The 144,179-nt window shown below is 35.8% G+C and overlaps 1 protein-coding gene and 1 long non-coding RNA gene across 4 annotated transcripts; one reads left to right on the forward strand and one right to left on the reverse strand.

Moving 5' to 3' along the window:
• Positions 1 to 42,147: 42,147 nt before the first annotated feature.
• On the reverse strand, positions 42,148 to 105,331 carry CLINT1 (clathrin interactor 1). 3 transcript variants are annotated; one of them, XM_056811527.1, is made up of 12 exons: positions 104,997 to 105,331; positions 69,386 to 69,490; positions 68,660 to 68,756; positions 66,826 to 66,934; positions 65,779 to 65,943; positions 62,291 to 62,468; positions 58,864 to 59,110; positions 56,634 to 56,706; positions 49,592 to 49,666; positions 46,626 to 46,912; positions 44,644 to 44,794; positions 42,148 to 43,887 (listed from the first exon to the last, which is right to left on the reverse strand). In XM_056811527.1, exons 1-12 carry the CDS (start codon positions 105,314 to 105,316, stop codon positions 43,541 to 43,543), a joined length of 2,154 nt encoding a protein of 717 aa, XP_056667505.1. In that variant the 5' UTR covers positions 105,317 to 105,331; the 3' UTR covers positions 42,148 to 43,540. The 3 variants fall into 3 exon arrangements, with proteins under 3 accessions (XP_056667505.1, XP_056667504.1, XP_056667506.1); XM_056811526.1 differs by having other exon boundaries at positions 44,644 to 44,848; XM_056811528.1 differs by lacking the exon at positions 104,997 to 105,331 and adding an exon at positions 104,790 to 104,905 and having other exon boundaries at positions 44,644 to 44,848.
• LOC130456384 (uncharacterized) lies at positions 105,240 to 119,535 on the forward strand. Its single transcript, XR_008915151.1, has 2 exons — positions 105,240 to 105,370; positions 115,976 to 119,535. It is a non-coding gene; the product is annotated as an uncharacterized LOC130456384 (long non-coding RNA).
• Positions 119,536 to 144,179: the final 24,644 nt, after the last annotated feature.

A 144,179-nucleotide genomic window follows, 5' to 3' on the forward strand; every position in this document is an offset into this window, starting at 1 on the left:
TGCACTGAAAACTTTATGGGTAAGGTTATTCCCCCTTTCCAAGAAACAACCTAGGGAAACAGTTCTCTGCTTTTCAGGAATACATGATTACAGGGTCAGAATCAAAATTTTGGAGTTGGCATTTGGGGTGTAGGTAGAATACTAGACCTAAGAAAAAGGACACATGAATTTAGTTCCTAGCTGTACCACAGGGAACTGATCCTGAGTCTTTTGGTGGAAAAAAACAAAACACTCAGCCTTTTTAGGTCTCAGATTCCTCATCCATAAGTGATGGGGATTGGACTAGATGAATTCTTAAGTCTCATCCAGCTCTAAATAAAAATTGACAAACCTTGGAGATCATCTGGACAGCTAGGTGGCACAGTGTTAGAAGTCTAGAAGACTCATCTTCTTGAGTTCAAATCTGCCTCAGACACTTTCTAATTATGTGAACCTGAGCAAGTCACTTAATTTTGTTTGCCTGAATTTCCTCATCTGTAAAACGAATTGTAGAAGAAAAAACAACCCATTTCAGTATCTTTGCCAAGAAAACTCCAGATGGGGTCATAAAGAGTCAGATATGACCTAAAATGTCTAAGCATCAGCAAAGAGATTATCTAGCCTAACTTATAGTATAGATGAGGAAACAGACCCAGGAAAGTTGACTACGGTCATACAACTATAGGAGGAGTAATGGGAACTGAACCCTCCACTTCATAGCATCCTATAGAAATTACATGTCTGGGCTGAAGTAGCAATGGTTCTCCCCCCACTCCCCAATAAGAAGAAAAGAGCTAGCTTGATATTTTATACGTGAGATGGAAACAAATTTTGAAAAACTGATACTGTGTTGGACAGGCTATAAATTGGTCTTAATAATTCTGGAAAAGTGGAAAAATGTTAGAAAAGTGACAGTTTTTGACTCAACTATTCCATTAGAGGTTATGTACACACTAAGTGGATGGAAAATATAAGGTCCCATATATACCAAACTGCAGAGTAAAATGAGAATGAAAATGAGTTCCTATTCACTGGAGAGTGATTGAACAAACTAGTACGATGGATGTGATAAAATATTCTGTAAGAAATAGTGGGTATAAAAATTCAGAGAAACATGAGAAGACTTGTATTAACTGATACAGATCAAAGAAAGCAGAATATACATAACTGTAATAACATTAATGAAAACAATTAATGGTTTCTCAATTCAGACTAAAAGTCAGTGACCAATATTTATCCCACAATACAGATGATTGAATATATCTTCCTCTAGGTAGCTAGATGGGGAATAGTGTTGCATATTCTATCTGAAATAGTTGTTTTGTTTAGTATTACTCAACTATTTTTCTTTGGGACAAAGGAAGGTTCTATTTACTTTGGGAAGAATATTTGGAAATGTCTCTGGTAGAAAAAAACAAGAGGCATCAATGTAACTTTAAAGAAAGATGAAAGAATGATGATGTAGTAGTAGTCTATCCGTAACCGAGGATGATGATTGTCTTTGTGCGCTTTCATCTGTGATGTAGATGAGTGTCCACAAAGACACTTGTGCGTGAAGGAGATTTAAGTGGAAAAGTTGATGCACAGAGACAGTCCCACTCTCTCGGCGTTGGAAGCCTGGGTCCAGTGGCATGAAAAGTCGTTACACCTGGAGACTTCCTCAGCTGCATTGGATGGCCGTGTTGTCTTTTGTGCTCCAACATGCCCTAAGCACTCCACAGTGCTTTGCTGCGTCGCTACCTCAGCTGTTGAACCTTCTTATTGGTTTCTTCCGTCTGTTCAGCCAAAGCAGTCTTCACATGCTGAGTGAGCAAAGCCCTGGTTCACCAGGGGTCTACGACCCGATGGCTACCCTCACAAGGTTTAGCCGGCCTGTCGAAGCTGTTGCCCAGGGTGTGGTCGCTGCCTCATGCTAGCAACTACTAGGAGCCACACGTGAGAGCTGGGTGTCAGGTGGGGGTGAGAGGCTGGAGAGCTGCCCTAGGAGGGTATGACAAGCCCTCCATACCAGAGATACTGGAATGTCATACATTGGTCCCATCCTTCTTACTAAGCCAGTATAGCATGGAAAAGATGGTATCTTTTTTTAATATATTATTATTAAGTTCATTTATTTAATTAATTTTGGCTATTTTTTCCATGGTTACATGATTCATGTTCTTTCCCTCCCCCTCCCAGAGCCAACGAGCAATTTCACTGGGTTTTACGTGTGCCATTGATCAAGACCTATTTCCATATTATTAATATTTGCACTAGGGTGCTTTTTTAATCTATATCTCCAATCATATCCCCATCGACCCATGTGATCAAGCAGTTGTTTTTCTTCTGTGTTTCTGTTCCCACAGTTCTTTCTCTGGATGTGGATAGTGTTCTTTCTCATAAGTCCCTCAGAATTGTCCTGGATGATTGCATTGCTGCTAGTATCGAAATCCATTATATTCGATTGTGCCACAGTGTTTCAGAAAAGACAGTATCTTTTGCTATGCCTTGTTTCAAATAAAGTATTTTAAAAATCTGCTCCATTACCACAAGGTGGCAGTCAGCTAAAGGGTAATGACTAAAGGGACGTCCCAGAGGTGATGGAGTCTGGGTTGACTAATCACTGCAGCTATTTACTGCTGAACATTTACCAGCCTGGACTGAGGCAATAAAGGAGAAACAAGATATAATCAGCACAAGTGGCAACATAAACATTTCTTATCAATATTGAACTTACTTAATTTGAAGCAGAGGGAAGCCAACTAAGTAAGCTTGGCCCTGCCTTTGGCAATCAGTTGATGCATAATCAGTGTGTATATACTTGCTGCTGGAGGAAGGGGTTAGAAAGAAGCTATTGATTTGTCAGACATCAGCTTTTCCAAAAATTGGTTTTATCCTTCTTTCACTGGCTCCCTCTTCTTAGGATACTAACTTTTCCTCTCCTTCTATAGAGTCGTAAGAATATATTTTCTTTTCTTTAAAACAACAACAACAAACCTAACGACAACTTTTACCTTCTGTCTTAGAATTGATACTTAATTTTAGTTCCAAGGCAGAAGAATAGTAAGGGCTAGACAATGGGGGTAAAATCACTTGCCCAGTGTCACCCAGCTAGGACATGTTTGAGGCCAAATTTGAACCCAAGTCTTCCTTCTGTAGGCTTGGCTCTCTATCCACTGAGCCAGCGTGCTGCCCCTTCCATAAGAATATATAATTAAAGCTATTAAAGAGACCTCTAAGGAGGAGATTGAGGCCTCTACACATTTTATTGATGAAGAAACCAAGGCTTCATGGGCTGGAGTGACTTGCCCCAAATGAACACCCAGATTTTTCCCACATAGTGAGTTAGTGGAAGAACCAGGGCAAGATCCCAGGTCTCATGACTCCCAGTTTGGTGCACTTTCCATTGAGGTTTTGCATGATATTCTGATTACAGTATTGAACAAGGAGTTAGGAAAACCTGAGCTCATGTAACTGACCGTAGTCATGTCAGAATCTCTTTGAGCCTTAGTTTTCACATGCAAAATAAAATGACTTCCTCACAGCTTTTTGAATCCCAAAGGTTCCCATGCTTCACTATGCAAAGCATTTTGCTGGCTTTAAGCTATACAGATATCAACTATTATGAAGATCATAGTGGTACGCAGCCTCAAGGACAGAATTTTTCACTCATTGCTTCATTAAAAAAAAAAGTCACTGCACTGAGCTCTGATTCTCTAGAACCAGGTAGCAAGACAGCCTTCAACTTTTTGATTCTTCTGGGAAAGAGCTGAAGTCTTTACTGTGTATTACTCAGTGCCCATCTCTCTCCCAGAGGAGGGAAATTTTATTTGTGTGACATTTGTTATAAAGCAAAATGGGCAGCTGTATGGCACAGTGGATAGAGTACTGGGCCTGGGATCAGGTAGATTCATCTTCTTGAGTTCGAATCTGGTCTTAGACTCTTCCTAGCTGTATGACCTTTGGTAAGCAATTTAACCTGTTTGCCTCAGTTTCCTCTTCTGTAAAATGAGCTGGAGAAGGAAATGGGATGCCTCTCTAGTATTTCTGGCAAGAAAACCCCAAATGGGGTCACAAAGAGTTGGATATGAAAGGACTTGTCCTTGGGAAGTCTAAAGTCTCTTGGGCACATGGAGAACTCAGCTTTCATTCATTTGCCCTTGAAGGATAGGCAGAGATATTTGAGTAGGCAAGTCTGTTTTTAGTCTTTATATCAGAGTCTGCTTTATCTTAGTTTTTAGTAAACTATCCTTCCCAGTGTTAGCATACTTTTCCAGTTCCCTCGACAAAGAGGAATAGGTCACGTATGAGGATAGCAGCCTTTTCTACTTCACAAATGAATAACAAAACCAGAGCATAAAGGTGACCCTTGTTCTATACTTTTCTGGACTGAGGCAGTTCTCATAATTCTCTAAGCTCCATGGCTCTAACGTAGTCTTTTTTTTTTTTTGGTGAGTTTTCTTTTTCACTGTGACATTGACAAACACCAACAGACAAACATTTTTACATACAAGAAACAGAAAAGAGGGTTATAAATAAAACAGTTCATCTCAACTATGTACACTTGTCTTTTTTTTTTTTAAAGTATATATGCTGGGGCAGCTAGGTAGTACAGTGGATAGAGAACCAGCCTGGAGTTGGGAGGACTTGAGTTCAAATCTGTTCTCAGATGCTTCTTAGTTGCTTGACCCTGGGCAAGTCACTTAAACCCAATTACCTAGCCCTTGCTGTCCTGTCTTAGAATTGATACTAAGACTTCTGAAGGTAAGAGTTTAAAAAATATATATACATATATGATATTCAACACTGGAGTACCAGTATATCCCTGCTTATGTATATCCCCCTCTGAACTTTCTTCTGTGTATTTTAAAAGTAAAACTTTAAAATTGATTCTTTCTTTTATTTTTTAATCACTATCACTAATCTCCAACCAAACCACTTCCAACGCAAATTTTATCACATAAAGAGGCATGGGGTGAAGGTGGTTTGGAAAACTATTACAATGGAGGGGAGGATGAGGGTGCTAACGGGTAATAATTAAACCTTACCACCATTGGAATTGGCTCAGAGGGGGAAAAGCTGTCAAACTACTAACTCCTCCATCATCCTCCTAAAAGCTCTTCTTTGTAACAAATACAGTCAAGCAAAAGAATTCACACTTCGTGTCTCAAAATATCTAAGTCTTTCTATAATCCTTCAAACTATAGAGAATCTGAAATATTCCTATCACGTTACATGGATAATGATAACTCATAATCATATAGTTTTAAGGTTTGCAAAGTACTTGTTCCATAATAATACCTTAATGTATCTTATATAAGTGATATTTTCCCCATAATACAGATGAAGAAACTAAGGCTCAGAGCCATTAAGCAATTTGTAATTATCAGAGACAGAGTTAACTCCAAATCTTGTGCTTTTTCCACTATATCACTTGCTTTTCTTATGGGTTGATGTGACAGATGGAAAGTTCGGGGACCTTAAGTGGTTCACTGTTAGCAAACTACACTTAAAAAGTACCAAACTTCTTCAAGCATTAACCAGAAAATCTTTGGGACAAAAGAGAATGGATGTTAAATAGATACCTCCAGTGGCAGCTCAGTAGCACAGTGGATGGAGTACCAGGCTAGGAGATGGGGGGGCCTAGATTCAAATCTGACCTAAGATAATAGCTGTGTAACCCTGTTCAAGTCACTTAACCCCAGTTGCCTACCCTTTGTCACTCTTCTGTCTTAGAATTCTGTGATACTCATAGAAAGTAAGCATTTTTAAAAAAATACCTCCTCTGGGGAAGCAAACAGCACTACCGTGTGGTTCACAGGCCCTAGAAAATTTGTATTCTCTTCTGTATAATCATTTTCTTATTCTGAGAGCTAGGGTCTAGTACTAGTACAAAGTAGTTTAAGTCAACAAGCATTTAATAAGTCCTTAAGATGTGCCCACTACTCTTGCTAAGTGCTGGGAATATAAATAAAAGTAGTAAGATAGCCTTTGCCTTCAAGGAGCTTACATTCAAATGAGGGAAAATATCATAAAATGAAGCTGAAAGGAAAAGGGGAGGTATCTCTTGTGGGTAGGAGAGAGAAAAAACAGGAAAGTCAAGAATGCAGCCTGGAGAAGAAGGAGGACATGTGCCTTCTTGGAAATGAAGGTTCTACAAGGAGTCAATCAGAGGAAGAGGCTGCACAAGTGGAGGGTACTTCCAGTATGAGAAACCAATCCTTTGGAGTCATGGAGTTCAAGTATCTGGATAGGATAATATAGAAACAGTAAAAATGCTAAGAGTCAGGTTTTCATCCAGTTCTGCCTCTTGCTCTGTGGACCACACTTGTTGGAGTTTCTTCATGCAAGATCTGCTCACAATCATACAATGTCAGATCTGGGACATGAATCCAGCGCTCTCCCAACTCCAAATCCACAATACTGTGTTATGAATATCTCCTCCGGATTGCCATGAGAACTTTCAAGAAGAATGTTAACCAGTTCCCTGAACTTCAGGGGAAAAGCACTCTTTATCACAATCTCTAAAGTTGATTTTCCTCAAGGATTTTTAAATCAGATTAAATTGTAAAGGGAAGGAGGGTAGAGAAACTCTGCCAATTGGGTGATCTTGGCCAGATTAACTTCCCTGGCACTTACTTTTTTCATCTGTAAAATGAGGAGATGAAAGTAGCTAGATCATCTCCAAGGTTACTTCCATCTATTGGTCTAGCAGTGAATATTTAACAATGAGCTCTTCAGAAAAAGAAATTATAACTATATAAATATAAATAACACTTTTAAATCTAATCTGTATTAACATTTTCTCCATCACTTTCTTAAACCTATATAATCGACAAAACTATATCAAGCCCTGATTGCTAATGATATTCCTCTCTACATACATATATTATTGAGAGACATCATGGTGACTAAAAGGTCAGGATAGGAGTTTGGAAGACCTAAGTTCAAGTCCCACCTGTAACACAGGCTACTTGAGAGATCCTAAATATCTCTCAGCCTCTTAGTACCCCATAAAACTCCATAAGACAACTAAGTTGAAGATCTGAATTGGTAGAGGGTTTTTTTTTTCCCCCCATCAGAAATCACAGATTGGGAACAATATCTATTACTATTATTGCACACATCTTCTTTAGCTACTAGATAATGTGATGCAGCTTCACTAATTCCTGGAAAAAAAAACCTAAGGGTCCAAGGCAGTGATGGGTAACCTTTTAAGCTTGGTGTGTCAGAATTTGCCAAAAAACTGAGCATAACTTGAGTGGTATGTCACTTTGAGGAAAAAACCCATAATTTTGTGATACTTATAGTTTAAATAACAAAAATATATAATTGTAATATATGACTGTATTTAATAAACCCAAAACTAATTATTTAACTTACCTACTTAGTGACTTCTTTGTTCATCTATCAGTTGGTTTCTTTTGTTGGTCTTATTTAACTTGTGTGGGGTGCCATGAACTAAGATAAGTGAGGGGGAGGAGGAATTCTTTAACTAACCTGCCTATTAGTGACTTTTTTGTTGCTGAATTTCATTGGCTAAATCTTCAATTGAAGGTTGGTATTTTGTATACTTCAAGCCCAAGCAAGTGCTACTAACTTCATCTGTCAATCTGTTTCTTTTGTTGGTTTTGATATTATTTAATGCTGAGAATAAGGTCTCACAAAAGTACGTAGATGGAAAAATTGTGAGTAAAGCCATTGCTACATTTTTCAGGGTGCTAAAAGTGTCTGGTAATTGGTTCCAGGCACTCCTCCATTGTATGTGGACCAGAGCCCTAACCAGTCTTCCCCTGGCCCGCCCCCGCCCCTCCCCTCCCCAGCTGGATGGTTCTGGGGCACTGTGAGAGAAGGCTGGCTGCCCATGCATGCTCCTTCCCCACCCATACTCTTCCTCTCCACTCCTGTGGGAGCCCAGTGTGCCCTAGCCACCTGGTGTACCGCCTGCCATTCTCCCTCAGCCCCCTTGGCCAGTACATGGAGCAAGTCTCCCTTCAGGCCAGGCCAGGGCATGGCTATGGCCACGGCTGGGGGCTTGGGACTCTCTAGGCAGCTCCTGGGCCCCAAGGTGTGCTGAGCCCACATGTGGCTATATGCCATTGAAAATGGCTACATGTGTCAGTGCTCACATGTGTGTCATAAGTTCATCATCATGAGTCTAGGGTGTAAGTTAGAACTCCAGCCTGTGCTACTGACTAGACTATGTGGTGCAACGTAGTATCTTTAACCCCATTTCTACCTCAGGAAATAGGGCTAATGCTCCTATTGAAGGTTCCTATAGTAATATGTTGATATTTGTAGACATACTCTTTTTATTTGATCCACACAACAACCCCAGGACAGAGATAGTACAAATGTTATCCCACTCAGAGAAGAAATGGAAGCTCAGGTTACTACAGAGACTTCCAAATGGCTCTCCCTGATGAGGTCTGTGGATCACATGTACCCATTTGTTCAGGAAAAGAGGGCTAGCATTTCTAGACCCAGAAGGGGGCAAATGAACTCTTCTGACTTCTGTTCTATTATAATTCACCAAACATTTATATTATGTGCCTGCCAGGTGTGCAAGGTGCTGGTCTTAGATTCTGGGAAAACAAAAGCAAAAATGAAATAGTCAGTGTCCTTAAGGAGCTTAAATTCTACTGGTGGACCTAACATGTACATGGATAAGCAAGTGCAAAATATGTACAAAAGAATGTGAAGTTTTATTTTTTAAGCTTTCTTTCTTAAAAAAAAAATGTAGGAACAAATTTTGACAATCGTTTTCTGACATTTTGTGATTCAGATCTTCTCCTTCCTCTCCCTCCCCTTCCCCAAGATGGTAAATAGTTCGATATAAGTTATACCAGTGCTTTCATATTGTCATATTCCTCATGCCATGACAGAAGACACATATCACACATACAATAAAAAAAACCTCATAAAGGAAATAAAGTAATATTCCAACAATAAGACTCCAGTAATTTATTCTTTCTCTGTGGATAGCATTTTTTATCATGAGTCTCTTTGGGACCATATTTTCCTGATAATAATTTAGATCCATGCTGGTGAAGATGTGGCTCATGTGCCCCAGCACACTGGAGGGAACTGCTCCATTCCCTCTCTCCACTGTGCCTGAGGACAATTTTCACATACCCTGCCCCACTTCCCAGCAGCCTAGTGTGAGCACTTCCTCCCTTTGCTCTCTGGGGTCATTTGGGGGCTTACAGGTAGCTTGAAAGTACAGTTTGGGCATGCAATCTCTAAAAGGTTTGCCAATGCTGGTTACACCATGAAGTTATTTTTTTTTAGAGGTTAAAAAGCATTGATAAGTGAATCAGGAAAGGCCTTGTGAAGGAATTGGAACTTAAACTGTGCTTTGGGGGAAGCTAAGGATGAGATGGATTTAATAGGAAGACGTTTTAGGGATGGTGCACAGCCTCTGCAAAGGCATGGTAGAGGAGAATGCATTATATAGAGGGAACAAAGAGCAGCTTACATTGACAGGAATAGAGAGCATGTGTTGGGGAGTATTTTGAAATGAGGTAAAGGTAAGTAGATAGGAGTTCTATTATGAAGGTACTTCAAGTTCCAGACTGAGAATTTTGCATTTTTTTTTCTGGATTAGTCAATAACTTTAAGTGCCTATGTATTAGGTACTACTAAATGTTGAGGCTAGAAAGCAAGGCAAGAGACAGGCTCTGATCTCAAGGAGTGCGTAATCTAATGGAGGGGACAACAAGGAAGCAGCTATGTACAAATAAGATATATAGGGGATGTATTGGAGATAATCAATAGAGGGAAGGCACTTAGCATCAAGGGGGATGGGGAAAGACTTTTTGTAGAAGATAGGAGTTTACTTGGAACTCGAATCAGTTGAGGAGATGAAGATGAGGAGGGACAGAATACCAGACATAGGAGATATCCAGTGAAAATGACCAGAGTCAGAAATGTGGAATGCAGCAAAAAGGCCAGTTTCATTGGATTTCAGAGTATGTGAGAGGGCATCAGGTATAAGACCAGAAACACAATAGAAAGCACTTGAAGATTTCTGAGGAGGGGAATGGAATGGGCAGATCTGCATTTCTGAGATATTAATTTGACAGCTGAAGGGAGAGGAGATTAGAAAATGAATTAGAAATCAAAATCATGGGAGACTAGTTAGGAAAGTATGTATGTAATCTTAGAGAGCCTGAACTAGCATGGTGACCTGTGAATGGAGAAAAGGGAGCACGTGCTGGGGTGTCACAGACACAGAAATGACAAGACTAACTAAATGGACTTGGAGAAAGAGAATGAGACTGTGGAGTGACCAAGTGACCAGAATGATGTTTTTCAAAGAGCTTATATACATTAGCTCATTTGCTATGCATCAGGATGTCAACAAGACACTATGCTGTGCTCCCTTTATATTCACATGCAAGTATCCCTAAAGGGGAGCTCTCTACTTTCATTCTTACTCTAGACCTTGCAAATTGCCCAATGCTAGGGAAAGTGAGTAGGATTGACGGTTGACTACTTCAATTCTGTTTCTAGAAGCTTAACCTTTTCTGATAGTTCCTTCCAAGACCCCCTTAGTCCTAATTGCCTCCATTGGCTTTCACTGTGTTAAAAATTCAATATATCATTGGGTCTTATACTGCCGGTGGGGTTACATACTCCCCGAGCGTCCATTAGTCACCACGGGAGATTCATTAACTAAGGTCACTAGGGTGGCATAGAGCACTAGAATGGTAATTTCCTACATGGTACCCTAGTGACCTAGAGCCAGCTAGCTCAGCTGGTCCAAGCATGTGGCTAATGAGGCTAGGGTCATGGCTTCCATCCTGTATGGCCAATTAGCTTCATGCAGAGAAAAATTCCCTTCTAGGATTACAGTCCCTATCCTCAGCCAGCCATCTTACAAATGTATGCCATTGATCACAAGGAGGATTGGGTGAGAGTATATGGATGAGTCAAAGTAGCTCATTGCTACTCCTGGAAAAAAAGCAAAGCCCAAACAGCTCAGCTCTCACATCCACCTGATGGTAGGGTGCTGGTAAGCATCCCACTATATAAAGAAGAGCACCTTCACACGGTGATCTGGAGAAGATCCTACCCAAATGGAAATAATTTAGAGTTCCATTTTCTTGGAGAGAAGCCAAGAGGTTCATACCTTGTAACCACCATCCATGAGAAGTTGGTGGAAAAGGGAAGAAAAAAGACTAACTTTGGTCATTCAAGCATAAATGTCAAGATGTGGTTTAGAAATTATGACCTGCAATAGGTTAGGTACACAATACATAGCAGTAAATAACAATAGTAATCTAGTGTTTGATAAATCCAAAGTTCCAAGCTTTTGGGTTAAGAACTTGTTATTTGACAAAGATTGCTGGGAAATCTGGAAACTAGTCTGGCAGAAACTAGTTATTGACCAACACCTCACACCATACATCAAGATAAGGTCAAAATGGGTACATAATTTAGACATAAAGGGTGATACCACAAGCAAATTAGGGGAGCATGGAATAGTTTACTTGTTAGACCTATGAATAAGGTAAGGAGAGAATTTGGAACTCAATATTTTAAAAAATGAATGTTACACTAATATATTGTTGGTGGAAATGTGAAGTAAACCAACCATTTTGGTGAGCAATTTGGAATTATGCCAGAGAGTTATAAAACAGTATATACTTTTATACCCAGCAAGGCTTTATTTCTCAAAGGAGATCAGGTAAAAAGGAAAAGAACCTCTATGTTCCAAGATATTTTTAGCAGTTCTTTTTGTGAAGGCAAAGAACTAGAAATTGAAGGGATGATTGTCCATGATTGAGGAATGGCTGAACAAATTGTGGTTTATGATTATGATGGAATACTATTGTGCAATAAGAAGCAATGATTAGGTTGATTTTTTAAAAACTTGGAAAGCCCTACATGAAATAATGAAGAACAAAAGAAGAAAAATAAAGAGAACCTTATATACAGCTACAGAATTAATATTTGAAGAATGATATGTAATATCCTCCAGAAAAAGGACTGATAAATAGAAACATGAAAGACATAATTTATATATACACACTTTTTGTAGGGTGATGCCATTTGTGGTGTGGGAAAGGGAGGAAATGGTTGAAATATCTGGAAATAAATTCTAAAAAAATGGCAAAAATGGTTTTTATATGTAATTGAAAAAAAGAAGAAGAAAAAACACTTTGTCCTGGTCAGTTCAGAAACATTAAAAAATCCATGATTTAATGATATGAAATTATCAAAGAAAATTTTGTCATTTTGACATGAAAAAATTAGACTGTAAGATTTTTTTTCTGTGGGTGAGCATACCCTAGGGCTTTTTCTTGGACCTTCTATAATCTCTATATTCTTCCTTTGTGATCTCAACAGTTCATAGTGATTTTTGTTATCAACTATATGCAGCTATGTTTCAAATCTATACATCCAGGCCCTAATCTAGAGGCAGTTAATAACATAGTGGATAGAACTCTAGGCCTGGAAACCTAAATTCAAATCCTGCCTCAGGCACTTACTAGCTTTGTGAACCTGGACAAGACACTTAACTCATCTGCCTCGGTTTTGTTAACTATAAAGTGGGGATAATAACAGTACTCATCTTACAAGGTGGTGAGGATCAAATGAGATAAAATTTGTAAAACCCTTAGCACAGTACCTGGTACATAATGGACACTTAATAAGTGTTTCCTTTCTTCCCTTCTAACCTATTCCTAGAACTCCACTCTCATATTGTCAACAACCTGCTGGACATCTTCATCTGGATGTCTCCTTAGCATCTCAAATCCAGCTTGCCCCAAAATGGAACTTTTCATGCTTTCCCTCTCACTCTCCTCAAACCCATTCCTTTCCCTAAATTCCTTATTTCTATCAAGGGCACTACCACCCTTGTAGTAACTGAAATTCCTTGACTATTTCCATCACTCTTAGTAAGGCTTGTGTCAGTAAATGTTTAACAATTGGCCCTCAGGAAAAAAAATACATGTACACATGACCCATTTAAAAATTTAATTTGTATTATTAACATTTCCTCATCCCTTTCTTAAGCCTAAACAATCAACAAAACAATAAAGGCAAGCTGTGATTTGTAGGTTTGCTAGTTTTGGAGATGTAAATGCTCACATTGAAAATTTAATAGTTGGCTCTCCAGAGTTGATAAGAGCTAACTCCAGTAGCACCCCTAATTACTCTCCCTAACTCCCTAACTTCATTTAACTAGCTTGGATAGTTCTATTATCTATTTTCACAACACCCATTGCATCTGTTCCCTTCTATCCAACCACAGTGCTGTTCTCTTAGCTTAGGCACTCATCACTTCTCACCTGGACTGCTGTTAAAGCTTACTTGTTATTTCTTCTAGTTTCTCCTCTCTCCAGTGGACCCCCTATACAATTGCCATATCAGCCTCTCTCAAGGACAGCTTTGATTCTGTGGTTCTGTGATGTTTCTCGATTAAAATATAACTTCTCTGCTTGGCATCTAAAGCCCTCAACAATCTGACTCCCACCTACCTTTCACATGATTTCCCTGCATACTCTATTTCAAACTCTCCTAGTAAGCATTCCCTTAGCTTGGCACACTAGCCTTCATTTGAACAGGTTGTTTTCCATACCTGGAATATCACTCCCTCTTCACCGTTGCCTCCTAAAATTGTTGGCTTCTTTCAAGGCTCAGCTCAGGAGCCACCTTTCCTGATTCTCTAGGTGAGCTTTATTCCTCCTTAGGTTATCTTGCATTTTCTTACTTGTATACATACTCTATTCCCACTAGTAAACTCTTTGACTGCGGAGGTTGTCTTACCTTTCTATCACCAACACCAGCCCAGGTCTCTTGTGTATAATAATTTGTGTTGAGTTGTGTTTGGGTAAAAGGTTATATAGTCAAAACTATATGGGGGATGGTGAGGGTGACAGAGGATCTTTAGACTGGTTAACTCTTAAGGGGTGGACTTGCTCTTCTAGCTTGTTGCTTTTTTCTTCCTACCTTTGTTCATTGAGGACAAAAGTAACAATGAGAGTCTCCTTCAAAGCCAGGTTCTTTTCAACTAGGCAGAGGTTCAAAATCTTAAAGTAGCTTATGTCACAGTCACTTATCTTTTAAAAGCGAAGCGCTGTCCACATCCATAGTGCTGAAGGAGAAACATGTCAATGAGGTTCTGGAGCTTCCCCAGAGCACTAAATAGATAGTCAGGAGGAATCTCCTTCTAGGGCAAGCCTGGTGGATGGTGCAGACCAGCAACTCATCTCCTAAAGGCCCGGGGCCTCTCACTTCTCATTTCCAAATATTCAACATCATTAACTACAATATGTTCTGTCAAATCTGTGACATTAAGAAATAGCTTTTGAGGTTTGGCTTAGGAAACCAAGATACAGTCTTTCCCCTTTCTGAGTGCAAACACTGAGGATTCTCTTGGAAACCCTGTTTCAAATCCACAAATGTCTAGGTTGGAACTAGAGTAGTGGCTAAAGTGACTTCAGCTAGTGGCTCCTGATCTAGAGACTCTTCTGCCAAAGCCAGATACCATGTATAAATCTAAAAGAGCTGAAAGAATTTGGTGGTAACCCATCATCATCAACATTTTGTTAAAGGACTAATTGCCAAGTAGTGCATGCACGTGGGACCATTAGTAATTCTGTAGCTATGCAAATTAAAACAGTGATGTATGATTTATAGCTTTAATAATGTTCTGAAGGCTCTTAAATTTTAATCACTTGCAACATCCTTTTTAATATTCAATTACTTTATTAACTAATTAGGTCACTTGCTGAAAAAGCACATAAGGCTGGTGCTATTTTAATATCAGCTGAGCATCACAAAATACCTTTGAAATTGTGTAAATGGTTTATTTATTTTAAACAGATCATTAAGATGCTATAATTAATAAACCAATTATGAAGAATGGCCTGAAAGTGATGGATGCAAAAGTACAATAGCTGTGTCCATTAGATTAGTCATTTTTACAAACATATATCAAGGGGAAAAACTTAAATGAAAATCACTGCAAAAGTGCCTTTCTAAATAATTCAGTCATGCAATGATTGATAACTAGAGCCTGGTGAACTGAACTTGAGGCTTGTTCATTACATAAACCTGTAATGTGTGTTTTAGTTCAGCCTAATGATACTCAGGTTGGAAAATCCTTTGCAAGCTAAACTTTGTGTTCTCTGATTGCTTACAAGAGTTTTAATTTGAGGACAGGGCCATGTGCTTTAGTGTGTGTTAGTGGTCTGGAGAGAAGAGAGCCACCCAGAGGAAGAACAGAGGGAAGTATCTAAAGGGCCACTGATACTTCATCTGCTTTATTTTTCACAATCAGAGACTTGAAAACAAAGGATATTAAAAGAAGAGTCCAGTTTGGTCCTATAGGATCTTTCAAACCCTATTGCTTCTGATGCCAAATTGAGAATCACAAAACCATAAAATATCAGAGTTGGAAGTGACATATAATGTCAAAGCTGGAAAGAACCTTGGAATGTAGACTGCCAGAACAGAACGGTCTTTTAGAGGACTGAACTTAGAATTTCAGAGCTGGAAGAGACCTTAGAACACAGAATGTTTGAGTTGGAGGGACATTACCATATAGAATGTCAAATCCAGATGTGACATTAGGACACAGAGAATGTCAAGGTGAGGAAGGACTTTAGAATGTCAGTGGGGGACCCAGAATATTAGAATGGTAGGGACCTTAGAACATGGAATGTTTGAGTTAGAAGGGACCTTATAAGTATGCTTAATTAAGTAAAAGTGGATTTTAGTATGTGGAATGTCAAAGTTAGAAAGAGCATTAGAATGTGGAATGTGAGAAAAGGAAAGGACCTTTAGAGTACAGAACATCGAATGTCAAACTGGGAAAGGACCTTAATATATAGAGAATATCGTAACTGGGAGGGACCTTAGAACATACAATAATTCATATGTAAAGTACCTTTATATATAAGATTAGAACATACAATGTTTCACATATAAAGTATCTTTATATATATATAAGAGATATACCTATATATAATAGCAAAACTGAAAGGGACCCTTGTATAGGAAATATCAAGTTAGAGCAGGAAGGGACTCTTAGAGCATAGTACATAAAGTATGAGAGCTGGAAGAGACATTTTTATTATTATTCATTTGTTTTAGTCATATCCGATTCTTCCTAATCCCATTTGGGGTTTTCTTGGCAGAGATACTGGAGTGGTTTTGCCATTTCCTCCTCTAGTTCATTTTATAGATGAGGAAACGGAGGCAAATAGAGTGAAGTGACTTGCCCAGGGTCACCCATTTAGCAGCCAACCTAGAGATAATCTAGTCAAACTCATTTAAAAAGTTTTTTGTTTTTATATCATATGTATCTTGGAATAGGAAGTAGTATGGCAAGGAGGAAAAAGCCATGAATTTGAAGCCAGAGAGACTTTGGTTTAAATCCTAGCCCTGCTACATGCCACTTGTGTGGACTTGAACAAGTTTTTTCACCTCCATTTCCTCATCTAGAAAGTAAGGAGATAATGGAATACTATTGTGCCATAAGAAATGATGAACAGGATGATTTTAGAAAAACCTGGAAAGACATACAAAATGATGCAAAGTGAAGTGAGCAGAACCAGGAGAACATAATACACAGTAACATCAATGTTGTGCAAGGATCATCTGTGAATGATTAGCTGTTCTCAGCAAGACAAGAATCCAAGATATTTCCAAGGGATTGATGATGGAAAATGCTGTCTTCTGCCAGAGAAGGAACAGATGGAGTTTAAATTCAGATTGAAGCATACCATTCTTCATTTTATTTCTTTCATGAATTTTTCTCTAGTATAAGTAATATATGTCCCTTTTCACAATATGGTGAATATGAAAACATACATTGCTTGATTGCATATGTATAACCTATATTAGATTACTTGCTGTCTCAGGGAAAGGGGAGAAGGATGGAGGATAGCAAATTACCTGAAAACAAATGTAAAAAAAATGTTTTTACATGTAATTTTGAACAATACAATAAAACATTACTGGGGGAGGGGAAAAAGAAAGTGAGGGGTGTGGACTATATAACTTCTGAGGTCACTTCCATTTTTAAATAGGTCACGGTTGGGTTATGATGCTCCCATCTTCAAATGAGATTTCCTTTTTAGCAATAACAAAAATAATTAAGCAAAACCAATCTGCTTGTCTGTGTCCTCTTTTGAACCTCCATCTGATCTCCTCTATTTAAAAAAAAACATTTCATTGACACTCCTTTCTTTTTCTTATTTTGCACCTACAAATAGGAATCTCTCTTGTAATAAGTCAGCATAGCAAGGGAAAACAAATCAATACCCTTTGTTTCTCTAGCTTGAAAGCTACATCATGAATGAAAGATATGATGATTTTATGACCTCTTGATGCCTGAATTTTGATGCAGGCTCTAGCTCCGGATTTCTTCAGATTACTCAGCTTCCTCTGTACAAGATGAGGTGATTGGGCCATAATTGAGAGTTGATGACTTTCTTTAGCTCTACTTGCTTCAAGAGAAGATCACACTGGTGGTTGTGTTTAATACCCAGGTAATATCCCATTACCTGGGATCTATACATTTATTTTGAACCTTCTAGAGAATTTCAATGACAGTCATTTTTCTCTGACAAAAGCTCAGAGGCTAACAATCCATAGCAGAACTACCTTGGACAATACCATCACTAAGTTTCTTTATGGTTTAATATGTTGGGATTCCATTTGTTATTTCAAAGGTATAACTATATTTATTTCTAATTTTCTGAATTGATGCCTTTTGTTTTATATCACCATCATTTCATTCATCCTTTTCAATCCCCTACCTGGTAGACCTTCCCTTGTAACAAAGAATTTAAAAAAATATTTAGCAAAACCAACCAACACATTGACCATTCCTGATAGTATATTCTATGCCCATGGTGACTCACTTCTGCAATGAAGGGAGGAAAGTGAACTTTATGAACTCTTCTCTAGGTGCCTGTGATTACACAGTATATATTTATATTTAATCATGTTTTCCATTAACATTGTTGAAGTTATTGTGTGTGTTGGTTCTCTTTACTTCATTCTATATCAGTTCACATAAATCTTTCCATGATTCTCTGATTTTTCATATTTGTCATTTCTTACAGCACAACAATATCCTGTTACATTCACGTACTGCAATTTATTGAGCCCCCATTGATGGCTTTTGCTTCTAGTTCTTGGTATTGTCTTTTGCAAAATAAAGATTTATTCTTCAAAGTATCTCTGAAATTTTTTATTTAATACATGTGGATATTAGCATCTAATAGAGAACTTGGAAACAAGAAAGTTTAGGAGGGGAGCTGTTTATTTCACCCCCATCTTTTGCCTTTTCATGTGAGTACATGTGGTTTGGGATAGCTTGGGCAGAATTTCTTTTTATCTTGTAAAAGATAAGAACTAAAAAGTGTCTTAGATATCATCTGGTTCGAGTCCCCATCCTCTCCTTCCCCACCCTATAGATTAGGAAATAAAAGTGTAAGAGGACTGAAGTGAGCTGCCCAATAATATACAGCAGGAATACCTCTATTAACTCTGCCTGGTGCTTTCTTGGCATCTTATACTGCCTTCTCATTCACAAACTGCTTTAAGAGAGAAGTATACATGCTACATATTCTCCATGCACATTACCATATGATAAGGTGGATAGATAACCTGTGGAGCTGCAGTATTTCAAGTCATGCTATTGTTGTTTTCCTCCTGAGTTTTGAAATGGTTTGAGGGGGTACATATTTAATGACTGCAGTATGGTGGAATATACTCTATTATCAATCATTTCTACTTCTGTATTTATTTGTTTATTGCTGCACCTCAACCACAATCATCTTCACCCTCTTCTACCCATTTCTTTGCTGGTAGGAGGTAATGGATGGTCACGCATTATGTAGTTATGCGTTTTGTGAGCACTAGATGGCATGGTGGATCAAATACCAGACTTAGAGTCAGGAAAACTCATCTTCCTGAGTTCAAATTTGACCTCAGATACTTCCTAACTGTGTGACTGTGGGAAAATCACTTTACCCTTTTTGTCACAGTTTCCTCATGTGTAAATAAGCTAGAGAAGGAAATGACAAAAGCACTCTAGTATCTTTGCCAAGAATGGGGTCATGGAAATTTGGATATGATCAAAGAACAACGTGCACTTTGTTTTAGAAACCTATCAATCTTAGAAACACAGAAGAAAAACAATTGCTTGATCACATGGGTTGATGGGGATGTGATTAGGGATGTAGACTCTAAACGATCACTCTAGTGCAAATATCAATAATATGGAAATAGGTCTTGATCAATGACACATGTAAAACCTAGTGGAATTGAGCATTGGCTACAGGAGGGGGTTGGGAGGGGGGGAAGGGAAAGAACATGAATCATGTAACCATGGAAAAAGTATTCTAAATTAATTAATTTTTTTCTATTAAAAAAAGAAACCTACCAATCTGTTCTGTACTTTTTGTGCTGTTCATATACTTATAATTTTCCCTTAGATAGTGAATAAATTGAGTCTTATTTAGAAAATCTAAAAATTTTATAAAATTTTTACAGTTATAAAATGTCATATGGCATAAGGTGACAGTAGGGTTTAGTGAAAAAGTACTATACCTTTGGAAACAAGGGACCTGCATTTGAATCTGTGACAGAGGCTGGCACATAAGAAAAGTGCCAGCTGAAGAGTGTGTGAAACTGATCACCTCGATGGGGGAGGGGCCCCAGGAGTTTGGAATCTTGAGGAGGAGAAGACTGGATGGGAGAGGAGTTGGTCTCTCAGTCTTGAGAATCTGAAGACAGAAGGTGGGTAAAGACTTCTCCTGAGGGTTACCCACTTTTCCTGCTGGTGACTGGAAATCTTCCCCCCCCCCACTTCCCAATAGGAGGGACTTTCTGAAGAGAAACCTGAGTAGACTTTACCTCAGTTCCTGTTGCCCTGAGTTTGAACTGTGTCCAAGGGGCCAAACCTAGGGGTGAGTCAACCTGACTTTCTCTCAGGGGCCTCAGGCTGCCAAGGCTTGAGTTTCCCCCAAACTCAAGGAGGGAGGGGAAAGGGTTTAGATAGAGACAGGGACCCCTTTTCCCCACTTACCTTTCCCATTCTTTCCATGTTAGTTATTCCTTTGTATTACCTTGATTGAGTTGACATTAAAATAATTAACTTTTCCCCAAGTTGAGTGTGAGTGAACAGATCAAGGGGAGACCCTTTGGTCTCAAGTAGTGGAGGGGGAACAAGAGGGACAAGAGCAAATTGGGGAGAGAAGCTTTAGCTAAGGAGGGAAGACAGAAGGGGGGAAAATCTTCAAACCCCCTCTCCTCTCTCTGAGCCAACCCTAAACATCAGCTGTCTCCCCTGAATCCTGCTTTTGATAGAGGGGGGTCTCCACTCTTTCCCCCTCTATATATTGAAAGACTGAACACCTTGAATACAAATTAACCTCCTCTTATAATACAAATCCCAATTCTGTCCTTCCTACCCATGTGATACTGGGTATTTCCTCTATGAATGCAGGTTATATCTTAGCAGATCGTCTTTGAGAGTTGCTGTGGCCAAGAAAATTAATCATCCCATGGCCAACTGACTGGTAAGCCTCTTTGAAGTTAGGTAGAGTGATCTTTAGACAACAGAAGAGGCAATTTTTGCTAGGCTCATACTGAAGGCATTTGGTTTTGGTAGGGGATGGTGATGTCAAAGTGCTGTGAGATATAGAGAAGGGAAGGAAAGAGAGCCTGGGAAGATTGGTCTCAATTTTAGTTTAAATGACACTAGCATGGCTTAGGGGTAGGTAGGTGAGAATCGAACACCAGTTGGCACTGCTTTTCTTAGTACCCCAAGATTAGCCATGTGGTGTTTTCCTACTGAGTTGGGTTTCCATTCAGACCCTAAAACCTGAGGGTTATTTGGATAAGGAGGGCATATGCTTACTATGGGAGAACACCAGAAGCCTTGTGGCTCCCTGGTGTCCTGGAAGACACTTGCCTCTTGTCTCACATGACTCCTGGCATCAGGATGACATGCCTCTGACCCAGACTGAAGTCAAGCCTATCCAATCAGGGGGACCCAGAAAAAGTGATATCATGAGGATATAAGTTATGGATCAAGAAAGCTCTGGGGTCTTTTGCTGATGAAGGAGCATTCTTGTCCAGCCCACCAGTGGTCAGTGCTGGCCAAGCAGCAGGAGTAAATGGGAGCATGAAGTGAGCAGCAAGCTTGGGTTAGCTGGATGACTGGCCATTTGATGGACCTGATTTTCACTATTTATTATAAATTAATATACACAATTTATTAAAATTAATATATAGTCTCGAGAGAATTTTAATCTTAATAAGTAGTTGGCAATTAACTGCTATTGAGATGACTTTCATGTCTATGCATTATGCCTTTGTCTCTCTACTGAATTCCAGTCCCACGTTACTAATTGCCAATTGTTCATTTTCAACTATAGGTCCTAAAGGCACTTTTGTGTCTAAAATAGGGTTAATTATCATTTCCCCAAAGCCCATCTCTTTTTTGAATTTCCCTATTACAATTGAGTGGATCACCATTATCCTAGTCATCAAGATTCACAATCTCTAGTGTTGGAGTCAGATGGATGCCAATCAAAGCATACTATTCACATCAGGGCATACACTTTTATTTGGGGGTTTTGGTTTTGTATGAGTGTGCTCTTACAACAAGGACCAATATGGAAGTGTGCTTTGCATGATAAAAAACAAGATTCACAATCCTGAAGGCATCTTTGACTCCTCACTCACCTCACATATCTAAGCATTTACCCAATCTTGTCAATTTTACTTTCACATCTTTCACATGATGTCTCTTTTTCTCTCCTCATACAGCCTCTACCTTGGTTCTGGTCTTCATGACCTCCCATCTAGACTATCACAATAGACTTAACTGGCCTCCCTGCCTCTCTGATTCATCCTCTACGTTGTTCCCAAAGTGATTTTCCTAAGCCATAGGTCTTGTCATGTCACTTTCTTACTCATAAAATCCCATGATTTTTTGGTCACCTCAGATCAAATATAAACTTTCCTGCATGGCATTTAGAACTCTTCACAATCTGGCCTCAAACTTTTCCAGCTTATTGCACATTCCTTTCCTTCATGTATTAACCCAACTGTTCCTCATACACAATAATCTTTCTCTTGACTCTGATTCACATGACCTATACCACCATGCCTAAAATGTGTTCCATCCTCACCTCTCTATCTTAGAATTTCTAATTTCCTTTGAAATTCAACTCATGTTCTACCTTCAATATGAGACCTTTCCTAATAGCTTCAGCTGCTAGTGCATCCTCTCTCCAAAAAAAATCAGCTTGTATCACCTCACACTTATCAGATTGGCCAATATGACAGTAAAGGAAAAATGATAAATGTTGGAGGGAATGTGGCAAAATTGGGACACTAATGCATCGTTGGTAGAGTTGTGAACTGATCCATCCATTCTGGAGGGCAATTTGGAATTATGCACATACCCTTTGATACCACTACTAGATCTGTATCCCAAAGAGATTTTTAAAAAGGGAAAGGACCTGTTTGTACAAAAATATTTATAGCTGCTCTCTTTGTGTAGCAAAGAATTGGAAACTAGGAGGCATCTGGGTTGCTCAGTGGATTGAGAGCCAGGCCCAGAGATATGAGGTCCAGGGTTTAAATCTGACCTCAGACACTTCCTAGTTGTGACCCTGGGCAAGTCACTTAACACCATTGTCTAGCCCTTACCTCTCTTCTGCCTTAGAAACAAAAAGAAAAAGAATAATAAATTAAAGGATGTCCCTCAATTGGGGAATGGCTGAACAAATTGAGGCATATGTTGGTGATGAAATACTATTGTGCTATAAGGAATGATGAACTGGATGAGTTCAGAAAGAGCTGGGAAGATCTACATGAACTGATCCAAAGTGAAATAATCAGAAACAGGAGAACATTGTGTAACAGCAATATTGTGGAATGACCAAATATGATAGACTTTGCTACTAACAGCAATACAACAATCTAGGACAATTCTGAAGGACTTATGAAAAAGAACACTATCTACCTCTAGAGGAAGAACTGTTGGAGTATAAATACAGATGAAAACATGATTTCATCACTTGTTTATTTGGGTATATGTTTTAGGGGGTTGGTTTTATAAGATTAATACCTTACAAAAATGAATAATATGGAAACATGTTTTGTGTGATAATACATATTTAACCTAGATTGAATTGCTTGCCAGCTCTGGGATGGGGGAGGGAAGAAGGTAGGGAGACAACATGAGTCATATAACTTTGGAAAACTTATGTGGAAATTTGGTGTTAAAATAACCCATTTTAAAAATAATTTGTAATGGTTGTAATGGAATACTATTGCATCATAAGAAATGACAATAGGATGAGTTCAGAAAAACCTGGAAAGACTTATATGAATTGATGCAAAGTGAAGTGAGCAGAACCAGGAGAACAATGTATAAAGTAACAGAAATATTACATGATGCTAAACTGTGAAGGACTAAATTATTATCAGAAATCAAGTTTCCAAGATATCCTCAAAGGACTCATGATAAAAAAAAATGCTATCAACAGCCAAAGAAGGAACTGATGAGTCTGATTGCAGATCAAAGCATACCATCTTCTATTTTAGTTCTTTCATGAGTTTTTTTTATTATATATGTCATATATGTCTTCTGTCACAGCATGAGCAATATGGAAATATGTATTACATGAAAGCAATAGTATAAACTATATTAGAATATATACTGCCTCAGTGATAGAGGGGGAAGGAGGGGAGAAAATCTGAAACCTAAAATGTTAGAAAAACAGTTTTCAAAAATTATTTCTACCTATAATCAGAAAAAAAATTTAAAAAGTTTACATATCTTTGCATGTACATTTTGTCTCTGATAAAATGTAATCTCCTTGAAGGCAGGGCATATTTATCTTTTGTCTTTGTTCCCTAAGAGTATGGAACTTGGTACATTTTATTGCTTAGTTATTTCAGTTTTTTCTGACTCTTCTTGATCCCATTTGGGGTTTTCTTGTCAAAAACCCTGAAGTGATTTTGCCATTTCTTTCTCCAGCTCATTTTTCAGATGAGGTAACTCAGGCAAACAGGGCTAAGTGACTTGCCCAGGGTCACACAGCTATTAAGTTTCTGAGACTGGATTTGAAATCCCTGGTGCTCTATCCACTGTGCCACCTCGCTACCCTTTTGGCACATAATAGGTGCTTAATAAATCTTTGCTCTTTAATTGCTCTACAAGTCCCCTTCGGGCTTTTCTCTAAAGATTTCACATTCCAATCAGCCTCCTCTAATTGAAACAACTTCTCCCTTAAGCATCAGAATACACACATGGTAAAGTAGAGAGAAAAATAGATTTGGAACAAGAGACTTGGGCACTAGGTTTAGGGTCAGAAAGACCTGGCTTCAAGTCTTCTATCAATTACTTTACCTGTATGACCTTGGGCAAATCATTTAATCTGGGATTATCTCAAACTATGAAATAATGAAGTTGGACTAGATCATTTCCATAGGGTTATAGATCTAGAGTTGGAAGGGACTGTTAGAGGTTGTTGAATCTACCACCTTCATTTTACAGATGAGGAAGAAAACTGAGGCCCAGGGAGGTTGTAATTTGCCCCAGCCATACAACCAGCCATCTCCACCAACTGCCAACTGACTACCACACATGGGGCAAGCAAGCCAGCCTAGCTGAAGCATCAAGGCATCTGGAGGGAGAAACAAGAAGCAGCATGTGTCAGGCAAGTCAAACCATCGTACCACCTTGACCACTATCTCTCTCAGATCCTGATGCAGACAGCTCAAGAACCTGAGTCCAAGAGCTTTAGAAATAGCACTACTTAGCTATCATCGTAGCAAGCAATTCCTTATGGAAATTAAGCCAGGTAGTCATTTTGGGGGTACTACCGTTGTTCCTACTGAAGACCTAGAAAATAAAGTTATTGTCACCAAAGTCCTCCACACTGTTAAATAGTTCATCATCAAAAACTGATAGGATGAGGCAGTGAGGTGGGTCAATAGAGAGAGAACCAGGTCTGAAGACAGTTTTCCTGGGTTCAAATCTGACCTCAGACACTTCCTAGCTACATGATCCTTGGCAAGTCATTTAACCCCAATTGCCTAGCCCTTACTATGCTTCTGCCTTGGAATAGATACTTAGCATGTATTCTAAGACAGAAGGTAGGGAAGGGTTTAAAAAGAACTATTAGGATTTTATCAATGGACATGATATTAAAGAAGAAACATCAACTTTTGCTTTGCAACTATCCCTTAAGCAACATGAGATTTTCCCATCTGACTAGCACTAAAACCTGTATTTAATGTCTTTTCTATTAGAATGTGAACTTCTTTTCAAGGAGAAAATAGATAATAAGACCATATTAGTGGGGAATTTCAAACTTCCCCATTCAGAACTAGATAAATCAAATCAAAAAATAAATAAGAAAGAAGTAATGGAAGTGAATGAAATGCTAGAAAAATTAGAGTTAATAGCTATCTGGAGAAAACTGAACTGGAAGAAAAAGGAATTTACCTTCTTCTTAGCAGTACATGGTACATATACAAAGATTGACCATGTACTAGGGCATAGAAATATTGCAAACAAATGCAGAAAAGCAGAAATAATAATGCAACTTTTTTCAGATCATAATGTGATAAAAATTATAATTAACAAGGTTCTGTGGAAAGGCAAATTTACAATGAATTGGAAACTAAATAATCTAATTCTTCAAAACTTGTGGGTCAAAGAGATTGTGGGCTTCATTAAAGAGAATGACAATGAGGAGACAACATATCAAAACCTAGGGGATATAGCTAACGCAGTACTCAGGAAAATTTATATCTCTCAGTGCTTATAGCAACAAAATAGAGAGGGAGGAGATCAATGAATTGGGCTTGCAACTTAAAGAATTAGAAAAAGAACAAATTAAATTCCCCAGAAAAAATTAAGTTGGAAATTCTAAAAATTAAAGAATGTGAGCTCCTTGAGAGTAGGGACTAGATTGCATTTCTATTTCTATCCAGTGTGCTTAGTGCAGTTCTTTGCACATAATAAATACTTAATAAATGCCTTATTCATTCAACTAGCAGGTGCCAGAGGTGAGACTTGAACCCAGAGCTTTCTGACTCCAAGTCTAGTAGCCTAGCCACTACATAAAACTTTGTCTTCCAGTTCTGAATCTATGATCCTAAGGCAATGTATTTTTCTACTTTATTATGTTTACATTATGTTTAATCATGAGATAAAAGTGCTTAAGAAATGCTTCATTCATTCATTCATTCATCCATGAGGAGCTAGAGTTTTCAGCCTTCTTTCTCCTTCTCTCTATTCTATCCCTATTCCTGCTCACCTCTACAAAATCAATAACAAATATTTTCATGAGAACAAAGCCCTGGGTGACAACTTACTTGGTTTCCTAAGAATAAGCCTTCCCAGATGGCAAATCTGGGTATGGCTGCTGGAGAGGAAATGCGAAACAGAACCTTTTTTCTATGGGGGAATAGCCTTTGATTACATCTCTTAAGACATTCTAATCAATAAGCCTGAGACTTGTGGTCCAGATTACACAACTGTTAGGTGAGTGTACAATTAAATGAATGGCCTTATTTGGAGTGATTATCAGTGAATGCATCTCTGTAAGCAGATTGAGTGTATGACAAGTGATTACCCACAGACACACAATAGAGGTGTTCCATACCAAAAAGTCTTCAATTCCTTGATCATTACCCTTTTAACTTGTTATTTCTATCAAGTATTTCTAGCTGGCATTTCCATCAACAAAGTGCTATAATGGAAAGAATACTAACTTTGGAGTCATGGAATCTAGATTCTAGTCCTGCTGCTCACTGATCTATGACATAGATAAGTCACTTGTACTTTTGGGGCTTCCTTTTTCTCTTTTTTAAAATGAGAGGAATGGACTAGATTCAGTTAGTTTCAATTAAATTTGAATGGAGTAAATGAGTATATCTCTATATGTATATAGGGCAGACATTGTCCAGTGGATAGAGTATTGGGCTTGGAGTCCGTATACCTTATTTTCCTGAGCTCAAATGTGACTTTAAACACTGTGTTATACTGGGTAAGTCATTTAACACTCTTTGCCACAGTTTCCTCATCTGTAAAATGAATTGGAAAAGGAAATGGCAGACCACTCCAATATCTTTGCCAACAAAACTTTAAATGGGGCCACAAAGAATAAAATGCCACTGAAATGACTAACACATACATATATACATGCATATAAATGTTTTTGTTTTTCTACCACTTTTATTTCCACATATTTACCTGTTCTCCTTGATCCAGAGAGTTATTTCTTATAACAAAGAACAAAAAAAAGGAAGTCATAAAAACTAACCTTCTTTCAATTGAGTATGATGCTTGAGTATATTCACTGCCTTACATCCAGAGTCCCCCACCTCTGCAAAGAGAGAAGAAAGGGGCTTCTGCTCATCTTTTCTTCAGGGCTAAGTTGGCCATTATTATTACATTTATAATTACAATTAAAGAGCATTCAGATTTTTTTTTGGTTTCTTTTCATTCCATTTCCTCTTCTGCTTACTGCATTTTGCCTCACCTCATATGAACCTCCCATGCCTCTGTGAATTCTCCATTTTTATTTTTTCCCCTACAGTACAAGTAATATTTCATTACATACACATATCACAATTCAGTTAGTTTCGTCCCAGTTGATGGGTAATTTTGCTCCCAATTCTTTATTGATGTAAAAAGTGCTGATATGAATATTTTAATGTATATGGGACTTTTCTTTTTATCATTCACTTCTCTGTAGGGTCTAAGCTAAGAGTGGAACTTCTGGATTAAAGGATCTAGATATTTTAATTCTTTCATTGCATAACTCATAGTTTAATTGAGGCAGCTAGTGGCAGATAGAGCACTGGTCTGGGCCTAAAGTTATGAAGACTTGAGTTCAAATCAAGCCTTGGATACTTACTAGCTATGAGACCCCTGGGCAAGTTACTTAACCTCTGTTTGCTTTTTCCTCGTCTGTAAAAATGGGGATTATAATAACAACTACCTTGTGAAGATTATTGTGAAGATCAAATGAGAAAATATTCATAAAAGCACTTAGCACAGTGCTTGGCACATAGTAGGTACTATGTAAATGCTTATTCCCTTCCTTCTCTCTTAATTTCAAATTGTTTTTAAGAATGATTGGGATACAGCTAGGTGGTTTAGTGGAGAGAGAACCAAGTCTAGAGATGAGAGGTACTGGGTTCAAATCTGTCCTCAGACACTTCCTAGCTGTGTGATTCTGGGCAAATCATTTGACCCCAATTGCCTAGTCCTTACTGCTGTTCTGCCTTGGAACCGATACTCTGTCAATTCCAAGATGGAAGGTAAGGGTTAAATTAAAAAGAAAAAATAATGTTTAGATTAAATCATAGCCCCCCTAAGAGTGTGTCAATATGCTTTTTTTTTAAACCCTTACCTTTTAGCTTAGAATGAATACTAAGTATTTGTTCTAAGGCAGAAGAGTGTTGTAAGGGAGAGGCAATGGGGGTTAAATGACTCACCCAGGGTCATACAGTTAGGAAGTGTCTGAGGCCACATTTGAACCCAGGACCTCTATCTCTGGGCCTGGCTCTCAATCCACTGAGCCACCCAGTTGCCACTATCAATATGCTTTCACCACAGAAATGTTAAATGCTTATTATATACTTGGAACTGGACATGGTGTCATATGAAAGCAAAATAAAAAACATTTGTCTTCAAGAAACTTCCATTTTAGACAAATACTATTGCTTTCTTTCAACTTTACAATGTTGTACGAGGAATGATTTACACAATGTTTTGAATTTTGTCATTATAATCCTTGTCACAAGGTAAGAAAAGTTTCCATTTTATTGGAGGGATTTGGGTAATCTCTCAGATAACTTCTAGCTCAAAATCTGAGGATCAAATTGCTTCCATTTTAACGAGTAATAGGAATAGTATTGGGCAGCTGTGTGACTGGGTGGATAGAGAACTAGACCTGGAGTCAGGAAGACTCATCTTCCTGAGGACAAATGAGGCCTTGGACACCTATCCGCTGAGTGACCCTGGCCAAGTCACTAAACCTTTTTTATCTCAGTTTCCACATGTGTAAAATGTTGGCAAACCGCTCCTTTATCTTTGCCAAGAAAATCCCCAAAGGAGTCAAGAGGAGTCAGACACGACTGAAAGACACTAACTATACCCAAACAGGAATGGCGTTGCTACATATAGAAATACAGGATGCCCCGGGCACACCATGGAGTCAGTGTCATGGTCGAAAGAGGTCTTCGTGGTCTATAGTCCAAACTCCACATCCATCCTCCAGTCTTACTGACGCGGAAAGGAAGCGGGGAGGAGGGCTGGGAGGGAGCTGTCCGAGGTCACAAAGGAAGCTCTTTTGTCCTCTAATGCGGTGGTCTTAACACCGTTCCAGACGGCTCTGATGGAACAAACCCGAAACCATTTTCTGGACGGTCTAATCCAGCCGTCGGAAAAAATAAATAAGACGTAAGTCAAAAACACAGTTTCTCGGCGTGAAGCAAACGTTCGAAGAAGTCTAGCAATACAAAGAGCCGGGAGCCGGCGGTCCGTTGTTAACCTCCCCCAGTCTATTCAATGTGACAGTGACACTTCACAGCACATTGCATCCAATCTCATTTGAAGCTGACAAAGATTGTTTCTGCTCTCCATCTATTGGTTTATTAATGGTCTACAGCCTCTTAAGCAGATGCATATTCATTAGGTAGCCAGCTGTTAGGAGGTTCCCAGATGTCGAATGGAACTCTGTCTTGGAATGTATTTTTTTTTCTTATCATGAAACAAAGTAATTGAGGCTCTATTAAAGAACCAGTTAATTACTAAAGCGGTACCTTATGGCATACTTTGTTTTTATCATTCAAATCTGAGAACTCTTGGGACCCCTAAAAATTTTGGGGAAGAGACAGTATTGAAGAGTTAACGTATACCTGTGCACATTTACATAGACGTACACACAGATGTTGGGTCGGTGCTCATACATGCAGACACGCTCACAGCTGAGGTACCAGAGCAAGTTTTTATAGTATGCACTATTTAAAAAACAACAACAAACCAACTGCATTTGCCCTCCGTCTTAGAATCAATAATATGTATTGGTTTTAAAGCAGAAGAGCAGAAAGGGCTAGACAATGGGGGTTACCTAAGGATCACACAAGTAGGAAGTGTCTGATTTGAACCCAGGACCTCCCATCTCCAGACCTAGCTGCCCCTCAGAGGGGGACACTTTTAAGACAGTCTAGCCTTTTTCTGGTTCATCAAAGGAATCAAGTTTAGGAGGCAACATTTGTAAGCCTTATAAATTCATTGGAAGTTAATTTTTCTTGTTTCTTTTTTTTTTATTATTATTATCACAGGGCAGCTGGGTGGCACAGTGGATAGAGTGCCAAACCTGGAGTTAGGGAGACCTGGATTAAAATTTGGTGTTAGATAATTACTGACTGACCCTGGGTGTGTCATTTAATCCTGTTTGCCTCAGTCTCCTCATTTGGAAAATAAGATGAAGAAGGAAATGGCAAATCACTCCAGCATCTTTGCTAAGAGATCTCATATGCTTCAAATAGGGTTACAAAGAGTTGGACACGACTGAAAACTACTAAACAAGATTTTCCCCCTTTTTAAAAAAATCATAAGCTACCTCATTGTTATGGAATAGTTTTTGAAGTTATTCTCTGTATAAGAGATAAAAAAAAAAAGCTTTGCCAATTTGTTTTCTAAAACTCATCCTGAGAGAGGGGGCATTTAAATAAAATTATTGACAGAAATAAAGAGCTTTAATTATTAGTAATGAAATGGGACTTTCAGACTATCATTTAGAAACTTATATGACAATGCGGTACAGTGGATAGAATGCAACCAAACTGGATTCCTTGCTGTTCTACAAACTTGATATTTCATTATCTTTATCCACTTTCATGCCTTTGTGTGGGTGCTTTGGCGTGCTTGCAATGTACTCCTTCCCCATATTCATAGCTAAAAAAAAAAAACAACTTATTACCTTTTATCTTAGGATCAATACTAAGTATCATTTCTAAGGTAGAAGAGTGGTAAGGCTAGGCAATGGGGGTCAAGTGACTTGCCCAGGGTCACACAGCTAGGAAGTGTCTGAGGTCAGATTTGAACCTAGGATCTCCCAACTCCAGGCCAGACACTCTATCCATTATACTACCTAGCTGCCTCTTATTAAAATTTTCAGCCAGTTTTCCCAATTAATTCTAAGAATAATTATGATTAAAGTTGAATACTGAGATAAATCACCCCATCAAATATTCACAATTAAGAATTTCTGATTACTCAAGTTGTTCCAGGATGGTAGCTCTCTATCACTTGGGGACCTTGCATTGCCTGAATTTTAGCTACTGATGCATGGAAAGTCATACATCTACTTTTCACAAAAACAAGCCAAACTGGAATCCTTAATAAACTATGAACCTAATGTTTCTTTGCTTCATAGAACACTCTGAGCTGGTGACCTTTGTAGAATCCAAAGCGTGTATGCAAACACTTCAGAGCTTACTAAAAACAATATTAGTTTTCAAGCTCTCATTGAATGTCAATTGAGTGTTACAGTGACTTGTACTAGACATCTGGGGATGAAGTAAAGCAAGGAGTCTGGGAAACAAGGAAATGGCTCTGTTTTCAAAGAATTTTTAGCTTTTGACTTGAGATTTCAGATCTCAGGAACGATCATTAATCAAAATTTCACATCGGGATTCATTATAAGAGAGTGATTTTTAAGGGTTTCAGAGGAAAAATGGAATTTCTGAGAATATTTATTTACCATATTTAATATAGAACCTTTTACTGGGTTTCTATGGTTGAATAAGTCATCACCAACTGGTCAGCTAGCTGAAACAAAGCATAATCTATTTATCTCTCTAAATTTTATTTTCATTAATATATTAATTTTCCACCATTCACAAAAATCTCCATTCTCTCTTCCTTAATCATGGAGTTCTTGTAACAGAGGAAAAAAAGTTAATAAGCTATAAACAGCATTTTACACCCATAGTTCCCCACTTCTACAAAGAGAGGACAAAGTTACATTTTCTCCAATTCTGTAGAAGTTCATCTTTTTTAATGACAACATTCTTCCCTAGCTGGTGCCTGGTGATGAATTATAGAACAGTATAGTCTGAGGATCACTCAAAGAAAAATAAAGAGGGACATGATAGATGTGAATAGTCTGCCATTTTTTCAATTATGAAAAAAAAAGGTTTAAAGGGGGGCAGCTGGGTGGCTCAGTGGATTGAGAGCCATGCCCAGAGATGGGAGGTCCTGGGTTCAAATCTGACCTCAGACACTTCCTAGCTATGTGACCCTGGGCAAGTCACTTCACCCCCATTGCCTAGCCCTTACCTTACCACTCTGCTACCTTAGAGCTGATCCATAGCATTGATTCTAAGGTGGAAAGTAAGGGTTTAAAAAAAGTTTAAAGGATGTGATCCAAGAAACATATGGGTAAAGAAGATAAATTAACCACAAGAGCAAAGGATAATCAATGGACAGCCCATGTGCTCCATTGGTATCCTTGAGAAGTCAAGGGAAAGCAATGGCTCCTGTAAGTTGGGTACACCTTCTGCACCAAGGGAGAATGTAGACAAGCTCTGCACAAGATAGGTGGTTATGGCTAGACATCTGCATCTTTTGAATATCCACATTGATGAGATGACAGAATTTGAATAGCCTTTTACTGTTTTTGAAGTATAAGCTAGGCACATAGTTGTGTGAATGAAAATTTTACACAAAAGCAAACTCTTCTGTGAAATGAGGTGTAACCAAATGGTCTATGCAGCTGTGGAAGTGTGAGGAGTGGCTTTTCACAATATCAAAGGGTCTTCAATAGGACCATAAGAATTAGGACTAAAAGGAATCTTTTTTTTTATGATTTGTCACTTGTTTATTTGGGTATGTTTGGGGTTTTGGTTTTATAAGATTCCCTTACAAAAATGAATAATATGGAAATGGTTTTAATAATCCAATACATGTATAACTCAGATTGCCTAGCTTGTCAGCTCCTGGAGTGGAAAGGGAGGAAGGGAGACAATTTGGATCATATAACTTTGGAAACTTATGTGGGCATGTTATTAAAATAAAAAAATAAAAGATGTTTGAAACTGTTTTTATACGTAATTTTTTTTGTTTTTGTTTTTTTAATTTTATAATATTTTATTTGATAATTTCCAAGCATTATTCGTTAAAGACAAAGATCATTTTCTTTTCCTCTCCCCCACCCCCATAGCCGATGTGTAATTCCACTGGGTATCACATGTGTTCTTGATTCGAACCCATTGCCATGTTGTTAATATTTGCATTAGAGTTTCGTTTAGAGTCTCTCCTCTGTCATATCCCCTCAACCGCTGTAGTCAGGCAGTTGCTTTTCCTCGGTGTTTCTACTCCCACAGTTTATCCTCTGCTTATGAATAGTGTTTTTTCTCCTAGATCCCTGCAGATTGTTCAGGGACATTACACCGCCACTAATGGAGAAGTCCATTACGTTCGATTATACCACAGTGTATTAGTTTCTGTGTACAATGTTCTCCTGGTTCTGCTCCTCTTGCTCTGCATCACTTCCTGGAGGTCGTTCCAGTCTCCATGGAATTCCTCCACTTTATTATTCCTTTTTGCACAATAGTATTCCATCACCAACATATACCACAATTTGCTCAGCCATTCTCCAATTGAAGGGCATCCCCTCGTTTTCCAGTTTTTGGCCACCACAAAGAGCGCAGCTATGAATATTCTTGTACAAGTCTTTTTGTTCATTATCTCTTTGGGGTACAGACCCAGCTTTATACGTAATTTAAAAAAAATTTTTATTTAGTCAATTTAGAACATTATTTCTTGGTTACAAGAATCATATTCTTTCCCTCCCTCCCCTCCACACCCTTCCCAAAGCTGATGTGCAATTCCACTGTGTTTTACATGTGTCATTGATTAAGCCCTATTTCCATGTTGTTGATTTTTGCACTAGGATGATCATTTAGGGTCTACATCCCCAATCATATCCCCATCAACCCATGTAATCAAGCAGTTGTTTTTCTTCAGTGTTTTTACTCCCACAGCTTTTCCTCTGAATGTGGATAGTGCTCTTTCTCGTAGATCCCTCTGGGTTGTTCAGGATCACTACATTGCCACTAATGGAGAAGTCCATTACATTCGATTGTATCTCAGTATATCAGTCCCTGTCTACAAAGTTCTCCTGGTTCTGCTCCTTTTGCTTTGCATCACTTCCTGGAGGTCGTTCCAGTCTCCATGGAATTCCTCCACTTTATTATTCCTTTGAGCACAATAGTATTCCATCACCAACATATACCACAATTTGTTCAGCCATTCCCCAATTGAAAGGCATCCCCTCATTTTCCAATTTTTGGCCACCACAAAGAGCGCAGCTATGAATATTCTTGTACATGTCTTTTTCCTTATTATCTCTTTGGGGTACAAACCCAGCAGTGCTATGGCTTGGTCAAAGGGCAGGCAGTCTAAAAGGAATCTTCTTAAGACAATCAGTCCAGGGATTCTCAACCTTTTTTTGTGTATGTCATGGATCCTTTTGGTGGCCCCTTCTCAAAATAATTTGTATAAATAGGATGGTAAGGACAACAATCATACTGCAATAGTTATAAAAACATGTTTTTAAAAATCTCACAGATTCAAGGTTAAGAACTCCTGTTTAAATCTCATTTTGTGGGATTTTTTTTTTAACCCTTACCTTCTGCTTGGAATTGATACACATCTGGTTCTGAGGCCGAAGAATGGTAAGGTCTGGTTCTCTATCCCCTGAGCCACCTAACTGACTCCACCTCATTTTGTGTTGAAAAGTGCCTGATGAATTGCAAAATGAAGGTCTTGAGAGGTTCAATCTTTTGCCCAATGTGACAAAATAAAGTATGCTTTCAACTAAAATCTGATGACCCTAAATCTCATGCTCTGTTTCAACACACTACCATAATGCACACATCTTTATGGAACTGAACAATAACTGATATGCATTTTAAGAACGCCATAGTCTGTCTGTGCTTCACTTTCCCTCCTGTAAAATAAAATAATCTAGATAACCTCTGATTTCCTCAGGTTGGAATCTTGGGATCATAATAAATGTATGAAATTTGGGTAGTCACACTTGATGAATTTTCTTCCATGTTGATGTTATTTTCCCAACACTAGTCAATGTCATCTTAAAATGTTCTCAGTAGTCTTGATTATTCTCGTTCTCTTCTGTGATTCTCGTTCAATAACTTGGCTTTATATACTGTTCTAAGGTTTATAAAGTGCTTCCTGTACAACACTTGGAAAGTAAGTAGTTCAAGTATTGTGTCCATTTTATAGTTGGAGGCCAAGGTTCTCCTCTGAATTGCCGGTGATTGCAATCATACAGCTAGTAGGTACAAGAGACAGGATTGGAATCTGTATAGTTTGTTTCTAAATCTATTCCACTATTGGTATGGCCAGTTTTGAATCTGTGAATCAGCAGATTGTAGAATGAGAGTTGGAAGAAGGGACTTTTAAGGTCATTCTCACCCAGTCCAATTTCTGCCTTTTGCAGATGAGGAAGCCAGCGCTTAGGAGAAGTGTCTTTCTCAAGGTCACCCAGGTAGTAAGAGCTGGGAACTGAAATGTGGCTCTCTGACTCCAAATCGAGCCTTCATTTCTTTGCAATCTTTTCCTCCCAGTCTATTACCTGTTGAACGACATTTCTTTCTCTTAATCCTATTTCGTTCATTTCAGTCATGCCCAACTCTTTGTGATCCCATTTGGCATTTTCTTAGCAAAAATACTAGGAGTGGTTTGCCATTTCCTTCTTTAGCTCATTCTACAGATGAGAAAACTGAGACAGAGTTAGATGAATTTTCTGGGGTCATATAGCTATTAAGTATCTGAGTCTGTATTTGATCTTGAGAAGATGTCTTCCTTGAGACTCAATCAACTACACCACCTAGTAGTCAATCTGGTGTCAAATCCTAGCGGTTTACCTAAAACACGAATCCCTTCTTTGATGATAGCCTAGGAGTAACTTAAAAGCTTTCCAAGGGCAGGGATCCTATATCATGTCTCCCTATCTATCAGCAATGAGAATACCTATAACTGAATTTTATTAAATATTCAATGGTGGCCCATAGTGCCATGACATAGTCATAGGGAGCTGTGCACAATGAAGTTAACCCATTTACTGAAATGAACAAAACTTCACATATTTCCCCAAGTAAGGTCTGGCTTTGACTCCTTTCCCCCCTTTCAAGTGTAAGGAGGGAAAAAAGTATGCCAAGTGCTAGTGCACAGTTGTCAACCCCAATAAAGACACCTCTACAAAAATAAAATGGAAGCCCTTCGGATTAATTACATCTGTATCTTCCAGGAGTTTCTCTAGTGAACATATTCCTCAGGATCATCCACAGATGACTGTATGGAATGCTGATGTCCTGGTTTTTTAGATTCCCATCATTAACAAGTGTTGCTCACTGAAGATATTCATGTTGTAATACAAAGCACAATACTTTCCTTTACGCAGTCAGGCTTATAAAACAGTGAGCACTTTTCAGAATTAACCTGGTTTCCTCTCTGGTCCCAGTACAAATTATCAAACCGGAATGAGAAAAGGTATTGAGAATTTCACTAATATGTGAACATTTAAAAACCAAAGCATTTGGGCACTTTCTTTTTCAGTTTTTCAAAACCGGTGAGTTAATTATTCCATTATCAGGAGTCCTTGTGAACGCCCTATGATTGCCTCATTGCTGTGGAGAGTGGGTGGCCTTGAATTTCCAAGACTGAGGTCCTAAGAGTGAATTTTGCACAGGCTTCACTGAGCTGTGTACAAGTCCGGAGATGGATTGCCAGTGGACTAGTCTTGCTAAGTCTGAGGAACTTGTCTGCCTAGAGATGGATTTTTTTTGTAGCTACTTAAATTCCCAAGACCATAGAGAGCGAGTTACAGAGTGGAGACCCGCGTCAGGAAAAGGATCGCTTACACTGATCACATCAAAGTACCTTGAACTATTTGAGTCTCTATCAGTTGTCTATCTAGCCTTCATCAAGAAGTCATTAGTTTTCAAAATGTAATCATTGGGAATCACTTAGATTTTGATACTCAATAAGTAGGCAGAAATTCTATATAAAAATTAGCATGTCTGAGCCTGAGGATCTGAACAAAACAATTCATCTAATGAACTGCAATGCAAAAAATTCTGAATTATGCCAACGTTTACTCTGATTCCCTAAAACCAACTTAACTGAGTTAAAACAAAACAAAACAAAACTCAAGAAATGATTTGCTTTCTTATTAGTTATCTTTTCTTATATGCAAGTATATGCAATGTCTTCCTATCACAATACTGAAAAAGACAATGTGAACTGAAGCCACATTAAGTATTGATAGGATATTAAGCCAACAGCAAATGTTGGTTAGTTAGGATGGAGTATTTGAAACATACTCTGGAAACAGAAACAGGTGATCTTGGTCAACAAGCATTTCCATCAGAAAGGGAACTTTACATTTTTACATTCAAGTACTTAAGGCTTATTTAGTAAATTACCAGATCCTCATATTATTCTTTACACATTACAAAACATATTCCTATACTCAAATAATCACTTTGATATGTTGGCAGTTGCAAGGATTATCATCTGCCCTGTAAATACAATCCAAGTGCTTTCTAATCACTTGCTGAATTAGATGAAATGGACATACATAGATGGGAGTGTTGATTATTAACTTCAAATGAAGATTTTTAAAATCACTTTTAACAGAAACTCATCATGGTAAATATTTTTAACATGGGAAATTTGTGAAGCAGCTGGCACAGTGGAGTTGGGGCTTGAGTCAGGAAGACCTGAGTTCAAATCTTGCCTCAAAGATGGATTGGCTGTGTGACCCTGGTCAAGTTATTTTAATCTCTTTCAAGCCTCAATTTGGGAAGTGGGGATAATAGCACTTTTTATAGTAGGTTACAGTGAGAATCTGAATTAACATTTGTAGTTTATAAAACTACTAATATTTAATGAGAATCTGAATTAAATATCAACTAAAAATCTGAATTATCTAAATAAAATTTAAATAATATAGTGAGAATATGAATTAACATTTGTAGTTTACAAATCTTAAAGCACTATATAAATGCTATTATTCAAATTTTAAGAAATCTACCTTTTCTTCCTTTCCCAAACATCATATTTTAAGGTTGTTACCTATATCCATTTAGTCATATTCAAATCTTCATGACCCCATTTGGCATTTTCTTGGCAAAAATTCTAGAGTGGTTTTGCCATTTCTTTCTTCAGCTCATTTTACAAATGAGGAAATTGAGATCAATAGGGTTGCAACTTGTCTAGGGTCACACACCTAGCATCTGTGAACCAGATTGAAACCCAGGAAGATGAGTCTTTCTGACTCCAGGCCCAGGATTTTATCCACTGAAGACACCTAGCTGCCCTTAGTCCATAGTTGGGGAAAGCCTATATTTTTATCAACCTTTTTGCTGAGATTCAAAAGCAGATCATCTGACTCTTAATATAATCTATTTGCATTTCACTACAATATACTGCTTTCAACAAATATGATTTCTCTCAGCTAGGAAACCATCAAGTCTTTAAAAAATGCTTTATTGATGTCTTTTGCTTTTCTTCATCATTTGTCTTCCCAATATCCATCCTCCCCTTCCCACAGAAACATCTGAGAAGAGTACTTTTCTTAAGACAAAAAAGGAAATCAGTATCAACTGATCAATACATTGAAAAAGTCTGAAAATATGTGCACTATACACTTCTGGCTCTCCCATTACTGCAAAGGTGTGCATCTTCTCTTCTTCAAGCCGTGTTTGTTCTTTATGAATTTGTAACATTCACTTCTGATCTTTAGGGATGTGGGATACTTTCCATTTATGTTGTAGCAATTGCATATATATCCCTTTCTTGGCTCTGCTTACTCAGTTCGTGTAATCTTTCCAAGCATCTCTTTATTCCTCACATCTTTTTTTAAACCACACAGCAATATTCCATTACAATGTATTACAACTGGTTAGCCATTGCCCAATGGGCATGTTTCCAATTTTTTGCTATCCCATTTTGTGATACTTCCTTCTCATCAACATATGCCAAGTTAACAGCATCTCTGGATCAAAGTGCATGGTTATTTTGGTTATTTTATTTTGGAATTACCTGTTTAATTCCAAATCGCTTTCCAAATGATTTCACTGATTCACAGCTCTAGCAATGAGTATCTTTTGCTTACAATGAATGTACTTCTCTTCCCACAACCTCACCAACATTGACTATTCTCATCTGTCATTTTTGTCATTACAGGTTATGAGGTGAAACCCCAAGGTTGATTTTCATCTTTCTTAGTAGTGCCTGCAATTCTTGGATAATTTTGTTCATATTTTGATTACTTATCTTCTAGAGCATTGCTATTGGTCTTACATCCATATCTTGGACACTGAACCATTAAATCTGAGAAGTCTGATTCCTTGCTCCGAAAGTCTTATGTATTTGACAGATTTCATTGAAGTTTTTTATCTCAATACTTCCTGGGGCATTAAGTAGGAAAACACTGTTCAAGAAGACCAAAACCCATTGGAAGTAATCAATGATGGCTAGAGTTACAATTCATAAAAGATGGGGGATGAGAGGAGCTCATGGCCAATTCTAAAAATCTAAAAGAGGAAGATCCCTTAAGGTAGCTTGTCCCTTTGCTTCACACTCGAACTATTGCTACAAGAAGTGTTAGTACACTAATAATCCATTTACAATTTCTTGGCTCATTTTTTTTTTAAAGCAGCTTTAAAAATCAATGAGTCCTATAGTTAAATTTCATTTAGGCTTCCACCTATTGGAGCCTTCACTGATGAGAATTCTTTAGCTATACTCCATTAAAGATAAATAAAAACAAACTTAAATCAGTGGTTTATTGTAAACAATTGGCCAAACAACTACCTGGTTAGGTCGAGGCTTTGTTGAAAATTAACCTTTTTTATCTCCAGATGCTGTGCAAATGCTACCCTGGATTATTTGAGCCAACCGAATACAGTATACTGGATTTACCAAAGATGACTGTATGAAGACTTTTTTAAAAAAAGATGGCCAGAAAACTTATTTTAAGGTACTACTTCCTCCTCTCTGAGTTTGTTTCATTTGTAAAATAGGGACAATAATATCATTACATACATTAAAGAAGTACAATGTGGGAAGCATTATATAAAGTTTTATATAAATATCACTGAAAAATAAAGGTTGACTTTTAAGCAGAAAATACAATGAATCATTTTGTTTAATACATTGTTTAGGTGAGCAAAACAATAAAATCCAACAATATGTAGGTTTTGATCAAGAAGCATTAGAAATGAAACAGGTGAAAACACTGAATGTGGAGCCAGAAAGTCTATATTCAAAATATTCTTGCTATTTAATAACTGTGTGACCTTGTGCAAGCCATTTAACTAACCTATGTCCTTTCCCATATCTGTCAAATAAAGGGACTGGACAAGATAGATGATCCTAGTTCCTTAAAGAATGATAACTAACATTTACATAGTACCTAGTTTCACATACATTGTCCTAAGCAATTACAATGATCTCATTTGGTCCTCACAGTCCCAGGAGGTTGTGTTATTATTAACACTCTTTTACAGATGAAGAAAGTGAGGCAGAGGTTAAGTGACTTGCCCAGGGTCATGCTGCTAGTAGGGTAAAGCTAACTTTGAATCTTGTCTCCAGTCCTCATGCTCAATCCACTGTACCTTTACCCTCACAAGAAAACATGGAAGTTCCATAACACAATACTATGAACAGTAATAGTTACTGAAACCAAATAAAAAGATGTAGGAAGTGGAGAGTACCTTTAGGCAAACTAAAATGATGACAAGTTAAAACTCTTGTATGAAGACAGGTAAAAAAGATGATTTTTTTTTAGTTTGGAAAATATTTTGACCAAAGTAAAGCCACAAACGAGATCAAAGTGAACATAAGACTTGTTCAGTTGAAGGGGCATTATTGAAAATGGTAAAAAAATAAAGTACTTCTTATGGCAGGTAGTAAACTTATTTTAATAACTGTTTCAAGAAGCTGTAGAGAATATGAAAGGAAGAACTTTCAGGAGATAAATGCAGTCAATGAAATTCTGGAATGAGAGGGATAAACTTCAATTTGTTGAGTTTGCTCCCTTATAGGAGAGGAGCCAAAACTAGAACTAGTCCAGCCCTTCCTTTCCCATGACACCATGAGAAGTCCTAAAGAAGATTTATAATTGATCATTAATGGAACCTAGGGATGGACATTTGAGGGGAAGGGTGAGAATGTGCTCACAGATTAGTAACAGAGAAGACAGGCAGGCCACAAAATATTTCTTGTTGCCAATTTCAGAAAAAGAATGCTAGATGGTATAGATCCTGAAGTTTGACTCCATATGGCAATTCTTGTTTTGTAGGGCCAATAACATTTAAGGGGGAAAAAAATAAGGTGTAGAAAGCCAGCAAACTGCATTTTCACATTCATTAAAACTAAAATGTGAGATGTCTACTTTTGGACTCAGGAGAGATCTTTTGGAAAGACATGGCACTTCAATTAAACTTGACTTACTGAAATTGCTGTTTCTTTTGAGTAAGAAGTATATGGGAATAAAAACCTAACTTTCCTCCTCTGACAATTGCATACTTTTCAGGATTGGACATGTAACAACTATCAATCTCAAGCTTAAGGGGAAAAAAAGCATGGCTTCCCCCCAATCCCCCAATTCAAGGATTAAAAAAAAAAAATCAGCCTTGAGTTCTCTTGCCCTACCACTAGAGTCTGGCTTGATTACTTTGAAGTAACAACACTTGAAAGCTCCTATTCTTTGAAACTAATTTAAACACACTGAATTGTTGAAAGATTAAAAACCGCAGTCAGCTAATTACACTCTCTCTCATCTCTTATTCAGCAAATGAATCACTTTTCATTACCACTTAGCTGAAGTACATGAATTTCTGCCTAATTAGAAATGTTGTAGATGGAGCATTAGCAAGACTGGAGCAGGTCAGGATATCTTTGCTGCTTCATTTTTAATTCCTAACAGTAGAGTCAGATAGAAAAGGATAGAGAGAAGTCATTAAACAATTTTAAATTATTTATAAAAATTACTTTGCCCAAATTATAATTATTTTTTCCCCAAACAGTTTCAAATGTCAAACAGAATGAAGGAAAAAGCGGTTCAACAATGATTTTAATGAATATTTTAATGTTATGTATAACAGAACATTATGAATACAATGGGAACAAAGTTTTATCAATTTAATAAAAAAGAAATTCAACATAAAGAGGGGAGGTAATAATTTGATACCTATATTATAGTGTTTATTTTCAATATTATTATTCCCAACTTGTGGGTAAAACAATTCATTTTGCATTCCAAACTCTAGAATCATGATTTTCATGTGATCTTAATGCAGAATTATAGCAGGAAAACAAAAATGCTTTTTAATTAATTTCCTTTATTTTCCATTAAATCAATAAAATCTTTGACTGCTACAGGTCTCCTTTAATAATATATATTTAACTCCCGCTACTGGAACCATAGCTTGCAAATGCCATATTTACATCAAAAACAAAACAAAACAAAACCAAAACCAAGTACTGTATAAAATCTAAAAACCAACACTGTTGGGTTTAAACATTTATATTTAACTTAAAAATGTATTAAGGCGTTAAACCTTAAGTTTTGAAAAGATGCCAAAAAAAAATAAATATTTTTGCTCTTTGACTTTTGTTGTTAACCAATGGCTAAGGGGATAAACACAGAAAGAAATTTTGCCCATCAATCACTAGAAATTGTAAAGAATGCCTGCTGAAAATAAAAGATGCTGGAGATCTTTTCAGAAAGGAAACCATACAACAGCCCCAGATAAAGATTTCTCCCAGTTCTCTACTGAATTGTAATTATAGTAGTAGAAGTAGGAAAAGCATCTTCCATACTTATCACCAATTGCTTCAAAAGATTTTGTTATAATAAAAATTTGGATAGTATAGCAGTGTGCCTGGAACATTAGCAAAAAGTATATACATTCCAGTTACCTCTGATTTAGCCATAATCACATATGTAAGCCTTTTTTGGACAAAAATAGATATTTTTATAAAAAACAGATTATCAGACTTGAATGACTTCAACTATGGACTCAAGGGTGGTAGTAAAAGCAACGGGTCCAATTATGACAAGGCGATTTCAGGGACAGAAAAATCAAGTTCATCAGGTAAAAAGAAAAGTACAAAATTAGAGACTCAAACAGATTTGTTCAGCCCTATTTCAGTCTTTCCACAAATTACAATGAAATTGCTTATTTAATTTATAAAGGCTTTTGATGGTCTTACTACAAAACATGGTCTAGGCTCATTGGAAAAAAATAAGTGTACTGCCTCGCCTGAAGTGCTCTGGCCTGTCCATCTGGAACACTAGATATTTATTTCACTTTTAAAAAAAAGCCTTTTTTGGTTTTTTATGCAGGTTCATTTTTAGTAATTGGTAAAAGAAAAGGGTACTGATCAGCATTTTCCACCCCAACATCACCTCTCTCTGCAGCTAAAAATCCTTCATTCAATCTGGTTCTTTATAAACTCTTATTTGCTAAAGTTGGCAAAGTTTGCAAAGGCATCTTGCTTGGGTTGTACAGTTCCAGAAGCCATGGCTAGACTGGGCACTCCCATGCCCATTGTGCCTGTTAATCCCAGCCCTGAGGAAGGCATTCCCATGTTCACATTCATTCCCATCATTCCCTGGTTCATCAAGGGAGTATTTCCAAGAGAGGCAATGCCCATTGTGCCAGTCATCACATTAGGCATGCCCACAGGCATGGGTCCCCCCATCAAGGTATTGGTCTGAGGCCGGACAGGGATCATATTCGGTGGTGAGCTTAGGTTCACAGCTCCAAAACTTTGGGTCATCACATTCATAGGCTGTTGCATATCTGTGGGAATAAAGAGACAATTTTACCACTTTCGAATCTCAGATGGAAGCAGAACGGAAATGAAGGAAAGAAGTCCAAATCCCCTTGCAAATACTTGTAAGTCTTCTGTAAAATAATAAATCATAGTTTACTCACAATAAATGACATTATAATGATAAGAGAATTTTAAAGTTTATAATGTATTTCCAAATGAAATCTAATTGGGTGATGACCACAACAACACTGTGAAGAAGAAAGGGTAAAGAGTAATAACTCCATTCTAGTGACAAGGAAAAACAGGTTTAAAGAGATTAAGTGACCTGGTCAATATCAGATAGCTAAGGCAGAACTGGAACTCAAATCTTCTCTTTCTAGCTAATGGGGTGACTTTTCTCGAGTGGTATTTTGTGGCTACAGGCCCTGCTATCCCAAAAGTGTTGTAGATGGAATGAGAAGAAAGGGAGCAAATAAGCCCCTCTATAACCATTGCTACCTAACCTCTTACTGGGTTTATAGTAACCAAAGCTGTCAAGGTGAGAGCAGGAAAAGAAGTCATTTAATGTGATGGGAAGAGACAAGATATGGCAGCAAGAATAAAGCCAAACTTTAGGATAGATTGGAGATAGGATGTCTCTACAATTAAAGTAAAAGCTTTCATAGCTTGAAGTGTTTTTTGACATGGCAACCAACCACAGTGCTGGAATCAGGACTGTCAAGAGTAACCCACACAAGAATGGAACAATTCAAGGTGAAGGCAAAAGAGTCATTGTCACTTACTTTGTTGCTGAATCATTGTATTAAGAGATGGCTGCTGGGGTTTAGAAGGCTGCATACCAGGTAGTAGGTTGTCCAGGCTAATGTTTACACTGGGGTCCGACCAAGTAGATGGCAGGGTTTTGCTGACTGATTTCTGGACCATATCTGTATTCTGATTATAGAGAGGATTAGGCTTCTGCAGCACTGTGCTAACATTTTGTAAAGGCTGGAAGAAAGAAAAAGACTCTAAAAATTAAGCCTCTTCTCAATTGACACGATAAGGTAAAATGAGAAAGTTTTATTACATAAGTTTCATCAAAAATAGCATATGTGTGTGCCTGTACACATGTCTCAAACTTTCAAATAAAGCCCCTGAAACCAAAGACCAACCACAATTGCTTTATGTTACTTCAAAAAATTTAAAAATATTAAATTTACCTTCATAGAGAGTTTGATAGTTTATAAAGCAACTTCTTTGCATCAACTGTATGAGTTATGAATATGAGATGGGGAAACTGACATTTAGAGAGGTTAATAACTTTGCCCAAGGACTCAAGTAAGTAAGAGTCAAGTTGGTTCTGAAATTAAGGTTCTGACTCATCTTTCTCTCTTTAAATCACATTTTAAAATCTCATCTATATCACAAAGATAACAATAAGTTCCAATTTTGTGTGTTAATAAGGCCTGGTGGGAAATACCACCTTTATGATCCAAATTATCTGTTGGTTAAAATACTAAAAAATCCTCACAGAATATTAGTATTGGAATGGGCTTGGGCCAAAACACACATTTTATAAGAAACTAAGGTCCAAGGCAGTTTCTAAGCCTCATGGTGACTTAGTAAGAGCCCAAGACCCTTTCTAATACACATGGATACCTCTCGATGTCACTATCAGATACAAGTATGTCATAAATAGCACTTTGAATGAACCTATATTTTTCTGTGATTAATTCAAGAGAAAGGAGGGCCCAAGGACACACATGAGAAAGATAAAGTAAAATAAGAGAGAAAATATACTTAAAAAGATAGCAAGACATAGGTAGGTATTAATGCAGAATTTAATGTTCAGCTATAATTTAAACAGCCAAAAGTTTATGACTTAAGCTTAAGCTAAGATTTATGTGATTCCGTAAAAGAAACCTGTTGCTCATAGAAAGAGAATGCTTCTCTAATTCTGTTGGCGAGGCCTTTGTCCAATACCTTCTCACCTTTCTTGTACTATTTCCCACCACCCAGCATTACGATTTATTTGTAGGCTCAATTTCTCTATACAGCAGCCATCTCTTTATATTCTTTATTCTCTTCCCGTATCCTAGCACCTGGAAGAGTAGAACCTGGACACTGAAATTGGTAGTTAGCATTGGAAGTAAATTTGCTCAAGAGTGAAAGTTATAAAATTATCAGGTTCCCAACTTAAAACATTACCAAACTCTTAACCTGCACTTATTCTAAACCTAATCTTTTTTAATATAGTAACTTAAAAAAAACCCAACCCTAATAACTACAAACAATACCCCATAACCTTTTGTTTTCATTTCATTCACATAAATGATACCTAAGGAGTTTTGAAAGAGAAATAACATCTGAACAAACACAGTTAACCAATGTAAGGTGGACTAATCCATGAAATGAATGTTCCCTTGAATGGTATCATTTGGAGAAAATACTGTGGAAAATTTTAATATGTTATATGTGCATATGTAGAAATACAAAGAGAATAATTTTTTTACATCCAACATATGTTTCCTCATTCAAATGACTTTATTACTTCCTAAACCACCATTACATTTATAGTTGTAGTTTGGAAAACTGAACACAACAGTATTTTAATTAGGTTGAAATTACAGAGAAGATGATTCAATATCTCCTGAGCCCATGACTTTACTATTTTTTTTGGGGGGGTGGGGATGGGTTGGGGGATGGGGTAGTAGTGGAGTGGGGGGTGGGGGGGTGGGGTGGAGGGACAAGGGAAGAGATGAAGCGTAGACTGGATTGGACTTACCTGTGACCGTGACATGGGTAAACCAAGGCCCACCGTATTAGTGCTCATCATAGAGAAATTCATACTTTGGGAAGATGTTATGGTTCCCTGGGAGGAGCCCATTAAATCAAATAGGTCTGAAGTATTTGAGGCTGTTGGAGGCTGACTCAGACTTGGCTGTGAGCTACTGAAAAGTTCCACAGCTGGCTGGGAGGGGCTACTGAAAAGCTCTCCACTAGAAGATATGGGACCCGAAGAAGCTTGGTTGAAGGCACTCCAATCACCAAAGTCTCCATTCCCACTTGTTGCTGAACCGAAGAGGAAAGGGAGGGAAAAAGATAAGAGACATTTTGAAAGGCACAGAAAAAATGCAACACTCTATGAACTGAAACAAATGAGAGCTGATTTGTGTCCATCCAGATTAACATCTGCAGGTACAATCTCCATCTGGACTTTGTTCACTCTCATGAATATTCTATGAGTTTTAACAAGGTAGCAATGAAAAAAACTCCTACATATAAAGTAAAATCTATGTTTGACAGGTCTTCAGGTGACATACTTCTGAAATGATAGTGAAAGTATAAACTTTAGCCAAGTTTACAAATTCAAAGTGCTTCTAGCTAGATGATAATGGTATGTACAAGCTGAGATTGTCAAAAAGCAAAAAAGATTTTTAGCTCTAAACTGACTGAATTTTTTCCTGGAAATGGCAGTATTCTTAAAAAGAAGCCTGGTGGAGACAACAAGTGCTCTGAAAAAACTGTCATTTCACAGGACTCTCTAGGAAAGCAAGGTGCACAGAGTATCAAAAAACAATTATTAAGCTAATGAAATTTAATGAATAGGACACAAAGAAAAATAAGAAACCAGTAAAGTTAAAGAGTATTCAGAATGTTTATCTAGAACATCTTCTAACTTACTTGGCCATTTCTTCGATGTGAACACATTTTGTAAATTCATGACACCGTAGCAATGCTAACTCATCCCATTTCTTATTTTATTTGGTTGCAGTCCCAATTTTTTAAAAAAGTCAAGGCAATGTTTAAAAAAGCAAATAGATTAAAAGTGTGTTCTTTAAAATATAATTTTATTTTCTAAGTTGAAAATAAAGCTTTGTATGGAATATTCAATTTATAGTTGGGGTCTGCTGTGACTAAGGAATATTTTTTCCCCTTTCAATATATAAACAAATACTAAATATTTCTCAACTATCATTTAAAATAATGTATGTAAGTGTCCCGAGTGCCTTCTACTATATTTTCTACACGTGAGTTGTACATGAAACTATTAAAAAGTAAATAAACCTTTGAGAAACGAATTCATTTGCAGCCTCCAAGTACTTTTAACAATTTAATTCAAGAAGAGGGCTAGTATTCATTACCTCAGGGTCTTTACTAAAGCTAGTCTTTGATCTCTTTTACAAAAGAGAGACTGTATTGGGATATTTCAATTAGTACTACACATTAAAATCTAAACCCACTTTAGGCAATCTGGATGGATAAAGTAAACACTGAAGGTACTAATTCTCCACTTATCTGACTAAAAAAGGTTTTGGAAAATGGGGAGCGGGAAAGGGCAAAAGTCTTTGACTGTTTATAAAATTTTACCAAAGGTGATTAATCAAAAGAGGGAAAGATTTCTAGTGGGGTTCTTATTGCTCAGAAATGATTAATCATCTCACAAGTCTTTGCCCTTTGCATAATTATGATCAGGTTAGATTAATCACATTCACACAGATAAACAAATGCATTATTTAAACTACGTATATGTATTCAAATAATGTACATAGTAGACAGAGTCACATATACAAAAATTTTATTTTAACTAAAGAGAAGACTTAAGACATGGTTTCTGTTCATTTTGATTTTCATGTAATGTAATCTATTAACTCTTGGTTGTAGGCAATCGATCATAATTCCCAATAAAACATTTAAGTAACGAATCAAAACCTCTGGTTTCCTATTAACCTATGTTTCTAGAAAATAGTTACTACCATCTACTTGAAGCAGCTACTTCAGAGAATAAAGAATCACATAATTTCATTTATGTTACATATAATTATATATCTATTCCATTTCAAACTTAAGGAATTTTATATCTAACTCAGGAGCATCTTCTTATGCTGCATTTCCAATTATGGATTGAACTGGAAAAGGAAAGCATATTGCAACTTTAAAAGGATTTTTTTGGTAAAGAGTATGGGTAGTTAGACAATTACCAAAAAACAAAACAATCTTGTCGAAACATTTCTTTATAGTTCCACAGATTTTATTAGGACAAAATCTTTAAACAAATATTTAAATAATCTCCCTGCTTGCCCTATCTTTTTTATACTGCTTATTCCTTGTCCTCTGCTTGGATAAGCTGATCTTTCTCTATGTGGGTTTAGAAGGGGACCTGCTACAGTAGCCTTGTTGATCATTTCTAACTTTTGAGATGTAAAAGAAATCTCAAATTATTTTAAGGCTATTGAATCATGAGGTTTCAACTTAAACAGCTACATTTTGTGGTAATTTATTTAAACATCTAAATTATTAAATAGTTTTAGCTCAACAGTTCGTATCAATCTTGCTTTATCCATGAGCTCCTCTGGAAAATGTACCAATAGCTAAACTAAATCACAAACCACAAGACTTATAGTAGGGACTTTTTAAATAAATGCTTGTTGACTTCTCTTCCCGCTCCCAAAGATGAATATTTATAACTTGAAACTCAGTAACTCCAAGTAAGGAAACCAACCAAATTACAAATTTTCTCCAAAACAAAACACATTTAAAAAAAAATAAAAGACTTATTCAATATAGTTCAGTATGGCTTATATTTGGAAATGTTTCATTTGGGTAATTTTAATTTTCATCTTAAATGCCCTTATGAGTGAACAGGAAGTCATACATATCAGGGAAAGAAAAAAAGATATTGAGGTAGAACTTAAGAAGAAAAAAGTATTTAATTTTAACCCTTTAGTTCCAGTCAGTGAAATCTTATACCTTGTGAAGGAAAGTTTCCTGATGCAGCAGCTGATCCAAAGTCAGCAAATCCTCCAAATAGATCAGCTGATCCACCTGGAAATTAGGGACAGAGAAAAAGAAAAAGTAAATATTACTTTCCAAGAAGAGCTAGTAATTCTAAAATAATTTTTAACATCTTAGTTTTTAGAATAGAAAAACAAAACAGAATCCCATCCCCATAATGCTTGAAAGCAAAAATTGGTCAACATTAGTTTGCAAGACACTGCATTGGTTCTTTTAAATAAATACCACTCTACCATTTATACCTACCTAAAACTACCATTTATTTCTGAAATAAAACACCATTTTTGGTGTTAAAATCACTACATTAAAAAAAAAAAGCTGAGATGCTGTTTATAATGGTGAAATTTTTCTGCTATTAAAATATGAAACTGATTTGAGTTTTAAAAAACAAATAACAAATGGGTTAATATCAGAGTGCCGATACTTCAGGAAGCTTAATTATTTTAGCATGAAAATTTTGGTCCATACATTTTCAAAATGCTGACATTAAATACTAGAAGATTTATTTTTCTAATGTTTCAAGGAAAAAATGTGCATCATGCTTATCTTAAAACTAATTTACTAATGAAAGGATTAAGTTCAAATAATGCACTTACAAATAAAAAAATAAAACATCTAATTTTAAAAATTCCTAGTTGTAAATTTATGCCAAGTTTAATTTCTAATAACGGTTTCAACTGAAATATTTGAAGTTAATGAGTACTGAATGTATCTTTCTCCATTTCAGTTATAAACTTTCTAATAGGGTGATCTGAATTCTGAAATAGTTGCCCTTATTTTTGTTTGTCCTTAAAGAATTCACCCCATAACAGTCACAACCTTAGAAGTAGCAGCAGCTCAATTATTGTGCTTTTAGTGTTATACGTACATTATATAGGTTACATCACAGCTGCTTAGCCTGCAGTGCTTAGAAACTAGCCAGGTGGGACTGGAACATCTGTGCTGCACTCAAACACCACCAGGGACAACTTCCAACATCTGGTGCCATTTCTGAATTGTCTTATCGCTGCAAGACATTCTGCCCCATCTGCTACACTCAACTGGGTTAATTAAACTAGAACCATCTCCCCTTTTTAATAAATGGCCAGCAGTAATGAAAGGAACAATTCAGTTTCTGATACATGTGTACTTGTATTCCTTTTTATGTCATTTTATTGTATACAGCTATCAGCAGGCATAACAAATAACCTCCTTCTCCTCTAAATGGGATCTAGCACCCACTATACCTAAACCCCATAAACATATTAAAGATGGAATCACAGTTTTATACTATATATAGTCTCCAAAGCATAATGCCATTATGATCTTTGCTTTTTCCTCTTTTAAAAGTATCTGTATGGTCATTATGTTTTGAGATAATTAGTAAATTAATTGGATTAACAAATTAATATAATTTGTTTACATTAATTTAATAGGAATACAAAAAATCCTGAACACAAGTCAAGGAAAAGAGTCTATTTCAAACTAGAAGATTGATTATTGGAATACAGAACTGTTTGTTTTTGTTTTTTATTCCATAGGATCACTGACTTAGAGATGGGACATTAGAGATTGTCTAGTTTAACCCCTTCATTTTAAAGATGGAGAACTGAAGCTCAGAGAAAGTAAATGACTTGCCCAAGGTCATGAGGAAAAAGTAAAAGAAAGGCTTCAAATCTAGGTCCTGCAACCCCAAAGTCAACATTTCTCATATTGTATTACATTGCTTTGTATTAATAAGTGTGAACAGGAGAACCATTTACAATTTACACATATAATGGGCATACTTAAGCAATGATAATTGTAAAGCACCAGCTCCTCTCAAAACTATAAATAGACACACATTTAAATCCTCTCAAGTCCTAAACTAAACCCTGGAGTAACTGACTTGGTTCATTACACTTTTCCACCTTTTACCATAAAGACCATCCAATTCAGAAGTATTTGTTATAGACACTAAATGTCTTCTCTCCTTATACTATAAGAAATCTGCCCAAACCAAATGTGGTCAAGAAGGACCAAGTGGGGTCCTCATAAGAAAGTGCTATCACCTCAAAAGGACAATTATTATTTTCTTTTTATAATTACTATGTGTATTTGGTCCAATTATGAAATCTACTTAGGCTCAACAAAACAAATACTACCTTTTGTTTGATGCCTGAAAATTCTCTCAGTTCAAAGCTTCCTTATGTTTTAGTCAAGTTTCCTCACTCATCTGGAAAACCTATCTTTTCCCAAGTGTGCGGTACAATTCACATAAAAACGATTAAAATCACCAACACTTTAAATTTCTTGGGTTGTTCCAGCTAATTTCTTTGAAGAGAATTTTAAGAGTTGTCTTCTGACCTCTCACATTCTTTGCTGATAAGAAAAAATGATCCCATACTCTCTTCTGAAAGTATATATTGGTCTATCACAAATCAAATGCATGTGAAAGACTGTGTTAAACTTCACAACATGAGCTATCCTTCAAGATTCCCACATGAGAGCTGTCATTATAAATGAACCATTTCCATCTGCCTTCTCAGGGCAGCAAGGAGGTTATTTACAATCACCAGCTGGTAACATGTCTTTTTTCACAACCCTGTTATACAAAGGAAAAATATAGCCAAACTACATGGTATTTAAAATACAGAGTAAATAATATCTATGTTGAGAAGTATTTTCATCAGCTAGGTATTAAAACTGATGGCTAAAATAAAACTGCATAATGTAGGAACATCTGAATTTTGAGTTGGTATCTTGAGAATGCACAAGGCGTTTAATATTAATATTTATGTGAACAACTTCAGTCTAAATTCTGGTAAGGCTTTCACTGCAGATGTGTACTTAAGTATGTATTTAAACCTCTAAATTATTCATGAATATAAAACCCCTGGCATAAATATAATGAAAACTAACTTTCAGATACTTTGTAATTTTATGAAGTTGATTAAGATTTTACATAATTTTTATCTTCTTATAAGATAAAAATTTGCAAATGACCTATTTGTAATTCCCTCTTGAATTCTATATGCCATCAAACTTTTAAATGGGCATCTCCCAGCCAGATTCATACTGAGTATGATATTTTAATATTACCAAGCATATAAATTATCTTATATGAAGCTATCCTATGGATCAAATCTTAAGTTATTTAGTGTAAGAAGGGTCTTTGGAACTGTTTTTGAAGAAAATTCGACATATTCAGTACTAGAAGTAAAACAGGTTCCCTAGTCCATATCTAATGATTATTAAAACAAAACAAAACTTTTGGCTGGTTTACCTTTTTAAACTATGTATTATTCATAAAAGTCACCAAAATATTCCTAGGACAGAGCTCCACATTAAAACATCCCAATTTCAGAAAATTTTCACGGCATCTAGTAATGAATCTTAATAAATAACCTGGTTGGGTCTAAGTGATGTTTTGCTTTAAACTCAATGGAACATTTTATAACTTTAGCAAGAGTGTTCTCAAAGATGATAACAAGAAATATGACCCCCCCCCCCCAAAAGCATAAAATTTTTTCTTTTTTTTCCTCAAAGGAGACAGTCATCTATAAGCAGGACAGAGGCCATATCTGCTTAGCTTTTATAGTTCATGCTCTTATTATTACTTGCAGGATGGCACTATTGTAAGTATAGACACATCTGCTAAACGGCACCCAAATGGCATACCACACAGCAATGTTAATATGGTATCTTCCTCTACTTTCAGATGTGTAGATGAACCTTCTTTCTTTCAATGAATGGTCAATTTGAAACTGTTTGTATATTATTAAAACATTTAAACAGAGATCCAGGGTAATTGATAATTTTCTTGCATACAAACTGGATTGAAGATTGAAAGAAGAAAAAGGATCTTAAAAATAGTTTTGAAATCAATTATTTCATTTTGCTTAAGCACTCAAGAGAAAATTAAGTTTAATGTGAAAATTTATACATTTTGTTCGAACTTTCACTAAGTATTGGGGGGAAAAAAGTTGATACAACTTTAAGTATGGTTTCTCTGCTACCATATCTCACTACTTTAATACTGATTTCTATTTAATTTGCCAAATTTTTGCTTGCACTCAAGGAAGAAAGCTTCCAAAGGTTTCTTGCCAAGGGAAAGAAGCATGGTTGGTGCTTAAAAATGCTTTCTAATCAAAGTAATTATTGATACACTGCTCCCCCACCCCAAAAAGTTATAGTCATCCAACTGACCTTCCTAAGATTGCTCCATTAGAAACACACCATAGACATGTGAAAGGAGCTGTTTAATACTTCAATCCAGGAAGTCCAAAATAGTTGATACTTTGTGACACTACTTCTGTATTAAAGATAAATTTTAATTTAACCATTTTACATATCTACATAAGATACAACTCAAACGTAAAAAATACACCCAAAAGAAAATGAGTAGTTAAATAGTTAAAATATTTAATATCGGGGGGCTGCCAAACTGTTTTTTATTTACCTACCTATGATATGAACATGAAGCAGAAGGGAAAAGATTAGGAAAAGCAGAGAACAAAGGGGAACCTAGACTCACTACATGCAAAAAGGCCAGGCTTACAAATGAAAATACCTTCAAGTTAAACCTTCAGTTGTTTTCTACTCAACCTCAAGTACAAATTCTTTAGCTCAAATGTGCTTTAAACCTTAATTGCATTCAAAAGTTAACATTCTATTTACTTTAAAAAAATTATTTATATCCCCTTTGTCTTTCTTTTTGCTGTCTGAATTTTTCTTTAATATGTATTTAAAGTATATGATATGAATAAGCAAAATATCAATTCTGCCTAAGTTTTACTTGTTGATCTGTCTTCACCAAAACAATACTTTATTATACTATGATCATTCATACAACCTTAAAAAGAACACTTTTGCTGAAATCAATTTTTCAAGATTAAAAAAAATCTGATGGACATTTAAATATGGTAGACTTAGAATGAAAGTTAAGAAAATTTTATCCCTATGTACCAAAAAAAGTCTACTCAGCAGGCTAAGAAAATTATATGGCTGGGTTTCCTTTCCACAAGAGAACAAAAACTTGCTGTCTTCTAGACATACCTCAAATTAGATAGTCAAAAGAAGTTAACATTCAATGTAGGAGCAATAAAACAGGCAGAACCTAGTGCTTTATCCCCCTTGAGCAGCTCCATGGTTAGGCAGTTTTATGAAGAAAAGCATTATCTCTCTCTCCAAATCAATTCAGAAAAAACTAGAAAGTGACAAATGTGGTCTCAGTGAGAAATTCCACTGAGCACACATAACATGAACATCACATTAATGAGCAATATCATTTTAGAGTAAAGTCACAGGAAGGCAATCTCTTAAAAGGTGATTTTAAATTTATTTTACAATGAACTCTGGTAGGTCTTGGGGATACAAAGTACTAGGGGGCTAGACCAGGTGATTCTTAAGGCCCCTTCTGGTCCTAAATTTGAGTCTATGAGGGGGTATGGCTACCTTTAAAAGATTTGAATCTTTTGGTGGATAGGAAACATGCATATAAGAAAGTAACAACTCAAGCTTTTGAGTAAGTTGAGCAAAACAAACTTAAAGGCTTTTCTTCAACATGATGTCTTCAATTCATAGTAGGATCGTACACAAGGAATCCCTAGAACAGTGATAACTAATTCAATAATTAACAATCCTTTGATAACTAATGCCAAGCAAAAAAAGTAGATACCAAATGTGTTTTGTCATTATCATGAAGTTCAAAGTTCAAATTCCAAGTTAAAATTGAAGGTGTAATATATATGAATAATGAAACTTTCTAAATATCCTTTTCTTACAGATATTTAAAACATCAAGCTCTGGTGCCCTAGAAGGCTTCCTCAATGACATTCTATCCCACTCAAAAGAGGCTGGTCTAGTAATTCAAACAAAACGTAAAACAATAAAAAATACACATTATGCAGGTATGACACTCAATGCATGTTTATGTTTTAGTGTTATTTTAGACAGGTTGTAAAGATGGAGAACTGAGCCCACAGTTGAGCTAAGTGGGCCAGACTACATTTGGAAAATTGTACTGCATTTCCAAAGATTCCTAAGCTGATTTCTGCTATGAAATCATCTTTTTTAAATATTAATGTCATCTCTATGATACCATATGGCTATAAGTCAAATAATACCAACCCCATCTACCATGCCCATCAAAAAATAAAATTGCAAGAGAACCAAAGGAGAATGGAAAGACATTTGGGTGGAGAAGGGCATTATGTAAGTATGCCATACTGTGCTATTATTCCATAATGTTGATTTTTCACACATAAATGACATAAATGTTTCATCAAAAGACATGTGACCTGAAGAAAGTGGGATGGTCATAGAGAAATATCAAGGGTTAACAAGACCTAGATGAATACTCCCTCTCACAGATAAAAAATGGAGGACATATGAAAAAATACAGATGAAAATCAGAGAATGAGAAAACAGACAGGATTGAAATCTACAACACCAATAAGTTCATGGATCTGCCAGACTAATAATATAAGACAACAGGTATATGCTATAGTGGCATATTGCAGGTACTACAAGCACTAAGAGGGATGTGATCACTAGGGAGTTGGTCAAATTCCTATGCCTTTCCACTACCTTATTACAAATAATCAAGCAATTAATATCATAACAGAACTTGAGATGTCTCTCAAATCCCTCTTGCAATTCCTCTGACCTAAACACTGTCGTCTTTTCCACCTTTCTTTTTATAGGGTCATTATATATGAATTACAAAAGACTGAAAGTGTGTAGTCCATTTTATAGATGGAAGGACCTGATTCTCAGAAAGTTTAAGTGGTTTGTTCAAAGTACAAAGAGCAGAGCGGGGAAAATATAAGACAGATCTTCCTTATTCTTAATTTAAATACTCTTTCCATTTTTTATTACACTACCTCCTTTTGAAAAATAATATTTTACAACTTTCTTTCCAGTTGTATAAAAGTAATGCAACATGTTTGTTTTTTAAAAATATTGCTATTAGAGAGGTTCTGTGATGAAAGTTATTTAGTGGGGGGAGGGAGGAGGGAGTAAACATGAATCTTACCTGTTGGTTGGCTAGTGCCATCAAACAGTAGATCAACAAGGTCACCAGATGATTTGCTGCTAGGCACTGAAGTCTAAAAGCAAACCCACAATGCATAGTTTTAAAATTTCTTAGATTTTTCTAGATTAAAACTGAAAAAGGAATAGACAGATACTCCAGACAATCATTAAGTTTCACATTTTATCCATCTCTACTTCTAAACATAATGATGGTAAGCAAATCTTAACAAAGTAAAGAAACATTATACTTTAAAAGACTAGTTAACTTCAACCACAGAGGCAACTGCTGTGTGAAGTTGCAGAGCAGGTGCCCATCTGCCCTAGGTAGATGAAGTTTCTCAGAAGCAGATTCTAAACACTAATGAAAGCATACTTCTAAATAAAAAAAAACAACAAACAAAAAACTTTCACCAAAATTGACAAAAATTTATTAAGTGGCTACAACATATCCAAAACTGTAGGCATTATGAAAAACACCATGAAGACAACATGATCATCATCCTGAATCAAACCCTAATATAGACAGCTATAGAAGCTGTATGTATACAATCAACAGCCTGGATGAATGCTCTAGATTTCGAAGGGAAATATAACTTTAGATTGGATTAATTCCTCAAAAGGAAGTGGGAGTTTGAAGAACTGTGTAAAGAGGTAAAGAGGTGTGGAGAAAGTTCCATACAAATGCATAAGAATCCAGTCAAGCAGTTCTAGCTAGGAGAGGCTGAACCAACAGATGAAGGATATTGAATGTGACGTTATACTGGCCCCTCCTCCAAATACAAACTCATTCTTGCCTGAATCTTTGTTTATGGTGTTCATCCTCTTGTCCTTTCTTATATAAACAAATGATCTGAATCTTTCAAAGATCAACTCAAATGAGGCAATACTTATAAAGCACTTAGCACAGTACTGGCACAGAGCAGACACCATATAAATGCTTAGTCTATTCCTCTCCCCCTTCAAAGTCCCAATCAATTCCTCCCCTGCCCATGAAATTTTTCCTAATTACACACTACCCCCATGTTAATCTCTCTCTTCTCTAAACTCATGTTTATAGTCTAGACCAGAGGTGTCAAAATCAATAGAAATGGAGGCCACTAAATCATACATAAAGATTCTTCTGGGCCACATATTGACAATATCTATATCCCATTGTATCTTTTATTTAGTTTGTTAAATATTTCCCAATTACATTCCCCCCCTTCCCCCCAATTACACTTTAATCTGGTTTGGGTCATAATTAAGTGTCACAGACAGACACAGCATGTTTGACACCTTTGGTCTAGACCATGTAATCTAGTCTTGATAAGATATATTTCTTGTGATTCTTCTTCCTAACAATCTCAAGTACATACTGTTTCCCTAACTAGACTGGAACTCTGGTGTTGAGATCTTAAAAGATCTAGTGACATATATCATATGTCCCAATAACTGAGTTTGAAGTTGTTTTTTCCCCAACCTAAGATTAGGCAGAATTTCAGACGAACATGGAAGGTATGTTGTTCATGTTACCTTTATACTATTTATAATCAAACTTTATGTTATGGTATTCATATATAGCATGAGCCATACCAAACTTTCAAGATACATTTTGTTCAGTTTTCCAAGTTTTAGCAGCAAATGGTAAGAGTAAGAACGAGAATTTTTAGAAAACAAAATATTAAGCGTCAATATCACACATGAGATAAGAATTTATCCAAAGAGTTAGGTTTCTATATTAACGCTGGAAAATTCAGTATGCTGGGTTCACTTCTGGAATGACTGATAAACAATTCAGAGCAAAATAGTTTTGATACTCTTCAAAGCTAACTGGCAAATTGGAATCCTTCCCTCCCCTTTCCCAATGTATGTTAAATATGTACTACCTCTATATACTTTATTTCTTATTTTTTCTAAAATCTTTTAATTGTGGAGTCCAGATTCAGAAATTCTTCTATGGCTTCAATAATGAAGTTAGTCATTCTCAGAAGTCAGAGGTAGCCCCAAGAAAGAAATCTATATGCAACATTATGTCTTACCCTTCTTCTACCTAAAATAGTATGTTGTTTCTGCATTCAGAATTTGTGTTCAGTAGATACCAACTGAATAGTTTCTCTGTCTAAAGAGCTCTTTCCTGCCATAAATGGTTATGCTAGAGAATTGCTAATTAACACGGCTGTTTACAATAAGTACAATGATCTGTCTCCATGCTGAAGAATTCTGAGAATATGTACACTAAAGGTTATTCCTACCTTTATTGAAGATTGAGGTGTATGAGTTGTAGCATTTTGATCTGGACTTGCTTTGTCCCCCGTATAATGTGCTGCTGCTCCAAGATCAATGGTTTTGGAAGGATTTGCTGTGCGTTTGTGTCTAGTGGTAGTTGTCTCTGTGGCTTGTGTAATGTGTATGTGTTTTGTCGTTACAGTTTCCTCTTCATCTTTAAATTCATTCTTGGGAGATTTGCCTCTTCTTGCTTTCTTTTCTTCATCACTGTCACTAAAAATATTTTTAAAAATCAAGAAAATGGTAAGATAATCCACAATTCTGAAATAGTTATTTTTAGTGACTTGTATTCAGGTATTTCAGACACAGTAAAATCCATACTTTTTTATACTGGATGGAATCATTAAAAAACTACTTGAATAATATTTTAGTGAATGAATAGCAGAATATTTTAAACAAATGATATGAAGTGAATTTCCTACATAAAAGTGTAAAAATTTAAATTTCCTACGTAAAAGTGTAAAAATTTAAATAAGTAAAACATTAACTGATGAAAAACCCTATTTTGTGAAATGAGTAAATAAAGCAAATACCATTTTTGCAACGTTATCAATGAGGAAAATGACTGAGACTCTGAGAAATTAACTGATTTAGTTATTTTCTGCTATATAAACAAGATTTTTATTTTTGCTATATATTATAATACTGCTTTCAAAAGCACCTATCAGTGCTAACTCAATCTGCAGCATTATCACCTGATCAGGCTTTTCAAACACTACAATTATTTATTATCCCTTATTTCAATAGATAATTAAGTTGATTTCTATAATAAGTGGAGAAAAAGTCTTGGTATTTAATTTTAGTTTTCTTATACTAGAATAAAATGAAGCAAATTACAAAAAAACCCTAGCATTTGATATGACTTTCATGGAAAGCTTAAATGTACTTAAAGTATTCTGGAGCAGCTAGGGTAGCACAGTAGATAAGAGTCCAGGCCTTGAGTTGAGAGGACTTAGGTTCAAATCTGGCCTCTGATACTTCCTAGGTGTATAACCCTAGGCAAGTCATTCAATCTTGGTTAACTAACCACTGACAGAAAGTAAGAGTTTAAAAGAAAATTGGGAGAAATTACCTGTTGGGTAAAGTCTAAACATGAATTTGTTTTTAATAATAGTATAAAGGAAAAAGCACTTATGGATAAGAAATTAGCTGGTGTCCTTACCTTTGAAAACTCCAAGAAACATTTGGGGATCTAGGACAAAATAGGGCAAAAGATATGCTGCTTGTCCTATTTTATCTAACCCTAAAGTAGGCAGTTTAATTTAAAGATACCATTTAATATACATTGTGTAGAAAGATTTCTTCTTTCCTATAACAATTACTAATTGTCATGTTCTGAATTCTAAGCTAAAAGCAATTTTCTACTCATATTTATGAGTCATTTTGGAAATGATAGGATGAAAGTCTAGGATGAAGAAGATTGACTTTCCATACAAAGAGGCTAACACATTTATATAGATATCTAGTTTAAAGGTAGCAATCTTGAAAAACATTCAGTGGTCATTCCTACTAATATCACAATGACAGGCTTGAATAGTTGTAACACTAGAGATGTGGATCATTCTAGTTAAGTCCATGGAAATCTTATTTCTTTGCAGTTCACATGTTTTACATCCAGACTGACTTTGTAGCTTGTGATTTTTAAGCCCAAGTTGCCAATAATGAAGTCATGAGCTTTGTAGTTTGAGTGCTGAAATAATAAGGTGAATAAATGAAGTATTAAGGTGATATATTGTGTATTACTTTGCTTGATGACTCAATATCGATTTTCTATTTCATTCCTATAGTGTTGAGCCATTATGAAAAGATCAGATTTAGCGATACTAAAGGACTTGTCCTCAGGTTCTAGGCATCTAAAAATCTACATTCCAGGAGCAAGTAGGTGGCTCAGTGGATTGAAAGCCAGCTCCAGAAAGGAGGCCCTGGGTTTAAATCTGGCCTCAAGACATTCCCTAGCTATGTGACCCTAGGCAAGTCACTTAACTCCCATTGCCTAGCCATTACCACTTTTCTGCCTTGGAAGCAATATACATTAAAGATTCTACAGCGGAAGGAAAGGGTCTTAAAAAAATCTACATACTTTCATCCCTCCCAAAAGATGACAAAATAGGTCTATATCCAGAAGCTTTTGAATGTAAAGGAATAAAGTCTCTGTTGCACCAATTATTTGGTTAATTTATGAGGTTATATTCTTTTTCCAGTTTATCCTTGCTATTTTTTTCCAGCTCCTCTCCCTATTGCAATCTGAATACTTCAAATGAAAGAAATAAAAATTATAAGTTCTTGCACATATGTACAGCTTCTATTTTAGATAGAAGGAATAAATGGGAAAAGTTAAGGAAGAGAAGAAAGACGTGAAGAAACAAAGTAAGGAAAAAAAGATCAGAACACAGGAGATAATATTAAGATGCAGAAAGTCTGATCCCTAGTAAATGGGACATCCATGTCATCATCTTATTTATCTACTGAATACAATAATGCCCCCCAAAAAGGGAAAATACTAAAAATGCATAAATTCTTGGGCCAACAAAGACAACATTTCAGAAATAGTTTTTAAAGTGGTGGTCAGTCTATGGTATTCCCAGGGCTCTGAGATATAAACAAAATAAATGTACTGAGAAGAGTACTAGTAAATATTCCAGTACCTATATATGCTTGAAACATAAAAAATATCTCAGGAGATTATTAGTTTTACTATTTCTATAATGATCACAGAAATAGTATAGCTTAATGTTCCTTTTAGAGGTAGATGACCACTATATGGGGAAGAAACAAATATTTAAGGTAGGCTTATGAAAAAGCAACATAACATGAGTGCTGAAATAGGTTAGATTTTGCTCTATACTATTATTAGAAGAAAATGGAATGTATGACTGACTATAGATGGCTAACCCCCAGAACCACTCTGTGACAATTAATTCTTCTGGTTTTTATTACTAATCTATTGGGCACTGTGATGTTTCCCCTTTTATATGTATATGATATAAACACACAACGAAGTGGCAAGAGAAAAAAGAATAAGATTCCAAGTCTTAGATTTGCTTTATATTTTGAAAAATAATTTCAATAAACTTGTAGTTCCCATCTCCATCTGAGGGGTAATTTGTTCCTTATGTGACTCACCTGACACTTTAAGGTGATCCACATAAGGTGACCCACATCCTGCTGCGGAATCAGAATAAACGTGGGTAGTTCTTGCTCTAGGGGAACTATTTTATAGGAGATTAAGTGACTTAAGTAAGTGCACACACAAAAAATTTGTTCAACTTTAGGGAGAATGGAGTGAATGATATGGAAAACAAATTAATATTATTAACAAAACACATGAGACAGCATTAAAAAAAGAAGTCATAGCCCTTTCAGAGATACCTAGGTGACAAAAAGTATTAATACCTGCATCTTTCTGGGGAGTCTTCTCTATCTTTCCTGCGGAACTTGCTGATGGTGTCATCAATTGTGCTTCCAATTTTATCACTCAGCTCACCTAATTTATCACTGAATGGAAAAGCACTTTTGTTTTTATCCCACTCCTCGTCCCATTTTGATTTCGGCTCAGGATCATACCTTTCACCTATAAGATGCATAAAAAACACGAGCAAAACTAAGGACATTAAATCCAAAAGGATGCCTGCAGTTCTTTTCCTTCTACAAAAGTTTTCAAAGCAAAACTGAAAGCTCCCACCGTGCTGAATCAACACAATTACAGCAAGGCCCAGCATGCAATGCCAGTCATTAAGTGGTAGGAATATAGATTCAAAAGCTTTTGTTTATGAAAACTTCCACAACCTCAATACCCAGTCCAGCACATCAGGAAGTTCTTAAATGCTGCTGAAAGGTGCACCACAAGATAGAAAAATCAAACACAATGAAAACAAGCATACCAGGAATAGAAAAAACTTTAATGATCATTTAAGGAAAAATATTTTACGTTTTAGGGGAGATTTTAAAATATTATAATGCTATGAATATTTGAGATCATGGTACTCTAAAACCTAGAAAAAATATATAATTTTATCTTATTAATGAAATCTTTTATTAGAGTGCATCATGAAAAAAACCCAGAAGTATCATTAAACAAAATCAAATTTCAAAAAGTAATGGAAAGGAAATGAGTAAAACATTTAGATAAATAATACTGGATCCAAAATATTTCTTTCCAACTGATTACTATATATGTTTCCAATACTTAAAAAACTAACAGCAATTTTTTAGAATCAAATGAAACAGAACAAACTCATTATCAAAAGTTATAGATTTTCTAATATATCAAAGGAACTTAATAAGAGTTCTTTGTTTTAAAAGGCCATATCATTTAGTAGGGAGAATAAGTTTTGTCTTAAGCTTTTCTATAATGTAGTTGATGTCAGCAACAACTAGTCAACAAAAATAAATTGTTGCCACTAACAATTACACAGAGTAAATGACTAACACAAAGGACCTTTCTTGACATGAAAGTAAAATAAATAGTCAATAACAGTAAATCACTTGATCAACTACACACATAGTGCAAACATACACCTGGACTTGCACTACTTAGGGACCATCTGCTTGAACTGTGGGGGAGCAGTAAGTGAACAAGCCTGAGACCATAATTTCAAGAGCTTCTACTTTTAATCTAGTTCATCTCATGGCCTCAGAGAGAAACAGAAAAACTGTGAGGCTTCATTTAGTGAGTTGAGGTCATATTCTTATGTACATGCTCAGAATGAACTGCAAGTGGGAATAGGCTATGAAGTGAAACTTGTGGGACATGGGGAAATAAAAAGGTGATCTCTGAGTGGCCTAAGGGAAACAGTAGTAAAAGGGATAGAAGTTATTTGCTAACTAAAAATAACGAACCCTGGAATAAGTTAGCATTGACTATATCAGACTTCTTTAAATAATGGTTTCTCTGAAGAGTATAAACACAGTGTTTGACAGGGATTTCTGGATCAGGTCAATATTATATAAATATAGTCCAATAGTTTTTTAAAATAAAAATTTTGAAAAAAGTGATATATTATTACCCACTAATAACATTCAGAGATTAAAATGTTTTGTTTTGCTTTTTAAGTCTAGAGATTCTCCAGCTTAAAAGGAATAACTATATCCATATAAAACCAAATCTGATTAGGCTTACCTCTTCAGTATAAGAAATGTTTTCCAACAATAAAGTATAGTCATAGGTAAAATTTAGATTAGATTATGAGAAGAAAACAGTTATAACAAAAAAAAAGATTATAGGTGGATGTACAAAGTCATTATATTATACAAAAATTATTGAATGGTGGTGATAACATACCATAGAAAAAGCAATTCTTAATATGGGAGAAATGGATAGTAGATGATCATCTGAGTCTGGACTACATAAACAACAATTTCGAACAATTTTAAAAGCACAAAAACATGACAGGAATGATTAAAACCTATAACTAACAACTACACTAAGTTACTGCAGTAGCAAGAAGCTCATAATGACAGTTATAAATGCTCCATATTTCAAAAGTCCCTTAAATCGCTAAATTCAAAGACATAAGTTTTCCCTCATTATCAGATATACCTATCTAATTATACCAATAGAGAGAGGAGAGATATATGTGCAGATATCCTATTAAGCAAATGTGTTGAAAAACATGGCTTAAAATTTTTTTAAAGGAAAATAATTAGTATTCTGAAACTGCTCCTTTAAAAATAAGCACATAACTGTTTTCTTGAACAAAATTTTACATTTTATTTTTAAATTTAATTAATTCTAAATTTCTTAAGATTCCCAATAATGTGCTTTAATTTTGAGTAAAATAATCAGGACTGTTCAAGAATTGCCTTTTATGTTGTTTCTGTTAATATGAAAAATTTCTGTTACTGCATTTTAGAAATATTTACGCTTAACTAATTTTCCTTTTCTCTGTGGGCATGGAATATAAGAAATTAGGAATTCCTATATGCCCTCATACATAAGGTGTTAAGACACTTTTGTGTTTTCTATACACCAGTAAATCCAAACTAGTATATGAAACTGTCTGTATATGCATGTACATGTGTGTGTTTTCCAAAAGATCAAAATCATTGGAGTTCCGCGTACAGGATAGTAACATGCTCAAAGGAACATACTTGCAAAGGGGAGTTATCCTTAATTTAAATTTATGAAAAACCTAAGTTGACCCATTATAAGGGCCCTGTTTAATTAGATTATGCTCTAGTTTGTTCAGGAGTAACAATGAAAAACAGAAAGAAGTGTGAAGAAGTCCACTATAGTTCTACTTTATGTAAACTTGAAGCTGTTAGGTATGAATAGTGAGTAAAATAGTACACGACAACATGCATAATGGCTACTAAGGATCTGAATCTAGTTATTTCACTACATTTGGGAGAAAAATGACCTGTGTTGCTCAAGGAAAGGACTAGTTATAAAGTTAGATTAACTTAAAAGGCAACTCTTATTATCAGTCACCTTCTCTTGGTCAAAAGTAGTTTAAGAGTTGAGACATGAAACCTCTCCAAATATAAATTTTCAATAAGAAAAATATAATGATAATACACTAGGTTTTCCCCTTCCCATTGTTGTTTGTTTTAAAATTAACCTTTATAGACATTAAAGGAGCAGAAATTCTGTTGCATGCTCAATACAACTATTTTTTTGTAGGAACATTTCCTAATGAGATTATAGAATACACATTCGATTGATTACTAAAACTTTAAATTGTAAAAAATCTTGAGAAGTAAGCTGAAAGATTCCCAGGATTTATCAGATAGAAATGTAAAAAGGCATTCATATGTCAAAATATAATATTCTACAGAGTCCAAAATAATTGGGCTTTAGTCTCCAGTACTTCACTGGTTTTGCATTACATCACAAGAGTCAATTTAAACATATATCTGAATGCTCTTTGCCCACAACTCACCGTATCTGAACCCTCCAACACTGTCTGAAGAAACCCCAACATATTTGTCTTTGTTCTTCTTTGCCTTCTTTCTCTCTTCTCGAAGTCTATCATCATCTTGGGCAAATTCTACCATTTCTTTCACCTTTTGGCGTATATTTATACCTTGGTCCTTGCCATTTTCATCTGTATTTATTAAAGAAAATAATGTAGCCCACAAAAACCAAATTACAAGAAAAAAAAATCATGAACTAAAATCCTACCAAATACAATAGTATACTATGGCATTCTTTTAAAAATAAATAAAAGGTTAACAGCACCATTTTATTTTGAACAGTCCCCTCTTCTGTAGATTTTAAGACAGTTTAAAGTATCTTTATAAGGAGTGTCCGATTTGCTAAAAATAGCTATATGGTAGTAACAATATGAAACAATAGCTCATAACCAAATGTCTATTTGCTTTTCCATTATATTTAAACAAAAAATGCTTTCAGTTTAAACAGTTTTAGAAAAAGTGCTTATGTTTCCTTGGTTTCATCAGTAGTTTTTGGAAAATATTAATTACTAGAGATCTTATTTCAAGACTGAATTTTTAAAGTGCTTTCAACTAGGGTACACTACAAACTGAAATTTGCTTCACTCTCTAGCTTCTTTCACATTCAAAACACACACTGGCCTTGCTGCCTTTGCACAGTAAATATTATTTGGTGGGAGGAAAAAACCCCAGCTTCAAACAGATGTGTGTGTTTTGGAGCTCTAACCTTTTCTTCCCATATGATTAAAGCTATTCCTTTATGGACACCACAGGGGACCAGTCTCTAGTGCATATTTTAATATAAACCCGAACACTCATGTTGTGTTGGTTCTGTTGTTATTAGCCAGTCTTTTCTGCAAGTTCTTGTCTTCACTAATTAATACTCTAGGGTACCACGTCTTGGATTCTGCACTCTTCACACAACCAGCAACAGTCACATTCTAATTAGAGCGGAGAAGCTTCTAAGCTGGTTCAGGTGACTGACAACTCCAACTACTGTTTTAATTTGCTTATAAGATTTTTCTATTGCTCACCTACAAAGTGGTAATTTTCCAGGGATCGCAAATCATAAATGTGTTCTCTGGCACTTGTAACAACACGCTCTGATCCGTTCCTTATGAGGTAAGCTAGGAGCAGCAACGACTATAAAAATACAAAGCACCTTATGATGGCATGAACAAAAGCTCCATCAGCATTTTAAAAGTGTTTTTCTTTTAAAAACCAGTTAGATTCCGAAATTAATTAAAAATACAGAATTATATCATGCTATAAAGATTCTTAATTTAAACTGTAACTTAAATGTAGATTTATATGAAAACATAATAAAATTTTTGTGTTAAACACAAATCAAATAAATTATAACTTGTTTGAAGGAGCTCAAATATCCAGGATAAAAGTAAAAATTCTACTCACTTAGATGCGCCTAAATATCTAAATTTGGTATCATGTAAACAAAGCATTTATATAACTGACTGAATTTTTTACTTTTAATCCAAGTGACAAAACATCATTATGGAACCAAGATTCTATTTCTATTCTGTGGATTATAGTAACCAAATCAATCTAATAAAACAAGTCAGTTCCTTAAATAAAGAAAATTATATTTAAAATAATTCTAAGTATGTGGATATTCTTTTTGTATTTAAAATGTTTAGGCTAATTCATGTAAGGATATTGTTTAAAATATTTTTACTTATAAGACACGAAAGTTCTCTAAAATTTCAAAAAATAAGGTTGGGATTTAAAAAAACAAACTTCATTTAACTTCCAACAGCTATATCTAACTTATGAAAGCCTAGATATAGGGAAGTAGATTGGATAATAACTGGAGTGTAATTTACTTTATAATTTGTCAGATTTTAAAGTTAAAATGATAACTTCAATCACATTCTATTTTCAGCCTTGAAGTTTTTATATAAAGATTGTTTGTTAATGCCAATCTATCAAAAAAAAAGAAATGGATGTTAATGACAAAAATTTAAGTACAGCTAGTAAAAATGTTTTTATAGACTAAAATAAAATAAATGGCATTATATGCCAAATTACAGACTACGATGATATACAAAAAAATACTTGAAACACTCTTGAAAAAAATTATCCTATACCTAAGTATTTGACTGTAGAATTCTATATTATAACTGCAAGGCAGGAACAAAAAACCGTTTTTAGACAGACTCTCATAATAATTATTTTTACAACTTTTTTGGGACATATCTGTGATTATTTCATTGGAGTAGGTATCCTACCTCTATCACTATATATGGCAACCTTTCCACACTTTATCATTCTATGTGATCCTCATGCAGATTTTTAAAAAGCAATATATATCCTTGCTTTAAGTATACACACACACACATTCAATAATAATAGGATGTTATGGTTTTTTAAAAGTGCTTTACATGATATCAGAATTCTAATTTTATTAGCTTTACAATTTCCATTTTCAGGCTATAATATCATACTGTGATGTTTTGTTTTTTGAAAATTTTCTTTAAAAAGCTCAGATATACAAAGTCAAATGGGAATCACTGTCTATGTTAATTTCCAATTCTAAAATATACATTTTGAAAAAGAATACAATGAAATGAGATTCTCTATATTAAAAACTTTATTCTTTATATTATCTAAAAAAGCAAGAAAAATGTTACTGAGGAAAATGAAAAATACAAAATACACTTAAAAGCACTATTATAATAGTTTTTAAATATTTTCACATGAGTAAATTATTAAAAATGAAAATACATAAGCAACAAGACTGCCTCTATGTATTCTATAAAAACATAAAATAACATAAGCATACAGATGCTTTATATGTAAACATATAAAGTATAATAAATTAACAAAACTTTTAATTTTCTCAAATCCAACCTTATAGACTCTTCTCCAGTTCTTTTTGTTATCTTTCAACATTCGGGTCCAAAGCATGTTCATAAGTTCAGAAAATTGTTCATACATAAATGTGGCCCTAAAAAAAAAAGAAAGAAAAAGAAAATAAAAGTGGGGGGAGAGACTACCTTGATTTTCCTGAAGAGTTACAATGTGTTCATTTCAACAGTAGATGGCAGGCTTGGTCTAACATACAGTGTTTTCCTATTAAAGCACCCCTCCCACCCCAAAGTCATAAATATTTTACTAATTTAATTCCTAAAACGCAAAGAGAGCAAATGTCTTTGTAATAGGTTTAAAAAAAATTCTTCATACAATATCTAGTTCATTGCAAAGCCCTAGTATCATTAATTTATAGATTATTCACATTTTTGTTTGCCACACTAATTTTTAAAACTAAAGAAAAGTTTAATTTTAAGCTTTTATTTCAGGTTCTTTTATGTATTCTACAGTCAATAATTCTTTATTAAACATACAATTCTTTGTGCCTTTGTTATACTACAAATACAAGATAAGCAATTTATAAATACAACCTGTGGCACATTTAAGCAGGATAGACTCTGCCTTCAATTTTCTCTATTACTGTCTGCTACAAAATTAAGCTACAGTTGATGGAGAATAAAACCTGAGTTCAGAAAAAAAGGGTTTACATTTCTCTGTAAAGATGCACTATTTCTTTCTGCACTGCTGAGTCAAATTATCACTTACCTGGCAATCTCTCCCATGAGTTGCCCAGAAGGTCCCCAAGGATCATCGTTGGTTGCCTCTCGAACCTTAGACTCAATCTCTGAATAATTCATAACCACATTGGTGCTGCAAAGGAAAAAAAATTGCACACACATACACACGAAGATTAGCATCAAAACTGAGAAACACATGAAAACTTAATAATGACACTACTGGGTGTCCTAATGAGATACCTCTAAAGGGTGGGAAAGAAAACATCTTTAGTGCACAAGCTACCCTGAGGACACTATACTATGCATTTAAGTTATCTTTAAGAAGGTTTTACTATTCCATTAAGCTTCAAGAATACAGATGAGAGACTAGGGATTACATTAGAGTTGGCATAAGTCCAATAAAAAATGGCTTTTGGTCAAATTAAAATTGAAATGGAACCAATAGAGTCTATTATAAGACGAAGTTGTCAGTTTCCTGATCAGATCTAGTTTGTATGCGACTTATGTTGCACATTTACGAGAAATTCCATAACTCAATCAGCAAAATTGGACAGGATCTCATGAATGCCATAGTTTCAATTTTTTTAAAAAGGACTGCAGAGGATTTTCAAAAATCATTTGATAAATTCGAAAGGTTTGAAGCCATTTTAAAACAAGGAATGAAGAAAGCATTTTAAGCAAGAACATCAAGTTGAAAAATGAGATCGAAAGAATAGCGCTGATAAAACTCAATAATTCTACCTTTTTATATTAACAGTTTAAAGGCCCTTTTGGGAAGACAAAGAAATGAATATGATGACAATATTAAGTGCTATAACAGTATAAACATTTAAAGTACTTGTCATTAATGAATAATTTTAAAGCAAATTAATGAGGCCAACTTGAATCCCTAAGTGATCTTACAAAAATCTTAGAAACATAGTCAAAATGGTTATTTATTGATTATATTGTCATAATACCACCACCCCTTCCTCTCTAACCATAGATATCTTTGTTCTTGTTTTAGAGATTTTCAGAAATCATGGAAGTTTATTTTTTATAGTATACAATATTTAATCACAAATGAAGAGAGATGCAAAATTCACTTCAATGCCTCATCTTTGTAAGATAGTAAAAAATATTTTTGGCAAAATTAAAATAAAAAATCAAACAAGCTTTTATTTTAAAATAAAATTAACATTTTTTTTTCCCAACAACTGCTCATCTAGTTTATGTCTTAGATCTTAAGGAAAAGTTGCCACTTTAAATACAAACTACTTTAATGTAAGTGATAGAAATACTTTCTCTGTGACAAAAAAACATTCTATCCTCCAAAATGTAAAACCTTAAATAAGTGGCTTCTAATGCAGATGGAAGGGGCATTATTTTCAAATTTTCAGATACAACATGGCAAAGTAAAACCAGTGAAGCCACTGGCAAATCTTTAATGAAGTATATCCTTGTAATCATTTGAAGATACTTATGTATCTCGATGAATGAAGAACATAAGTTTAAGTTGGGTATGTTCAAAGCTAATTAGCAAAATGAGTCTATTGTCTACTGTAAATCAAAAAGCAATGCAAAACACAGCTGTGGGCATGGACAATAGTAATCAGGGTTATATTTAATTTTACAAGAATTATTGAGAATTTACTTGAAATTTGCTTATGTAATTTAATTCAGTTTATAAGATAATATAAATTAATTCCGCACATATACATACCCCCACAACCCCACACCCATATACATGTATATATGAAATGTTTTTACTGGAGTTGCTTTCGTGAGCCCTACAGTTTTCAGCACACTAGTTTCCTTGTTTAAACTACAAAGAGACCCATGGGTCAAATGAAATAGGTCTTGTTTATATAACCCCCCTCACAAAGTTCTTGAAGGTCTGTATGTGTATAGAACAACAGAAAGGGATAAAAAATGTTTCCTGTATTTCTTCAGATGAAAAACATTAAGTTACAAAAAGTGCCAAGCATTTTCATTTACAAATTTATAATTAAAAAACATTTTTAGCAGGCATTCAGTGTATAGTAGTGCAATGGTGCTCAAGAATAGAACAACCAAAAAAATTAACTGTAATTAAAATAATCACTAAATAGGAAACCGGGCTTCATTTCTAAAGTCAATAATGTAATAAACTCATTATGATTTTCAGCAAAATGGCAAGTGCTCTCAAAGATTCTGAGGAAATATCTTAGCACAAATAGTTCTAAAACAAAACATCTTTAAGCTTCATTTAATTCAGAAAAAAAAGCATTGTATAGTTTGGCTTTTTTCCAGGTCATTTATAAATAACTATTTCTAAAAAGGTGGAAATAACATTTTATTCTTCCTTTCCCATGTTTTCTATGGCCTCTATTCCAGTGCCCTACCCATGATTCCTGTGACCTTTTCTGCAAAAATAATAATAATAATAATAATTTATGTCCAGATGTGAAGGGAGAGAAATGACGTTTGATTTCGAAGACTTCCTGTGATTGAGGAAAAGTAAAATGAGAAAACATTTTAGACACTAGAGGGAGCTCTCGGATAAGTTTTTGCTAGACAATTCAAACAACTGTGTTGACTACAAAAGTTGGGAGAAAATCACTTCGACTAAAACTTTGTTATGTATATTACCTTTAGATTTATTAGTCTATACAATTCAGATTATTCAGAGAGCTTCTCTTGTTACTATATAGCCAATTCTCTGACAAACATGGACTAACAGCGTATTAGTGGGGCATCAGGAACCAAAGCTGTATGACAGGTCTCAGAGAGGGAAAACTATGTGGGGGGGAAGGGGGGGGGAAGAGAGAAAAAGGAAGTAGTATTATTTCTTAAAAGTTTCCCTAAACTTTTTCATCAGACTCTAGGTAGGTAGTAATCTTGTCATTTCTTTACTAGAAAGAATAATAAATTGTCTAAGAATTGTATAACAAGCTACACAACTGTTGTAGATTTAGCCAAAGCAACAATTGATAATAAAAGAGTAATCTAAAACACTTTTCTTTAATCAAGGATTATGATCAATACTATGATTAGAACTCACTATTCAACTGTTAATGAGAAACACTTGGGTAATTCCTGAGTAAAATTATAATAAAGTATCAAAAAATAAAAACCCTCATTCATGCTGCGTGGTGAAAAAAGAGTAAGTTGTCTTTGTTTTTCTTTAACTTTTTGATAAGTGAGGAGCTACTTAAGCTTCTAACCTAACTAAGCAATGAGGCAGTGAGTAGCAGTGGGGAAATGAGCATTAGATTGGGAGTAAAGGGACTTGTGTTCAAGTCTACTACTCTTACTTGTGTGCCTTGGGCAAACCTATACCTCAATGAGGTATTCTAGGTCTAGATAGTCCCCTACGGTTTCTACTTTTAGCTTTAAACTATATGATTTAGGAACTGTCAAGTTTCCCAAAGTATTTTAGTTATTTAGGAACTAAACACTCTTATAACTAGACACACATATGCTCCAGATGTACATCCAGATTTCTATATAATGCAAACTGTTTCATTAGATTCCTCATTTAGAAATGATTTTTAAATTGGTGAGTTATCCATGCTCCTCCTTGCCCCCCCACTTTAGTTTTGTTATTTTCTTTTTAAAAAATTCAATTCACTGTTTCAAAACACCCTCAAAAAAGTCTATAGGATTGCCATAAGATGTGAGGCAATGAAAACATTACACTTCACAATTTATTAGTAGTTCTGGCAAATATACTGGAGGTTAAAAAGATTTAAATCAGTATCCAAAACGGGGATTTTAACTTACTTCTAGATTTTAATTGTCTATGCTATTCTTGAAATGCATATTATAATTATATTATTGGTTATAGTGATAAAATTCACACACTATTTCTGTATTACTTCCAGTTCACCAAAACTTGATATACTTCTGTAAAAACAAAACTACTCTGAATTTAAAATGTAAATACACTGTTGGCCCATCAAAGTAACCAGTAAAAAGAGTTACAGCAAAAGCTGAATATAACTATAATTTTTACTTATATTTTTAAATTCAATCTAATACAATAGTTGTCAATTACACATACAGCAAAACTTGCAAGAACTACATACAGTATTTGCTTTAGAACAGCTTACAATACAGAGCAAAAAAAAAATTATACACTCAAAATATGAAAAAAAGGAGAATTTAAGGTGATTTTACAGAATAAATTAACTTCTAGGAGTAGTAAGAGAAAGGTAAATTTTTATATATGGGCCACAATTTTTTAAATGTGATTACTAGGAATATGTATTCCTTAATAGAGAAGTGATCAGGGGACAGCTGGGTGGCTCAGTGAATTGAGAGCCAAGCCTAGAGAGAACTGGAGGACCTAGGTTCAAATCTGGACTCAGACACTTCCCAGCTGTGTGACCCTGGGCAAGTCACTTAAACCCCACTGCTTAGCCCTTATCACTCTTCTGTCTTGGGGGAAAAAAAAGTATTGATTCTAAAATGGAAGGAGGGATGGAGGGAGGGAGTGAGAGAGAGAGAGAGAGAGAGAGAGAAGTGATCCATGCATACTAACAGTTCTCAAGAGAATAACTGGAAACTATTAACAACCATATGAAAGGCTCTATGTAACTTAAGATAAATACAAATCAAAGCAACCCTCAGTTTTACCTCATACTCAGCGAACTGATTAAGATGAGAAAAGAGAGAAATACTCAATATTGTAAAGAAAGTGGAAAGACAGGCACATAAATCCATTTTTGGTGGAGATGTGAACTGGTATAACCATTTCGGAAAACAATTTCTAATTGTTCAAACACAGTGATTAAAATGTCCATAGCTTTTGAACCAGAGTTTTGATTGCTGGGCATAAACTAGAAGAAGAGCAATGACAAAAAAAATAAAGGCCCATATACCCCAAATTATTGATATTTGTTAGCACAGATCAAGAAGGTAGCTATACAATGTCATGAAATATTACTGTGCTATCAAAAATTACTATAAAACATGCAAAGATTTAAATGAGTTGATACAATGTAAAGCAAAACGAGCCAGGAAAATAATATATAATACAATAGTTTCCATGAAAAGAAAAGCCAGAAAACTAACAAAATCAAATAAAAAAGAAATAAGCATGGTGCTTAAGAAGAACTATGAGAAGAATCCTCTTGCTCCTTTGGAGAGCCGGGTATGCAAGGGTGCAAGTACAATCCACTGCATATATCAATTTTTAAAATATGTTGATAGGTTTGTGCTCTCGCTCTCTCTCTCTCCCTCTCTCTCTCTCTCTCTCTCTCTCTCTCTCTCTCTCTCTCTCTCTCTCTCTCTCTCTCTCTCTCTCAAAAAAGTCTACATTATAAAAATGGCCCTCTCTTGGAAGACAAAGAAAGGAAAATAACAGGGGGAAAATATAGACAATACAAAAGATATCAATAAAATAAATTTAAAAGTATTAATAGACATGACATATATATTTAAGTAACTGTAAATAGATGTGTAAGTAATAAATGCATTAAATGTACACAAAACTTGAAGGTAATAATTTTTATTTAAGTATCTTTCACTGTAGTCTTAACCTGGTATTAAAGGAAGAAAATCGAGAATGATTCCAAAACATATGAAAAAATGTCACCATGAGGACATCAGAAAGGGGTGACAAAATTAATGTGAATTGTGACTTTGTGATAAACTTACTTTCAAAATGTTTTAACATAAAAATCAAAACAAGTGAAAATGTTCCCTGGAACTAATCACTTAAAGTGTCTGGAAAATGTGTTCTTTTTTGCGTGTGTTTCTAAAGCCAAAACATAAGGACTTAAAAAAAAAATTGCATTTAAAAGTCTGATGATGATAGCCACAATTTCTAAGGTTCATCAAAGGGATATCCTTAAGAAAGTTTAATTTGCTGACAAGCTAAAAATTCTATGAATGAATATGAAAATATTTTAAAACTGATGTAAATGTTCTACTTTAGGGAACCTCCCACAAGTTACTTATTATCACTCTTGTTAATATAAAACCTATTGTGAACTATCAACACCCCCCTCCCCCCAGTTGTAATAAATCCATATTCCTTATTGTCAGCTTAAATCCTAAGGATAAGAATAGCTCATAGGCATTTTGAGGTTTGCAAAAAAAGGACACTGCATTACAATGCTGTGAGGTAGGTTCAGTAGAAAAAACTGTCAACTATCATTGCCAATTCTATTGCTATATTTGGTTACATAGAATCACAATTTACAAAGGAGCTCTGTTACAAAACTGCAATGCCAAATAAAAGTAAGGTATAACTTTACATCCCCCACAACATTCAATAAACATTGTGTTTTTATAGGTAACAAAATAATCTACAGAATATAGGAAAAAGAAATGGAAATAATACCTAGCTATGTAAAAAAATTATTAATAATAATACCAACCCAAAAAGAATATTGCTATTTGCTTGATAAGTAATAGCAAGATATGAATGCAAAGTATGCTGGCAACCGTACAAGGAAACATGGGAAAGACATTTTAAACTCTGGTTATAAGTCCTTCATCTTGCAAAATATGAATTATTTTAGTAAGAAAATAATTTGACAAACTGCATTCATTTATTTCAAAAGGAAAAGAGAGTATCACCTTGAATTGGAAAACAGTAAGAAATATTTCTAAAACTCAGAGCCTTATTCTTTTAGGAGTAAGACTTGAAAAAAAGTGAAACCTTGTTCCTTTTTAAATGTATATTTCAAGCCAATTATATTGTGTGTACATGGAGTACCTATGTGTATAATATTATACAGTAAACTATTACACAGAGGACCTTGCTGGATTAAGCACCTTCTGTTTTCCATCTTTACTTTCCAAGAGGGAACACTAAAATGCTAAATGCTGAAATGTGAAACTTTCTAACTTCCCCCTCCCTTTTCTTTTACTATCACCATGAGTTTGCATTGAAACAGTATACATCATCTTTCCAATATCTCCTTCCATAAGGAATAAAATAGATTAAACAAATAAAAAAGCTTATTGCCAGGTTCACTGAAAAATTATTTCCTTCCAAAATTCAATATTTAGGATCATTCTAAATTCATGATAAAAAGAAAGTCTTTTTCTATGACAAAGAAAGGGTAGCCAAAACTTTTAAAACTACAAATTAAAAAAAAAAATTGCCTGTCACAATTATTCTGCCTGGCATAAAATAAAAAAGTTAAAATAACCATCTCCTTTTGACATTCATGGACATAACAGAGATACACCTCTCACTGGTGCTACTGTTTTTGAAGTTCCAATAATTGAATCTACTTTACTTTTCACACAGTAGATGCTTAGCAAATACTTGATTTAATTTTTAAAACCTCTCAATAATCTAATAACAAGAAAACAAAGGATTACAGTTATCCTGACTAATCTGATTTTGGCCTTTTCAAAAGCTACCCTCTATATAAATTCTACTAATTAACACTCCTCCCACCTTGAAATTGGCCTATAATTTCTGTAGTAAATCAATCCACCAACATGTTAGTATTTTAGGAAGCAATTCTGAATTACACAATTTGAATCAACCCTGTTATTTTCCTGTTAGAATAATATTTGTTTGGTGTTTTCTCACCAACGTACCTCCCTGATGACTTAAGCATTTTAAAAAAGTTGTTCCCATTTGGATTATTTTTTATGTAAAATAAAAAGATAATTTAAATGGAAGGTTTTGACTTTTTTTGCAAGGAAAAACTATATTTTAGGAAAGAAGTGGTCAGGTGGGGTTAGAATAAAATTTAATTTGACCACTATCATAGTCCCACAGTACTTTTCATAATGGTCTCCAAACAATTAGTTACATATTTTAAGTATTCTTCAAAGAATAACCTTAATTATTAAAAGCTTTTCAAAAAGCCAAATCTTAAAAGCTAAAGTGAATTAAACCCTCAAATTTAACCTATTATGCACATACATGCAAGAAGCATCTGGTGAGTCAAACATCTTGGGTTAGTACAAAAAAGCATTGGAATTGCAGTTAAGAAATGAGTTCCAATTCCAGCTCTGCTATTTTATTAGCTATATGACCTTATATAAGCTACTTCACTCATTTCTCTAAGTCTTTTCTTCATGTGTAAAATGGGGATACTGCTACTTACATTAACTATAGAGTTATTCTGAGGATCACTGCAGGATCACTGCAGGATCTATGCCAAAGTTTGTAAAGTATAAAGTAATATATTGTTTTTCTTTATGGAGAAGCTTTTGAAAATTCTTCAAATTTTGTGATAGTGAAAGTCACATTCAAAAACTCATTCTGTGTAAATCTGTATGCATAAATCAAAGGAAACTCCGACTTTTAAGTTCAACCAAAGCTTCACAATAGGCAAGCACTCCTGATTGCGGTTTCATCTGGCCTGAATGGATCATTTTAAACATGCACTGTAGTAATTTACTTAGAAATACACAACATAGGCAACACACACTCTCAAATACCTGGAGCAATGTCATAGGTCATTAAGAGATAGTAAGCCAAGTACAACTTGATCATGGAAAAAATCCTTGGTTTTCTTCCAAAATAAGAAAAATAATTTGTTCCGAATATACTACTAGTTTGTATTGAAAACTTGGATACTACTGTGCTCTTTCATTTTTTCCCCTAAAAGGTTATATCTTCTTGATATGCATTCAGAATTTGATTTGAATTTGCAACTTTTCAAGGGAATACTTTAATAATTTATGAAGCAGATGTGCAAGGCAAACTGCATAGAAACAGATAAGCCAAAAAAAACATCCTGATGTCCACAAATGAATTATGACTAGTGGGAGGAAAAACTATAAAGCTATTTCCTGTGCCTTACAACTTTAGTGGTTAGACAGCGTAGCAAGTAAAATAACCCATTATGTAGTTCCCTCCTTTTTAAACCTTATAAAGCCCAAAACTCCAGGAATTACTCTCCCAAAGTTTTTATACAATTTCCCTTAAATCGACTTAATTCTTTATGCCAATTTGCTTAAAATAAATGCTTGGAAATTTTAGCAATTAAAAAAAATAAATACTAGTTGAGCACTGAAATTTATTAGCTATTAAATATACAAATGGTGACACCCATCTTTAATCAGTATATTAGGAATGACATCCATTTTGCAGCTTTTAAAGGTAATCTGACTCAAAGTTGAAGTAACAAAGGAAGACTATTATTTTACAGTACATCTACAATGACTTTAGTTTTTAGAATATATACTTGATGTTCTGTCTCAAAAGAAGTCCAAGAGTTCCACTATTCATCACAGGTGAACAAGTGAGCCTTGATACATTTTCTATTTTAAAACTCACTTCCATAATTTTGTGGATAACTCCTTTAGAACTAAGCTTTTATTCACATATCATAAAAAAGAAAAATTTGGAACAAAAATCCATCCCACAACTCAATTTAATTCATATGGACTGGCTTTCAAAACTACAAAATGTATGAAATTAGAAACATATCAGCCCCCTCCCCATTAAGTAATTGTATTATACAAATTAAGCTGACAATAAGACTAGTATAGAACTTGCATTTATTATTAAATTTGTTTACAGGCATTCTCTTTTACAAAAACTACAAGAACTGTGCCAGTAATGCGGGAAGCAATATCCGAATGGGAGACTGCTACTGAATTCTTAAAATAAACTTAAAAAACAAACAAAACAATTCTTTTATTATGAACTTGACAAACATCAATACAAATGTTTTCATATCAAAAACAAAAATATGATTGTATAATAAAGTAAAAAATTTCTTTTACAGCAGATGTTATTAACTTTTTTTTTTGCCTCAGACCCTTGTGGCAGTTTGGCTAAGTTTATGGATTCTTTCTCAGAATATTTTTAAAAGCATAAAATAGGATTACAAAGGCAACAAAATGAAATTATCAAAGAATTTCCCCCAAATTCCTGACATAACAGCTCCCATTTTAAAAAATACATGAAATTTAAAACAGTAAAACTAGCACTACCCTGACTTTTGTCATTCCTAAAATTACAACATAGATTGTTTCCATTGTTTTCTTGACCTTGGAAGAAGCCTCATACTAATGTATCTCTGTCTTCTGCTCCTTCTGTTATAGATACCACCATCACCTTTGTTGTTACTTTCCTCTTTAATTCAACAAATTTCACATTATTTTGAGTTCAGCAGCAGCTTTCTATCCTAATGCTATATTCCTCTTCAGATTGATCCCAATTCCTTGACTAATAACTTCTGAACAAATAGTTGGACAACATATTATTGAAGAAAAAAGTACCTGGCTGGCTTTCAGAGGCCAAAGTTTGAATCCTGTAGCTGCCCAAACCTCTTAACCTTCATGAGCCTACTATAAAATGATTTTATCAATCTTACCCACCTACTGCAATACACCAATATATTTTAGTACCATCCTATCAAAATTACAAGAAATAGCTATCAAACAGATCATGATGATTATGATTATTTAGGTATTGATGTAAATCTCTCCACTTTTTTTTTAAAAACCCTTACCTTCCATCTTGGAGTCAATACTGTGTATTGGCTCCAAGGCAGAAGAGTGGCAAGGGCTAGGCAATGGGGGTTAAGTGACTTGCCCAGGGTCACACAGCTGGGAAGTATCTGAGGCCAGATATGAACCTAGGACCTCCCGTCTCTAGGCCTGACTCTCAATACCTGAGCCACCCAGCTGCTCCCCACCTCCACTTTTTAAGAATGGCAAAATCTTAGTTTTTAATACTTTATACCTGAGAAAATTCACAGATCATCAGACTATCTGGTCCAATTACCAAATAAGTACTTTGGCAGCAATGTGGCATGTTCAAGGGGAAACTGTTCTATATCAGCTAAGGCTAATCCAACTGGCCAAACAAGCAAGAAAGAAGCAGTGGGGAGCAGTAACATGAATCAAGGGTTTTTGTCTAATGCCATAGGAAAACTTATTTGGAGATGGTGAGAACAAATTGTTAGTAGTCATTTTCAGAAGACTGGATTTCTAATGTTTAAGGCAATAGATATCCATCCTAATTATACAAGTTTTCACTTTGAAATCAATTTACTTGGAATATTTCTTCATATCTGAAACAGTTAAAATTTAGGGGAGATGGGGAGACTGAGGCATCTGAGGCAGGTAGAAATTAGTTTCTCTCTGCAAGGAGTATTATATTTTTTTAGAGGTTTATTGAAGATTAAGGATTAAAGAAAATACAGGATAAGAAACATGTGTCCACGCAATCGAGTGGCCCAGACACAACCTCACCTACATTATGAAAAAAAGCCACGCCTGCCCCAAAACGGAAGTCCCCCCCTCTCAAAAGCCTTTGAATCAGTTTAAATACCTTCTCGATCTCGGCCCAGGTGAGGTTACAAGGCATTCTGGGGAAGTGGAGCAAAGGCTTGTGGGGATTGTAGTCCTGTATTCGAGTCTATTTTTTACATATATAACTTATATATCATTTTATGCTCATCCATGCTTAAATACTGGCTATATATTTATCTTATCTCTCCCTGCTATATTGTGAACTCTTTGTAGACAAAAACCATATCCTTTTAAAAATTTCTGTATAATGCTTAGCACTGTGCATTGCAGATGATTAATGCTTGTTAAATTAAGACAATTTTTCTGTATTTTAAATTATATTTCAATAATGGGAAAATCAGATTAGATTCCAGATGTACTTGTGCAGATAATCATCACTAATGAAGGTTTTATTTTATAAAGATTATATACCCTTATGGAAGCATTCTCTTTTGGAATGTAAATGGAATGAGAATAAAAATATACTTAACACAAAAAAAATAAGTATTTCTTTTCTTAGCATTCTGGGAAGATTATGGGACAGTGAGCAAAGAGATTTAGTTTTTCTGGAACAATAAGAGAAGCATTTTTTTTGCCTAGGTTTTTCAACAAAATCCCAGTACACACCAGGTTTATAGTTAAGGTTACAGTTAAAACTTCTGGTAAAAATCATTCCTCAACTTAGACATGCAACTCAAGTCTAGCAGAAAAAACAAAAGTAAACTTAAAATGCCAGTCCTTTAAGAAAGTGATGGTGTTTGTGAGAACTAGACTGATCCTGCATTCTAAATAGTTCTTATCTCTTATGGTATATAACTTAAAAAAAAAAAGTTAATTTATCTATTTACTCTTATAGCCAACACTAAAAAAACACTTTGTTAAAGACTGGTAGAATGGAAGAACTCTACAGTATTTTAATTTATATTTATGTAAGTCTGCAAAGTATTAGAATAATATTTGATGGACTCCTGATAGGGGAATTATCTCCTCTGGATTATGGATTGATCTTGATTGGCAGAATTACATCCTATAAAAAAATCTAATTGTTTGAAAATAAAGGATAAGAGGCAAGAGACATTTGGGTCCTAGCACTGATATGGGTAACAGTAAGCGTGCCAGTATTATGGCACATAGTAGATACTTATTAAATGTTTGTTGATTCAGTTTTTATTCAAGGGAGTCAATATACACATAAAAATGTTAATAAAAACATAAAAAATGAGATTAAAATGATAATGAAAGATAAGGAGTTCTGCTTTGGCTATGTTGAGCTTGTGATGTTGATGAAGTATCCAGTTTGAAATGTACAAAGTTGGTTGTGAAGCAGCTAAGTGGTGCAGTGGATAAGAGGGGCTTAAGTCTGAAGTCTGGAAGATGCCTCTTCCAGAGTTCAAATCTGGCATCAGACATTGCCTAGCTGTGTAACAACCTCTGGAGAAGCCACTTTAACCCTGTGTTTGCTTCAGGTCCTCATCTGTAAAATGAGGCAGAGAAGGAAATAGCAAACTACTCCAGAATTTTTGCCAAGAGAACCCCAAATAAGGTCAAAGTCAGCTTCAACTGAACAATTAATCACTTGTACCCTCTGAAGACAAAAGGATGGCATCTACTTTATTTGGATATGCAAGCTCTTTCAATTAAGAAGTATATCGTGTTAATTTGTCACTAGACAGGAAATCAGTATATAGTGTACGGATCATTAGAAGACCAAGCTTTTATCTAGATGGTATATCACAATTAATGAGGGCTTAATACCATACTGAATTTAGAAATTATAGACATATACACATATATAATGCCAATGTAATAGCCATTTATTTTAATTTGGAGAGGTATATAGCTATTATGCCTTACTTCCCTTTCTCCTAAGTCCATTGTTAAAAAAAAAAGCAGAAAAATAAAATATGTGCTTTGGGGCTAAGGAATGGTTAGATAATAAGCACAGTATATTAATATTACTAAGCAGTAAAGAATGAAGATTAGGAAGTTAGAGAAACATGAGAAGACTTCTATGAAATAATGCACAGGGTAAGAAAGCACAGACACAAGGACATATTTTAAATAAATAAAATCAACAAAACTTTGGTAGAATACCCCCAAACATTTGAGTGCCAGTCTATTAAATTAAAGGAGGCACCTTTCCTTCCTATTAAATAATTAATTACTAAACTAACTTTTTAGGGAACATAGGGATGTGGATAGGAAAATTATTCTTAAAATAAGTCAATTACATTTTTTCTAAAAAAATTTTAAAATCAATATGAAACAACTATAACTGGCATTCCAAAATAAAGCAAATTCTGCAAATGAATAGGAAAGGATAGGGCAAAAGTACTGACAGAATACAACCAAAGCTAATAAACTAAAGCTAAAATTCCACTGGTCAGTAAGGAGAAATTCTGAAGCCAAGCCTCACTGGTTCTCTATTACTTTAGTATAAAATAAAACTCTTCAGGCCGGCATTCATAATCCTTCAAAATCTATCTCAAACTATGTTCCTGGACTGAGTTCAGTTTTCACACTTCCATTCACTCCAAAATCTTAAACAAATTTGTCTTCTTGCTAGTCTCTCTATCCTACATGTGATCTCCGGTCTCTGGGCCGCTGCACAGATAATGTGCAAATTCCTTTACAAAGAATTTTCTACTACCCTACACCTCTTGGAAATCCCAAATCCCTTCAAGATAAGCTTCAGGTCCTGCCACCTACAGGTGAGCCTTTCTAGATCTCCCCACACCCCCAGTTGTTATAAAATTTCTTACACAGCCCTAGAATAAAAGCTGCTTCAATGTTTTCCTTTTGTTTTTATATTCCCAATGCCTAACACAGATTCTTTAGATACAGTGGGCACCTTAGTAACTGGGTGATTGAATACAGTCCACTAAATAAAGTTAAGAGAAGTAGTGATTGGTATGTGGCATTTTTTTACCTCCCAACAGTGCCTTATACACTAGTGCAAATATTTATTGAATGAAACCATCCAGAAAGATACACTTGATAAATTTTTAAAAACTCATTCTCTCTAAAATGTCAGTTAATGAAAGTTACATTAAACCTCAAAATTTTGACATTTCCCCAAAGAGCCAATCGGAAAATATGGAAATTTATGCCATCTTGTCCAAGACCCTCAGTTTCACAGATGAGGAAAATAAAGCCCTGAGAAATTATACGTCTTGTCCAAAATCATCCAGGTAGTTATGTGTTGGAGCCAGTATTCAAATCCCAGTCTTTTGAATCTAAAATCAATGCTCTTTTTACCGTACTTCATTGTCCTTTGCTATTATTAATAGGTTAACAGAATGAGCTTTATCAGTCTTGAAAAAGTTATCTAGTTCAAACTCTTTAATTTATAGTAAATGAAACAGAGGTCAAGTGACCTGTCCAAGGACACCTAGGTATTAAATAGGAGTGTCAGGACTTACTGCTAAATCTAGCATTTTGAACTATCCACAGTATAACTCCTTTAAAAAGACAGGCCCTGGTGACTCAATGGATAGAGAGCCCAGAGACTGAAGGTCCTGGGTTCAAATATGACCTCAGACACTTCCTAATTGTGTGATCCTGAGCAAGTCACTCAGCTCCCATTGTCTAGCTCTCACTGCTCTTCTGCTTTGGAAAAGATACTGAGGTTTAAGAGAGAAGGTAAAGATTTTAAGAATAAAAAAAGGTAGTTCTTCCAAGGCCATTTGATTTAGATTAGATTTTTTTTTTAATTTTTAATGGATCATTAATTAAGTAACCGACAGAAATGATGAAGGCACCTCTGACCCAAAGCTTTTCTTGATCCTCTTAGTGTTGTATCCCTCTGAAATCACTTCATATATTGTTGTCTATATACTTCTTATATATCCTCTACCCCCCATACCTATCTGAGAACCGTGAGGGAAAAGCCTTGTTCTATTTTTATTTGCCAGTACCTTGAACACAGTTGACAGAACTAGAAATGTGATTTCCTTAATATAGGGGTCTCCCAATGCAGGTCCACAACTACTCTTCATTTTATAGTCTTGGAGAATTGCTTAGAATACTGAGAAATTAAATGACTTGATAGAATCATGCAACCAGTATGTGTCTAAAGCCAAACTTGAACCCAGGGCTTTCCTAACAAATGTTTATTGACTTGAGAATCTTAAAGCTTAAGCACTGGGAGCCTCTATCCACTGAAAAACAATTAGAAATGAATAAGTCACTTCACTTTCTGGATCTCTTTCTTCATGTGTAAAATGAGAGGACTGTCCTATAAGATGAATTTCACCTTTAATGAGCAATGAACTTGAACCCTGTTGTAACCATACCCTTACAAGTATCAATCTACAAAAGCAGCAAATCCAAATGGACGTACTGTTGTAGGACAGGGGTCAAAGAGGCCTGGTCCTATCCCCTTTACCCATACCATGATCACCCACAACTCCATAGGCCAAATTCTTTTATGACTGGTCTATATCCTCCTTACTATTCTGGGTTCTGGCTGTCTTTTGGTACTCAAACCTCCTTTCCTGGGAGACAGGATACAGTTATGAAAGGTTTAGCCCTTTCTTGGAGGAAAAAAGTTACATAATAAAACTTTGTAAAATTACTTTTTTTTTTTTAGAAATTAAATTTTTTGAAAGAATGTGATTTTTAGAATTTCTTCATCTTGCTTATTAGTCTAGCACCCAGGAAATATTCAGTCTCAACCCTAAATTTAACCTTTATAAGAAGAAGCTTCAAACAAAAATTATATAGATTAAGAACAGATTCTTCCTCCTCCCCAACTGATCTTAAGAGCAGAGGTCAGGGAAGGGAAGGAGGAACCTTCCAGTATGTCTACATAAGTGAAAAACAAACAAGCCAAAAAACAAAGTGTTCCACTCAGCCATCTGATTAAGAGATGGGATGTGGGGGGCAGCTGGGTGGCTCAGTGGATTGAGAGCCAGGCCTAGAGATGGGAGGTCCTAGGTTCAAACCTGGCCTCAGACACTTCCCAGCTGTGTGACCCTGGGCAAGTCACTTAACCCCCATTGCCTAGCCCTTACCACTCTTCTGCCTTGGAGCTAATACACAGTATTGATTCCAAGATGGAAGGTAAGGGTTTAAAAAAAAAAAAGAGATGGGATGTGACACCTCATTCATTAAGTACTACTACTACTCTACCACAACTACTTAATAAAGTATAAATATATAATTATTTATTAAGAAACTATTTATTTAATATTATTCCCTATAGAGAAAGGAGGAAGGAGAAACAAACAAGTCTAAAGTACAAACAAAGAAGTACGAGGGCAGACAGACAGACATCCCTCTCCATCTCCAAAGATGTTTATGGAGCAACACTACCATTTAGTAAACTTAGGTTGCTACCACTAATGAACATTTTTATATAAATCAAGCTATCACTTTTGGTACTTTCATTATGTGCTGGATGAAATTAAGATTGCTTGTTCCTAATGCAGATTTCTGAAAAGTTATAATTACATTTAATATGGAACTAGGAAGACCAAGGAACATTGAAATTGAGAGATTTCAGAGGTACTTTCAAGTATAGAGTCGTTTCTTCTTATTTCTTGCCAAGAATTGTGAATGAGTTCAGAAACTTCACATAGATCGATATTTCTTATATGATTACACATCTTTTCTCAGTAACATTTAAAACTATTACAATGTACATTTGATTTAGTCTCAAAATCTCTTTGAACATCTAAATATTGTAGTAACACTATAAATATTATTGTAGTAACACTATAAATATTATGATAGTTTATAATGCTCAAAAGATTTTTGTCATTAATACAGGAATAGGACCTTTCCTACTAAAACCTTATTACTTTTAAGATGGTTTAGCATAAAATCAATATTTGATCAACTGTAAAAAAAAAAGCATTTTAAACAGAAAATAACTATACTTGTCATTTCTAAATTCTCCAAATTAAACTAAAACTATCAAAAGATTATTACATCTATTTAGCTCCAAACTCCAGGAGAATATACAAGGGCAGGTTTCTTAAATCCCTCTAACTCAGCAAAAAACACCCAGATTAGTTAACAGATTAGTTTCCATTTTAGTTTCACCATTTCAAAAACTAACTCTGTTTTAAATATTCAGACATTTTGTGCTGAAAATGTATGGAAATCAAGGTAAGAAAATATCATTCTCAACATTTCTCTGAGAAAACCTAGTCCCTCAAAAGTGGGTTTTTATGTATCGTTTCAGGAGGGAAAAGACCCTTACTTATAACTATATAAAGTTAAACTCACTGTCTCTTTGTATATTCAATAATACTATTGCTTTTGGTTGCTGAACAGCCAAGTGTCACTACTATAAGAAGAATGGCATTTGAGGGTATCTTAAAGTTATTCCGTAATCACAGTCAAAAGAGAAACAACGACTTTTGGAGTACTCTTAAGGTAGAAATTATATCAATGGCTTACAAAATATTTATTTATATAAGGGCACCATCCACTATCCTTAGTTTAGGCCTAAATCACTGCTGATCTATTTCCTAATTGATATCTGTGCTTCCATTCCAGTCTCTCTCCACTCCAGTCTATGGGTCAACAAAACTGTCTATACTATCTCCTAAAGTACAGTCTTGCTTCTATCCTGAGGCAACTAGACAGCAAATACAGCACTAGGCCTGGAATCAGGAAGACCTGGGTTTAAATAGTAGACTTCTTAGCTGTGACCCTAAGCAACTCACTTAACTACTGTCTCAGTTTTCTCAACTGTAAAATGGGGATAATTTTAATATATTATCATAATATATGCACGATGATAATAATATATAATAGCACTTACCTCATAAGGGTGTGAGGACCAAAATAATATTTGTAAAGTGACCTGACACATTAATAAATGCTTGTTCCTGTTTTCCTTTCTACTCAGAAATCCCAGTGACTGTTTATTGCCTCTAGCATACAGTAAAAAAATTGCTTGGCCTGGCAATTATCATTCTGCAAAATACTGTGCCCACTTACCTTTCCAGATATAGTATCTCTATTTTTGTACAGGTTGTCCCTTATTTAGGGGATGTCCTCTCTTTCCTCCTCACCTCTTCTTAGAATTCTTAATTTCCTTCAAGGCACAATTTAGGTACTATTTCCTACATAAGCCTTTTTGAATTACCCGTTCAACTATTCCTCTCTTCAAATGATCCTGTATTTACTTACATATGTGTGTACATGTACATATATGTTCTGCTGACTTTCAAGTTGATTAGACCACACTGACTTTCTAAAGATTATTCAATAAACAATATTGCTCATAAAACTGAAAGACTGAAAAAACAACAAAAACTATCAAGGCTACAAATTACTGGATGTGCCTGCTGCAAATCTCCTCCCACTAGGATCAACCCTGTTATTCGGGCATCAAAGTGATTTCCCTTTATGTTTATATCCTGCCAGTCCTACCCCAATTAATAAACTCTAGTGGACTCCCAGTTGCCTTCAAGATCAAATACAAAAGGCTCTCTATTTGACATTCAAAGCCCTCATAATCTAGTCCCCAACTATTTTCCAATCTTATAGCCTATTCCACCCCTCACCTTGTAGAGGTGTTTAACACCCTGTGTTCCCTCTCACTGCCCCATACCTAGAACACTCACACTCACTCACTCTCTCCTCCCTCCATTCTAACTACTTACCTCCTTGATTCCCTTTCAAGACCCAACTCAAATCTCATATTTTACTGGATGCCTTCTTTAATTCCAGTACCCTTTCTCTTCAGAAGAGTTCCCAAATAACCACAGGTGAGCAAATTAAGACTAATGGACTCACTTCAAACAAACTTTTATAAACATGTGAAAAAGGAGGCATCAACTGAGCTATCAGTTACTCAACCAATCCATCTGAATTTGTGTTTAAGAGAAATGGCAAATATTTAAAGAATCCTAAAATTTCCTGTGGGGCTTTAAGTCACTATATTTCTAAAATCTGTATCTCAATTAATTTGCCTCAAACATTGTTAGGATGAAATAAAACTACCATATAATGACTTGGAACAAGTCACACTTCCAAAAAAAAAAAGGGAGATTAATTTTAATGTTTTTTTTCCTCTTTATCTATCATTTCTTGATCTGGCAACATAGGGAACATTTTAGTATTAGCCTGACTCTCTCAAGTAAGGCTATTCTTCCACCGAAGTGTGAAGGATCTGTATATAGGCTATAGTAATGCCTATGGGACTTAACTACAAATTCTTTAATGCAAGTTTATAGTATTTAAAACATTTATTTTAAGTGATTTAGGCCTAAATAACTTTTATATCTAGTGGCATTTTGAGTTTATATTTAAATTGGGCATGTAAAAGTTAAAAATGCAAACTTGTCCCCTATTCAATATATCCAGTATGAAAGTCAGTATGAAAACTATCGGGGTAATTTGTATTGTTATTTTACTAAGAATATTTTGAATATGACTGAACATATCAAATAGCCTGCCTTCTTGAGGAGGAAGGAAAAAGAAATTAAAACTCAAATTTTAAAAAAAAGTTAAAAAAATTTTTATGTAATTGGAAAAAGTATTTTTTTATAAAAGGAAAAATATATTTTTATTCTGGAAAAATGTCAATTTACAAAAGTCCTAATGAAACAAATCAATTATTGATGTTCATTTATATCTACTATATATAGAATACCAGGGAAGCTAAGTGACTCAGTGAATAGAGTGCCAGCCCTGCAGTCAGTAAGATTCATCTTCCCAGTTCAAATCTGGTCTCAGGCACTTCCTAGCTACATGAAACCAGGGTAAGTCATTTAATCCTATTTGCCTCAGTTTCCTCATCTAAGCTGGAAAAGGAAATGTCAAACCACTCCAGTATTTCTGCCAAGAAAACCTCAAATGAGGTCATGAACTCAAATGACTGAACCAAGGAATATTCACTTTGTCCATAATTGATCCAAAATTGGGGGGGAGGGGGGGAAGGACTTCAGACTTGAGTTTGTTTCTATAGTCTATTCAAGTGACAGGCAATAGGGACACAAAACCAAACATTTAAGTCTCTGGTCTTCAAGGCTTCACATTCTATTGGGAAAAATTAACATGTAAACAAGAAAGGTCTTATGCAAAGAGTACTACTGGAGCTAAGCTTTGAAGCCATGGGACTCTATGAGCAGAGAAAGATGGAGTAAATCCCAAGCATGGTGAACAACTAAGCCAATACAAAGTTAAGACAGAAGATGGATTCTCTGTGTAACAAACATTAAGTGGCTAGTTTGGCTAGATTGTCATATATAAAGGGACATCATTTTGCCAGATGCCTTACTGCTGAGACCAGAGACCATGATATACAAATCTCTGAAATTCTTTCTGTCCAATGTATTCTGCATTAACACTGGATGATTCTGTCCCAATCCATTTTCAAGTTTTGGAAACATAATAAAATCAATGTCATCACCACTGGTAAAAGTTTGAAAATCTATATTCACAAATCCTGTAATTTCCCAAACCAAAATACAAGACCACCACAATCCTCTATGTGTTGTCTCTTGAAATTAGAATGAAGGCTCTTTGTGTGACCCTGGGCAAGTCACTTCACCCCCATTGCTTAGCCCTTACCGCTCTTCTGCCTTGGAGCCAATACACAGTACTAACTCCAAGGCGGAAGGTAAGGGTTAAAAAAAAAAAGAATGAAGGCTCTTTGAAGGCATACAGAGAATGTCTTTTTTTGTATTTATATTCCCAGAACTTAGTACATAAGATATGATTAATAAATTTTTTTTTCCATTTCATTTCAATAAATTTGGAAAAGTAGGCTGGACCCAAATAACCCAAATAATGAAGAACTTTCAATGCCAAACAGTTTTACTTGATTCTAAATTTAAGTTAGTTTATGGATCAACAGAGCGATATAAGTCAGCCTTGTTCTTGAAGGTTATCACTTTGATTGGTGTGTGAAGGAGAATAGATTTAAGGTAGGAGGATGAAAGAGTCCAGTGGAGAGGTTATGAGGGCTTAGTTGTACTAGCAGACCACAGATAATGAATGTAAGAGATGTGGTACTGGTAGAATCAACAAGACTGAGAAATAATTGGATATGTTCTATAAGGAAGAATGAGGAGGAGGATTATGACTTTTAAGTTATGAAAGTTGGATAAGTGAAAGGAGACCAAAATATTCTCCCTAAAAAAGAGGTCTTAAACTTTTTCCAAATACATTAACTTTAATGTAGCACAGCAACCTAATATTATAATTCAGGATATAAATTTATAAAAAATATACTAGAATTGTTTTTATATTTTGCTACATTGCATTTAGAATATTTATTATGGTAGTAGATAACTAGTCCTTAGATTAAATTTAAGTAGCTGAATATTCAAGAAGGCCTAAAAATTTTACAAAACACCTCTTCTCTCATTCTTTGCTACATAAAAATTCTTTGATGATTTGTTGATACAGAATTACATATTAAAAATAGCATGAAAATACTTAATAGGATTAATTTCATTTTATAAACATGGGGGGGAGGGAATCCTCATCCACCCCCATTAAAAGAAAACCCATTTTCTGCATGATATGAGCTAAGTTGCATAATTAATTTAAATTATCCATCTGATACACAGGAGAAAAAAGTTCAAAAGGGGAAACACAAGAATTTTGTTACTATTTTAATACTGTTTATGGACATATCTATAACCCTTTAAATTTTTTAAAAATTCTCCTAAACTGAAAATAATGGAGCTTATGTTTTTCTGTACAGCTACATTTTTGTATTTCAGCAGGTATATTTTTACCAAGTTTATGATAACCTCCACCATCCCACTCTAGAAAAAGAAAGAAATCCAAAGTCATTGCATGACTTTCTGCATGAATTGCAGAAGGCTTTTACCCAGAATATTTGCTTTTCAGTAGGTCTGGTTTTTTAGATAGAACAATGTGATGTTTCCTCTTCAAAGTGGTATCATATGTTAAACTGGCTCCATTAACAGATCAAATAACAAGCTACTCAAAAATGAGTACAGCAAAATGTGGTTTCACTTGTATTACCACTCCCAATCTAGTCTCCAAAGACAAAATTAACAAATGTTCTTAGTGAAACAAAGGATATTTTAGAAAATGACTTTTTAAAAGTTGATACAAGTAATGGAATAGACTGGGGGAAAGCGACCTCAGCAAGACAGTATACGATAAACCCAAAGATCCCAGCTTTTGGGACAAAAATCCACTATTCGATAAAAACTGCTGGGAAAATTGGAAGACAGTGTGGGAGAGACTAGGAATAGATCAACACCTCACACCCTACACCAAGATAAATTCAAAATGGGTGAGTGACTTAAACATAAAGAAGGAAACCATAAGTAAATTGGGTAAACACAGAATAGTATACATGTCAGACCTTTGGGAGGGGAAAGGCTTTAAAACCAAGCAAGACATAGAAAGAATCACAAAAATGTAAAATAAATAAATTTGACTACATCAAACTAAAAAGCTTTTGTACAAACAAAACCAATGTAACTAAAATCAGAAGGGAAACAACAAATTGGGAAAAAATCTTCATAGAAACCTCTGACAAAGGTTTAATTACTCATATTTATAAAGAGCTAAATCGATTATACAAAAAATCAAGCCATTCTCCAATTGATAAATGGGCAAGGGACATGGATAGGCAGTTCTCAGATAAAGAAATCAAAACTAGTAATAAGCACATGAAGAAGTGTTCTAAATCTCTTATAATCAGAGAGATGCAAATAAAAACAACTCTGAGGTATCACCTCACACCTAGCAGATTGGCTAACATAACAGCAAAGGAAAGTAATGAATGCTGGAGGGGATGTGGCAAAGTAGGGACATTAATTCATTGCTGGTGGAGTTGTGAACTGATCCAACCATTCTGGAGGGCAATTTGGAACTATGCCCAAAGGGCGACAAAAGAATATCTACCCTTTGATCCAGCCATAGCACTGCTGGGTCTGTACCCCAAAGAGATAATGGACAAAAAGACTTGTACAAAAATATTCATAGCTGCGCTCTTTGTGGTGGCCAAAAACTGGAAAACGAGGGGATGCCCATCAATTGGGGAATGGCTGAGCAAATTGTGGTATATGTTGGCGATGGCATACGATTGTGCTAAAAGGAATAATAAAGTGGAGGAGTTCCATGGAGACTGGAACAACCTCCAGGAAGTGATGCAGAGCGAGAGGAGCAGAACCAGGAGAACATTGTACACAGAGACTGATACACTGTGGTATAATTGAACGTAATGGACGTCTCCATTAATGGCGGTGTAATGTCCCTGAACAATTTGCAGGGATCCAGGAGAAAAAAACACTATTCATAAGCAAAGGATAAACTATGGGAGTGGAAACACCGAGGAAAAGCAACTGCCTGAATACAGCGGTTGAGGGGACATGACAGAGGAGAGACTCTAAATGAATACTCTAATGCAAATATTATCAACAAAGCAATGGGTTCAAATCAAGAAAACATGTAATGCCCAGTGGATTTACGCGTCGGCTATGGGGGGTGGGGGGGGAGGAAAAGAAAATGATCTATGTCTTTAACGAATAATGCTTGGAAATGATCAAATAAAATGTGTTTTTTTAAAAAAGCTACTATTAAAAAAAAAGTTGATACAAGTAAATATTTACTTAAATTTCCTACCTGTTTTCTTCAAACTAATTAGTACTAAGCTAATAGCTTATAGGCTTTTCAAAATAATTTCTATTTACAACTTAAAAACAAAACTAGGAACTGCGATTTGATACAAACTAATCAGTGTTTGTATGGAACACTTTTTATTGTATCTCATTCCCTTATATACAGAAAGCACTTGAGAATGAATACTCTCTTACTTCAAAGTAAAGCTAAAATAAATGAAGTTTAACATTATTGATAAGGTATCAAAGATACAATGCTTTATATGAAAGCACAAGCTTCTCTTTTATTTAGGAGTAGAATAGGATAAATCAGTAAATGCTGGAAAAAGGTGATATTTGTGATTGATTTACCTTATTAAAGACAATGTGGTTTTGTTAGTACAGAGAAACAGATATATATAGCTAACCAACTATTCCCAAAAAACAGACCACATATTTCTTATAATTCTTTTAAATGAAAAGACAAGGAGGAGGATCAGATGTTCTACTCCTATGCAGCAGACTGTAGGAGACTTACAATACTGTAATGAAGCCTTCTGTCCAGATTACATTATAAAATCAAATGGACAATCCATACAGTCCATCTATTCATACACCTTGGACAAAAACCATAGATAGACAATGAGCTGGAACTAGAACTGTGCAGAAGGCTGAGAAAAGGTTTGGATGGCATTTAGGAAACTTGGTCAGTGCTTTTAATGACTCTGTGCTTCTTTCTGAAACAAAGGTCCATCTTTTTATCAGCAATATTTTTCTGGTGATGCTTTAAATGACAGCAAGTTAAGGAAAACCACAATCTCCAAAGAATTAAAGTTTTCGGTCATTTAAATGGCAGTAAGACACCCAAAAGTGTAGGGATATGAACAGGTGATGACAAATTATCAACAAAGTACCATGAAAGAAAAGCCACATAAAAGATGCCTCAAGATAAAACAATTTAAAAAAAGGGAAGCAACAAGGGCAAGTTCCACTGACATTCATACAATATCAAGATATCAAGAGGAATGCCCCCAGAAAGCTGCATGAATTCTCTATGCCATATTACTAGAGGATAAGGATGGGAGTTAAAATAGCATGGGAAGATGAATTTCAATTTGCATTGATGGAGGAATTGCCCTCAACAGGATCAGAGATTCATCAAAATATCAAATAAATCATTATAGGAAAATAGCCAAAACACCTGATTTTGAAAACATTTCAAGATTGAAATGTTTCACTTGGTATTTTGATGAATCTATGATTCTGTACGGGTAATCTCCATCAGAGAAGGGTCCCTTCTTCACCAAAGTTACAGTCACATTTGTTTATTTCTTCCTCCATGGATGGAATCAATAAGTAGCATTACGAGGATGGAGAGCAAAGACTAGAAGGAACAAAACATACCTAGAAAAAAAATCAAGGCATTACATATTTTTTTCTTAAGACTTCTGAGGATTTCTACATGTTACAAAACTAACACCACCTTCATTAAATTTTATTATGGGAACATATCTTTAAGTTCTTATTTATTTAAATTTATTTTCAACCTCCAAATAGTAGGCATTCAAGTGTTTGCCCAATGAGCTAAATGGAAGGAAGCTCTGGTAATCAGACATACAGCCAGAAAAGATATAGATAAGCAAAGACCTTCAAATATGCATTTCAAGAATAATGACTTTCCCAAATCTTTACAATATTTACCATGAGATGACTTCCTTAGAATAAAACATTCAAATTCATAATAGAAGTCACCTTAGGTAGAAGTTATGGCAGAAACAAAAATTCAGACTTTAAATATGCAAGTGATATAGTTTAAATATAGGAATATAATCCTCCACTAAAATCCTACTTTATTACCTTAGTGTGACATGAAAGCAACCTTGGGTTATCAAAGACTATGCTACCAGGCAAGTTCTGCTGGGTGCTACACCAAGTGCTAAGACATTCACAACTAAGCTTGACTACAGAGTGATTAAATATTTTGGTCACTATAACCATTTTTCCCTTTCTAATTTAATTACAAGCCTATTGTTAGATTCCTTTTCTCCTCAAAAAGAAAAATTTTGTAACAAATATGCATAATCAAGCAAAACAAATTCCTACATGGTCATATCCAGAAAATGTATCTCATTTTGCACCCAGAGTACATCATTTTTCTTTTTTTCTTTTTTTTTTTAAAACCCTTACCTTCTGTCTTGGAGTCAATACTGTGTATTGGCTGCAAGGCAGAAGAGTGGTAAGGGCTAGGCAATGGGGGTCAAGTGACTTGCCCAGGGTCACACAGTTAGGAAGTGGCTGAGGCCGGATTTGAACCTAGGACCTCCGTCTCAAGGCCTGGTTCTCAATCCACTGAGCTACCCAGCTGCCCCCGTACATCATTTTTCTGTTTGGAGGTGGGCAGCAAGTTTCATCACTAGTCCTCTGGAGTCACTGTTGGTATAGAAAGCAGAGTTGTTAAGTCTTTCTAAGTTGCTTTTTTTTTCTATATAACTTTGTTATTTTATAAATTGTTCTCTGCTCAATTCATTCTACATCATTTCATTCTAGGTTTTTCTGAAACTGTACCCTTTGTCATTTTGTACAAGATAGTAGTATTTTATCATATTCACACCCCACATTTGCTCAGTATTTCCCCAATTGACAGGCAATCTCTCAGCATTCAGTTCTATGTTATACCAAATAAGCCACAGCATCTACTTTGTTGGAGATATTACAATCTGCATCAGTATGGATAGAGAAGTACCTACACTGATGAAATCACAGGTTTTTTAAATATAAAAATATAATGCAATTTTTAAAAAATGATTTTTAATTGCCTCCCAAATCAAGTAATTTGAAAGGTTTATAAAGTAATGAATAGTTATGGGGAAATTAAAGAAACAAGAAAAATTATAAATGAACACTTTAAAAAAATCTTATTTTAAATCAATACTTTGTTTTTCTATCACTTTAATTTTCAAATATATCCCAATTCAGCCTCCTACCCAGAAAGCCAGTCCTAACAACAACAAAAAAGCTTGGCAAAATCTTTCATACTTCAACTATTTACCAGTATGCAAAATTTTACCACCACAGCCCCCTGTATCTAAAAAGAGTAAGGAATATGCAGCTAAATGTATAATTTAAAATAAAAATTTATAACAGTGCAAGAAAATTAGTGGCACAGCAGAGTTTTGCTATATATCATTTGTGCTGTTCAAAAGATTTAAATACTAAAATATAAAACTAGTCAAATATTTCAAAATCACATAACAATCAAAAATAGTATTACTGTATGAAAGCTATGAACACAATAAAAATAACTGAATGAAATACTGTCTGGAAAATTTTGTAACTAGGCAAAACTTAAATTGTTTGAAGAAACAAGGCACATTTTATATATGGAAAAAGCATATACTTTATGATTTATGCATAGAAGTTAACACCTACGAAAGCCAAGTTTGGTTTATCAAAATTTCTACGGTTTACAAATTCTTTTAAGATCTTGACTAAGATGAAGAATTCTTAAATTTCTTTCTTTCTTAAAACCTTATGTTCTCTCATAATCGATTCTAAGTATCAGTTCCAAGGCAAAGAGAGCAGCAAGAGCTAGGTAATTGGGGTTGTGACTTTCCCAGGGTCACACACCAGAAAGTATCTCTTTCCAGGTCTGGCTCTCTCTCAACTGAGACATCTATGTATTGTTTAACAAAATCATCTATGCTTGGCATCTCACTGGTTAATCCAACCCAGAAGTCAGATATGGCTATATACTTGCCCCATATGATCTATGAACTAAAAAAAAGTGCAATTCAATGGCATTACAAGTAAGCCAATGAGATACTTGCCAAGTGAGGAGATATGAAGAAAATCTTTTTTTTTTTATCTCTGGATTGGTCTTCTGTTATAATTATCAATCTCTATTCTAAGACACTAAATATTTTTCCAAATGAATTTTTCTCAAAAACCAAATCTTCAACATAATTTTAAAAAAGATCAATAATATAAATTTTTAATTGTGAAGATCAATTCAAAACTGGCAACTAGTGGTTTTTAAATCTGCCTAAAGTTAATTATTGAATGAACATGAGTTTTTGTACTAAAAACAAAAGCATATGAAAGGTTTTTACATATTTAGTGCAATAAAATTGTTAATTATTCAAGATAAAACACCATTATCACTGATAAAATAATTAGGGATAGAGAGAAGTGGCAGTAAAAATATTATACAAATTACCCTGCAACAAGTCATCTTCAAATAGTATTTCTATAACATGAATTTTACAATGTTAAATAAACAGCATATATTCCTGATATTTAAAAAATCTATATTAAACAAAGGACAGTGTATTGAAAACAATTCTTAGTTGCAAATTCCAATGGCTTCTTCTCAATCTTCATTCTCCTCATCCTTCTCTACCACTGTTGATCACTCTCCTCACTGATATGCTTTAGATTTTTGGGACACATTCTCTTCTGGTTTTTGACCTACTAATTTGATTATACACCTTTTGTCATCTTTGCTGGATCCTTTTCCAAATCAGACTCCTAAATGTAGGTGTTCCTCAGGGTTCAGCCCTGAGTCTTCTCCTCTTCTCTCTCTAAACTATTATACTTCACTTGGTGATTATATAAGCTTTGATGGATTTAATTCTATCTCTATGCGATGATTCTCAAATCCACCTGTTCTTAATCAAATTCTCTGTTGACTTCCATCCAGTCTTTTATCTCAAACTGCTGCTCAGATATATGGAACTGAATGTCTAGCAGACATCTTAAACTCATTATGTCCAAAATTGAAGTCATAGCTTTCCTTCTAACCTTCTAAACCCTACCTCCTAGATTCCCTATTACCATAGAGGGCAGCAACACCATCTAATTCCTCAGACTTAAAAAATCTGGGAGTCATCGCCTCACTATCTCTCATCTTTCTAAACCCAATCTGTTGCCAAAACCTATTTATTTCACCTCTCCAACACTTCTCATATAGACTCCCTGCTCTCCTCCAACACTGCCACCCATCTTAGGCAAAGCCTTATCACCTCCTATCTGGATTGTTTTAATAGCCTGGAGGTGGATCAGCCTCTTTACTAAAATTATCCATTCAGCCACCAAAGTGATTTTCCCAAATGAGATGTATAATACCCCCATTAAGTAAACTCCAATGGCTTCCTAATGCCTCCAAGATCAAATACAAAACACTTTGTTTGGCGTTAAAAGTCATTCATAACCTCTTCCTCTCTCATCTTTCTAGTTTTCTTAAACCTCACTCCCCAACATATAATCCTTCAATTCATAGCCTTCTGGTTATTTCACAAACAAGACAAGACATTTCACCTCTTAGCTCTGGACATTTTCTCTGGCTCTCCTTCATGCCTGGAAAGCTTCCTTCTTTGCTCTGACTAATGACCACTCTGTTTTCTTTGAAGTTCCAAGTAAAATGTCATCTTTTACGAGAAGGCCTTCCTAAAAAATCCTCTTAATTCCAGGGCCTTCTTTCTCTTATTTCCTACTTATCCTGTATTTAACTTGCTTTGTATACATTTACCTGTCTCTTCCCCACATTAGAGTGTAGGCTCCTCAAGGGCAAGAACTGACTACCTTTTTTGGTATGACCAGTGTTTAGCACAATGCCTAAAACATAGTAGGTACTTAATAAATGATTAATGGATTTGTTAGATTTAAGCTCTTATATGAAAAGCTTGTTAGAAGAAAGCATGCCTCTGGGATTCAGACATACATTATTATATAGATGCGCTGAAATCAGTTCAACAAGTTAAGTACTTTATACTCAAACTTTCCTTGTTTTTTAAACTCCAGAATATACAACCAACCCTCTTCCCACAAAAACTACCAAACTTACTTTTTCATAAAGTAAAACATTTAATAGGTCCATTCTAGATGTGTGTCATAGAAGATTTTTCCAAAGCAGGAGTAGCAAGACTAAGTAAGGAAAAGATACAATTTGGAAGAGTGATATTAATATATATAGACAAAGAATATAGTTAAACAAGTTATCAACAGGATGTTATTGTGAAGAGTAACATGTAGATACCATTCAATGACAGCATTAACTTTTTTTTTTCCAAGAAGCAACCACTAGGAATCAAAATGTACCTTGCTTAAGCTAAATATGAATTTTTATGAAGTGAAACCTGGAGGGTATGTTAGGTAATTCAACTGGATAATTATAATAACATCCACTAGCATTAGAGTATGCATTGACAGAAAGGTAGAACTTTTAGTTATAGCAGTAAACAGATAAAAAAAAAAAAGCTTGTTAATATACACACTGGAAGGTGTAAGAAAAATTTAAGAGATAGTTGAGTACTTTTTTACAATCATTTTATGTAGTGGTGAAAAGAAAAAGTTGCTCAAGTTGTAAATCACCTCTCAAAGAAGTTGGTAAAAGAAAGTAAACTTATAACTTGGTTTCCTAGTTAAGGCCTTAATATCTAGATACATATTATGTCCTGGGTTCTAAGATTGCTTCATTGACCACCAATAATAAGTACTTAGATCTGGGGTAAGGAATTAATAAAGGAAGGAGAATTGAGAGGTAACTTCACTCTAAATGAATGTTCATTCAATAAAATTTAAATGCCCAGAAGGTAGGCACTATGGAAGACACAAAGGTAAGTGAGATAAATAGTCTCAGTTCCTGAGGAACTTAAAATCTAGTAGAGGAAATAATACATGCACAAAAAAAACCCCTGACATAAATAGAACATTACAAGAGCAGAAGAGAAATCAAGTATAAGAGTTGAGAATTGGGAAAAGTTTCTACTAGTGGAAGCAAAGATTTAGGGAAAGCTTCACAGAAGAGGCAATATTTGGACTTTGAAAGTTGAGCTAGGCAGAAATTGGAGAGTTTTGACTCATTGAGTTCACAGTTGTTTTTTTTTATGCTTTAATCTGAAAGAAACAAAGAAGAGAGTTGCTGCTGGAATGAAGATTATGGAGGAAAGTCTATATGACTAAGAAGAAAAAAAAATCACTTGCTTGGATCACCATCTATTCACTCATTCCCTCTGGTCAAAAAGTTTGAGGGTAGAGAATGTAGCTTTGATGTTGAAAGTATATTGTGGACTTCCAATGAATGATGATAAACTGTTCTCTTTCTCCAAAGGTTGATAGGATACTATCTATACGAGGGGTCCCCAAACTATGGCCTGAGAGCCACATGCAGCCCCCAAGGCCATTTATCCAGCTCCCACCCGCACTTCAGGAAGGGGCACCTCTTTCATTGGTGGTCAGTGAGAGGAGCACTGTATGTGGCCGAACCGCTAAGTGCTGCATCGCTCACACACAGTACTACTTCCAGTGACATAATCCTTTGTGGTGCCTTGTTCTGAGAGTAAATGAACGAGAATGAGGCAACATACAAGGATTATGTGACTGCACAATGGAAGACATCAGCGTGGTGAGCGGCGATCTGGGGGAGAGGATTCCGCAATGTGTATACTGCTGCCCGGGACAGTGGTGGTGGTGATGGGCCTGTGCAAGGTGTGACAGGCCCATCCCAGCCAGCACTGCAGCCTCTGCTGTCCCAAACAGAGGTATACAGATTTGTTCAGTTTTTTTTTTTTTAATAGTCCGGCCCTCCAACGGTCTGAGGGACAGTGAACTGGACCCTTGTGTAAAAAGTTTGGGGACCCCTGATCTAAACATTTAAGAAATAAACATTAGGAAAAAATAAGCACTGCTTTGACACATTTAGGTGAGTGGGAAGAATAACTGAAACATATTTACAGAAAGTTCAACACAGCTATTTAAATAAGCTGTCCCAGAATTTAAATAATAATGTAAAGAACAAATCTTCACATGATAAATTAATTTGACAAGTACCAATTAATTTTACAAATCTGGCTGATAATTAGCTAGTAAAAATGATTTAAATTATAAAAATTACCTTTTTTTTCAAACCCTACCTTCTGTCTTAGAATCAATACTGTGAATTGGTCCCAAGGAAGAAGTGTACTAAGAGTTAGGCAATAGGGTTTGTTAAATGATTTGCCCGAGTTCACAACAGTGAGGAAATGTCATAGACCACATTTGAACCCAGGACTTCCATCCCTGGGCCTGGCTCTCTATCTACCTCTTCATCTAGCTGCCCCTTCAAATAAACATCAGTACCTTAACACACCAGAATGAAAGGGGGAAATCGCCTAAAATCAAGACATGCAACATTAGTCCTACATGGCATAAACCTACCTGGCCACTTTTCCTAAACTTGAAGAGCAAATTCAATGGTCCTATATCTTATATGCCTATAACTTGGGCTGGGAAGGTATAGAGGTATCCTGGTTAACTTGTTTCTCAAATGAATGTAGATAAGTAATGCTGAAAAAGTTTTACCCAAATGACCTTTTAGAAGAGGGTAAAGTTCCCCTTAAAAGCTCTAGAAATGGTGATGGAATCATATATAATTACTATTACTTTGGTAATCAAAAAGCGCTTTAGTGAAAGACAACTATACTTAATGTTCTCATTTCCAATGAAAAAAATCCCTCTAAGGTCTTAAAACTACACATGGATGTAGATATTACATATTAGTTTATGCAGAGTGTAAATGAACTGTTCTCTTCTGTCAGATGCTCAGTATATATACACAGTATTTATTCTGTCTTGGACAGAGGCCCTAAGGTTCATATTTTAAAAGAACATGTTATTTCTTGAGATGAATTTCACAATTAGGGACAAATTCCAAATATCTTTCTTTTTCTAAGTAGCTTCTTTACCTAGAAATGTCTAAACTTTTTTTTAAAACCTGCTTTCATCCAGTATAACTTCCATCTTTTTCTGACAATATTAAACAAAGGTGCTCTCATATAAGATTTGTTACCATTCATGATTCAGTAGATTTCAATCATAAGCATTTTGAGCATTTCTTAACTTTATTTTCTCCTCAGATGGATGTACCTCCCCCCCAAATCTATGATCATTAGTTTTCCTCCTCTGGGTCTTCATTAGCTCCAGTATTATCATTTTAAAAATTCATATCATGATTTCTATATAAGAGCAGTGCAATACTGACAATCATAGGAAGTGAGTTTTCTTCCAGCAAATTGAGAAATAAGAGGTATGCTATACCAAAAACTTCCAAATATTAATTTTAACTCCATGTTCTTGATAAGTAAAAGCCCATCAATACATACATACATACATACATACATACATACATACACACACCCTGACCCCTCTTAAGCTAACACTCCAAACATACATATAAGAATTGCACTGAGTGGATTGGTTTGTCTTTGAGAAATGTAAACGTAACAGTTGTTGTTTTAATGGTCCCCCTAAAGAAACAAAAACCTAAGGCAAAAAGCCTATCTTTTCAATACTGATATTCTTGTAGGTTTACATGACTATGAGACATGGTGCAATATTAATCTCTAAAGAAATAACAATGTTTCATTCAGAGAGCAATGATAACACAAAATAATAGTTGTGAGTAGAGACTGCAACAAATTATAAACAAGGAATCTATGGGAAATGTAGACAAATCAACAAAATGTTAAGAAAAAGGCTGGTAATGTACTGAAAGCAAAAGGAAACTAATGCATAGACCAAGGGTTTCATTGACATCCTTGAGACATCAAAATTTCTAGTTCATTGGATAAATTTGGGAACACTTATAAGGGGACTATCAAAAAGCATCGTAAAGGACTGGAAAACATGGATCAGTTTGGACTTTCATTATTGGAGGTTCTACTCAGGACAATGAGATCTATGTGAGTTCTTAGCAACTCTGTGCTTAGGTGACCATAATAAGTTTCTTACAGATATTTTTCATTCTGAAATTTTGTTTCTGATAGAAAACTACTCATAACAAACATTTTCAAGATGAGTTAACATCTCTAAACTGAATAGTAAAATGAAGAGGAAATAATTTCTCAAGAATAGGCTTTCTTCGGATAAGCAGTAAAACTTGTGTAAGTAACATTAAGGTGATGCAATTACAAAATTATGCCATTAGGATATAAAAAGAAAACCAAATGGTGGCTACAGTATCATAGATATGGGGCTGTAAAGGATCTTATGTGCTACCTAGCCTCAACTCTTAATTTCACAGAAGAGGAAACTAAACCCAGAGAAGTGTGACTTCCCCAAGGTCACACAGGCACTAAGGGAAATGTGGGGATTCAGGTCTTCTAACTCCAATATGAGATAAACAATAAAACAGTACTGGCAAACGTCTACTGAAAAACTAAATTTAGGTTTCCAATTTTACTTTTTTATTTTTCTTATCTTCTATACATTCCTTTGCCCTTTTAACCTTAAACCTTTCAACCCAAAGCCATGAAACTTTAAAGGATCTTTTAAAAATCAGATTTAGATTATTTCAAATTTCAAATATACGCTATGTATTTGTAGTACAGCATATTATAGTTAAATAAAAGATAGGAAATGAAGATCAATATTTGCTTGTCTTAGCTTAGTATAAACAAAAACAATGGGTAGATATCATAAACCTAAATCAAAATTTTCTTGTTTTACTATTTCCATGGAGTTGCTCTAATGTACACAGTGCAAAGCCCTAATCCAAACATTACACAAAATACCAAAAATGGGTTTTAAACCAAAGAGTATTTCTAAAGAAAACCATATCAGTGTCATAAACAACACCAAGAATATTACTGTTTAATGATTTTTGAAAAATGCCCAAATCATTGACTTTCTATATTATTAATTTGTTTTAGGGTAGTAGGCTGACAAAATAGGCCAATTTTTAACCACTCTTACTTGCATAATCACTAAACATTCAAGAGGAAGGAGGCTGTCTAAATTTTTAAACTTTTATTTCCTGTTGGCCTAGAAAAAAATATTACTTAATTCTCCATTTTATATAATGTGTTCTTTTAACTACCAAAGTTTCCTAGTACACTATCAACCTAAAAATCCTAACTTTAGAAAGAATGAAAATTGTAAATGCTTTAATACTTATAGATTAAGCTAATTTAAATCTGGCTAACATGAAGTTCTATCCTTTTTAAAAAAATCCATTGCCACTAATAACAAAGTACTTTCTGTTGTTTTTGGTGTACATTTACTTTAGGGGAAATTTCTCAGCGATTCCATTCCACAAGGAGGAAGTGACACACCAACAGCGAAGTGTAATGGAAAGAGTAAAGGAGCAAACAGGAACAACAAGTTATGGCAGTGTACCTTTTCAAAGGTGTCACAAAAGCTTAAAAAAAAATCCAAAACACTGGAGTCAGCTTAAACTATACTTTCAGACCCCTCTCCACTGAACAACTTTAGACCATGACTTGGGTGGACCACCTGTTAAACCTACCACTAATATTAGTAGACCCGCTTTAAAAATGAAAAATAAAGTTTTTTTTAGGAAAAGAAAACCAGGCAACTTGGAGAATAGACACTCTTCCAGGCCTCAGGTCTCCTTCAATGACTGTTAATCCTTCTACCCAGTGGGGGCCCGGGGCCCGAAGTCCAGATAGTAGTGCCTGTCCCCGGCTCTCCGCCACGTCCCCACCGGTCAGAGCTAGCCCACGCCGTGACCCAAAGGGGTCAGCTGGGGGCGGACCTCGCCGGGTCAACTCTGTCCCCAGTCCCCTGGATCGAGGTCTTCCTTCCTGAGGCCCGGAGGTCGCCAGGGGACACTGGCTGCCCAAGGGATAACCCCGGGACGCGGGTCCGAGGAAGGAAAGAAGTCACTCCAGAATGACTGGGGGGGTGGCAAAGTTGTACCTCTAGATCCCTCCCGATCCCACGGTGAGGGCCCGGAGGCGGGGAGACCAGCCGCCGCCATGATGGGACTGTATCAGCTGGAAGAAGTGGGGGGCGGGGGGGCTTGGCCAGTGTGACGTGAGGAGGCCCCGGCGCGCGGATCTGGCCCGCCTCCTCCCTCCGCGGGCCCCCGACAACAAACTGCCCCCCGACTCTTCCTCTACTCACGCTTTGTCCACCAGCTCCCGGACCTTCCACATGTTCAACATCTTGCCCCACGGGAGTTGGGCCTCCGCCGCTTCCTCCTTCTCCTCCTCCTGCTCCCCGCAGACCCAGGGGCACTTGCGTGCGGGAGCAGGGGCAGGTCGGGGCCGGGGGTGATGTCTCCGGCGCCGTCGCCACCCGCCGCCGCTACCTCGAACTGGCCCCTTCACTCCTTCCTTTACCACAGCAGCGGCGGCGCCGGTGACACGTCGGGGACGTGGCGCTGCGTGAAGCGGAAGTGTTAGCCGACACTCCCCCTCTGCCTCCGCTCTCGCGCAAGGCATTCTGGGAGTTGTAGTTTTTTGGCCGGGAAGAGGAGATCAGCTTCAGTGGGTTAAGTAAGTTGCTCTCTTGTCCTGGTCCTGGTGCTGCCCTTGCTAGTTGACATAGCTATTTTGTTATGGTTAAAAAGGCTTGCAAATTGAAAAGGCCATGTTGAACTTATATAGCTACTGCACAAGAGATCGCTTCTTTCAGAGGCAGTAGAGATGGACCTTTTATTTTATAGAGTATCATACATTTAGACCTGGAAGGGATGTTAGAGTTCATTCAATACAATTTCCCTCACATTACAGATGAGGAAAACTGAAAACCAGGTGACTTGCCCATGATAGTATATAATTGGTGGACCCAAGTTACCTGCCACCAAATCCTATTCTTTCAGAGTCCCGGGACCTTCTAGGTCAGTTGGTGGAATAGAAAGAGCATTAGCTTATGTGTCCAAAACAGAAGTCATTATTTTTACCCTTCCCTCTTCCTGACTTCCCTTTTATTTTCCAAGAAATTACCTGTCATCCTCTACTCTTCACTCCCCTACCTATATGATGCCAAGGCCTTTAGTTTTTATCTTTGCATTGTCTATAAGCCACCCTCTCCACCCTTGTCCAAACCTTCATCACCACACATACAGATTTTGCAGGAGCTTTCTGGTTGGTTTCCCACCTCCTCTCTTCATCACTTCCAGTCTCTCCTCCTCTCAGCTGCTAACGGGATCTTCCTAGAGAGTATGTGTTATCATGTCACTCACCTATTCAATAAGCTTGAAGTCATTTCCAGTATCATAATTTGAAAATCCTTTGTTTAAGCTTTTAAAACCCTTGATAACCTGGCTTCTTTCTACTTTTCTGTTCTCTCTACATATTCTTAAGTGACTCTGCTCTTGCTCTTTCTCCAATATGACAGATACATCACCTATCTGGCATTTTTCACTTGTTATCCACTTTGCCTGAAATGCTCTCCTTCACCTCTACCTTATAGCTTCCTTGACTGCCTTTAAATATTAGCTAAAATCTTACCTTCTACAGGAAATTTTCCCCTTCTATAGAATGTTAGTGTCTTTCCCCTGAGATTATCTATCTATCTATCCATCCATCTATCTCTCTATCTATCTCTCTATCTCTCTATCTATCTCTCTCTCTATCTATCTATCTATCTATCTATCTATCTATCTATCTATCTATCTATCTAATTGTTTATATGCTGTCTACTTTCCTTAGATTGTGAGCTATCTGAAGGCAGGAACTATTTTTGCCTTTCTTCATATTCCTATCACTTAATGCAGTGTATGGTATATAGTATTATGTGGGATGAAATGTGTGCATTATTCCCAAATATACAATGAATAGTATTAGTAATCATAGACTGGCAACCTCTCTTATAGAAAAATAGTAAAGTTAGGTGTCCTTTACTAGAAGAGATCAAGCTTTCCTTTTGAAGAGTAGAAGAAATCCCCTCCCTAAACAGCTTTATATATATATATATATATATATATATATATATATATATATATATATATATATATATATATATAGGCCCTTAATATATTCTTTTTCAAATGTGGCTAAGACTGCCCCTCTTTTTTCTATTCCCATGGGAAGAAGTTTAGGGGTGACCTAATTCCTAAGAGAAATCTCAAAACTTACAAGTTATAATCTTGACTACATGTTCCAAGAAATGTTGCAATGCTATGGCCCGAGTAATATTTCAAAAAGTGTTTCCTGAATCTGATAAATCCTTGGATGGGCCCCAAACCCTGACTCAACTAAAAAATACAAACCTAAGGTCTGAATTGTTACAATCTGGTAAATCCTTGGACAGAAAGGAAGATAGAAGGAGAAGGATACAGAGGATGGGAAAGTAGAGATAGCATTGAGTTGAAAATCCCTATAAAATCTGAGTAATCCTAGGCATTGATGCCCACTGTTTCTGGGACCTCAGACTGTGGAGTGACTCTCTGTCTCTTGCCCCACCCCTTGTGAAGGATGCTGACCATGCCTGGTCAAGTATTACCTCACCCTACACCCCCACCCCTTGTGAGCTACCTATGCCCAGGTAGCCCTCCCTTCCCCCATCTGAGGACACTGTCCAAGACCCAGACAGTGTCCTTCACTCCTCACCTCCAAATAAAGCCATGTGAACTCTGGTAGCATCAAGTTTCCTGTCTGCTCAATAGAGTTTGGGGGGTATAAGCCCCTCAGAATTTCAGTCCACACAGTATGCACTTAATACATTGGCTTTAATAAATAAAATTATTGACTTGACTTGGGGTTCAGATCTCACCTCTAAAATGTATTACCTATGTGACTAGACAAGTTGGCCTCCCTTAGCCTCAGTTTCCTCTTTTAAACCAGGGGGTTGACATATCTTTCAATTCTAGTAATTCTTTATGATCCAAACAAACCCCTTTGAGGTCCAGGGAAGTTAAATTATTAGTTCATAGTAGTATAATAAGCAATAAAATGCAAATCCATCACTTTTACTGCTTTTCTCTTAGCTTTTTCTTGTTCCTTCAATCCAATATTAGGATACATTGAAGGAAATGGGAATATTTAGCCTGGAGGAGAGAAGACTTGGGTATATGATAGCAGTCTTGGAGTATAGTACTTGAAATGTTGTAGAAGAGGGATTAAGCTTGTTTTCTTTGGCCCCAGAAGACAGAAAAAAAGGAACAAATAGATTGAAAATTGACAAAGAAATGGGGGTTAGTGAGGTGGCTTAGTGGATAAAGATCCAGGCCTAGAGAAAGGAGGTCCTCTGTTCAAATTTGACCTCAGACAATTACTAGCTGTGAGATCCTTGGCAAGTCACTTAACCCTAATTGCCTAGCTGCTTATAGCCCTTTTGCCTTAGAAATGATAATCCGTATCAACTCTAAGACAAAAGGAAGGGGTTTTAAAAAACCCCAAGGTAAATTGTAGAGACATATTTGCATTTAATATTGAGGAAAACTTCCTAACACCTAGATCTGACCAAAGTAGAATGGGTTGTTTGGAGAGCTAGTAAATAGGAAAATCTTGAAACTGAAGCTGAATGACCACTTGGATTCTCATCAATTCTTATGTATTTAATTTTCATCTCTGTACTGGCAGTTCTCATATGTGACTGTCCTTCCCCAATCTCTGACTTCCAATTTTGCATTTCCAAGTGCCTTTCAGATATATTACACTGGGTCCAGTAGACATCTTAAACTCAATGTGTCCCAAACTAAATTCATTATCTTTCGCCCACCCAGTCCCTTAGGCCCCCAAACCTATATGTGGGCCTCAACTCTGCACTATCTCAACATCCCTTCCCTTTTTAGTCTTTTGTATCCAATCTGTTGCCAAGGCCTGTCAATTTCATCTTTTTAAAATCTTTCCAGTGTACCCTTCTGTGCCATCACTCTAGGGCAGACCCTTTTTATCTCATACCTGGTCTATTACAATGGCCTGGTCCATGAGTGGGTATAACTGTCTCAAATCTCTCCCCACTCTAATCCCTCTTCTATATGGCCACTAAAGTGATTTTCTTAAAGTGTATATCTGATCATGCATGACCTTAATCCCTCAAGTGGTTCCCTATTGCCTCCAAGGTCAAATTGAAAATCCTTTGCTTGGTAATTAAAACTCTTTAATAACCAAGCCCCCTCTTACTTTTTCTGTCGTCTTATGCTTTATTTCTCTTAAGTTTGTACTCTTCGATCCTGTGTGCTGACCTCCTAGTTGTCCCATGAACAACATCTTCATAGAATGCTTTATTTCCTCATATCTGCCTTTTAGCTTCCCTGGTTTCCTTTTAAATCCTAACTAAAATTCCACCTTCTGCAGGAAGCTTTTCCTAACTTTTCCATCTCTTAATTATCTCCCATTTATCCGGTATATAATTTGTACATGTCATTTGCTGGTTGTCTGCTGCATTATATTGTAAGCTCCTTGAGGGCAGAGATTTTTTTGGTCTTTATTTATACCCCCAGCACTAAGCACAGTGCCTAGCACATAGGAAGTGCTTAATAAATTTTCATTGCCTGGCTAACTATATTGCCATGGAGTACAAATTAGAATATATTACTGCCAAGGTTGCTTCCAAATGTCAAAGTTTGGGATTCTGTAATTTAGTGAACATTTATTAGGCATCTATTATTTGCAAAGACACTCAAGGCATAAAGACAAAAAGAAAAATGGTCACTGCCCTCAAGGACTTTACTTTGTAAGCTTTGGAGAGGAAGGGGAAACAAACATTTTAGGATATCAGTAAATAGAACATAATTTGGATAGGAGAAATGCACTAACAATTAGGGTGATCCTGAAAGACTTCCTGTAGGAGTAGGACGTGGAGGTAAACGGAGAAGGAAGCTGAGGATTCTAAAAGCAAGAAAATAGGCAGGAATATACTCCTGGCTTCCAAAGGCACAGAACCAGAATGTGGAATGTTGAGTTTAGGTAACAGAAAGGAGGCCAGTGTGTCTGGTCTAGAGAATTTATAAAAGGAAGCAGTGTACAATAAGTTTTTGAATGTAGGTAGAATCAGACTTCTGAGGGGCTTCAAATGTAAAACTGAATTTTAACCTTAGGGTAAGTGCCTCTTGAGTAAGGGTAATGACCTGGTTAGATTTGTTCTTTAGGAAGATTATTTGGGCAGTTGTGTGGATGTTGGATTGGAGAGGCGAGAAAAGAAGAATGGAGACCAATAAGGAAGCTATGACATTGGCCAATTTCTTAAAAAATCACTTATTGGGGAACCTACTTTAGTGTTTCTATCTAAGAAACTCCTATTCAAGGAATCAGTAAGACAGAGTTTGGAAGACTTATCTTCCTGAGATCAAATCTGGCCTCAGACATCAGCTGTGGGACCCTGGGCAAGTTACTTAACCCTGTTTGACTCTGTTTCCTTATCTGTAAAATGAGCTGGAAAAGGAAATAAGAATGGGTGGGAAAACAGAGCTGCACTTCCCTGAAAAGCTTTTCTTTGACTGAGATATATGTTAATTTTTAGGGGGAAACTGATGAATTTTGTGATCCTTAGAAGTTGGACTGAAAAGTCTCTGTTTTCTAAGGATTTCTCCCTCTCCCTCTAGTGTTTCTGGTATATGAAGATTAACTTTATGCTTAGGACCACTCCTGAAATTGCTTCCTCTGCTAATTTGGGTGTCACCTTTCTAGTGCTGGCTATTGATTTTGCAATCTCTCTTGTTCCTTTTGTAGATGTCCTTTCTGGAGTTTGGGGTATTTAGGGGGGACTAGCACGTCTGGTGTAAGTGCTTGCCAATCACTTTTCAGGGCTATTCATCCTTCTTTGGTGTTTACCTCTCACCCAGTTTCTCACCTCTAGCTCCAAGTACTTGTATCATGCCCAGTGGCCACATTCCCAGTAAAACTATCTTGGCAGATAGATAGGTTAAACCAGTTTGAGGGAAACAAATAGGTCTCAAACCCATAGGTGAGTTAGGAGGGAGTCCTAAGCATGTGAAGATTTCTCCAGGTGGAATGGGCAGATAGGAACAATTTGTTCCAGTGGCTGTGAAGGTGGCTGAATTTGGTATTGTGGAGTGTTTCATTCTGAGAACTGTGAATCTTAAAACTGCTCAAACTCTACCTTAAAACATTTGGATAAGGCTATTCCCATTTAAACAATGAAGGTACTTGATCAGGAATGTATTGGGAACTTTAAAATTACTCCACCCATACTTAGGCATACTTTAGGGGAAGATAAAGTTGTAAAACTCCTTACTGAACAATGGAAAGGTACCCAGCCCATACTTAAAGTAAAGCTAAAACCCTTAAGCTGGGTCTATTTTTAGATCTAATACAAAAAAGGTGCTAAGTACCTATGAAGGTCAAATTAATCACTAAAAGATCAAGCAAGCTTAGCAAGAGGTGTAAGGTTTTAGTCTACCCAGAGAAGCTGATAACAAGATGTGAATTAAGAATGGTCAGTCCTTTGGAAAGCGTCTACTGTGATTGGTAGATGTGAAAATTTAGGGGAGATGACAAGAGAAAATTTTCTTTAAAAGGAAAGAGCTGGGGCCTCTGAGTGAGTTCAGCTTCTTGAGCTAAACTGGAGGGTCTCTCTGAACATTAGAGCTTGCTTGGAACAAAATCCTGTGGTGAGTGATTAAAGATTGACTAGTCTCTCTTAAGGCTTAGGCCTAGGCTGGCCTAAGCCTTTTCCTACTATTTCCTGTTACTCTGTCTCTCTCCCTTTCCTAAAATTCCTTCATCTGTATTAATTAAAATCTCCATAGAACCCAGCTTACTTGGGTATTTCATATTTGGGAATTTTTCCCATGGTGACCACTTATTTTTAATATAAATTCAAGACACTAAAATTATCTTTACAGTTTGGCAATTCAAAGTCTTGAAACCATATTTTCACGGTCACAGTTTATGGCAACCACCCTTTTGTCTGTAACAGAACCAAATAGTTTTAAGTAAAAATTATATTCTATAATATATAAAATGTTATTCTATCTACAATTATAAAAACTAAATAGAAAATAATAAATCACAAATATTTTATGTAGGACATTCTATAATAATTGAAAGAATTAAAATTCTCATATGTTAACTATTATCTACAGGAATCCATTTTGAGTTTCTTCACAAAATTTGTTGAATATAAGTAATATGTTAATGAAATAAGTCCTAACTTGGAAGATGTTAAATATAACATAACCATATAGAGATTTAATTTTGATGTTTGATGTTTTTATTTGAACAAAAGGTTTTTAATATTTGGCTTGGTATCAGACAAATAAATCTGGTTCTTTATTAAGTTTATTTCCTGTATTTTTTAAAATAACAAAAAGTGAAAATGATTATACAAATGTGTAGTGGAACATGGGACCATTTAAAAAACTTTCTGGTTAAGAGAGAGAAATTCATTAAAAAAAATTTTCATCCTAACCAATTAAAAAACTAAAACCTTAGCCATGATGCAAAATATCACTTTTTTACTGGCTAATGACAAACATATTAAATTATGAATGAATTTAAAATTCAATTGCATATAATGCTTCATTTTGAAAATACCTATATATATGAACTAACTTTTGTTAGAAAAGAACCTCTTCAAACATGACTTTTTATTTTCCTACCATTTGCTTATTGGCTTCACTTTAATAGAAACTTTGCTGAATATCTGACCAATGTTGCCAACAAGTTAATTTAAAAATACACCAGATGGTGGAATAGTAACATAAGTGAAGAATAAATTTAGCTCAGAAGACAGACTTAATACAGAAATGAGAGATGCTATAAAGTTTGTTTCAGAAAAACATTTATGATGGTCCATGATGACTTCAAGATAAATTAAAAGGGGCTGGTGCTAGATGATCATGGTTTTCAAACAGTTTAACATTTGTGCCGTAAGAATACAAATCTTTATTATACCTTGACCATATGGTCACATAGTTGATGAGGAATGAATAGTGTTATGGAGGAAAGGGAACTACTCTGGTGCCATGTATAGAATGTAAATAAAGGCATGCATGTACATCTAACCATCAGTTGTGAATATATTTGATCTCCAATCTTGAACCCTTGTGGTGTTTTGGAAACAATTTGATGACAGGTTGAGTAACTGCAAGGATACCTTATGCTTAATCAGAAGTTGTCAGAGTTTGATCACTGTACCAAACACCCAAACCATTATGCACATGATCATAACAGTTTCAATTCATGGTAGAAACAAACCTGTAAGTGTCAAACCTACACATTCTTGCTGTCATTGAAGAAAAATTTATTTGTAACCTAATTGGGTAATTATTTGCTGATTAAAGCACCATTAAAGAATTTTAGCAATCAGTGGTACCTTGACACACGAGCTTAATTAGTTCCATGGCCAAGCTGGTAACTCAATTTGCTTGTGTTTCAAATCGAATTTCTCCATTTAAGTGAACGGAAATGCGATTAATCCCTTCTGGCCCCCCAAAACCACACATTTTTTTTTGCTTTATGTGCTTTTAAATATCAAAATATACTTTATAAATAACAAATAAATATATTTATAGATAAGAAAGAATGTAAAGAAACAAATTTGCTTATGAAATGTTATTTACCTTCAAAGTCAGGCAAAGACACTGGTGGAGGTTTTCATTTCGTATGCTTTTGCTTAACATAACTTACATTCTAAACATGCAATGCACATTTAAATGCAAAATTAACCTTGTACATTACTTATTATATGTAATTTTATTGCTAAACTTTATTGCTATTTTTTTTTACTTTAACTTATTATCATTTTCTTCATTGAATTTTGGCTGTTTTGCTGAGTGGGAGTAAAAACGCCGAGGAAAGGCAACTGTTTGACTACAGGGGCAGAGGGGATATGATTGGGGATGTGGACTCTGAATGAACATCCTAGTGCAAAGACCAACAACATGGAAATGGGTTCGGATCAAGGACACATGTAATACCTAGTGGAATTGCATGTCGGCTATGGGGGGAAGGGAGGGGGAGGTGAGAGAGGAAAATAAAATTATTTTTGTATCCAATGAATAATGTTTGAAATTGACCAAATAAAAATAACGTTTAAAAGTGAAAAAAAATTCTTTTGGCTGTTTTACCACACTTTCCTCGATTTCACTTAGATGTCATTTCAACAAAAAACTTTCCATGGAAGTTTGTTTCTCACTTTCAGAATGTTTCAATAATGTGTGAAACAAGTGTCATCACACTGCTCCAAGGCACAACTTGTTGCAACTTTTTCTTTGTGTGTCTTTTCAATAAACTGCTTAATTTTTTTCCCCAAACCCTCAACATTTCCTTAATCTTGCTTGTACTGATTATCTCATCCACTTGGGCTCCTCCACACTAATTTCCTGCAAAACCTCTGTATGCTGCTGCTGTTGCTGTAACACCATTGTCAGTTCCTTGCCATCTAGTGAAGAGTGGTGGAAGCTCATGATTCAAATATTCGTTAGTGACTTAAAGCAAAAAATCCCTATTGTGACTGCTTTTATCTCAAATTGTGTGTAATTTAAGGTGCTTGTATATCAAGGCACCACTGTATATACTACTGTATATCTCTTAGACCATTATTGAGGTTCACAATTAAATAGGCATCACTACCTATATTTAATAGATGCTTAATTAGTGCTTCTTAAATGAATAAATTAATCTTTTAGAGCCAATAGATGTAAAATGGTTCCATATTGTCTCAGGCAGTATTAATTTGCATCTCAGCTATTGTGAACCTTAAAAATTCCCAGACCCTACTTCATAAGATTGGATTAAGACCATTCTCCATTTGGGCAGTGAACTCTACTTAGATCAGGAATGTGAGAACTCTACTTCACCTACTTAAGTCTGCCCTAGGGGAAGATAAAGTTGTAAACTCTTTTCTGAACAATGAAAAGTACTTAAACCCATACTTATAATAAGGCAAAAAATTCTTAAGATAAGTACCTATAAAGGTCAAGCAACTTGTGAATTTACAAGGAACAAAGAGCTGAGAAACTTATTCAGAGCTTTCCTGGTGTAAATTACTCAAAAGATTAGTCTACTCAGGTGTGAACTAAGACTGGTCTGTCCTTTGAAAAACGTCTACTGTAATTGGTAGATATAAGGACTTAGGGGAGGTGACATAGGAGAAAATAAGAGCTCAGATTCATTCAGAAGATTGAGTATTGAAGATTGAGCTGGTAAAGGCAGCTGAGATGATGCTGGCCTAGTGTCACTAGAATCCTTGCTTGGACAGATCTTGTGGTGAGTGATTAAGGACTGACTGATCTTTCTTTCTCTTAAGGGCTTAGGTCTGGGTTGGCCAGGGCTGCCCTGGACTGGCCTATCCTTTTCTCATTATTCCCCCTTTTCTCTCTTTCTCTCCTTTTCTTTAATTCCTCATTTGTATTAATTAAAATCTCTATAAAACCCAGCTGACTTGGGTATATTGAATAATTGGGAATATTTCCCTGGCGACCACCTTATATTTGATTTAAAAACAAAATACTGTAGTGAAAACATATTTCCTGCAGTCACAACTTACTCATCCACTCTTATATCTACTACAATTTAAGTCTTCCACTATTTAATCACTACACTAGTGAAAGGTAGGCATAAATTCTACCACTGATCAATCATTCTACTGAGCAAACTTTTCTAAAGCACCTACTATGTCCTGAGTATCATGCTAGGCACTAAGGATAAAAAAAATACAAAAAAATTAAATAATCCCTATTAAATAATCCCTACTCTCTAGTAGTTTGGCCATATAGTAGATTTATTACTGGTCCTGGATTTGGGAAGATCTGAATTTAAATTGAGCCTAAGATACTAAGGATTTTTTTGTTTGTTTGTTTTTGTTTTTGTGATAATCACTTTTTAAAAAATCCTTACCTTCTGTCTTAGAATTGATATTAAGTTTCAGTTCTCAGGCAGAAAAGCTCAAGTAAGGGCTAGGCAATTGAGATTAAGTGACTTGCCCATGGTCACACACCTAGGAAGTATCCGAGGACAGATTTGAACCCAGGACCTCAAGTCTATAGGCCTGGCTCTCCATCCACTGAGTCACCTTCCTACCCTGACAAGTCACTTTAACCTATCTGTCTGTTTCCTTATTTGCAAAACAGGGATAATAATAGCACCTGCTTCTCACCTTGCAAGGATGAGATCATACTTATAAAATGTTTTCTAAATTCTAAAGCACTATTTAAATGCTAGCCAGTATTATTATTGTTTTTGTTGCAGTTGCTGTTACTTATTTAAACAAACCCCAGATAACTATCAATCCATAGCAGATGTATAAGTCCAGTAGAGACTATGGGAAGAAAGGAGAAATACAAGACGACTAATCAAGATGATGGGAGACATATATCCAAAAAGAATAACAAAGAATTGTAAGAATTGAAATAATATTTCTACTCAGATATATATTTTATAAAGTTTATTAGAAAGGGTCAACAATCAGTTTAAATCTCATCATTCCTATAAGTCACCTGACCATGTGGTCCCTAGCCTTCAAGTCTCTTCCTCCTTCCCCCTTAACCTTCCTGCTCCCTTCCCTCTTCTCTTCTCTTCTCTGTTCCCTTCTCTCCAAGAAGCCCAAAACCTTGACTTTTATTGACATACAGCACGTTCAGGCACACAAAGCTGGCGCAACTGTGTTATGTCAGGAATGTTTAATGGACAGGTCAAGCTACTCAGGAGGGGGAGGGAATGAACTTCTTTGACACAGAATACTCTTAAGTAAAAGAGTAACTAAGCAAGAAAAGCTTGATGAAAGGCAAATGAAAGCTTGGACAGTAACTGCTATGGTATGGTCAGAGGAAAGAGAGACCATTATAGAATGAAATGGTCAGGAAAAGCATCCTGAGTAATAGAGGTTTCAATGAATGTTGGGGAGAAATTTGATATGGAAGAAAGCAGAAGAAATTCCAGGGGACAAAGTCCTGGAGATAGGCAAAGAAACCAAAATATAGCAGAAAGAATACTAGGTTTGGAATAAAAAGACTTGGAAAAATAATTTCTCTAAGTTTGTTTTCTCATCGATAAAATGGACTTTGTTCCAAAGGCCACTTTCAGTTCTAAATTCTGTGATTGTGTGATAGTCCCTATACTTGTCATCTTTCTGAATCAGAGAAGATCATTTCTCTTGAAATCTAACAATCTAATCTATTAATTGTCCCCCTTGTATGTCATAAACATTACTCATTACCCTTTCTGCTCATGTTGTTTCCTCTGTCAGCCTGGGATTCCCTTTCCTCTCCTCTTTACTATTCATATTATTCTTGTCCTCTAGGCCTGACATTTTCATAAGTTACTGTAAAATTGAGATTTGAACTCTGGACTCCATTCCCCAGGAGTCCTTGCTAGCTCCCAGAATGCCCTCTAATCTCACTGAATTTTCAGGTGGGCTGAGATCAAGAAGGGATTTAACCTGATTGCAAAGGCTTTTGTGCTCTCTTTTGGACTTCTGTTTTGGAGCAGACGCGGCTCTTCCATGCTGTGAGATTATCTCGTCTAGGCCTCTCTGGCCTCGGCACATTTTTCTTATCCTGTATTTTCTTTAATCCTTAACTTTAATAAACCTCATAAAATATAATACCTCTTGCAGAGAGAAACTAATTTCTACCTGTCGCAGTCTCCTCAAATTCCTAAATTTTAATCTTTATAGTTGGTGACCTAATGGGAGAAAAAGACTCTCAATCTTCTGATTCTTTTCTGATCTTTAGTTCAGCTTTAATAGCTAGTGCCTAGAAATTTTTTTGAGCCACATTTCTCTGGCCGAGTTTTTTTTACCCTTGCAAAGCTGCTGCTTGTTCCAGCCATTAGATAGCTCCCAGGCTCACTCCTGACCTGTTTGCTGCCCACCTGGTCCTGGTCCTGGCCTCGGCCCTGCCCACCCCAGCAGCCCGCTCCGGCTCTGGCTCCTGCTCCTGGACTCTCACCTGGTGCCCGCTCTCCCGGCCCTGCCTGCCTGTGTTTCTGCCTGCAGCCATCCGCTGGCCACTGCCTGCCTGTTTATGTGCCCCAGAACCACGAGCACAACCCCAGCTGGTTCATCACTCAGATCCTTGGAGCAGATCGCTCAGGACTCATTTCTACCAGCTGGTAACAAACTTGGGGTATTGACCACATGGGTGGATCAGAGTGTAGGAGGGGAGAGAGAAAGGGAGAGGAAAAGAAACAGACTTTTAAGCAATGGGCTGTTTAAAAGGATACCTTTTGACTGTTCTGGTAATTTCACTGATTTCACCTATGAGCCAGAAGAAAGATTCAGCGCAAAGATTCAACTTTAACTTTGAAGGGGCAAATGGGTGGCACAACGAACTGAGAGCCAGGCCTAAAGACATGCGGTCCTGGGTTAAAATCTGGCCTCAGATACTTCCTAGCTGTGGGGCCCTGAGCAGATCCCTTAACCCCCATTGCTTAGCCCTTACCACTCTGCCTTCTGACAATAGGCATCTAAATGGATAATTAAAAACAACAAACAACAACAACAAAAAAAACAACCACCCAAAGAACTTTGAAGACAGAGGTTATATTTTAAGGCATTTCATACTCCAATGGTTTATAAAAAAAAAAATCTCTGTATTTCTATTGCATTTTTTGTTTAAGGTTTAACTTTGTGATTTTAAGTTCCTATATTACTGGATTCAATATTATTCTGTTATACTGTTCATTTAATGTACTGAGTTTTAAAAATTCTGTTGTTTTCCCCCTATAACTGTGCTGAACAAATATTATTGTAATTAAGCCCATATGAAAAAAAAAAAACAGCCTTTCTATTTTGACTTTGTAAATTGTCACATAGAGGATAGATGGACTTCAGGACTGGTTATAATTGTATAACAACCTTTGGAAAATTTAATATGCTAAATATCTCAAATGATTTTAAGGGTTTTTGATTTTTGTAATTTTTTTTAATAATCTCTGGTTATTTTTGCCTGCCCCTAACACAAGTTGTAAGGCCAATTCTAGCTGAAGTGAAATATAATTATAAACCCCAACCTTCACACATGTGAATGGAAGTTGGAAAGTTAATCTCAGGGCATTTGTACCCCTAAAAAGCCTCCAAAAAAGGAGCATCCCTTTATTTATACTCTTCAGCTCACTATTTTACTTCCACCAGAATGATATATAGATTTCTTGATTATGTTCTTAACCCAAGATGAGTTTTACTTTGTTTAAAAATATGTTTATTACCAAGGTTGAAAGATTGCTATGATTGTAAAAACTTGTGACAAATATCCATCGATTCATAGGTTTTAAAAAAATGCCATACAGCAACTTATGTGAAATATGAAAGTGTTTGCTATTGTAATTAATTGGGCTATTGAGAATTTTGGGGATATTGATACTACATATTTGTACTACTGTTCTTTAAAAAAAAACCTTGTAACATTCATTTGCTCATACAGCGGATCATGGCCACATGAAGAGGAAATGGATCTCATTTTTGGTGAGAAAGCCTTGTATTCTATATTTTCTTATCTGACACAGAGTGTCAATGATTATAAGCTACATTTAAAACTTTTTTAAAGCTCTTTTATTATTATATTTTTCTTGCATGTGCAATATACTATTTCAGTTTTTTTATTTTTTTCTCTCCTTTTTTATGCCACCAGTATTAAGATTTTCTTAAACCTTTTGATTTTTCAGTACTACAAGTTTAAGATACATTTGCCAGTGCATACCCCAAAAAAGCTTGTGACTATAAAAATGATGCCACTAATTATTTAAAAAATTATGGGACTTTGCTTAATGATTCTGTCTGATTCCAGAACAAGATATACACAACAGAGCCATTGCACAGAGCCAAAGAAAACCCAATCCAGGATGGATTGATGCACTTCTAGGCAAATACAAAGGTCTTGAACCTAGTGTGAAGACTCGAGGTTACTGTGTTTAACATGTTGTTAATACATAGGCTTTCCTTGTGTCCACACTCATTCTGAAGATACTCACAGACAAGTATCCCCGAAACCTTGGCTCCTATAATCTGGTCCCCTTTTCTGCCTTTCATAGTGTGGTAACTTTCTGTAGTCCTGGCTACTGACTAGGTAAATGCATCATTGCTTAGATTATTTTGATTGGGCCCTGATTCAAGGACCTGTTAAGATTTTTTTTTCACTTGGAATTTTTACACATAAAATTTTGCTAGTCTATATTTTCATCCAGGGTTTTTTCTTTTTTTCTTTGGATTTTTCTGATATCTTTTTAATATCTCTTGCCAATTGATTCATATACCTCATACCTCAGCCATGCATCCCTAAGTGATCCTGCTTTTTTTAATCAGCCTCTTAATGGGGGGAATGTAAAAAATATCATTATTTAAATTGCAAAGTTTAAATTCCTTTTTGAGAAGAATTTTAGGTAAAAAAGAAGCTACCTCTCTGAATCCAGAACTGAACTGTTGGAGAAGCTATCATGAAGAAGCCTCCAGACCACAAACTGCACAAAAATGAACTTTGGGTATAGTTGATTGAACATTTATTTGTATGTATACTTTCATGCCAAAGGGGACTGCCCCCTAACTGGCTTTCCGTCAATGTGTCCAGCAATTATTGGTTTTGTTCTTTTTTTCTCTTATCCTCAAATTATTATAATCTTTAAATTGATTATGTTTTTATGATCCTTTGGGGAAGGACTTCTTCCCAGAGGATCAAATGGGGGGGGGGAGAGATGTAAAATTGAGATTTGAACTCTGGACTCCATTCCCCAAGAGTCCTTGCTAGCTCCCAGAATGCCCTTTAATCTCACTGAATTCTCAGGTGGGCTGAGATCAAGAAGGGATTTAACCTGATTGCAAAGGCTTTTGTGCTCTCTTTTGGACTTCTGTTTTGGAGCAGACGCGGCTCTTCCATGCTGTGAGATTATCTTGTCTAGGCCTCTCTGGCCTAGGCACATTTTTCTTATCCTGTATTTTCTTTAATCCTTAACTTTAATAAATCTCATAAAATATAATACTCCTTGCAGAGATAAACTAATTTCTACCTGCCTCAGTCTCCTCAAATTCCTAAAGTTTAATCTTTACATTACCCCTGGTTTACCTTAGTCTAATTTGGTAAACTGAGATTATAGATGTGAAAACACTTTGGAAATGTCAAAGTGTTATAAAATAGAAGATAGTATTGACTTTTTTATTAGGTTACCCAGTGAGTGTTAAAGAAGATGAACTTTTTTTTAAACCCTTAATCTCTGTTTTAGTATTGGTTCTAAGGCAGAAGAGCAGTAAGGGCTAGGCAATTGGAATAAAATTATTTGCCCACAGTCACATAGCTAGGAAATGTCTGAGGCCAGATTTAAGCCCAGGTTTTCCTGACTTCAAGCCTATCACTGACCACTGTGCTACCTAACTACTCATAGATTAACTTTGCAGAAGAAACAGGCTAAATAAAAGTATTATGTAACTACTCATGTGCTCTCAAGTTTAACCACTTCTTACTTAATTCATTGTTCATCTGCAGTATCTGTAGATGATGTGTGTATCAGTTGATTAACTTAGTGTATTACCCATCTGCCTGCATGTTGTTGTGGCCCAACTAGGATTTTCATACACTTAATTTTTCCAGAAAGGATGCCTAGGCCAATTTCTTTTGAATAACTTTGGATCTTTTGACATGCTTTATTCCTGGATGCAGGCAGCAAAATATCATCCACACATATAAGCATCTGGTGGATCTCATTAGGTAACCCTAAGTCTAATTATTTTCTTGTTCAGGATATCTTCCATAACACTAGTGTGATAATATGGCTGTAAATCATGGAATACCGTAATTGCAGAAGAATCAGATTTGCAAGTGATCTACAAGAGAATAGGAAGGCAAAATTTTGGTGTTAGTAGTTTGCTGGATTTTATCAATTGTGATTAATGCTGGAAATGTGATATAAAAATATCAGTGAGGATATGCACATCTAGAAAAGAGGGGAGACCCAGTCACATAACAAAAGTTGGAGGTAATGGATAGATAGCCCAAATGCTACAATGATACCCACAATATTAAGAGTCCTTTGGTCTTTAGCCCATTGAAGACCCCTGCTTTGGAAAAGGAGGAACTATATGCTGATGTAGGAATGATAGGAACCCTAAGAGGAAATAACCACTCCATCTTCTAATTTGTGATAGAGGAGAAAAAAGCCAAATGTGGTCTGGCATGCTTTAGATTTTGGAAAGCAGATTTCAAAGATTTTAGAGAAAGGATAGATAGGTTCCATGTCTTAAAAGTTTGCAAAGAGGCCATCCCAAAAGTGATAGGAAGATTCCAAGAAAATAAATTCTAAAGACATAAAGATAGATTCTTCTGAGGAACAAAAGGGAATGGTCTTAGAAGATTCAAATGCACAGAGAAATTCAAACTTAGATTTTTTTTAACTTAAAAATTTTTTTAATTTTAATTTTTTTATTTGGTCAATTTTGAACATTATTCCTTGGTTACAAAAATCATTTTCTATTCCTTCCTCTCCTTCCCCTCCCCTCCCATAGCTGATGCACAATTCCACTGGGTATTACACGTGTCCTTGATCAGAATCCATTCCAAACTTAGATTTTTAAAGACTTCAGAAATGGAAATAAGTACAAATAATTGAGGATAAATTAAAAAAAGGAGCAGTCTTGTAAGAAGAGTGTCAAGACTATTAAAACTAAGTATGAGCTGAGGATGCCAATGAATGCTAAGAACAATAAACTTTAGAGACAAGAGGAATATCAAAGAAAAGATAGAATCACTGCTTAGGGAATATGGGATAATAAAGATGACAAAGAGCAACTGAATTATTTAACTCCTATTTGGTTTCTGTTTTCTCTAAAAAAGGAAAATGATTCAGGCCTAGAGTCCAGAGGATCTGGATTAAAAAAATTCCAGGCTGTGTTGTATGACCCCTGGACAAATCACTTAATTCCAGTTGCTTAGCCCTTGACTCTCTTCTGTCTTAGAACTGATACCAAGACAGAAGAGAAGGGTCATTAAAAAACAAACAAACAATTAATCTGCTTGATCTGGATTTATGCCCAAATTGTTACCCCTAAAATTGAGAATTGACATTATCATTTTCCTATCAAAAATATGCAGTGGCTTTTACTGAATTAGAAAAACCATAACAAAGTTCATTTGGAAAAACAAAAGATCAAGGATATTCAGGGAAATCATGAAAAAAAAATGTGAAGGAAGGTGGCCTTGCAGTCCCAGCTCTCAAACTATACTATAAAGCAGTGGTCATCAAAACAATATGGTACTGGCTAAGAGACAGAAGGGTGGATCAGTGGAATAGACTAGGGGTAAATGACCTCAGCAAGACAGTGTATAATAAGCCCAAAGACCCCAGCTTTTGGGACCAAAATCCACTACTTGATAAAACTGCTGGGAAAATTGGAAGACAGTATGGGAGAGATTAGGTTTGGATCAACATCTCACACCCTACACCAAGATAAACTCAGAATGGGTAAATGACTTGAATATAAAGAAGGAAACTCTAAGTAAATTAGGTGAACACAGAATAGTATACAAGTCAGATCTTTGGGAAAGGAAAGATTTTAAAACCAAGCAAGAGTTAGAAAAAAATCACAAAATGTAAAATAAATAATTTTGATTATATCAAATTAAAAAGGTTTTGTACAAACAAAACCAATGCAACCAAAATTAGAAGGGAAGCAACAAATTGAGAAACAATCTTCATAAAAAACCTCTGACAAAGGTCTAATTATTCAAATTTATAAAGAACTAAATCAATTACACAAAAAATCAAGCCATTCTCCAATTGATAAATGGGCAAGGGACATGAACAGGCAATTTTTAGATAAAGAAATGAAAACTATCAATAAGCACATGAAAAAGTGTTCTAAATCTCTTATAATCAGAGAGATGCAAATCAAAACAACTCTGAGGTATCACCTTACACCTAGCAGATTGTCCAACATGACAGCAAAGGAAAGTAATGAATGCTGAAGGGGATGTGGCAAAGTTGGGACCTTAATGCACTGCTGGTGGAGTTGTGAATTGACCCAACCATTCTGGAAGTCAATTTGGAACTATGCCCAAAGGACGATAGAAGACTGTCTGCCCTTTGACCCAGCCATAGCCCTGCTGGGTTTGTACCCCAAAGAGATAATAAGGAAAAAGACATGTACAAGAATATTCATAGCTGTGCTCTTTGTGGTGGCCAAAAATTGGAAAATGAGGGGATGCCCTTCAATTGGGGAATGGCTGAACAAATTGTGGTATATGTTGGTGATGAAATACTATTGTGCTCAAAGGAATAATAAAGTGGAGGAATTCCATGTGAACTGGAACAACCTCCAAGAATTGATGCAGAGTGAGAGGAGCAGAACCAAGAGAACATTGTACACAGAGACTGATATACTGTGGTACAATCGAATGTAATGGACTTCTCCATTAGTGGTAATGAAGTGATCCTGAACAACCTGGAGGGATCTATGAGAACGAACACTATCCACATTCAGAGGAAACACTGTAGAAGTAAAAACACTGAAGAAAAACAACTGCTTGATTACATGAGTCGAGGGGGGATATGATTGGGAATGTAGACTCTGAATGAATATCCTAGTGCAAACATCAACATGGAAATAGATTCTGATCAAGGGCACATGTAATACCTAGTGGAATTGTGTGTTGGCTATGGGAAGGGTGTGGGAAAGGGAGGGAGTAATAGAATATGATTCTTGTAACCAAGGAACAATGTTTTAAATTTATTAAATAAAATAAAAATAAATATTCAGTAACTCCCAAATGCCTAAGTTAAAGCACTTTACTATCTGGTTCACTTCTCTCTTTCTTGTCTTATTTCACATTCCTCTTCTTCATGTACTTACCACTCTAGTCAAACTGCCCTATTTGGAATTCCCTCTACATGGCATTCCATATTCCATCTCCATGACTCTGCACAAGTTGTCTCCTGTATCTGGAATGTCTTCTCCTCCCCTCTGACTTTCTTGATTCCAAGGAATTTCTTGCTTCCTTCAAAGCAGATGTCAGGTTCTATTTCTTTCTTACAAGAGAACTTACCTGATTATTAGCAATTCCTACCTCCTTTTGTAATCACCTTGCATTACTTAGTAGATACTTTTGTATTTATTTGTTTTTATGTCATATCCCTATAAGATAATAGAAGCTTCTTGAGAGTGGGCACTGTTTTGCTTTCATCTAGCACAGTACCTGGTACATATAAGCATACCTTCAGAAATATTGAGAATTCAGTTCTAGACCAATGCAATAAAACAAATATTGCTTTTAAGTGTCATGGATTTTTTGGTTTCCCAGTGCATATAAAAGTCATGTTTACACTAAACTGTAGTCTATTGAATGTGCAATAATATCATATCTGAGAAAAATAATGTATATATCTTATTTAAAAATACTTTATTTATAAAAAATGCTAACCATCATTTAACCCTTCAGTGAATTGGTAATCCTTTTCCTTGTGGAAAGTCTTGCCTCAATGTTGCTGGCTGCAAAATTGTTCAAGGTGGTGATTGCTTAAGGTTGGAATGGCTGTGGTAATTTCTTAAATAAGACAAAACTGAAGTTTACCACATAGTTGGACTCTTCCTTTCATCTGAACATTAAAGAAGTCGTTGTAAGGTTATTAAATGGCCTAATTTCAATACTGTTATGTCTCAGAGAATTGGAAGGTCTGAGGAGAGGGTAAGAGATGGTATGGCTGCTGTTATCAGGCAGGATACACACGTTTATCCATTAAGTTTGCCATCTTACACAGGCATGATTTGAGGTTCCCCAAAACAGTTACAAGAGTAGCATTGAAGATCACTGAACACAGATCAATATAAAATTTATAATAATAATGAAAAAGTTTGAAATATTGGGACAATTACCAAAATGTGACCTGGCGATTTGACATGAGCACATGCTATTGGAAAAATGGTGCCAATAGAGTTCCTTGAAGCAAGGTTGCCCCAAACCTTTGGTTTATTTAAAAAACAATAATATCTGCAAAGTGCAATAAAGTGAAGCACAATAAAATGATGTATGCCTGTAGCTGGAATTTAAGAAATGTTTGCTGAATTAAATTGAATAGAATTGAATCAGGATATTGTTGCAGTAGCAGTATCACTGGGTAAGAGAATATGAACAATTCAGTAACTATTTCCATACATTTTCAAATTGTTTTCCATAATAGCTGATCCAATTCACAGTTCTACACATCATGATTAATTACCATGCCCATCATTCCAAAACCTCTCCAACAAAGAACTAGACAATCTTTCAGTCTCTTTTCTGGCTTGATGTGTGTGGAGTGATAACTCCAGGTTTTTTTAATTTGCATTTCTGTTTTTATTAGAGATTTTAAAACATTTTAAGTGATTTTTGGTCATTTATATTTCTTTTATAGATTTTGGATGTCAGAATTTTGCCAGAGAAATTTAAATGCTATTTTTTTTCGTTTGCAATCTGTATTTTTCCCATTTTAATTGCAGTGATTTTATTATGCAAAAGCTTTTTAATTTTAGTTAATGAAGATTGTCTCTTTAATATTTTATTATTTCTTCTGCCTGATGCCCCATTATTAATTTCTGCCTTAGCCATAATTGCAAAAGCAATAACCTTTGATGCCCATCTCATTTTTATGTTGTGACTTTCTAGATTTAAATCATTTGTCCATTTAAAATTTATTCTGATATTTAAGATAGAAACCTATTTTTTCACCACACTGCCCTGCTCTTTGTGTTTATCCTTTCTTTCTTAGTAGTTTATACTAAATTATTGCATTCATTTGTTTCTAGGTCTTGCTTACTAATTTTATCCCACTGATCCATTTTTTTTATTTAACACCAAAACGTTTTGAAAGTTATTATATTCTACTATAGTTGAAATCAGGCAGCACCCTTCTCTTCTTCTCCCTACTATTTTATTATATCCCTTGATATTCTTTTCTTTCCTTTTTAAATTTAGAATATTTTTCCGTGGTTACATGATTCATGATCCACTCCCCCTACCCTTTCCTCCCTCCTCCTGAATCCAACAAGCAGTTCCACTGGGTTATACTTGTATCATTGTTCAAAACCTATTTCTATGTTATTCATATCTGCAGTAGAGCGATTCTTTAACATCAAAATCCTAATCACATCCCTATGTGGTTGATCACATATTTTTCTAATGCATTTCTGTTTTCATAGTTCTTTCTCTGGACATGGACAGTGTTCTTTCTCAGAAATTCCTCTGGATTGTCCTGGGTCATTGCATTGTTGCTAGTAGAAAAGTCTGTTTTATTTGATTGTGTCACAATGTATCAGTCTCTATTTACAATGTTCTCCTGGTTCTGCTGCTTTCACTTTGCATCAGTTCCTGGAGGTCTTTCCAGTTCATATGGAATTCCTCCAATTCCTTATTCCTTTCAGCACAATAATATTCCTTTACCATCATATACCACAATTCCATGCCCCAAACGAGAGACACCCCCTCATTTTCCAATTTTTGCCAACACAAAGAGCGCAACTATGAATATTCTTGTACAAGTCTTTTTACTTATCATATCATTGGGGTATAAACCCAGCAGTGCTATGGCTGGATCAAAGGTGAAAAGATTAAAATTTAGGGAAACTGAGTCAGGTAGAAATTAGTTTCTCTCTGCAAGGAGTATTATTTTTATGAGGTTTATTAAAGGTTAAGGATTAAAGAAAATATAGAATAAGAAAGCACATGTCTAGGCCAGAGAGGCCTAGACAAGGATAACCTCACATCATGAAAGAGACGAGTCTGCTCCAAAATGGAAATCCAAAAGAGAGCAAGCCTATTCACAACCAGGTTTAAATACCCCATTTCACTCTCAGCCCAGGTGAGAAATCAGTGAGATTAGAGGGCATTCTGGGGAAGTGGAGCAAGGATTTCTGGGGATTGAAGTCCTGGATTAGAGTCTATTTTTACAAAGGGTAGGTAGTCTTTTAGCACACTTTGGGCAGTTCCAAATTGCTTTCCGGAATGGTTAGATCAATTCACAACTCCATCAGCAATGCATTAATGTCTCAATTTTGCCACATCCCCTCCAACATTTATTACTTTCCTTTGTTGTCATGTTAGCCAATCTGCTAGGTGTAAGGTGGTACCTCAGTGTTGTTTTGATTTGCATTTCTCTAATTATAAGAGATTTTGAACATTTTTTCATGTGCTTAATGGTAGTTTTGATTTCTTTATCTGAAAATTGCCTATTCATATCCCTTGCCCATTTATCAATTGGGGAATGGCTTGCTTTTTTGTACAATTGATTTACTCTTTATAAATTTGAGTAATTAGATATTGCTTTCCTTCTAATTTTGGTTGCATTGGTTTTGTTTGTACAAACCATTTTAAATTTGATATAATCAAAGTCATTCATTTTACATTTTGCAATATTCTCTATCTCTTGCTTGGTCTTAAATTCCTTCCTTTCACACAGATCTGGCAGGTATACTATCCTATGTTCACCTAATTTATTTATGACTTCACTCTTTATATTTAAGTCATTTATTTGAATTTATCTTGGTATAGGATTTAAGATGTTTATCTAAACCTAATTTTTCCCATACTGTTTTCCAGTTTTCCCAGCAGTTTTTGTCAAATAGTGAGTTCTTGTCCCAAAAGCTGCAGTCTTTGGGTTTATCAAACACTAGTTTACTGAGGCCATTTACCCCTAGTCTATTCCATTGATCCACCCTTCTGTCTCTTAGCCAGTACCATATTTTTTTGATGATCACTGCTTTAGAGGACAGTTAAAGATCTGGTACTGCTAGGCCCCCATCCTTCACATTTTTTTTCATTATTTCCCTTGATATTCTTGACCTTTTATTTATCCAAAAGAATTTTGTTATTTCATTTAATTCGGTAAAATGTGCATTTGGTCATTTGAAAATGGCATAGCACTAAATCCACAAAATAATTTGGGTTGAGTTGATATTTTTACTAAATTAGTTTAGACTAGTCATGAATATTGAATGCTTCTCTAGTTATTTGTGTCTTCTCATATTTCTGTAAAAATTCTTTTGTAGCTTTATTTACATAAGACCTGCATATATTTTGGTAGATTTATTTATAGATATTTAATATCTCATTGTTGTCTTGGACCATTTCTTATTTCTTCCACCTGCGTTTTGTTAGTAATGTCTAATCTTGGCAAAATGCTGGTGTCCTATAGAGATCTAGCATGCACTGCTTACTCCCAGTTTTGAATCAGGGATGCAATCTGGGAGAAAACCTAACATCTAATGAGGTTAGGAGCCCCTTTCTCCTTTTTAGCTCATTATCTCCTGAAACTTAGATTATGGCTCATATTTAGGGTTTCCTAAAAATGAGGGAATAGAAGGTACTCAATATACAATATAAATCAGACATGAAACACTTTTATTTCTACAGAAAAAGAAATGCTGAACATAAAGGACACAGCACATATTAACATGACAATCCAGCCTAGTCTCTTGTTCAGTCTAGGCCCAACTCATGGATTCAAGAAAATGAATCTGAAGAACTAAATCAGAAGCTCACAAAAGGGCAGTGGAGATTGAGGAGCATGATGGATGTGAATGGTCTGTAAAACACAAAGATAAAGAATTATGAAGGATAATCAGTATAGAAGGTGTCATCAACAAGATGTGTGATTAAGAAAGCTAATAGTCAATAAACATTTATTGAACACTTTCTATGTGCCATTGTGTTAAGTGGCATTAAAAAAAATAAAAAAGACAGTCTCATAGTCCCTGTCCTCAAGAAGCTTATAATTCTAACTGGAGAAAAAAAAAAACATAATAAAGAAAAATTAAATGGTGGATGTGTATTAGGGGAAGTGGGGGTGTTGAAGATACTTGGCACAAGAACATGGTGAAAAAGTCAAAGAAGTTCAAAATGAATGTGGTCAGGTGGGAATGAAGAGTTCTATTTTGGTCCCAAGTTGAGGATTTTGAGTTGAACTCATACAATTATCCTATAATCAGAGGAGCGGAGGATACTGATGAGTACCAATGAGGAAGATGGACTGGTATCTTGGCAAGAGCAAGGTATAAACAACAGATACCCTGCTAGCTCCATTGGTAGTCTTGCGAAATGTCAGTAGAAAGTGTGGTAGGCTCTCTAGCTTGTTGGCCTTGTGGTGAATTTATGGAAGGATAGGAATTACATAGGATGGAAGGATAGGAATTACATAGGATGGACAGACAAGAATGAATTATAATTTGTATTATTTGAAGGGACATCCACATTGATGAGATCACAAATTCATTCCAGCTGAGTTAATAGGGAAATAGATTCCTTCAGCGAAGAGTGACATATTCAAATTTATGATTTAGAAAACTTATTTTGCCAGGTGTATCCTTGTTGCTTATGTTTACTCCCTCAATTTCTTTTTCATGTCTTATTTCTTTTAATATTTAACACAGTGGGAACTTGTATGCACTATACCATTTTATCAATTTTGTGGTTATAAAAATTTGGTTTCTGATAGGATATTTGCAAAAACCCATGTTTTTTTATTTCACCAAAGATGTCTTCAAGGTATGTATAGATCATTTTTATAAAAATGTTTGTACAAGTAGGAAAATAAACTTATGGGTCAATAGTTACTAGTTTTATTTTGGTGACCATTTTAGAGTAATAATACTGTTATTGTGTGTTTATTTTAAAAGTAACTTAATTCATGCTCTTCATGCTCTGTTTAACCCTGATATCTCTATGAATATGGTCTTCAAATCATACCAAATCATGTAAGATTCCCTAAAATTTAAAAAGGGAAATAATTTGATTTGACAATCCTCTGATTATTAACATCAAATCAGGAATAAAACAGCTTACTAAGTGGATTTACTGCCATTATGGTAAACATACAGGCAGAGTCCGATTAAAGAGAGAGACTTCTTATAGATTCCTCTTATTGTGGATGACATCATATTGTTGCATCAAGCCTGGAACATTACAAAGCATAATCACTCAAAAGAATCTGACTTAACATTTACAGAAAAAAGACAAAATGGGTGCATAATGCCTACTATCCCGACAATAACATATAGTTGGATGAATAACCTGTAAGTGCACATTTATTAATAAATATATCTTGGTTAGACAATCAAAATAGACAATATGGTGTTCAAAATTGAACAGAAGGAGAGTGGGCTAAATTGCTTTTGGGAAATTGAACAATTCTTTTAAAGACCCTAAGCTTCTTCCTGAAACAAAGGCCCATGGAATCATGGAATACTGGTCTTAAAAAACTAATTACCCAAAGGGCAGTGAAAAGCATATGATAGGGGTGAGTAGGCTCTATAGCTCATTACAAAGTGGAAACAGTACACTAAAAGAGGTATAAAGGATATAATAGATAGGTTGGTTATGTAGCAAGATTGAGAGAAAACTAAAGTGCAGCCTGTCTGCTCCATTAGTAACGATACAATGTCAAGAAATCTGAAGAAAAATCTCTAAAACATTGGATGGAACCTCTGTCATAGATTTATGATAAGACATTGACTGTAGTCATGGAGTTGGAATGGGTTGTAAGCTGCATTATTAGAAGCACTGACTTCAAAGATAAAATTATAGATTCATCAATGTCCTGAAGAATTGCTTTAGCAAACACTATGTCAAATAATAGGAGAGATAGTACTCATCTTTATATTCCCCTAATCTAGAACTTTTTGTGTGTTATGGACCCCTTTGACACTGGTAAAGCCTATGAACACTATCTCAAAATAATATTTTTCGAATGAACAGAAACAAGTGCAGAGAAATGTAAAGGGAAACAGTTATTTTAAAATATAGTTATCAAAATATATCTTTTAAAAAACAAGTTCACGGACCCAAGATTAATTCTGTCCTAATTTTATTGAAAAAAATTTCAAGTATTTCTCCATTGAAGATGATACTAAATTTTAAAAAGATACTTTGATTATATGCAAGATCCTTTTATGTCTCATTTTAATGTATTTAACAAATGAGTATAACATTTCTTCTTTTTTAGTATCTGTAGATATAATCATTTAACTTCTATTATTGTTGTTATGAATATGAGTTATTATGCTTGCCATTTTCCTAATATTGAGCTATTCTTACATTTCTGATCACTTAAATTTTGGTTCACCATGACCAAACTTGCCATAGAAAAGGTTTTAAAAATATATAAAAATATATTGAGCTGGGTAGCTCAGTGGATTGAGAGCCAGGACTAGAGATGGGAGATCCTAGGTTCAAATCTGGCCTCAGACACTTTCTAGCTATGTGACCCTGGGCAAGTCACTTAACCCCCATTGCCTAAACCTTATGGCTCTTCTGCCAAGATGGAAAGTAAGGGTTTAAAACAAACAAACAAAAACAAAAAAAACCCTGCAATGCAGTGAAGCCACAATAAGTGAACCAGGATATAGTGAGGGACAACTGTATATACATTTATCTAAGCACTGTTTTAATTGATTCTCATAAATTTTGTCATCTTAACTGTTTTTAGGTTTTTATTTTTGACCCACTTGTTATTCAGAATAATAGTATTTGGTCCAATTTAATTTTCCTTTATTTATATTTCCTTTACTGATTTTAATCTTTATTATATTGTGGTTTATAAAGTCTCATTGAATATTTCAACCTTTCTGTATTTATGTACATTGTCTTCAGCACCAGAGAATGTGCAAGTAAAAAGTAGAAATGTTGCTACACCGAATCTATGAGAAATGGGTGTTAGGGTTTCCCCAACTATATCTGAAACTGTAATCTTTTACCAGATGTTCCTGAAAATTGCTTTTCTGCATACAATTCTTTAATAACAAAACATTAATTCTGATAATATGCTCTTTTCCTAACAGTAACCATAAAATAACTCATAAAATGCAGTATATAAAATAAAATTGGTAATATGCAAAACATTTTTTCTCACTAGTCATTCCCTAGAATTCTGATTTTTTTGTGCTAACAATTCAATAAAAATTATTTCAGACAATATCATCTTTTTGTAACACAAGAAATCTGTATTATCATAAATACCATACAGCAAATATAATTCTTAAAATTACAACATTTTAGACTTGAATCTTATCAAATACCAGTGTGAGAGCATTGTGCTTTATTCTATATTTCTTGTAAACCACTCTACGTTAGCTACTCTGAAAACCAAAGGACAGGCTGCTGAGACTTTAGTTGCTGGGGTTGGAAGATGCTGAGACCAGCAAGGTCTTAAGTTCTCAACATTACCACTGACACACTGCCCTTCATAACTAGTAGATGGCATTGGACATCATGAAGGATACAACAGTTTGATGAGATCAACAGAGGCATAATTGCAACCCAAAATACACAAGTACTGCATGATAATACATGTATAACCCAGTCTGAATTGCTTGACCTATGTGAACTGATGTAGAATAAATGATGTAGAATAAAACAAGTAGAACCAGGAAAACATTATAGAGAGTAACTGAAATATTGTGGGATGATCAAATGTGATAGACTTTGCCATTAACAGCAATATGATGATCCAAGACAATTGTGAGGGACTTATGAAAAAGAATGCTAGCCACCTCGAAATGAAGAACTGTTGGAATAGAAATGCAGATAAAAACATGTGATTTATCACTTGTTTATTTGGGTATTTTATTTGGGATTTTGGTTATTTGGTTTGTTATTTCAGATTTTTATCATGGTGGCTTTTATTTCTTTACTTTTTCTCATGCTTCACTAATTTCGTCATGGTGCAGTATAGATTCTTAGACTTTTAAAGCTTGAAGGGACCTCTCTGCTTCCAGTTATTCCCCTTTCTAATCCATCCTCCACAACAATCTCCCTAAAGAGTAGGTCTAATCATATCATTTCCTTGCTCAAGAAACTTCAATATCTCCCCATTTCCTCTAAGAACATAGACAAACCTCCCCAGCTTGGCATTTAAATTCCTTCATAATCAGGCTCCAGCTTATCTTTTCAGACTTAATTGCACATTATTTTCCTTTTCTCTACTCTGACCCATTCGTTTTCACATGAGGCTAGTGGATTTCTTTCTCCTCAAATTATCTTACACTTACCTGTGCAAATGCACTATTATCTCAATGGAATGTAAGTTCCTAGAGGGCAATGACTGCCCCCATAACTCATGGCATTGGCTTTCCCCACAGGAGGTGCTTAATAAATGCTTGCTCAGTGAATGAGGTTGGGGATCATCTAGTTGAAATCCTTCAAATTTTATAGATGAAGAAATGGCTTGGAGAGGTGATGACTTTATCAAAGTCACATGGCGAGTTGATGGTAGAACTTGAACTAGGTCTCCTAGTAAGTGTTTAAAAAAATGTAATACCACCTGGGGATTGTTACACCCATTCAGCAAGAGAAGTAGCCTAGAAGAGGATTTCAAGGGCCACATTGTGTGTCGATGAAAGCTTGCTGGCAGATGTGACCCCGATGGCAAAAGAGAAAATTTAGTATTGTAAGTAAAATACATGGATGGAATATCACGAAACCATATCAGGGTAGGAGTACTGGGCAGATACAAAGAGGTGGTGTAGATATTGGGGGGGGGGAGGCCGGGTTGGCAATGATGAGCCCACATAGGTGGGGCTGGTTTGCAAAAGAAGGAGCCACTTATGTTTCTTGTTGAAAGGATTTTCAGACAAAGATTCAAAGGGTAGAATGTGGTGGCAGATAAGATACTAAAGCCACTTTGCATAACTAAAAGCTTACTTTCCAAAAATGGGGCCCAAATTACACCTGCAGAATGAGTCTGCCCAACTAACTCCCTTTTCCCTGCCACCAAAAAGTTTGCACATTCACAGCATATATAAGATATTTGAGTACAAAATGACCCAACTTATACCATGTAATTAGCCAGTTTGTTGGAGAGGGATACAGATATTCCAAAATTGTAATTTGTAAGATTTTCATGTTTGCTCTGGGCTACTTAGGTTGTCCCAGTACAGAAAATGATGTGTGTGCCAGTCATTCAAGAAAGCCCCAAATAGATGAACCAAAATGAAAAAGGACAGATCGTAAAAGGTAAGCCTTCTTAGGAGAGTGGCAGTTGTTTAATGTTCTAGTCAACAAAGTGTGGCTGGATTTATCTATAGAAATTACTTTTCTTTGCAAGAATTTTAGAGAGGTTTCCATAGTAACAACTTTGCAATTTAAATATGTCCCCAGTAGAAAAACAAATAGGAAACCAACTACCACTCCCTTCCAGAAAAAAAAAAACAACAAAAAAACACCAACTCATATTTACTAAATAAGATGATATATTTAGTCAGGCTGAAACCTATTCATATTTTGGAAGAAAAACTATTCACAGATGTGTTACTTGTGTGCAAAAAGCCTCTATAGGGAATGGACCCTATCTATTTTCATATGTTGAGGTTCCAGGTGTTTCCCCCATTTAATTTTTTTTTTTAAAACCCTTACTTTCTGTCTTAGAATAAGTATTGGTTCTACTGCAGAGGAGAGGTAAAGGCAGCAATGGGGGTTAAATGACTTGCCCAGGGTCTGAGATCATATTGGAACCCAGGTCTTCTTCACTCCAGGCCCAGTATTCTATCTACTATGCTACCTAGCTTCCCTCCCATTTGATTAAAAAAAAAAAAGCTCAACAAAAAAAATCTCTGAACTTATATCTTAGAGTAAGTATTAAGTATTAGTTACAAGGCAGAAGAAGGGTAAGAGCTAGACAATGGGGGTTAAGTGATTTGCCCAGGGGCTCACAATTAGGAAGTGTCTGGAGTCAAATTTGAACCCAGGACCTCTCCATTCCAGGCCTGGTATTCTATCTTCTGTGCTACCTAGCTGTCCCTTCCATTTTATTTTAAACATTAATCTGTTAATTAATTAATTAACATTAATTCTTTCAGGAGAATTCTGAATTAAATTGAAATCAATTCAACAAGCATTTTAAATCACCTACTATGTATTAGGAACTAGTGATACAAAGATCAAAAAGAAGCAGTCCTTGCCTTGTGGAAACTAACAATATATACTGCACACTAGATTTAGACAAAGGCATGCATACCTGAGAAGGATGCTGTTTCTGTTTTATAGATCCAGTCATGGAGAGAGGACTGTTCTCGGCCCAGGTTCAAGTTCCAGGCTCTAGTACTTACTAGTTGGGTGACCCTGGCTATTGTTATTTTATTTCTCTGAACCCCAGTTTCCTTAGCAGTTAAGAGGGGAATTATAGCACTTTCACTTGATAGTGTAGTTGTGAGAAAAGAGCTTTGGAAACCTGAAGGAACAGTACAATTGGAAATTATTATTAGGACTGAAATCCATGGAGGCAGCTGGACTGGAGGAAAGAGAGGGGAATATTTGTGTAAGCATAATTGAAAAGAGAGAGGAAATGAACAAGGAAAGGAATACAGAATTCTGAAAGTTGTGCTTCTGAGTTACTAATACAGTGTCATGGCAAGTTGATCCCTAGGTATGCACCAGGCAGTTCTCTGTTCTGCCCCACAGTCTGGCCCCTTTTAGGAGGAAATTGAATCCACTTTCAGGGAAGTTACGAGGGCTCAGGTGGACCAATTCAAGAGGCAGGCTAAACATTGTAAAAGTCAGAATCAAATCAACCTCTCCTGTGTGAATGTAAAGGAGCTGACAAGGGGGTAGAGGGAATAGAGTGAGGAGGAAATATTATGGAAATAATTTCCCGACCTCCCGTGGAGCATCCCCTCCATCTGTCTCCTGGCCAGGGGCTAGAATAGAATGCAAGTTACTGGCAAATCTTCAGCAAAACCCTCTTCAAAAGAAGACAGGTTACTATTAATGAGGAAAGCTGGGGACTGAAGGATTCAGAGAAGTGAGCATGAATGCTGAAATTGGATTCTGGTGTCACTAGTTTTTGCAAGTAATTTCCAGCCAGGAAACACATAGAAGCAGCAGATCTAGAGCTGGGAAGAGATGTCTTCAAGTCCAGTTCTGAGATCTTACAGATGAAGAAACAGGCCCAGAAAAAAGTCAGCAAGTCAGCTAGCATTTATCATGGCTTCTCTTGTTCCTGCCTTCAGAGAGTTCAGTCTAATAGGGGCGACAACAAGTAAACAACCTTGTGCAAACAAGACATAGGTCTGAGAGTGTGAGAGACAATCTTGCTTAATGAAAACTCAAATTGACCTTTGTCCTTGGTAATCTGTCTTTAAGAAACCCCCTGACTGACCCTAGTCCTAGGTTGAACAATAAACCTGCAAGCATGCTCTGGATAAGACTAGTAGATATAATCAAATCTTTTTGCCATCTTAGTTTCTCCTTTTGTATCTAGCCTGCTCCCAGGTACTCTAGCTTCTGGCTATGGTGGCCAGATTTCTCCCAGACATTTTAGATTGTGGTTAATGCTTCATTCCCAAACTGATTGTAGCAGGGCATTTATCCTTCCCCCACCCCCAAAATCCATCTAAAATCCATTGCATTCTGCAGCTCATTGGAAGTCCCAGGACTGAGGTTCTGTGCATCTCTCTTCCCAGACTAATTTTCCTACCTCAATGAAAGAAAGATCCTTATTATAACTACTTTGGTAGTCGTGTTTTTTTTTCTCTTCAGATTGCCATGTGTATACTGAGTGCATATATGTACATGTGTATAATATGTATGTGTGTATATATATATATATATATATATATATGTATAAGTAATCTCAGTTCCTCAGGTCCTCTGACTCCATCAGGCATCTTCTCTTAATGTGATATTTTTTTGCTTCAATGGTCCTATAAACGTTACCTCAAATTACCTTGGGGTAAAGAGATATATGAAGGCATTGGAGGGACTCTTCCAGTGTGGGTATTTCTCTAAGCTAGAACATGCTTAAATATTACTATACTATTAAATTTATCAAAATTGTTTCTAATAGACATGCCTAAAAACACAGAATATGGTATTAGTAATTTTTTTTCACAGCCTTAAAAAATTTCTATTCTATTAGGGGTGGGGATTTTATACAATATGTACCCAGATAAGGTAATATAAAATATATAGAAGTAATTTCAAGTATGTATGTATGCTGGAGTATGTATGATGGTAATCTAACAACTGGGGATATCTGGAAAGGCCTTAGATAATACATGACATTTAAACTAAGCTTTAAAGGAAGCTTGGGATTCCAAGAAGCAGAGGTGAGAAGAGAGAACATTCTAGGCATGAATGGCATTCTCCAAGAGCTCAACAACAAGTAGGTCAGTTTGGTTGAAACAAAGAGTATATTAAGCAGGGGAGTCAAAGACATCAATCTGGAAAGATAAATTGGAGCCAGATTGTGACTTGATTTAAATGCCAAGTAGAGATACTATTGTCCCAAAGGCACTGGAGAGTTACTGAAGCAGGAGCCCCAGGGTGAAATCAATCAATCAATCAACCTTAGGTATCCTTTGGGGATCTGTCCTGTGTCCTCTTCTCTTTTACCTCTATGTTACTTCACTTGGTGATCACATAAACTCCAATGGATTTAATTACCATCTTTTAGCCAATGATTCTCACATTTACCTGTCCTTCCTCAACTTTTCAGCCTATTTCCAATCTCACATCTCTAACTGCCTTTTAGACATTGCAGATTAGATGTCCAGTAGAGATGTTATAACTAAACAAGTTCAAAAGAGAACTAATTACTTTCCTTCCAAATCATTCCCTCAGCTGCCCCTTCCCTCCCCCCAGTCCCTTCTCTCTTTCTGTGGGAAGGCAGCTCCATCCTCTTAGTCCTTCAGGCTTACAACACAAGACTCATCTTGGATGCCTTTACCTTCTCTCACCCCTATATCCAAGCTGATGACAACACCTATCAGTTTCATCTTTGTCACATCCTCTCCTCTGACAATGCTACCACCCTTGTACAAGTCCTTATCACCTAATTTCTGAATTATTATTATCATTATTGTTTTTAAAAACCCTTATCCTCTGACTTAGAATCTCTACTAAGTATGGGTTCAAAGGCAGAAGAGCAGTAAGGGCTAGGTAATTTGGGGGTAATTGACTTGCCCAGGGTCATACAGCTAGGAAATGTCTAAGGCCTAAACTGAACCCTAGATCTCTCTTCAATCTCCAGGCCTAACTCTCTGTCCACTGAACCAGCTAGGTGCCCCTTTATGTCTGGATTATTACAGTAATCTGCTAGTGAGTCTACCTGACTCAAATCTCATTCCAAGCCATCCTTCATTTAGTCACCAAAGTGATTTTCCTAAAATGCACTACTGATCATTTCATACCCCTACTCAACAGACTCTACTGACTTCCAGGAGCAAATACAAAATGCTCTGTTTGGCATTAAAATCCCTGTGGAAACTTGTTCCCTCCTATCTTTCTGGAATACATTTTCAGTTCTTTGGATGCTTCCTTAGAAAGGTCTGACAAAGTAGTTATTTCACATATTTTTCAAAGGCTGAGCCAATCACTATCTTTCACTTAACATTACAGGAAGATGGAATTCCAAAAATCTCTTTGACCCTTCAAAGTTCCCATGGCCTTCAATCCAATAGGGTGAAGAAGCAAGATAGAGCCTAGAACTGAGGCTGCTGCTGAGGTCAAGGATGAGGCTTTTTTCTCCCCCATCAATCAATTCCTTCTCAAGGGTTTCTTTCATGCTTGCATGTTCTAGAGTCCTTGATTCCATACTAGCTTTCTGGTTTTATAGAAACCTGAAAGAATGGGAAGACCTTAGCCAACCTTAGAAGACTTCTTCAGTAGTGTTATTTCATTTCATCCAATGACTTTCAAGGACTTATGAATTGGTAAACAACTTTTTATACTGAGTCTAAAACCTATGATTAATTTGATAGAGATATTTAAGTCTCTTTTACCTACTTGGTTCCTAGCAGAACTAGCAGCTAGTTCCTACCTCTTTTTGATTGATTATTGGATATATGTTCTCACCTGATAAAAATCTCAGGAATAAATGGGTGTGAGATTCAAACAACTCCTTCCTTTATTCTCTACACTAGCTATAGAAAAGTGCTGTAGAACTTATTTTCCAGCTGACTGACTGAGTTCTTCACGCTGTCTCTCACCTGGCATTGTAACCCCAGGATTATGCCCATGAGCCTCACTGCCACAGATGCCAAGTAGATTTGGCAGAATTAATGATTAGCTATGGAGACCTGTCAGGTCTGCCCATCCATTCCTATGCAGCAGGTCTAGAGGCAAACTGGGCCTCTGTTCCCTCTGTAATGCTGCCAACATTCCAGCCACTGCTGTACTTTGGATAGTCACATTGGACACAGCATGAAAGCAAATTCCCTACTGGCTTACTTAGAATGCTAATAGAATGTTTTTAAAGAGTCCAAACAGCCAGAATAGCATCCCCAGATACTTTTCTGAGTACTGTTCTTTTCCAGGTTAGCTCCCTAATGATGGGCTGATGTGTGCTGAATTCAGTGATGTGATTAAGAAATACAAATAAAGCAAGGCTAAATGAATACAGCACATCTAAAAGGCAGGACATCATTATTAATGACAATAGTAATAATGGGAATTATTATTTTACTTGTTAACCCATATCAGGCATCCTTCCTCGTTCTTATTCAGCCCTAGACATTTTAGTTCCAATCATTGCCCCAGAATCACTGAGTCTAGAAATTTCCTTGTCAGCCACAATGCCAGACCTGGCAAGGTGCTAAGATGGTAACAATAATAACAGCTCACTTTTCTACAATGCTTTACAGTTTACAATACTAGTGGGATTTTAGAGACAGCAAAAAATGTCTGTGTTGCTCTAGAATACTTCCCCAGTTCAAATCCGTTCAGTTCAATCAGTTTAGTTCAATCCAATTCAACAAACATTCATTAAGCACTAATAGGCAAGGCACAATTCATACAACAATATTTCTAGCAGTACAATTTGCAATAGTAAAATAAACCTGGAAGCAAACTAGGTGTCCAGTGATTGGGGAATAACTGAAAATAATATGCGTTATGATATGTGAATATAATGGAAGACCACTGCACCAAAGCAATAATGAGCGCTTTAAAAATGGAATGAAATTTGGAAATATTTTTTTAATGATGCAGAATGACAAAGATTGAAGCTAAAGAACAAAGTAGATTCTAATTGCAACTCTGTGGTTAAAGACAACAATAACTAACAAATTTATGTATTTCTAAAAGAAAATAGGTTTTAGCTGAGGTCTATGAACTTGTTTAAAAATTTTTTTATAACATTTCAAAATTAGTTTCCTTTGTTATGGTGGTAGGATTGTTAGGGTCCATTTAGGGGCCAAAGGAACAGAACAGACGCTGCAATCCGCACAGAGAGGTGGTTTATTGTAACTCACTTCACACGCGTGGGGAGGAGCCCAAAGGGGGTTCCCCCCCCCACCAAACTTTAAGGCAGGCTTATATACCCTTGGAGCTCACCGAGGGTCCATATGGTTATCACACGGGGTGGAGTGGTCAATGTGGCTATCATTCAGGGTGGAGAGATCAATGTGGATATCCCCCAGGGTTCGTTGGCCTAGGAAGGGTACTTATCTACACCAGGTTCGTGGGCCTAGTTCCCTTTCAGGATCAATATCATAGCCACTTTTCTTTGTTCTTAGCCACTGTTTCTTTGAGCCTCCCATATGATTTAGGCTAATTTTCCCTTTAAAGTTATTTATAAGGCAGCTAATTGGTGCAGTGGACAGAGTACTGGACCTGAAGTCAGAAAGATTCATTTTCTTGAGTTTCAATCTGGCATTAGATATCTCCTAGCTGTGTGACCCTGAACAAGTCATTTTATCCTGTTTGCTTCAGTTTCCTCATCTATAAAATGAACTGGAGAAGGAAATGGCAAACCGCTCCACTATCTTTAAGATTAAAAAAAGAGGCTAGAGACACCTTTTTTGAACCTTGATTGGTTCAGGGTATCAAAGGCTCGGACTAGAGACATCTCTGCCTGAGTACAAAACCCATACAAGTTGCTTCAGGTTCACCCTGATGGCTGATAAAGCAAGATGATCATCTCAGGCAAGAGAGGATAGGTTGACTTGAAATGTCTTCAATACTTATCCTTGTTTACTGTCCTTCTCCTGTTATAGCTGAGCAAATAGCCTTTTTTGGTTGTTCACTACTCAATGATCTATAAGTATCTCATTTTGTTTGAATATTAAATTTGAATTACCACAGGAATGGTCCAAATCGAGGCTTAGAATGGTAGTTCTATGCCTTTTGTGCATTTAAAAACATTATTCTTAGAAGAGGTAAATAGGTTTCACCAAAGGTTCCACCCAAGGAGTCCATCACACAAAAAAGGTTAGGAACTCCTGCTCTAGAAAGAATCACAAAACCAGGGATGATATGGGTATTACTAAATTCAAGTCAAGGTACATCTTTTAGATTGGGGTTAATCAATAAAGGACAGAAGTGTATAGATACATGTATGTCAATTTTAAATCTTTTAATTTTTGTTTCTTTTTGCTCATTTTTCTTATTTTCTTAAGTTTTTTGTTTGCAGCATTGATGTCCTGGTTAGAAGGTTGTGCTTGGTATAAGGAAAGCCTGGGGTCAAGTCCTGTTTCTGATACATGCTGATTTTGTCTTGTCTTGTTTAACTGATTAATTGTGTCTGATTCTTTGTGACCCCATTTGGGATTTTCTTGGCAGAAATACTAACAGTTTGTCATTTCCTTCTCTAGTTCATTTTCCTCATGAGGAAACTGAGGCAAATAGGGGTAAGTGATTAATCCAGGGTAAATGTCTAAGGCCAGATTTGAACTCAGGGAGATGAGTCTTCCTGACTCCAAGCCTAGTCCTCTAAGCACTCTGGCACTGCCTCACTGATTTTGTAATCCTGAACAATTCATTAAATTCCTCAGTGCCCCCAAACAATTCTCTAGTATTAGAAATTGCAGAGCAGTTGGAGATCTGTATTAGTAGAGAGAGTTTCTTTACCTGGTTCTCCCTGAACCAAAGAAATATATATCCCTAAACTTTTATTTGTCAATGGAAGAGAAGATAAATAGACATGTACAGAGATTGCTTTAGCTATAGATGAGAGGTATAGTGGATAGAGGGCTGTCTCCAGAGGCAGAAAATCCTATGTTCAAGGTGAGCTTCTGACATATACTTGCTGTGTGGTCTTGGGCTATGCAATCATTTTCCTTCTCAGTCCCTTAGAGTCTAAGGCTTAGACAATTCTCCAAGTCATTAAGCTGTAGAACAGTTGACTATTTACAATTGAAGGACAAGTTACTTACACCAAAATTCTCCAAAGTAGTGTATGTATATTCCAGAGAAGGTACAAAATGATCCATTAAGATGTGGGAAGAAAAATATTAGAATGCCTATTTGTATTTATGTTAAAAAATAAATTAAGCTTCACTAAGGTTTATGAAGCTTCCTCGATCCAGCGAGAAGCCTCAAGATAGGAAGATAGAGGAAGGATAGAAGTTCTGGATGCCATGAGGGGGATGGCGGAGTCAAGTTAGAGATATGAGGTGGCAGGAATGAGTCAGAAATCCAGGCCTTATTAATTATCAAGGAGCCACAGCAGAAACTCCGATCAGTGGACTACTCAGAAGGCTTATACCCATCCAAAGATCCAAATTTAATACCACACAGGTCAGAGACATGATAGAGAAAAGAAAGTGCCTGGCTGAACACCAGGTCCTAGGTGGGAGAGGTAGATAAGGAAAGGAATCAAAGATGGATCTTGGCCAAAGGCCAAGCTCCAGCAAGGACAGGCATCCATGAGAGCTGAGATCCAAGTGAGGAAGAGAGAGACACTTGCTGTGGCCCGGTATTTAATCTCTTTGATATGCAAATATACACAATACATAGGGATGATTATCATTGGTCAATGACAAGGTATAGGTGTGGTTTCTCTTAGCCAGGTGAGCACAAAGAAACCTGTTTTCCCGCCTAACCTGGGAGAAGCTGGGGTCAAGGGTCAGAGGCTTTTCCAGCCATGTGCAAGACTGAGCATGCTCAAGACTGAGCATGCTCTCTTCTAAGACAATCTGTACATACTCTGTTTCCCTTGCCCATAGCTAGGGGTAGACTGCTACATCTTAATATATGGGACACTGACACCTGGAGTTGGTTCAAATTCCAATGGTTATGGTGTATGGTATGGGAGGTAACTCAAAGAAAGACTAGGAGCCCCCAAATATGGAGGAGTTGAAGGTAGAGTGGTGCCTTATTCATTTGATTGATTTTAGAGTATTGAGCTATAACAGTATATTTTTTTCTGGTCAAATGGCTTTATGGATTGTATTGACAAGTTTTAATTAGACTAACCTTCACAAAATGGATATGTGGCATTAAAAAGTTCTTGCAAAGAAACTGTAGATTCAGAATGATGCTAATGATATGAACACAAGTGAATAAAAAATTACTGAACTGGAGCTTCTACTCAGCACTTCATAGAGCACTTTAGAAAATAGACACAAAAATTATCTGATCAGATTTGATGAGTTGCCCCCCCCCAAATAAAAACGAACAAGATGGTTATGTGAAATATAGATTTATAGTCATATCATCAATGATGAACCTTATCCCAAGTGTATATTGTGCCTTAAGATATTAGCTAATGATATTATGAAGCTCCATGATTAGCA

Source organism: Monodelphis domestica, chromosome 1, assembly GCF_027887165.1.
Source record: "Monodelphis domestica isolate mMonDom1 chromosome 1, mMonDom1.pri, whole genome shotgun sequence".
NCBI classification, from domain to species: domain Eukaryota; kingdom Metazoa; phylum Chordata; class Mammalia; order Didelphimorphia; family Didelphidae; genus Monodelphis; species Monodelphis domestica.

Excerpts from the sequence above, each read along its gene's own strand:
- CLINT1 (XM_056811526.1), bottom strand. The coding sequence starts at position 105,316 with ATGCCTTGCGCGAGAGCGGAGGCAGAGGGGGAGTGTCGGCTAACACTT. Across the intron at positions 56,707-58,863 it reads CACCTCAATCTTCAATAAAG|ACTTCAGTGCCTAGCAGCAA; the intron begins GTAGGAATAACC and ends GTTTGCTTTTAG. Across the intron at positions 43,888-44,643 it reads TACAATGATTCAGCAACAAA|ATATGCAACAGCCTATGAAT; the intron begins GTAAGTGACAAT and ends TTATTCCCACAG.